This window comes from Oncorhynchus gorbuscha, linkage group LG03 (assembly GCF_021184085.1).
Source record: "Oncorhynchus gorbuscha isolate QuinsamMale2020 ecotype Even-year linkage group LG03, OgorEven_v1.0, whole genome shotgun sequence".
NCBI classification, from domain to species: domain Eukaryota; kingdom Metazoa; phylum Chordata; class Actinopteri; order Salmoniformes; family Salmonidae; genus Oncorhynchus; species Oncorhynchus gorbuscha.
The window spans coordinates 53567198-53709381 of record NC_060175.1 but is presented as its reverse complement, the minus strand read 5'-3'; the positions used below and the strand labels follow the sequence as shown (position 1 = coordinate 53709381).

The 142184-nt window shown below is 44.2% G+C and overlaps 9 protein-coding genes across 16 annotated transcripts; 3 read left to right on the top strand and 6 right to left on the bottom strand.

Moving 5' to 3' along the window:
* Positions 1-15317: 15317 nt before the first annotated feature.
* Positions 15318-17753, bottom strand: LOC124020915 (tumor necrosis factor receptor superfamily member 9-like). Of its 2 annotated transcripts, none has more exons than XM_046336238.1 (7): positions 17542-17753; positions 17188-17301; positions 16854-16988; positions 16684-16762; positions 16271-16512; positions 16043-16156; positions 15318-15852 (listed from the first exon to the last, which is right to left on the bottom strand). In XM_046336238.1, exons 1-7 carry the CDS (start codon positions 17636-17638, stop codon positions 15827-15829), a joined length of 807 nt encoding a protein of 268 aa, XP_046192194.1. In that variant the 5' UTR covers positions 17639-17753; the 3' UTR covers positions 15318-15826. The 2 variants fall into 2 exon arrangements, with proteins under 2 accessions (XP_046192194.1, XP_046192188.1); XM_046336232.1 differs by having other exon boundaries at positions 15318-15857; positions 17542-17751.
* Positions 17754-29605: 11852 nt separating this feature from the next.
* LOC124031565 (protein DDI1 homolog 2-like) lies at positions 29606-59758 on the top strand. 2 transcript variants are annotated; one of them, XM_046342966.1, is made up of 10 exons: positions 29606-30038; positions 30507-30636; positions 30938-31219; positions 35693-35819; positions 36006-36133; positions 46374-46502; positions 51590-51693; positions 55045-55237; positions 56364-56414; positions 57019-57117. In XM_046342966.1, the coding sequence occupies exons 1-9, from the start codon at positions 29901-29903 to the stop codon at positions 56372-56374; spliced, it is 1242 nt and encodes a 413-aa protein (XP_046198922.1). In that variant the 5' UTR covers positions 29606-29900; the 3' UTR covers positions 56375-56414; positions 57019-57117. The 2 variants fall into 2 exon arrangements, with proteins under 2 accessions (XP_046198922.1, XP_046198921.1); XM_046342965.1 differs by lacking the exon at positions 56364-56414 and having other exon boundaries at positions 57019-59758.
* A 1278-nt stretch (positions 59759-61036) lies between these two features.
* On the bottom strand, positions 61037-63304 carry cplane2 (ciliogenesis and planar polarity effector 2). Its single transcript, XM_046336221.1, has 5 exons — positions 62943-63304; positions 62651-62803; positions 62422-62546; positions 62156-62292; positions 61037-62056 (listed from the first exon to the last, which is right to left on the bottom strand). Exons 1-5 carry the CDS (start codon positions 63085-63087, stop codon positions 61810-61812), a joined length of 807 nt encoding a protein of 268 aa, XP_046192177.1. The 5' UTR covers positions 63088-63304; the 3' UTR covers positions 61037-61809.
* A 1747-nt stretch (positions 63305-65051) lies between these two features.
* LOC124017172 (heat shock protein beta-7-like) lies at positions 65052-65736 on the bottom strand. The gene is made up of 3 exons (XM_046332550.1): positions 65721-65736; positions 65347-65480; positions 65052-65192 (listed from the first exon to the last, which is right to left on the bottom strand). Exons 1-3 carry the CDS (start codon positions 65734-65736, stop codon positions 65052-65054), a joined length of 291 nt encoding a protein of 96 aa, XP_046188506.1.
* Positions 65737-68418: 2682 nt separating this feature from the next.
* LOC124031564 (ephrin type-A receptor 2-like) lies at positions 68419-101752 on the bottom strand. 3 transcript variants are annotated; one of them, XM_046342964.1, is made up of 15 exons: positions 101497-101752; positions 80579-80646; positions 78416-79055; positions 73879-74034; positions 73170-73630; positions 72825-73002; positions 72614-72716; positions 72162-72217; positions 71919-72044; positions 71618-71803; positions 71057-71331; positions 70675-70824; positions 70050-70243; positions 69776-69931; positions 68419-69374 (listed from the first exon to the last, which is right to left on the bottom strand). In XM_046342964.1, the coding sequence occupies exons 2-15, from the start codon at positions 80630-80632 to the stop codon at positions 69254-69256; spliced, it is 2856 nt and encodes a 951-aa protein (XP_046198920.1). In that variant the 5' UTR covers positions 80633-80646; positions 101497-101752; the 3' UTR covers positions 68419-69253. The 3 variants fall into 3 exon arrangements, with proteins under 3 accessions (XP_046198920.1, XP_046198918.1, XP_046198919.1); XM_046342962.1 differs by lacking the exon at positions 101497-101752 and adding an exon at positions 82563-82733; XM_046342963.1 differs by lacking the exon at positions 101497-101752 and adding an exon at positions 82563-82733 and having other exon boundaries at positions 71057-71328.
* Positions 101753-103038: 1286 nt separating this feature from the next.
* LOC124031560 (GDH/6PGL endoplasmic bifunctional protein-like) lies at positions 103039-110158 on the top strand. 3 transcript variants are annotated; one of them, XM_046342956.1, is made up of 5 exons: positions 103039-103179; positions 105256-105931; positions 106040-106157; positions 106299-106568; positions 106821-110158. In XM_046342956.1, exons 2-5 carry the CDS (start codon positions 105281-105283, stop codon positions 108167-108169), a joined length of 2388 nt encoding a protein of 795 aa, XP_046198912.1. In that variant the 5' UTR covers positions 103039-103179; positions 105256-105280; the 3' UTR covers positions 108170-110158. The 3 variants fall into 3 exon arrangements, with proteins under 3 accessions (XP_046198912.1, XP_046198914.1, XP_046198913.1); XM_046342958.1 differs by lacking the exon at positions 103039-103179 and adding an exon at positions 103987-104048; XM_046342957.1 differs by lacking the exon at positions 103039-103179 and adding an exon at positions 104024-104161.
* Positions 110019-113214, bottom strand: LOC124031562. The gene is made up of 6 exons (XM_046342959.1): positions 112108-113214; positions 111654-111716; positions 111447-111526; positions 110914-111044; positions 110717-110783; positions 110019-110605 (listed from the first exon to the last, which is right to left on the bottom strand). The coding sequence occupies exons 1-6, from the start codon at positions 112188-112190 to the stop codon at positions 110526-110528; spliced, it is 504 nt and encodes a 167-aa protein (XP_046198915.1). The 5' UTR covers positions 112191-113214; the 3' UTR covers positions 110019-110525.
* Positions 112641-114512, top strand: LOC124031563 (retinoid-binding protein 7-like). The gene is made up of 4 exons (XM_046342960.1): positions 112641-112849; positions 113579-113757; positions 113999-114100; positions 114200-114512. Exons 1-4 carry the CDS (start codon positions 112777-112779, stop codon positions 114251-114253), a joined length of 408 nt encoding a protein of 135 aa, XP_046198916.1. The 5' UTR covers positions 112641-112776; the 3' UTR covers positions 114254-114512.
* Positions 114513-122409: 7897 nt separating this feature from the next.
* On the bottom strand, positions 122410-132792 carry LOC124031559 (TAR DNA-binding protein 43-like). Of its 2 annotated transcripts, XR_006838136.1 has the most exons (6): positions 132005-132792; positions 131640-131803; positions 125496-125636; positions 124761-124931; positions 123620-124666; positions 122410-122959 (listed from the first exon to the last, which is right to left on the bottom strand). XR_006838136.1 is itself a non-coding variant. In XM_046342955.1 (5 exons), exons 1-5 carry the CDS (start codon positions 132243-132245, stop codon positions 124166-124168), a joined length of 1218 nt encoding a protein of 405 aa, XP_046198911.1. In that variant the 5' UTR covers positions 132246-132792; the 3' UTR covers positions 122410-124165. The 2 variants fall into 2 exon arrangements, 1 of the variants encoding a protein (XP_046198911.1); XM_046342955.1 differs by having other exon boundaries at positions 122410-124666.
* Between the last annotated feature and the right edge of the window lie 9392 nt (positions 132793-142184).

Sequence of the window (142184 nt, the reverse complement as noted above, 5' to 3'; positions counted from 1 at the left end):
TTGACTAGTCTCTCAAAGCACTTCATGATGACGGAAGTGAGTGCTACGGGGCGGTAGTCGTTTAGCTCAGTTACCTTAGCTTTCTTGGGAACAGGAACAATGGTGGCCCTCTTGAAGCATGTGGTAACAGCAGACTGGTATAGGGATTGATTGAATATGTCCGTAAACACACCGGCCAGCTGGTCTGCTCATGCTCTGAGGGCGCGGCTGGGGATGCCTTCTGGGCCTGCAGCCTTGCGAGGGTTAACACGTTTAAATGTTTTACTCACCTCGGCTGCAGTCTAGGAGAGTCCGCATGTTTTAGTTGCGGACCGTGTCAGTGGCACTGTATTGTCCTCAAAGCGGGCAAAAAAAGTGATTTAGTCTGCCTGGGAGCAAGACATCCTGGTCCGTGACTGGGCTGGTTTTTGACTGTAGACCCTGCCACATACCTCTTGTGTCTGAGCCGTTGATTTGAGATTCTACTTTGTCTCTATACTGACGCTTAGCTTGTTTGATAGCCTTGCGGAGGGAATAGCTGCACTGTTTGTATTCGGTCATGTTACCAGTCACCTTGCCCTGATTAAAAGCAGTGGTTTGCGCTTTCAGTTTCACGCGAATGCTGCCATCAATCCACGGTTTCTGGTTAGGGAATGTTTTAATCGTTGCTATGGGAACGACATCTTCAACGCACGTTCTAATGAACTCGCACACCGAATCAGCGTATTCGTCAATGTTATTATCTGATGCAATACGAAACATATCCCGGTCCACGTGATGGAAGCAGTCTTGAAGTGTGGAATCAGCTTGGTCGGACCAGCGTTGGACAGACCTCAGCGTGGGAGCTTCTTGTTTTAGTTTCTGTCTGTAGGCAGGGATCAGCAAAATGGAGTCATGGTCAGCTTTAACGAAAGTAGGGCGGGGCAGGGCCTTATATGCGTCGCGGAAGTTAGAATAACAATGATCCAAGGTTTTTCCAGCCCTGGTTGCGCAATCGATATGCTGATTGTCATGTTTTGTCTTATATTGTCTTGTCATTTTGCTTTTCCTTCTGTTCGTTTTCCCCCTGCTGGTCTTTTTAGGTTCGTTCCCCTTTTTCTCTCTCCCTTCCTCTCTCTCTTCTCTCTGTCGTTCCGTTCCTGCTCCCAGCTGTTCCTATTCCCCTAATCAATCATTTAGTCTTCCCACACCTGTTCCCTATCTTTTCCCCTGATTAGAGTCCCTATTTCTCCCCTTGTTTTCCATTTCTGCCCTGTCGGATCCTTGTATATTGTTCACCGTGCTGTGTCTTTGTATCGCCCTGTCGTGTCGTGTTTCCCTCAGATGCTGCGTGGTGAGCAGGTGTCTGAGTCTGCTACGGTCAAGTGCCTTCCCGAGGCAACCTGCAGTTTGTTATCGAGTCTCCAGTCAGTTCTCGTGATTACGAGTGGAATTGTTCTTTATGTTTTATTTACCGCTCCGAATTGTCTAGGAGTATTGAATATTTACTTTACTGGATTAAAGACTCTGTTTTCGCCAAGTCGCTTTTGGGTCCTCATTCACCTGCATAACACTGATACAATTTAGGGAGTCTTGTTTTCAGATTAGCCTTATTAAAATCCCCAGCTACAATGAATGCAGCCTCAGGATGTATGGATTCCAGTTTGCAAAGAGTCAAATAAAGTTCGTTCAGAGCCATCGATGTGTCTGCTTGGGGGGGAATATATAAGGCTGTGATTATAATCGAAGAGAATTCTCTTGGTAGATAATGCGGTCGACCTTTGATTGTGAGGAATTCTAAATCAGGTGAACAGAAGGATTTGAGTTCCTGTATGTTTCTGTGATCACACCACGTCTCGTTAGCCATAAGGCATACGCCCCCGCCCCTCTTCTTACCAGAAAGATGTTTGTTTCTGTCGGCGCGATGCGTGGAGAAACCCGCTGGCTGCACCGCCTCCGATAGCATCTCTCCAGTGAGCCATGTTTCCGCGAAGCAAAGAACGTTACAATCTCTGATGTCCCTCTGGAATGCTACCCTTGCTCGGATTTCATCAACCTTGTTGTCAAGAGACTGGACATTGGCGAGAAGAATGCTAGGGAGTGGTGCACGATGTGCCCGTCTCCGGAGTCTGACCAGAAGACCGCCTCGTTTCCCTCTTTTACGGAGTCGTTTTTTTGGGTCGCGGGCTGGGATCCATTCCGTTGTCCTGGTTGAAAGGCAGAACACAGGATCCGCTTCGCGAAAATCATATTCTTGGTCGTACTGATGGTGAGTTGACGCTGATCTTATATTCAGTAGTTCTTCTTGACTGTATGTAATGAAACCTAAGATGACCTGGGGTACTAATGTAAGAAATAACACGTAAAAAAAACAAAAAACTGCATAGTTTCCTAGGAATGCGAAGCGAGGCGTCCATCTCTGTCGGCGCCGGAAGTATATATTCCAGGGAGATGCGCACCGTGGAACCCTGGTCTGGACTCTCCACTGACGTGGCACCGATGGAAACTCTCAGACACCTTCCAGAACACTCCTCTGACCACCCCTGGAGAACCCCCTGTCTCCACGAAATCTTAGGATTGTGACTAGCCAGCCAGTGTATCCCCAGCACCACTGGAAACGCAGGCGAATCGATAATGAAGAGACTAATTCGCTCCCTATGATTCCCCTGCGTCACCATGTCCAGTGGAACCGTGGCCTCCCTGACTAACCCTGACCCTAATGGCCGGCTATCTAGGGAGTGCAAGGGGAAGGAAGAATCTATCGGCACGAGCGGAAAACCCAGCTTGATGGCGAGTCCGCGATCCATAAAGTTCCCAGCTGCACCTGAATCGACTAGCGCCTTATGCTGAGAAGAGGGGAAAGAAATCAAGAAACAAAATCAAGACAAACATGTGACCAACAGGGGGTTTTGGGTGAGTTTGGTGATGACTCACCTGGGATGACCGAGAAGCGTTCCGCCTGCCATCTCGACTCCCAGACGGGCCCCCCCAGCACAGATCGGCTGTGTGTCCTCTCCGACCACAGCTGGTGCAGGGGGAACCTCCTCCCTCGGAACGGAACGGAACGGAACGGAACGGGAGCATCCTCCCTCGGAATGGCCCCCCCAACTCCATAGGAATGGGAGCGGGGTCGCTGGGTGGTGGAACGAACAGGACCCTCTCCGACCACCCGCGGGCAGCCAGGAGATTGTCCAGCCGGATAGACATGTCGATAAGTTCATCAAGGGAGAGAGCGGTGTCCCGACACGCTAGCTCCCTGCCGACGTACTCCCGGAGACGACACCGGTAGTGGTCTATCAGGGCCCTGTCGTTCCACCCAGACCCGGCGGCCAAGGTCTGGAACTCCAAGGCGTAATCCTGAGTGCTCCTCTTCTCCTGCCTAAGGTGGAACAGTCGCTCTCCCAGGTGAATTCCGGGTAGTGCTCCTTCGTCGAGCCTGGGTTTGCCCACTCCAGAGCACGACCCAGGCAGGAGACGAGCACACTCACCCTTTCCGCTCCTGAGGGAATGGGCCTCACGGTCACCAGGTACAGTTCCAGTTGGAGCAAGAACCCCTGACACCACGCCGCCGCTCCATCATAGTCCCTCGGGAGCGCAATACGGAGAGCGCTGGAGCTGGGGGATGGGGAGAGAGGAGAAGGGGGATCCAGAGCTGGGGGAACCGAAGGTGGAGAGAAGAGACCACTCCTCTCCCATCGGTCCATTCTCTCCTTCATCTGGTCCATCGCGGATCAGATCCGATGGAGGACGGTGGTGTGGTGGAGAACACGTTCCTCCATCGATGGGAGGGGGTTGGCAGCTGTTCCTGCTGACTCCATTCTTAGGTGGTGCGGGATTCTGTAATGCCCGGGGTGTAGTGGAGGAAGAAGTCAGGCGCAGGAAGCAGAGAGTTCAGGGTAGCGCTACTTTTAATACACCACACCGGTGAAAACGACGCCAACCAAAACAAATGCCCCAAACATGGGGAACTAAACAGTACAGCAAAACACACTCACACGGACAACCGTGACTTACAGTCATGTACAATAGTGCACTGAAAATAATCCCGCACAACCAGCAGGCGGGCCGGCTGGTGAATAAATCCCAACCAAATAACCTAACTAAACACAGGTGCAACTAATAAACAGACAAGGGGGAAAGAAGGATCAGTGGCAGCTTGTAGACCGGTGGGAGTCGTGACACCCTCCCCCCTAAATACCTTTCCCCCTTCTCTCTCTACGACAAAAATTTACTTTTGAAAATCCTTTGTTACCACAGAGAGAGACTTTGCAATACAATAACATCATAAGGTTGGGAAGGAAAAATATTTCTGTAATTCAACCAGTTGAAATTATCCATTGGTACTTAAAGAATATGATGTCAGATCAGTTGTTGTCTGGGACAATATTACTGATGACAGGGGACAACATAAATTGTATCTTGGAAAGTCTACACCTTCTAGTAATCAGATTCACATGTCATTGTTGTGCAATTTAAATGTTTAAATATGAAACTATTTGCAAAAAATATTAAATGTCATTTTAGCCTTGTTTTCATAAGTCATTTTATGCTCACTCAGTGGCCACGCCCAAGTGAACAGACATTGGTTGGAGAGGGATGAAACACGCCCTTCTCTTCACCAGCATAAAGCCCCCGTAACCCAATGCATGTCAGACTAAGCAAACCCCAGTGTGAGCTGTGGTTGCGAATGGTTGAATATCCACTCTATATAACGAAATTTACACGAGACTAGATCACGTGGAGGTGACGATCACCACGCTGGAAGGATGAATTTCTACTAGAACAGCCAGAATTCAGCGCGAGCTGATTATTGCAAAGTGGTATGAACTCTGAACTTGTATTCATTAAAGAAGAAGTGATACATCCTAGAAGTCGCGTTATCAGCTGCAGCTGTAAACATACGTGACCTAGGAAAGGACATACAATCTCTTAATAAGAATGGCAGGGTACAACATATCTGCCTTACAACATTACGACTAGACAGATTCTTCAAAGGACAATGGCGACCTCTGCTGGGCAAACCAGTCTTCCATCTGAGCGCAGCTCAGTGTAAATATATATTTAGCATTTTCCTTTTCCGAATGGAGGGTTATTAGAATGCATAAGATTCTGTATTTACGGTAGCATAGCTTCTCAAGGTCCGATTGAGAGACAAAGGGGATTTGGTCTCTATCTTCCCGCTCTTTCATTCAAACCCAACCCCCTTTCTTTGTGTAACCAGCCGTCATACCGGTTTCGACCGCTAGGGACTTTTTCTTTTATGACATGATTAGTAGTCAATGTATGATCCATCCTGTGTATATGTAATTCTGCAGGATTATTCAGGTATTGAGTAAATAAATAATTAAGTCAACATTTATTATATTTTAACATTTTTTGCTGATTCAGATGAGACTGAATAAGGTGATGATGAATAATTAACTGCTATTGATATAAAAGATCTTTGGATCTTTAAGAGTTTATTCAGAAGACAGCAGCTCTATAAACACTCTTCTGTGGTGCCCCAGGTTATTACATAGTTAATTGTTGCATGGTTTAATTCAATCATGTAATCAATCAAGCGTTATGTAATCAATTTTATGAAATAGCCTGTCATATAATTTATTCAGTCAGAGACACGACAGTACCTTCCAAATTTTTCCGGTGAGTCTGTAACTTAGTAACTAAACTTCCTAACAAACGTAAACATTATATGATCTAAATGATGCCTCGTTAGCAATGTCATGTTTTTTGAGATAGAGCGAAACAGATTCTGTCAGTGCCACTGACTATTTTGCTAAATTAATATGAAAGGTAGCTAGCTAACTAATAATTTGCCTAAACACTTATCTTTTTAGGTGAATACATTGCTGTCTTTTAAAACCAATATGCATGTCAATATGCTCACGGTTCAGTATCATGTTAGCTAGCACAACAGCTAAGGTAGATAGCTAGCAACAATATGAGTTGATTTGAGATCAGAGCAAAACATCACTTTTGCAGATGGCTACCGTTCCCCTACCTGTGGTGTTGAAAGATGCTATATTGGGGGGAGGATGCATCAACACCCTGGAAATGTGTTTGTGGTGTACTCACTCATAATACACTAATTTATTACTTTAAAAATGTCTTATCTTCGGCCTTCAATCAAACTGAGGACAGAGAAATGACCCTAGCCCCCCGACACAAACTACTGCAGCACAAATACTGGAGGCCGAGACAGGAGAGGTCAGGAGACACTGTGGCCCCATCCGATGATACCCCCGGACAGGGCCAAACAGGAAGGATATAACCCCACCCACTTTGCCAAAGCACAGCCCCCACACCACTAGAGGGATATCTTCAACCACCAACTTACCTTCCTGAGACAGGACGATTATAGCCCACAAAGATCTCCGCCATGGCACAACCCAAGGGGGGGGTGCCAACCCAGACAGGAAGATCACATCAGGGACTCAACCCACTCAAGTGACACACCCCTCCCAGGGACAGCAAGAAAGAGCACCAGTAAGCCAGTGACTCAGCCCCTGTAATAGGGTTAGGGGCAGAGAATCCCAGTGGAAAGAGGGGAACCGGCCAGGCAGAGACAGCAAGGGCGGTTCGTTGCTCCAGAGCCTTTCCGTTCACCTTCACACTCCTGGGCCAGACTACACTCTACACTTGAGACCAAGTCTGCGTCTCTCACAAATCCCCTTATTGTTTGGGATACCTTTAAATTTACCTTCAGATGTCATTCAATATTCCTCAATAATTCAAAAGCAGTTTCTGGCTAAAGAGACAAGACTAACAAGGGAAATCCATTAACTAATAGTACACCTAGATAGCAATAATAACAATACTACAGAGATACAAAATAAGAGGAAAAACAAAAAGAACTTAAGGAACTTTTTCAAGAACTTTCTAATGTCATCTATTACAAAAGAAAGCAAACTGGATGGAATATGGAGAAAAATGCACAGAATTCTTCCTGAATCTTTAATAAAGAAACGCTAACAAAAATAATTTGCACAGACTAGTTACTAAAGACGGAGTCATCTATGATTCTCCGAATTATATTTTAAAAGAGGAAGCTAATTATTTTAGGCAGATGTTGTCTTTTCTGTCTCATCCTCTCCCACTGAATGAAGATTATGGTAAAAAAATAGTAAATAACTGCTAATTCTCAGAGACTTTTGATTTGTCAGGAGGAGTTAAACAAAGGTGTCCGCTGTCACCATATCTATTTGTTATTGCCATCGAGATGCTAGCTGTTAAAATCAGATCCAATAACAACAATAGAGGATTAGAAATCGAAGGCTTAAAAACAAAGTTGTCCATGTATGCCGATGACTCTAGTTTTATATTAAGTCCGCGAGCTAGATCCCTGCAATGTCTCATTGAAGATCTAGATAACTTTTTTTGTACTCTCTGGACTAAAACCTAATTCTGATGTGCACAATATTACGTATTGGATCTTTGAAAAAATAATACTTTTGCATTACCCTGCAGTTTATCTATAAAATGGGCTGATGGTGAAGTAGACATACTTGGTATTCATATCACAAAAGATATAAATAAGCTCTCCACATTGAATTTCAATAGAAAACTTGTAAAAATAGACAAGATTCTGCAACCATAGAGAGGTCAAAAATCCCTGTCTATTTATGGAAAAATTGCCCTGATTAACTCCTTAATCATGTCTCAGTTTACTCAATTTGATGTTCAAGTAGAAATACTGTTTAACTCTCTCCACCTGCCCATTACTCTCAGGGTGAAAACCTGAGGTAAGACTAACCGAGATCCCCAGGCGCTCCATGAATGACTTCCAGACCCTTGATGTGAACTGGGGACCCCGATCAGACACTATATCCTCAGGCAACCCATAGTGCCGGAAAACGTGTGTAAACAGGGCCTCTGCAGTTTGTAAGGCCGTAGGGAGACCAGGCAAAGGGAGGAGACGACAGGACTTTGAAAACCGATCCACAACGACCAGGATCGTAGTGTAACCCTGTGAGGTGGAAGATCAGTCAAAAGATCCACTGACAGGTGCGACCACGGCCGTTGAGGAACGGGTAGAGGTTGTAGCTTACCTCTGGGCTGGTGTAGGAGCCTTGCACTGGGCGCACACCGAGCAGGGGGAAACATAAATCCTCACGTCCTTAGCTAAAGTGGGCCACCAGTACCTCCCATCAAGACAGCGCATCGTCTGACCTATCCCAGGATGACCAGAGGAGGGTGACGTATGAGCCGAATAGATCAGTCGGTCGCGGACAGCAGACGGAACGTACAGACGACCAGCTGGACACTCAGGGGGAGAGGGCTCTGCACGTGACGCCTGCTCAATGTCTGCATCCAGCTCCCACACTACTAGCGCCACCAAACACGAAGCTGGGAGTATGGGAGTGGGATCCATGGGCCGCTCCTCTGTGTCATACAGCCGAGACAATGCGTCTGCCTTAACGTTCTGGGAGCCTGTCTGTAAGTCTGTAAGAAAGAGTCTGTAAGAAACACAAAACGAGTTAAAAACATGGCCCACCTTGCCTGGCGAGGATTCAGTCTCTTCGCCTGCCGGATGTACTCCAGATTGCAGTGGTCAGTCCAGATGAGAAAAGGGTGTTTAGCCCCCTCATGCCAATGCCTCCACGCCTTCAAGTCTTCTACGACAGCTAACAGCTCTCTGTTCCCCACATCATAGTTTCGCTCTGCCGGGCTGAGCTTAGCATCTTCGAAAAGAAAGCACAGGGGCGAAGCTTCAGTGGCGTACCCGAACGCTGAGAGAGCACTGCTCCTATCCCAGCTTCGGATGCGTCCACCTCCACTATGAATGGCAAAGAGAAATCCGGATGAGCCAACACAGGCACCGAGGTAAACAGAGTCTTCAGGTGTCCAAAAGCCTTCTTCGCCTCAGCCGACCACTGCAAGCGCACCGGGCCCCCCTTTAGCAGTGAGGTAATGGAAGCAGCCACCTGACCAAAACCCCAGATAAACCTCCGGTAGTAATTGGCAAACCCTAAAAAACGCTGCACCTCCTTTACCATGGTTGGAGTCAGCAAATTACGTACGGCTGTAATGCGGTCGCTCTCCATCTCCACTCCTGAAATGGAAATCCGATGCCCTAGGAAGGAGATGGATTGTTGGAAGAACAAGCATTTCTCAGCCTTTGACATATAGATCATGCTCCAACAGGCGACCAAGCACCCTGCGCACCAGGGACACATGCTCGGCGCGTGTAGCGGAGTATATCAGAATATCATCGATATACACCACTACATCCTGCCCGTGCAGGTCCCTGAAGATCTCATCTACAAATGATTGGAAAACTGATGGAGCATTCATCAATCCATATGGCATGACAAGGTACTCATAATGACCTGAGGTGGTGCTAAATGCCGTCTTCCACTCATCACCCTTCCGAATACACACCAGATTGTACGCACTCCTGAGATCCAATTTTGTGAAAAAGCGCGCCCCGTGCATTAACTCAATAACCATATTTATCAGAGGTAGCTGGTAACTATATTTCACTGTGATTTTATTTAGACCTCGATAATCAATGCACGGGCGTAAACCGCCATCCTCGAAGAGACGGGTGAAATGGATGGCTGAATGAACCCCAGAGGCGGGGATTAGGAGACATATAGTCGCTCTGGATAAGAGCGTCTGCTAAATGACTTAAATGTAAATGTAAATAAATATGTCTCCATAGCCACTGTCTCCGCTTGCGGAGACACGTGACTCCTTGGATATGCAGCGTCTACCAGGAGATCTATCGCACAATCCCCCCCCGTCGATGAGGTGGTAATTGAGTCACCTATTTACAGAAGACGAGAGCCAAATCGGCATAGTCGGGGGGAATGCGCATGGTGGAGACCTGGTCTGGACTTTCCACCGTAGTAGCACCAACGGAAACCCCTAAACACCTACCTGAGCACTCTCGCGACCACCCTGTGAGAGCCCTCTGTGGCCAAGAAACAGTGGGGTTATGACAAGCTAACCAGGGTAGGCCTAGCACCACAGAATACGCAGGAGAATCAATAAGGAAAAGACTAATCTTCTCCTTGTGACCCTCCTGCGTTATCATACACAAAGGTGCGGTTACCTCCCTGATAAACCCTGACCCTAATGGTCGACTATCTAAGGCATGAATGGGGAAAGGTATATCCACAGAAACAATAGGAATCCCTAAACTATGAGTTAAACTTTTATTAATGAAATTCCCAGCCGCACCTGAATCTACTAGCGCCTTATACTGGGAATGCAGGGAAAGAAAATCAGGAAGAGAGACCGAGACAAACATTAGTGCAACAGAGGGCTCTGGATGAGAATGGTGCCTACTCACCTGGGGTGATGCCAGAGTCCCCTGCCTGCCTTGTCTATTCCCAGAGGAACCAACCCGGCACCGACCAGCAGTGTGCCCTCTGCGACCATGAATGGTGCTCGAGCCGGGAACCCCCTCCGGTCTCCCTGCGCACCATCCCTCCCAATTCCATAGGTTCGGGAGAGAGGGAGCGGGAGGATGGAACAACCAGACCCCGATCTAGACGTCCACGAGTAGCCAGCATGTTGTCCAGCCTGATAGACATGTCCACCAGCTGGTCGAAGGTGAGGGTGGTGTCTCTACAGGCCAGCTCCCGACGGACGTCCTCGCGTAGACTACAATGGTAATGGTCGATCAGGGCCCTGTCGCTCCATCCAGTGTCGGCAGCCAAGGTCCTAAACTCCAAAGCAAACTCCTGTGCACTACTCGTCTCCTGCCTCAGATGATAGAGGCGCTCACCCGCCGCTTTGCCTTCGGGTGGATGGTCGAATACTATCCGGAAATGGCGGGTGAACTCCTCAAAATGGTCCAACGCCGTATCCTCCTCTCTACACACAGCGCTGGCCCATTCCAGGGCTTTCCCAGTGAGGCATGAGACGAGGGTGCAACTCTTCTCACTGTCAGACGGTACTGGGGAGACCGTGGCCAGATACAAGTTCAGCTTAAGGAGGAAACCCTGGCAGCCGGCAGTTCTGGTCATTGTGATCCATTACAGTGCTCAAACAGTCAATCGCCTCCGCTTGTTCCCGGACATGTTCCTCCACCTCCATTTACACTCCATTCTGACTTCATATTTTTAGGGTCAGAGATTCTGTCAGCGCCGTGTGTATAGGTGGCAGGGAAGTCAGGCGCAGGAGAGTCAAAATGGAGTGTAAATGGAGTCTTTTGATAAATGACCACGGAACATGCTCCATAACACTAAAAGTACAGACATGAACAAACATGGGTACAAGGACCCGTCGCGCACCAACACAACAAATAAACAACACTGACAATAAAACAATCTCTGACAAAGACATGAGGGGAAACAGAGGGTTAAATACACAACAGGTAATGAATGAGATTGAAAACAGGTGTGTGGGAAGACAAGACAAAACCAATGGAAAATTAAAAATGGATCAATGATGGCTAGAAGACCGGTGACGTCGAACGCCGAGCACCGCCCGAACAAGGAGAGGCAACGACTTCGGTAGAAGTCGTGACAGCGATATTTTTTTAATTTGTCAAACGGCAGTCAAGCATCGATCATAATGTCACCAGAATAAGACACTCAATATTTACTTGAAAAGGATCATCAAGCTCGTCACCTTGCACTATCACCACCTTGTGAAGTTCATCATTTATTTAATCTGTACCCTAATAAATTGCATGCTTTTCCGAGTGGAAGTGGGAGGACCACACAACATATTGTCATATCCTGGCTCCCAAGTTTACTTCGATGTGATGGTTATTATATATTTTGAGCATAAAGGACATTTCTCACATAGTTAATTTTAACGACACTAAAAGATCACACCATGTCGAATTAACAAATTGTCTGTAGGCATTTATAAAATTATACTGGCATTTCATGGTTCCATCAGCCCGGTTGTGACTTCCTTTATGCAGGTAATTCATCAACAGGAAATGGGTGGATGGAAACATGGTTAGGGTTGTGTAAATGAACCTCTGAGCCTCCAGACCCAAATGAATTAAAGATGTAGGCATCAAACAGGGATTTATGTGTTGAATGGCTATAAAATATAATAAATAAATTGTGTGGGATGGCATTGTCAGTGTGCCTCCATGCTTTGCACAAGTCCTCATATTCTAAAATCAAATGATTTCTCTAACAGGTTGGGAACAGCATGGTTGTGTACCTGCACCAGGCAGAGGTGGCCAGACTTTACCCATTTGTATTGGCTCTTGGGGACTGCTCACAAGTGTTTACAGTCATTTGTGGACCAGCATTGGAGCAAGTTACACTGCTTGGGGAACTGGACATTTTTTTCAAGTTTTTAATTTTACTAGGCAAGTCAGTTAAGAACAAATTCTTATTTTCAATGACGGCCTAGCAACAGTAGGTTAACTGCCTGTTCAGGGGCAGAACGACAGATTTTGTACTTTGTCAGCTTGGGGATTTGAACTTGCAACCTTTCAGTTACTATTCCAATGCTCTAACCACTAGGCTACCCTGCCACCCCTAAGTCCTATTATGTGTTTGATATCAACTTTCCCACTGTGCTCCAGCATGGGAATTTCTATAGACTATGGTGTAACAGCTGCCAGGAACAGAATCCTCCATAGTAAGACTGTTGCAAGAATGTTTTTTTTCCACTGAACAATAGTGGATAAGTATCTGCTCTTGTATGTAGTGTGAGAAGTGACAGGAGGAAGCACAGCCCTCCGGCTGATATGTTCTTGTGAATTAATAGATAATATAACAGGATAAAAAATTAAAACGTAACATGTTAAAGTGCTGGTCCCATGTTTCATGAGCTGAAATTAAATTAACGATTTCAGAAATATTCAATACGTACAAAAAGCTTATGTCTCTCAAATGTTTTGCACAAATTTGTTTAGATCTCTGTTACATCCCTGTTAGTGAGCATTTAATCAAGATAACCCATTCAACTGACAGGTGTGGCATGTCAAGAAGCTGATTAAAAAGAATGATCATTACACAGATGCACCTTATGCGGAGGACAATAAAATGCCACTCTAAAATGTGCAGTTTTTTCAAAAAACACAATGCCACAGATGATTCAAGTTTTGAGGGAGCATGCAATTGGCATGCTGACTGCAGGAATGTCCACCAGAGCTGTTGCCAGAGAATGTAATGTTGACTTCTCTACCATAAGCCGCCTCCAACATTGTTTTAGAGAATTTGGCAGTACGTCCAACCGGCCTCACAACCGCAGACCACATGTAACCACGTCAGCCCAGGACCTCCACATCCGGCTTCTTCACCTGTGGGGGGTGGTGCTGAGAAGTATTTCTTTCTGTAATAAATTACTTTTGTCTGGAAAAACTTGTTCTGATTGGCTGGACCTGGTTCCCGAGTGGGTGTGTATATGCCATCCAAGACCCACCCATGGCTGCACTCCTGCCCAGTCATGTGAAATCCATAGATTAGGGCCTAATGAATTCATTTCAGTTGACTGATTTCCTTATATGAACTATAACTCAGCAAAATATTTTAAACTGTTTCATTCTGCGTTTATATTTTTGTTCAGTATATATGTTGCCATTTAGCAGATGCCTTTATCCAAAGCGACTTACAGTCACAGTGCATACATTTTACGTGGTCCCAGGAATCTAACCCACTATCGTGGCATTGCAAGCGCCAAAGCTCTACCAACTGAGCTACAGAGGACAGATGAGCCATGAGTGTCTCAGTCCAATGCTAATATGCTCTTAAGGCGCTATTTATAGCTCTGTTAATGTGCCAGCTTTTTGCCTACAGTACAGTATGCGGCTAATTTGCCTTTAGGGAAAGGGGGACATCTAGTCAGCTGTACAACTGCATGCATTCAACTGAAATGTGTCTTCCGCATTTAACCCAACCCCTCTGTATCAGAGAGGTGCGGGGGGGCTACCATAATTGAAATCCACATCGGCACCTAGGGAACAGTGGGGCAACTTCTTCAGGATCGGTGTCCCATCCACGGAACGGTTGAGCTAACGTAGGCTAATGCGATTAGCATGAGGTTGTAAGTAACAAGAACCTATCCCCAGACAGACATCTGATATTGGCAGAACGCTTACATTCTTGTTAACTGCCTTGCTCATGGGCAACAGCTTTTTACCTTGTCAGCTCAGGGATTCAATCCAGCAACCTGCCGGTTACTGGCCCAATTATCTAACCACTAGGCCTAGCTGACCTGCTTTAGATCAACTACCTATGTAAGAATGCTGCTCATCGACTACAGCTCAGCATTTAACACCATAGTGCCCTACAAACTCGGGGTCTCGACCCCGCCCTGGGTCCTGGACTTCCTGACGGGCCGCCCCCAGGTGGTGAGGGTAGGAAACAACATCTCCACCCCGCTGATCCTCAACACTGGGGCCCCACAAGGGTGCGTTCTCAGCCGTCTCCTGTACTCCTTGTTCACCCATGACTGCGTGGCCATGCACGCCTCCAACTCATTCATCAAGTTTGCAGACGACACTACAGTGGTAGGCTTGATTACCAACAACGACGAGACGGCCTACAGGGAGGAGGTGAGGGCCGTCGGAGTGTGGTGTCAGGAAAATAACCTCACACTCAACGTCAACAAAACAAATAGATGATCGTGGACTTCAGGAAAAAGCAGAGGGAGCACCCCCCTATCCACATCGACGAGACAGTAGTGGAGAAGGTGGAAAGGTATAAGTTCCTATTTGACTAAATAGGGCTATCTTTTAGATACCACCCCTACCTTGTCAAAACACGACTGATTGGCTCAAACGCGTTAAGAACCAAATAAATTCCACAAATGAACTTTTAACAAGGCACAACTGTTCATTTAAATGCATTCCAGGTGACTACCTTTTGATGTCTTCACTATTATTCTACAATGTAGAAAATGGTCCAAAATCAAGAAAAACCCTTGAATGAGTAGGTGTGTCCAAACTTTTGACTGGCTCTGTATAATGAATCAAGATTCATGATTCATCATCATATATCCTTGGTACTACAACCACGTTAATGAACATTGCTGAGATATGTGAAAAGAGATGTTGTTGTGAAGAAAAGACTAATCGAACCTTTTGTTTCCACCGAAACGTTAGGGTGAACACCTCTGCATTAGGGGAAATTGTGAGCAGAAGTATCAGAACTGTAATCAACAACATAAGATGTCTTTCACGGTAGCAGCTTCTGTGTCTGACTTGATGGCTTCGATTGAAAACGTGAGTGGAAGTCATATAGGCTGAGTGGAAGAATCTCCCTCACGGAAAAAAAGAGGCAGACATATAGCCTATCCACAGGGGGAAGCCCCGACCCAGCGTCAGTGTCTCTGTCTTTATGTACTTTCTCTACATCCTGATACTTCTGTTCTTGCTGAGTCATAGCTCATGCAAATGTATGTAACTTTTAAGAATGGGCAAATAGGCATTGAAATCGTGTGAAATGTTCAAAGGTTTACTTTGCAAGACATAAACGACAACCAAATTTAACACAATGCACATTGTACAATATTTCACATAATTTTGCCAGACTGGCATTGTTGTCACATTATCTTTCTTCTAAATCTTAACCAGACACAGGAAGGAAGTAGTAGGCCTATTTTTCAGAAGTTTGTCAGTAGCCCATTTGTGACAATAACATCATGCGGATCTCCCAGAGCAGCAAAGAACAACCATTTTGTGGATAAGGAGGCAAAGCAAAGTAATAGGCCCACCTAACATGCTTTTCCATAATAACAGATTACATGGGAATCAAATATTGACCATATTTTTTCATTTTCAAACAGGTGTTTGAAGTTGTTTCTGGTTTAAAATACATTTATTCTGAGTAGCATTGAGAATAATTGCAGCATTTTGACAGACAGATCAGACAGGTTTTTCCATCATGGCTCCCCCAAGCTTGGAGTTTTCACCAGGGAGGAGAGACTGCTGTCCCCACTTTCTTCAACTGGCCTCCGACACATTGAGTCCTGGGCTGGGGCAGAATGATAGAGTTTAGGATCCCCAAACAAAACAATGCAAAAAATATACACAGACGACATTCCAGATTTGAGAGCCAATTAAACTCAAACGACAACAACACATAATAGCTAAAGAAACTAAAATAACACTTCTCATAATCATTTTGCGACTTCGAGTTTCACTAGCAGTAGCGCATACCTCTTTTGACACCCGGGTTCTTGTAGTTCTTGATGCAAGGGATGATTACCAGGTTGCAGGTCACAGCGGTAAGTAGAAAAGTAAGCAGCAGGACAATTCCAATGAGTGGCATTACTGGAAGACAGAAATAAGGCATTAGTCATACAATGTCATACAACTATCCACTGTAGCACAATGTTTTACACGGATGTATAATGTCATGCCCTGGAGTCAAGAACAGCATGCAACCTTGGCCATAGTCTGCCGTTGTGGACTTGGGACCAATGACGGCTGGTGTTAGAGTGAGGACATCGGGATGACGAGATGACCCTTGGCTCTGGTTCTGGATCAAGGACTTAGACACAGTCTGGATAGAGCCAGAGGGGGAAGTGGGCTGCATGGAGGGGAGGGTCTTCCCGTCTGACTCTGACTCTTCATTACAGACGACATCTGCCATCGTAGTCCCTGAAGTCTTCACTCCACTCTTACATCTAAGACGCAGACAGATACATGGACACGAGTCAAACTACAGTTAAATGATTCCCAATCAATTGCAGAGTATGACGAAAGGTCCAACATTATATTGTAAATGTAAGGAGACTGCTTGATACATCAGCAAATTGCAAAAATCGGACAAATGCTTGTAAGTTTTTTCTACATACTCTCGCCATTTCGCACACGTAGAGTCCTTGTCGGTGGTAAAGAATCCATGCTCACATTCACGGCATTTGAGTATTATACCTGAATCAAGAAATTAGGCCGCATGCCAGTTATTCACAGATGCACTCATCAAGCCACTGAAAAGCATCAGTATTATGTGATTCCACTTTACCTGATCTATCCAACCCAGAACCCACGGCACACTTGCATATGGTAGAGTCTTTGTCTCTGTTAGTGAATCCTCCACGACACTGACACTTAGCATTAGAAGTCTTTGTGCACTTTGATATTACCTCACTCCCAGAACCTGCATAGAAACAAGCATATCGTCTGTGGGTTACACTGGCATATTTTATGGCTATTTAGATTCAACTCAAAGATTTGGCGTGGGATCACGATACATTTGAAAGATGCCCTCGTCTGTCATGATTTGCACATCCACAGGTTATTGTTTACGTAATGTATTCGTACTGATTATGACTTCTTATTGCATAATCATGTCTTACTCTCATTGCAGGAGTAGCAGGGTTGGCATTGCAGAGATTCATTTGGTACTGCCTGGAAGTTCTCGTCGGGGCACGGCTCACACTGTTCCTTTTTTCCTCGACTTATCCTCTCACCTTGATAATATCGTTCACATGATTGTCATTGTACTGTGATTGTTCTCAATGCCGGACAGAGTCATTATTCCATGATGAGTGTCAACCAATTAGAAGTAGTCTTAATAGTATCAATGGTCAAGAAAAATATTCAAGATAAATCTGCATCTACATTCATCCGCATGGCATAGTGGAGTACGATTCCCAGCAAAAGATAAAGAAGCTCCACAATAGCCCTTAATATTCATTAACATACTTTACCTATTTTGCATTTAAAAGCCTCCACGGGATTTAAAGATCCATTACAAATAAAAACACATACATAGATGAGCACCCAGAATCTAGACGGGATCATCATATCACTCTGCCAATAGAAAAGAGAACTCCTGCCTGTCAACCTGTAGAGAGAGGGTGTAAAACTGTATGAAAGCTACTCGGGTGATGAAATCTCACTTATATCTAGAGTTTATATCGATATTTGATGTGGTGTAGTTCAGCTGTACCATGTCTGCGTTAACCTTCCGTGATGAATCATAATTTCCTGTCCCTCTTCAGTTATCCCCGCCCCAAGAGTGGTAAACAAATTATATTTCTCTCATTCTTTCAACTGAAAATCCTCTGTCATTCAAGATTCGTTATATTTCCTTCAGGTCACATCCACTCATATAGAATTTTAGTTTTACTCTTTGTTTGTGAGACAGTAATCAGTTCCCAGTTACCTGTCCAGAATTGTAATCAGTAACATAACATTTGGGTTACCCAAACTCAGTAATGTAATATGATTACATTCAGTTATTTTTAGATTATTAAGAGGCATTCGAAGAAGACAAAAATGGATGTTACCAATTGAACAACATCTATTGCAGGATAAATCAATGTTAAAGTTTACATAGCTGACCACATATGGATGTTACATTTGACTTTATGGGTTGGTTATGTTGGCTTCTTCTAACCCATCGCTTTCTACTACATATAATATAATATGACACAATTCTATATTTACATTGAAAAACCAAAGTCGATCAGAATTTCTGTCACTCCAATAAATGTTATACCCCTTGATCTTCAAGAATAGGACTTGGAAATATGGACGTATAGATTAGCCAAATTGTTTTACCTGAGCATAACCCCAAAACTAAGGATTTATTAGCCAGCTGTCACGCCCTAACCATAGAGAGCCCTCTGGGTTCTCAATGGTGTATAGGTCAGAGCGTGACTAGGGGGGTTTCTAGCGTTTCAATTTCTATGTTGGTATTTGTATTGTTCCCAATTAGAGGCAGCTGATTATCGGTGTCTTTAATTGGGGATCATACTTAAGCTGCCCATTGTTCCCACCTGTGTTGTGGGATATTGTTTTCAGTTAGTGCCTGAGGGTGCACTGTACTGGACGGTTGTTAATAGCTTAGTTATTTGTGTTAAGTTTCACTTGGAAATAAAGTATGTGGAACTATAAGCACGCTGAGCCTTGGTCCGCTGCTTTAGACGAATGTGACACCAGCCCTACTCTGTTTATGATTTTGTTGTCATGGAGGACTGATTGAGCTCATTGATTTGAGTTGATAAATAAATGCTGTGCTCATGGAATGGCAAGCTTTGAGCACTACTGAGAAGTGCTATTTACATGTGAAAAATTACTACTATATGCTGCATTTGCTATAGGCGTATTGTTAAATGTTTTGTTGGTGACACTTTGATATCTTGATAATCCACAGATAACACGAACAAAACGGCACCCGCCTATGTTTTGGCAAAAATCTGAGGGGTGGGCCTGGAGAAATGTAACCACACTCAGATTAATAGACAGAGCTATGAATGCAAGGACTGACAATACATGATATCAAAATTATTGTTTTAACCATATTATGAGGCTATACAGTGTTTGTTTACATTTACAATGTTTACAAACATTAGAGAAAAAACACCTTATATTTTGGGTTCTCACAGAGTGTGACAGTTGAATTAAGCTCATGAGGCATTTATACATTATATTCTTCATTAATCAATGTATATATGTGTATACATACACTACCGGTCAAAATTTTTAGAACACCTACTCATTCAAGGGTTTTTCTTTATTTGTACTATTTTCTACATTGTAGAATAATAGTGAAGACATCAACTATGAAATAACACATATGGAATCATGTAGTAACCGAAAAAATGTTAAACAAATCAAAATATATTTTATATTTGAGATTCATTAAATGGCTACCATTTATCTTGACAGCTTTGCACACAATTTGCACATTCCTCCACCAATTTTCTCAGTGGGAGCGAAACACAGGCTTGTAGGCCTCTCCAGGTCTCGCACCCACTGTGAAATTTGGTGGAAGATCAGTGATAATCAAGGGGTGTTTCAGCAAGGCTGGAATCGCGCAGATTTGTCTTTGTGAAGGACTCATGAATCAAGCCACGTACAAGGTTGTCCTGGAAGAAAACTTGCTTCCTTCTGCTCTGGCAAAGTTCCCCAACTCTGAGGTTTTTTTTTTTTTCCAGCAGGACAATGCTCCATGCCACACAGCCAGGGCAATCAAGGTGTGGATGGAGGACCACCAGATCAAGACCCTGTCATGGACAGCCCAATCTCCAGACCTGAACCCCATTAAAAACCTCTGGAATGTGATCAAGAGGAAGATGGATGGTCACAAGCCATTAAACAAAGCTGAGCTGCTTGAATTTTTGCACCAGTGGTGGCATAAAGTCACCCAACATCAATGTGAAAGGCTGGTGGAGCGCATGCCAAAACGCATGAAGGCTGTGATTGAAAATCGGCGTTATTCAACCCAAAAATTTAAACTATTAGTATTGTGTTGTTTAAAAATGAATATGAACTTATTTTCTTTGCATTATTCGAAGTCTGACAACACTGCATCTTTTTTTGTTATTTTGACCAGTTGCCATTTTCTGCAAATAAATGCTCTAAATGACAATATTTTTATTTGGAATTTGGGATAAATGTTGTCAGTAGTTTATGGAATAAAACAAAAATGTTAATTTTACCCAAACAGTATACTGTATATATATATATAGTCCAAAAGTGAATGTAGCAACTCCAGATTGCCCCTTTAAGTCTATCAAAAGAGTGCGAGTTTGAGCATGTAATCCCTTACTCCCCAACCCTGCATGCCATGTATACTAAATCTCAGCATAACCCACCTTCTCGTAGGCTTTATTATGTCAATTCAAGTTTCAAGATAAGTTGAGGTGTAAAAATAGAATGTATTGTTGTGTTTTATTGACAACAAGATATCTCAAAATTGCAGACAAGAAAGTATTTTATTGTTCTTGCATGACGTCATCTCCTCCCACTATGTTAGCTTCTCATTGGGTCCACTTAAAGTTATCTCATATCTTGTTACGGGATGACTCATTGTTGTCCATTGTTCTATATTGTTACATGCTATGGTTGAAATTTTGGCAAGAAAAACAACCAGAAACATTGAATCTTCAACAATATTTTGTACACAATTTCCTTCCCTGCCCTTTGCAAAACACTGCATGATGATTCCACTGCATGGAGGGAGCAAGATTACTATCTGCATGGTTTTCATACACTAAGTGTACAAAACATTAGGAACATGGTCTTTCCATGACATGATATCCTTGATGTCACCTGTTAAATCCACTTCAATCAGTGAAGATGAAAGGAAGGAGACAGGTTAAAGAAAGATTGTTACGCCTTGAGACAACTGAGACATCGATTGTGTGTGCCATTCAGAGGGTGAATGGGCAAGACAAAATACTGATGTGCCTTTGAACGGGGCATGGTAGTAACTGCCAGGCTCACCCGTTTGAATGTGTCACGAACTGCAACTCTGCTGAGTGTTTCACGCTCAACAGTTTCCCGTGTGTATCAAGAATGATCCACCACCCAAAGGACATCCAGCCAACTTGACACAACTGTGAGAAGCATTGGAGTCAACATGGGCCAGCATCCCTGTGGAGCGCTTTCGACACCTTGTAGTCCAAGCCCCGACGAATTGAGCCTGTTCGGTGGGCAGAAGGGGGGTGCAACACAATATTAGGAAGGTGCTCCTAATGTTTTGAACACTCAGTGTATGTATTCTACCACGTCTAACAGACTCATGGAGAGACACAGAAGTACTGTGGTATCAACCACTGTGTTCAAGTCATGGGCTAATCAAAGCAATACAATCTCTGAATAATAATACAATGCATTAATATGGCTACTGATAACATGCCATCTGCTATGACTAGAAGGAAGAGACATTCACATTCATTTCAGCACTGTTGCATAGTGATAAAATTTAGCAATAAGGTCTGAGGTGGCGTGGTATATGGTCAATATACCACGGCTAAGGGCTGTTCTTTTGCACGACGCAACAGGGGGTATCTGGATACAACTCTTAGCCGTGGTATATTTGCCACATACGGCCAACTCCAGGGGTGCTTTATTGCTATTACAAACTGGTTACCAATGTAATTAGCGCAATACAAATAAATGCTTTGTCATACCAGGGGTATACGGACTGATATACCACAGTTGTCAGCAAATCAGCATTCAGTGCTCGAACCACCCAGTTTATAATGTTCTTTATGATGAGGTTCTCAAGTTAAAATGTGTATGTACAGTATTTGCAGGGGAGGGTTAGGATTATGTCAAGATTTGGGTTTTGGCTAAGGTTCAATCGGGGTGTGGACATGAACCTAGGGTTAGGGTTATGTTTATGGCTTGGGTTAGGGTTACTGCTTTAATGTATTGCCATTTTAGGGTTTGTATTTTGTATCTCACTTTCTATCCTAGTCGCTGAAGCTTGGCTCCACCTGGCTCTCTCTTTGACACAAGGTGGTTATTATTCTGTTAGATGAGCTCATGGTGGACGGGTAAGGATATGACCCTGTACATTTGATCGCCGTGTAAAACACCAAGCTGCCCCTGTTTATGTTTTCCCTAATTGTTGTATTGAGAACATTAAGGTCAGAGACAATGAGGAGATAGCTTCTGGGGAAATACATAGCAGTTACTGTGGGCCTATTTTATCGGAAACTGTGCTGTTTAACCATATGTTTTGCCTGTAAGTTCAGGGAGTGTCAGTCTTTTGATTGCTATTACAGATGGAAATAACCACATTTCTTGCTAATCTGCAAGATAGACCTACAACCACGCAACTTCCTGTGGAAGAGCACTCAAACCTTTGGTGTTGTCTCTATCAGCCAATGTTTAAATTCTGATGTTATTATTTGATTAGCAACAGATAAAGCACATACAATCAATGAACCATCCACACAGGAACATGTCAAGTAAAACATGCCACTGAATGATAGAGTGTTGTAATGTTGTCGTCCAACGTCTACATAGCTCACCACAAAGCAAAAACGTTTTTAAAAAATGAAAATAACAAATGAACTAAAAAGTAGAAACAGAGGTGTATATCCTTGTGATTAAAGGCAACAATCTGTGATGTGTACTGCTGCAGTGCCACAGTCTTTTCAACTGACAAATGCCCATTGATTCTTGATGAATATTTATACATTCAAATTAAATAAATACAAACAAACAGTTATAAATTAGTACTGTAAATGCCTTGTGCTGCATTTACACTGGCAGACCAATATTTATATTTTGCCACTAATTGGTCTTTAGACCAACCAATCAGATCAGCTCTTTTGCCATAGTAGGGCACCCTTGGCGAAGCTGCCAACAACCGGATGTATCCGGTTTTCAGGGATACAGCTAATCAACCTAGCTTACTTTCCCCCTGAAACCGTATGTGAGAACTTCGCTCAGGCGTTTTCTTCACACCTGATACGTTAGGTTAATAATAGGGCAAAAGAGCAGAATTTAGCTGCCTGTGTAAACGCAGCCTTATGCATTTCAGAATGTAAATGGCAAGGTTGTAGGTAGTTTCTGTTTTCGTTGTCATTTGACTGAACAAAGTATAGCTTCAAAATACGTTTACAACTGTCAATTACATCAATGTGTCAATCTCATTTAATGTATTATTTGTAAGCACAGGGTCTTACGTATACTGAACAAAAATGTAAACACAACATGTAAAGTGTTTCATGATCTGAAATAAAACATCCAATACATTTTCCATACGTACAAAAAGCATCTTTCCCTAAAATGTTGTGCACAAATTTGCTTACATCCCTGTTAGTGAGCATTTCTCATTTACCAAGATAGTCCATCCACCTGACAGGCATATCAAGAAACTGATTAAACAGCATGATGATTACACAAGTGCACCTTGTGCTGGGGACAATAATAGGCCACTCTAAAATGTGCAGTTTTGTCACATAACACAATGCCACAGGTATCTCAAGTTTTGAGGGAGCATGCAATTGACATGCTGACTGGATGAATGTCCACCAGAGTGTTGCCAGATAATTTAATGTTAATTTCTCTACCATAAGCTGCCACCAACATTGTTTTAGAGAATTTGGCAGTACATCCAACCGGCCTCACAACCGCCAGCCCAGGACCTCCCCATTCGGCTTCTTCACCTACGGGATCATCTGAGACCAGCCATCTGGACAGCTGATGAAACTGTGGGTTTGCACAACCAAAGAATTTCTGCACAAACTGTCAGAAACCGTCTCAGGGAAGCTCATCTGCATGCTCGTCGTCCTTGACCTGATTGCAATTCGGCTTCATAACTGACTTCTGTCATGTTTTGTCTTATATTGTCTTGTCATTATGCTTTCCCTTCTGTTCGTTTCCCCCTGCTGGTCTTATTAGGTTCGTTCCCAACTATCCCACTCTCTCTCCCTCCCTCAGATCCATCGTTGAGTTCCTGCTCCCAGCTGTTCCTCATTCTCCTACTCACTCATTTAGTCTTTCACACCTGTTTCCTATCTTGCCCTCTGATTAGAGTCCCTATTTCTCCCTTGTCTTCCGTTTCTGTCCTGTCGGATCCTTGTATATTGTTCACCGTGCTGTGTCTTTGTCTCGCCCTGTCGTGTCTTGTTTCCCTCAGATGCTGTGTGAGCAGGTGTCTGACTCTGCTACGGTCGGTGCCTTCCCGAGGCAACCTACAGTTTATGGTCGAGTCTCCAGTCTGTCCTCGTCACTACAGTGGAATTAGTTTTTATGTTTTGTTTTCTGCTCCGATTTGTTTAGGAGTATTGCCTATTTCCTTTACTGGAATAAAGACTCTGTTTTGCCAAGTCGCTTTTGTCCTCATTCACCTGCATAACAGAAGGATCCGACCAAGAATGGACCCAGCGACTATGGATTCTCTGATCCACTCTACTCTTCGAGTTCCAGGGATCTGCTCGGCAGACACGAGCAGGAATTGTCTGCTGCTCGGCATGCCGATTGAGACCCTGGCCTTTGCTCGGTCTCCGACCTCTCAGGACAGTATCAGAGTCTTCGTCTCGTGCCACCAGCTACTTCCGGGTCTTCCGAGCCTCCGGAACCTAGGGTTAATAACCCACCATGTTATTCTGGGCAGCCCACTGAGTGCCGCTCCTTTCTCACCCAGTGTGATATAGTGTTCTCTCTCAACCCAACACATACTCAAGAGAGAGGCTCGGATTGCCTACGCATATCACTCCTTACTGGTCGGGCTCGGCAGTGGGGCACAGCTATCTGGGAGGCAAGCGCTGAGTGTACTAACAATTATCTGAACTTTAAAGAGGAGATGATAAGGGTTTTTGATCGTTCAGTTTTTGGGAAAGAAGCTTCCTGGTCCCTGTCTTCCCTATGTCAAGGTAATCGATCCATAACGGATTACTCTATAGAGTTTCGCACTCTTGCTGCCTCCAGTAACTGGAACGAGCAGGCGTTGCTCTCCAAACTTTTCTGGAGGTGCTCCACGCTAAGGTTAAGGATGAGATTCTCTCTCGGGAGGTTCCATCCAGCATGGATTCTTTGATTGAACTCGCTATTCGCATTGAACGACGGGTAGATCTTCGTCACCGAGCTCATAGAAGAGAGCTCGCGTTAACTGTGTCTCCCCTCTCTCCGACACTACCATCTTTCCCCACTGACTCAGGTGTTGAGCCCATGCAGCTGGGGGTATTCTATTTCGACTAAGGAGAGGGAACGGAGAATCACCAACCGCCTCTGTCTCTATTGAAGTTCCGCTGGTCATTTTGTCATTTCATGTCCAGTTAAAGGCAGAGCTCATCAGTAAGCGGAGGGCACTGATAAGCGCTACTAGACGGTCCTCTCCGTCAAGTACCTTGCACCTTACCGGTCCATCTACGCTGGACCGGATCGGCAGTTCCTGCAGTGCATTAATAGACTCTGGGGCGGAGGGCTGTTTTATGGACGTTGCAAGCCTGGGCTCGGGAACATGACATTCCTCTCAGACAGTTAGGGAGCCCACGGTCATGTTTGCCTTGGATGGTAGTCCTCTCCCAGTATATTATGTGAAACACTACCTTTAACCCTCACTGTATCTGGTAACCATAGTGAGACCATTTCTTTTTTGATTTTTTGTTCACCTTTTACACCTGTTGTTTTGGGTCATCCCTGGCTTGTGTGTCATAATCCTTCTTTTGATTGGTCTAGTAATTCTATCCTTTCCTGGAACGTTTCTTGTCATGTGAAGTGTTTAATGTGTGCTATTTCTCCTGTTTGTTCTGCTCCCTCTTCACAGGAGGAACCTGGTGATTTGACAGGAGTGCCGGAGGAATATCATGGTCTGCGCACGGTCTTCAGTCGGTCCAGAACCAACTCCCTTCCTCCTCACCGGTCGTATGATTGTTGTTCTGATCTCCTCAAGAAGCGTTTTGCATCCGCTCCTATCCTTGTTGCACCTGACGTCACTAAACAGTTTATTGTCGAGGTTGACGCGTCGGGGTGGGCGTGGGAGCCATTCTGTCCCAGCGCTCCGATACTGACGATGGGGTCCACCCTTGCGCGTATTTTTCTCATCGCCTGTCACCGTCGGAACGTAACTATGATGTGGCTAACTGTGAACTGCTCGCCATCCGTTTAGCCCTAGGCAAATGGCGACAGTGGTTGGAGGGGCGACCGTTCCTTTTGTCGTTTGGACTGACCAAAGGAACCTTGAGTACATCCGTTCTGCCAAATGACTGAATGCGCGTCATGCTCGTTGGGCGTTGTTTTTCGCTTGAACTTTGAGTTTTATTTCTTATTGCCCGGGTACTAAGAACACCAAGCCTCATGCTTTATCCCGTCTCTTTAGTTCTTCTGTGGCTTCTACTGTTCCCGAGGGGATCCTTCCTGTTGGGCGTGTTGTCGGGTTGACTGTCTGGGGAATTGAGAGACAGGTTAAGCAATCACTCACGCACACTGCGTCGCCGCGCTAACTTGTCCTAGTAACCTTCTTTTCGTTCCTGTTTCTACTCGTCTGGCTGTTCTTCAGTGGGCTCACTCTGCCAAGTTAGCTGGCCATCCCGGCGTTCGAGGTACTCTTGCTTCTATTCGCCAGCGCTTTTGGTGGCCTACTCAGGAGCGTGACACGCGCCGTTTCGTGGCTGCGTGTTCGGACTGCGCGCAGAATAAGTCTGGTAATTTTTTTTCTGCTTCTGCTCCTGGTCTTGCTGGGTCTCAGTCTGTTCCCTGCCACCACATCTCTCCTGTTCTTGTTCCTGCCCTTGCTGTGTCTCAGTCTGTCCCTAGTTGTTACTCTCCTGGCCTGTTTGGTCCTGTTTGCTCTAAAGCTTTCAGTTCTCTACCCGTGTCTCATTTTTTTTTTTTTAGAGTAGTACCCTAGTTTCCCTTTTTATCGTTTTCCGTTACGGTCCTGAGGAGAGGAGTTGGGTTCTTTCTCGGGACGTGCTGGACCGTTTGTGATCTATGATTTCCTCCGTTGCCGCCAGTGTTCCTCCTCGAGAGCGCCAGGAGGTGCTCGGTGAGTGGGGGGGGGTACTGTCATGTTTTGTCTTATATTGTCTTGTCATTATGCTTTCCCTTCTGTTCGTTTCCCCCTGCTGGTCTTATTAGGTTCGTTCCCTTTTTCTATCCCTCTCTCTCTCCCTCCCTCTCTCTCCTCTCTCTATCGTTCCGTTCCTGCTCCCAGCTGTTCCTCATTCTCCTACTCACTCATTTAGTCTTTCCACACCTGTTTCCTATCTTGCCCTCTGATTAGAGTCCCTATTTCTCCCCTTGTCTTCCGTTTCTGTCCTGTCGGATCCTTGTATATTGTTCACCGTGCTGTGTCTTTGTCTCGCCCTGTCGTGTCTTGTTTCCCTCAGATGCTGCGTGTGAGCAGGTGTCTGAGTCTGCTACGGTCGGTGCCTTCCCGAGGCAACCTACAGTTTATGGTCGAGTCTCCAGTCTGTCCTCGTCACTACGAGTGGAATTAGTTTTTTTATGTTTTGTTTTCTGCTCCGATTTGTTTAGGAGTATTGCCTATTTCCTTTACTGGAATAAAGACTCTGTTTTCGCCAAGTCGCTTTTGGGTCCTCATTCACCTGCATAACAACTTCAGTGTGCAAATGCTCACCTAACGTTGTGAACAGAGTGCCCCATGGTGGCGGTGGGGTTATGGTATGGGTAGGCATAAGCTACAGACAACTATGGCACATTGACCGCACACAGATACCATGATGAGATCCTGAGGCCCATTGTTGTGCCACTCATCCACAACCATCACCTCATGTTTCAACATGATAATGCACAGGCCCATGTCGCAAAGATCTTTACACAATTGCTGGAAACTGAACATGTCCCGTGTTCTTCCATGGCCTGCATGCTCACCAGACATGTCACCATTAAGCATTTGTGGGATGTTCTGGATCGACGTGTACAACAGCGTGCACCAGTTCCGCCAATGTTCAGCAACTTCACACAGCCATTGATGAGGAGTGGGACAGCATTCCACAGACCAGAATCAAAAGCCTGATCAACTCTATGCGAAGGAGATGTGTCATGCTGCATGAGGCAAATGGTGGTCACCAGATACTGACTGGTTTTATGATCCACGCCCCTACTTTTCTTTTAAGGTATCTGTAACCGACGGATGAATATCTGCATTCCTAGTCATGTGAAATGCATAGATTAGGGTCTAATGAACACATTTCCTTATATTAACTGTAACTCTGTAAAATCTTTGAAATTGTTGCATGTTGTGTTTAAATTTGTGTTCAATGCAGGTGCAGAGATAGATGGTGTTGTAATTTAAGATTTTCCCATTACCCATTTCCCTTTCTTTTTGGTGACTAAAATTAGCAATCCACACTCCAACCTGTGAAAGGCAGCAATACGCAACACAGCGTCTAGTCGATAGGCGGACGGAACTATTGAGGAGGAGACGAACGAAAGATGGCGGAAGTAGAGGGTGAAGTGGATTCTGAATACAATGATGGTAGAATCAAGGAGAATTGGAGTGTTGTCCAAAAGAATGGAGAACGGAGAAAAGTAGTGTACAGTGATGAGAATGACCCTTCGCATCTAGTAGGAGTGCGGTTAGTTAATGATGAGAAGCTGAGCAGAGTACCAATCTTGAAGAAACCATTTGAGTTCTCCAAACTGCTGGAGAGAGTGCTGGGTAAAGTGAAGGCTGTGAAGATCACGAGAGGCGGGCTTGTTTAGATCTTTTTATGTGCTTCTGCGGATCAGAAGGAATGTACGTTGTGTCTTAACCGATTTGATAAGTTTGAAGTGTTGTGTGTGTCTCTTTGGAACAGGATACCCCTCAAGAGGATTATATCTGGCATCTCCTGGGAAGTCTATTTTGAAGAATTGAAAAATGGGATCTCCCTACTCAAGTGAAGTTAGGGTATATTAACTGCAGAGTCAGAGCATTTATCCCAACGCAGTGTGATCATTGTAAAGCTTTTGGTCATGTATCAAGTATTTGCAGAAGGGAGAAGCCGAGATGTCCAAGTTGTGGAAAACATCATAGTATGTGTTATAAAAGTGATGAATATGTGACGTTGCAATTGTGGTGGGAACCATGATGCCACATCTTTCGATTGCCCGACAAGGGTGAAAGAGAATGAGGTGGCCAAAGTCAGGGTTGTACAGAGCATTTCATATGCAGCAGCTTTGAAAAGAGTTGAGGGTTTGAATGGTGCACCAGAAGAGTCCATGGTGGTGGATAGGCCTGCACTGCAGGCTGCAGGGGTGCCTTTCACCAGCAGGATCCTGACATTTTAAACGTTAAGAAAGTCGTTGTTGTGGCATTTATAGCTATGGTAATTAATGACACTGCCAAGGTGTCGTTAGCGCGCTGGACTTCGAGCTAGTAGGTCGAGGGTTCGAGACCTGCTCCCTCCCTGTTTCATTACAGTACTATTTTTATTAGGGTTAGTTTCACTATTACGTATGGATTTACTTGTACATTATTATTATTTTTTAAACCCGTCCAGTTGGTGGCGGCAATACACCTTTTGGGGTTGTAGTCCGCAGTAAAAACTCTCATAAGAAAGAAGAAGACAGCGTCCCGTCTGCCGGAAATTCACACGAAGAAGAAGAATACGTCAATGAGAAACATAGGCTAGTTAACAGTATTTGATAAGACACAGCAGTCCGTGGTGTATGTACCTAGCTAGCTACTATCCGTGAATAGGTCAATATGTCATTTTAAATTGTCTTTGTTGAGCGTTTGACTGAAACAGAAGTTTGTGCGTTCACAACGATACTGCCATTATAGCCACGGAAAATTTGCTAACACGCTAGCTAGTGTCAACAAACTGCAAGTGACTTGCGGGTTCAAGTGACCCTGCCCAAAAGCGCGATGCTGGTAACCGTTTTCTGCGCCCCGAATGACCGCTCGGAAATCACATTTTCTCTCGATGTGTCTCCAGAGCTTGAACTTAGAGATTTTGTTGCTCTTTGTGAACTAGAATCAGGAATCCCTGCTGGGGAAATTCAGGTGAACCACTAGCTAAAACATGCTAACTAGTTGGCTTAGCATAAACGTGGTAGTAGCTAACGTTACATTAAGCGATTGTTTTATGTCAACCAGTTAGTTAATTCAACATTTTAATTATCCAGACAGACTTGACAGTAGTAGCTAGCTAGGAATAATATATTGACGTTGCTAGTCAGAATTAACTTTATTGTTAGTCTGGTCGCTAGCTAACGTTAGTTGTACCCTAGTTATTAGCCAACTTTGCTAGCCTATGATCATGTGTCAACCGTCAACAACTTCTACTGACTCGTATAACATTACATGTCAAGCTGTCCAGTGCTTTGCTTGCCACTTTTTGATTAGCAACCTAGCTAACTGGTCGAGGTGGTCAGGTCACCAGACAGCGTTTTAATTTGTCCTTTTTATTTTTCGTTCAGTGTGGAAAGAGAATGTTTATTTTTTTCCCCTGTGACTCTTCTCTCTCTTCAGATCACATATGCAGAGCAGCCTCTGAAAGACTTGACCCGTGCTTTAGGGACCTATGGACTTAAGGATGGAGATGTGGTGGTGCTTAGACAGGCAGACCGAAGGCCACCACCAGCACAATCAGCCTTCCCAGGTAAAGTCAACACTGTTGGGCGAGACAGATTTCGCACTGGTTCTATCCCTGCTCTGTTACAAGGTTGGAATTATGGGAGGAGTCCAGCTGCTCTAGTGAGAGTTTGGCATCCCGGAGTGGTTAACAGACCTATTAACCTTTGCACTTCAGCTCTCACATTTTTTGTTATTTATTGGTCCTCAGTAATGGCTCACTGTTATTATCTCAGCCCAGTTGTCTACCTAGCATCATCTTACTGAACCTGGAACCCTCTGTCGTGCTCATACTCTCCTACCCTCCCTGTCTCTTCTCCCTCCCCCAGGTCTCCCACGTATTGACTTCAGTTCCATCGCAGTCCCCGGCACTTCTTCTGGTTCCAGTCAACGGTTCACCCGTAGACAGCAGCAACAGGCCCCAACCTCACAACAGCAGCGCTCTCCACCCCCTGCTGCACCCCCATCCCTACCGGGCTCCGCCTCTTCTCCTCAGGGTCTAGATGACCCCGCCTTACTGCAGCAGATGCTCTTGGCCAATCCACACGAGCTGTCCCTGCTCAAGGAGCGCAATCCACCATTGGCTGAAGCCTTATTGAGTGGAGACCTGGGTATGTGGGGATAGCATCAACCCTTCTCTTTCGATGTTGATTATCTTGTCATTATAAAGGCTTTGGTTAGATATCAATGCGAATAATGGGTCTTAAAGGGATATACCAGGATCTTTGAAATTAAGCCCTTTATCTACTTCCCCAGAGTCAGCTGTTATGTTTCACTATATTGGATCACTCTAATATATTGGTATCACTCCGCAGCAGAGGGATACATCCGAGGTGAGGATTTACAGATTTACTCCCGTGTACACCTGTGTCACGGCTGGGGTCCGCCCCTATATATAAACCCCATGGCCGTGACACACATTCTCTTTCATTTTCTCGGCACACGTCTGTATGGTTTGAGGTACAAAGTCTCTGAAATTTGCTTGGTAAGTCACTGGTAGTGTAATATCTTGCATGGAAGTATACTTACTGGCTGTTTGCAGCCTGGAGCAGCTGATCACATGGCCAGCCCCCCCCCCCCTCTTGAGTGCTCCACTCGCTGCGCACGGTTGATTTGTATCTTCCGCCCGTGGTTTGTCGTGCTTGCGTTTCGTTAGCATCACACTACGACTCTGTGATTGTTCTTTAATATAATGGCGGCTCTTGCTGCCACAGACTGTATTTACCGTACACAACTTGCCGACTGGCTTGTTCTGTGTGTGTTGTGAATTGCTTAACATGCTGTCACCGCGCCATGTCACCGCGACTGAAGCCGGGACCCCCCAGAGTCTGATGCGGATTTGAAAGCCACCTATGGGTCTCTCTGATCTCTTGGCTGCCTTACCAACATGGCCATGCTGCTGCAGGCCTACCTGCAGACTGTTGTCCCAGCTGCAGGGGGGCACTCGAGAGCTCCTCCGGGAGGCGATGGAGGTGTCTCGCCAGCTTTCCCTGCTCCAGAGGGATGTGGCCCGTCTCCAACGGATTGGCTAGCCCAATCCCATCTGCTCTCCAGAGCAGGAGACTGTTCATGCCGCCTCATGCACAGACGGGCCCCGGCAAAACCCCTGACACACCCTGCCTCGGCCACTTCTCCTGGTCTCAAAAGGCAAAGTGGGAGGAGTATGTGGAGTCCTAATGGGTGTTGTCCACAATGCTCGAGGGGTACCGACTCCAATTCCGGTGCCCATGAAGAAAACCCTGCGGCTAGAGATCTCCTCACTCCTGGACAAGGTTGCCATCCACAGGATCAAGAGTTAAGAACGTGTAGGTGGGTTCTACTCCACTTATTTTGTGGTCCCAAAAAGAGACTGAGGATTTCGACCAATTCTGGACCTCCGCAACCTCAATGGGTACTTAAAGGTAGCGAGGTTCCACATGCTGTCCCCAGTCTGCGCGTTGCAGGCCGTGTCCAGAGATCAGTGGTTTGTGACGCTGGACCTAAGGGATGCGTATTTCCATGTCCCTGATCACCCAGCTCATTGGCATACCTCTGATTCGCTTTCGATGCGAGGGCTTATGAATTCATGGTTCTTCCCTTCGGCCTCTCCTTGGCACCCCGCACTTTCACGAAGTGCATGGACGCTGTCCTGTCACTTCTCACGTCCTGAGGGTTGTTGATCCTCAATTGCCTGGACGATTGGCTGATTTGTGCCCCAACCAGGACTCAGGTCCTGTCAGACAGACATGCTCCTGACCCACATCGGCAGGCTGGGCATTACTGTAAATGACAAGAGTCGTCGTCTGACGCCAACCCAGAGGGTGGCCTTCATTGGCATAGAACTGGACTCAGTCCTCATGAGAGCACGCCTGCCCACCAGAAGGGTTCAGGCATCTTATCTTGCCTCAACACTTTCGGCAAGGGCGGATGGTATCCGTCCTAACCTGCCAACGCCTGTCGGGCTTGCTGACGGCGTCCTCGTTGATTTCCCTGGGCCTGCTCCATCTCCGGCCTCTTCAATGGTGGTTCAACTCCCACCGGCTGCAACTGAAGCGCCACTGTCACCGCCAGCTGTGGGTGACCATACGGTGCCTCAGGGCATTGTTGAGGTGGCTCTGTCACTCCTTTCTCTTAGGTGGGGTGGAGATGCTGAGGATGTGATGCCGGGAGCTGGTCAGCACAGACGCCTCCCAGTTCGGCTGAGGGTGTGTGACCAAGGGCATGTCAGCCAGCGGCTGTTGGCTACCTCCTTGGAGCGGCAGGCGCATCAATACACTAGAGCTCTGGGCTGTACTGCTGGCCCTGAAGTCTTTCCTTCCACATCTGAAGGGAAGACATCATGGTGAGAATGGACAACACTGCAGTGGACTGAGGTCACACCGCCTCCTTATGGCACAGGAGCTCCTTCTCTGGGCTCAGGGACATCTAGGGACTATACGTGCAGCGCATAGACCTGGCTTCCTGAATGTGGCAGTGGATATCCTCTCGAGGGAGGGCCTGCCACTTGGGACTGGAGCCTACATCCCCAGGTGGTGCAGCACCTGTGGGACAATTTCCGGAGGGCAGAGGCGGACCTATTTGCTTCCCTGGACAATGTGCACTACCCCCTGTGGTTCTCCATGTCGGCGCCACCAGGGCCTGGATGCTCTGGATGCTCTGGCTCACGATTGAGCTGGAGCTTTACACATTCCCCCCCTTTTCTCTGATCCAGGCTGTGCTGGACAGGACCAGGTTGAGCATCGTCTGCTTCTGGTGGCCCCATACTGGCCCAGACGACCCTGGTTCAGCCTTCTCCTGTCGCTGTTGTTTGGGACACCTTGGAAACTTCCCCTGAGACCGGACCTGCTGTCTCAGGCCGGGGGAACTCTGTGGCATCCGAGGCCGTGCCGTTCAGTGGCCAAGCCCACAATGGTCCATGTTAGGACTACAGGAGGGTGTAATGAACACCATGCAGAACGCAAGGGCGCCGGCTACAACCGCAGCATACCAGTTGCGCTGGCGGTTGTTCTGGTATTAAGGTTGTGTCCAAGTAATGCGGGGTGTAGTATGTCCTCCAATACCTGCAGTCTCGCTTTGATGAGGGCTTGGCAGCCTCTACACTGAGAGGATATTTGGCCGCTATATCTGCCTGCCATGCGGGGTGGATGGACAGGTCAGTAGGGTGCTATCCCTTTGTCTACAGATTTATGAAGGGGGGGTTTGTCGCCTGAGTCCAGCTAGAACCCGCTCTCTGTCGAGCTGGTATTGGCAGCTTTGGCAAAGCCGCCTTTCTGAAACACCTCTCTATAAAGGTGACTTTATTGGCAGCGATTACTTCCATGAAGAGGGTGGGTGAGCTCCATGCTCTTCCGGTAAGTTCTGAGTGCTACCGGATGGACCCCGGGGGGAGGAGTATATCTCTCCGCCCCAACCCTTGATTCCTCCTGAAGGTGCTGTCAGACATTCATGTGAACTTCCTTTTTTATCCTGTCTGCTTACAACCTCCCTGCAGTGACGAGAGAGTCTGGGCCTCCCTCTGGCATGCTGTGCCCTGTGAGGGCACTGGCTGCCAGTGTGGATCAGACACGGTCAGTGAGAACAACAGACCAGCTCTTTGTCTGCTATGGTGAGAGAGTCCTGGAGGCTGGGCTATCAAAGCAGAGTCTCTCTCACTGGATCGTGGACACGGTTATGTCGGCATACCGCCTGGCTGGCAGGCCAGTGCTGGGATCTGTGGTGGCATATTCAACACTGGGTGTGGCTGCGTCCTGGGCTCTACTGAGAGGAGTGCCCCTCGCTGATATATGTGCTGCGGCCAGCTAGGCTTCCTCTTGCACCTTTGCTAGGTACTATTGGGTAAATGTGACACCTCCCTCTGCGGTTGGTTCAGCGGTCCTGGGCATTGCCTCCCCTTCTGAGGACTGTGCCGGGACCCCCCTTCCACATAGACGGCCCCTGCATCTCGGTCCCGCGCTGGGACTTTGCCGCTGGCTGGCCAGGTCCCTCTAGCACAGACTAATCTGGTACGGGTATACCAATATTGGAGTGATCCATATAGCTCACATAACCGTGGTTACATACGTAACCTTCATTATGTTTCACTATATTGGATCACTCCAATCCTCTACAGTGCTAGAGGCGCCTCAGAAATTATGTGTGTCGCGGCCATGGGGTCTATATATAGGGGGCGGACCCCAGCCGTGACACGGGAGTAAATCTGTAAATCCTCACCTCAGATGTATCCCTCCGCTGCGGAGTGATACCAATATATTGGAGTGATCCAAATAGTTCACAACTGTGGTTACATACATCACTTTCGAACTCATGGATACCATTTTTATGTCTCTGCATGCAGTTTGAAGGAAGTTGATAAGGAAGGAAGTTGGTTACTGCTAGCATGCTAGTAGATACCATAGACATCCAGACATTGCACTAATACTAATTAGCATTGGCTGGCAAAACTACCTCTAACTTTCTTCATACTGGATGCAGAGACATAAACATGCTACCAATGAATTCATCTGACTCTGGGAAAGTAGATCACGGGCTTCGTTGACAAAATCTCGAAGTATCCCTTTAAGTGTTCAACTAGGAGCTCTAATCATGTTTCTGACTGCCTCCCATAGAGCGTTTCACCAAAGTGCTGTTGGAGCAGCAGCAGGATCGGGCTCGCAGAGAGCAGGAGAGGATCCGACTTCTGACTGCGGACCCATTTGACATGGAGGCCCAGGCCAAGATAGAGGAGGACATCAGGTACTCACACAGCCAAGAGGGGAACGGGAAGGGTTGGAGTCAGAGACTGCCTCAGTCAGGGTCTCTTCTGGAAACAATGTGCTAGTTTACGTATTGAATTTTGCCCCCTGTCTGAACTATTTGAGAAATGTAGGTATTCATGTACAATTGCTTTCCTTACATAATCACACACAATTTGTACTTCAGGCAGCACAATGTAGAGGAGAACATGACCATTGCAATGGAGGAGGCCCCAGAGAGCTTTGGCCAGGTGGTTATGCTCTACATCAACTGTATAGTCAACGGGTACCATGTGAAAGCTTTTGTTGACTCAGGTAATGCATACAAATATTTTCTTCCTCAGTGCAAAGCATAGGCTTCTTTGACTAGGGCAATAGGGAGACAATTCAGTCAAGGGGTTTTGTTTTGTGGTGTCTAGTACAGTTTTCCTTGGCTAGTTTTGCTCTCATGATGATATTCCAGCTATCCACTACTGTTCAGACTGCCATATTTTACAATTCTCTGTAAACCATCTTGGCTCCTCCCTACTCTTTCATCCACATACTCATATTCTCTCTATACCACCTCTGACATCTCTTGATTTAAAAAAATATATATATATATATATTTGTTCCAACTTGCTTGCCCGCACTCCATACATGTGCCCCATCTGTTTTTGCCTACTCTTTCCTACGTCTCATGTTCCTCTTCCTATGAAATTAGCAGATAGACTTCAATTATATCAAATAACATTACCTGCATCATTTCTAATCCCCCTTTTTATATATTTATATGCCCATACCATAACCCCACTCCCACCAGGGGGTACTCTGTTCACAACGTTGACATCAGCATGTACTGCGAAATTCTCTAAAATGACGTTGGATGTGGCTTATGGTAGAGAAATTAACATTCAATTCTGGCAACAGCTCTGCTGGACAATCCTGTAGTCAGCATGCCAATTTGTACGCTCCCTCAACTTGAGACATCTGTTGCATTTTGTGTTACAAAACTGTACATTTTAGTGGCCCAGCACAAGGTGCACCTTTGTAACGATTATGCTGTTTAATTGATATGCCACACCTGTCAGGTAGACAGATTATTGTGGTAAAGGGGAAATGCTCACTAACAGGGATGTATAATTTGATCTTTTTGTGCATACGGAACATTTCTGGGATATTTTATTTCAGCTCATGAAACTTGACATGTTGCATTTATATTTTTGTTCAGTGTGTATATGCACTTGAGTGTACAAAACATTTGCGCCCCCCCAATGCACTCAGAACAGCCTCAATTTGTCAGGGCATAGACTCTACAAGGTATTGAAAGCATTCCACAGGGATGCTGGCCCATGTTGACTCCAATGCTTACCACAGTTGTGACAGGTTGGTTGGAATTCCTTTGGGTGGTGGACCATTCTTGATACACACAAACTGTTGAGCATGAAAAACCTAGCAGCATTGTAGTTCTTGACACAAACTGGTGTGCCTGGCACCTAATAGCATACGCTTTTCAAAGGCACTTAAATATTTTGTTCACTCTCTGAATGGCACACATACACAATCCATGTCTCAAGGGTTAAAATTAGAGGTCGGCCGATTATGCTTTTTCAATGCCGATACTGATACCAATTATTGGAGGGCTCAAAAAGCCGATACCGATTAATTGATCAGCCGGTTTATTATTATTATTTTTTTTGTAATAACAATTTTAAAACAATACTGAATGAACACTTATTTTAACTTAATATAATACATCAATAAAATCAATTTAGCCTCAAATAAATAATGAAACATGTTCAATTTGGTTTAAATAATGTAAAAAGAAAGTGTTGGAGAAGAAAGTAAAAGTGCAATATGTGCCATGTAAAAAAGCTAACGTTTAAGTTCCTTGCACAGAACATGAGAACATATGAAAGCTGGTGGTTCCTTTTAACATGAGTCTTAAATATTCCCAGGTAAGAAGTTTTAGGTTGTAGTTATTATAGGACTATTTCTCTATACAATTTGTATTTCATTACCTTTGACTATTGGATGTTCTTATAGGCACTTTAGTATTGCCAGTGTAACAGTATAGCTTCCGTCCCTCTCCTCGCCGCTACCTGGGCTCGAACCAGGAACACATCAACAACAGCCACCCTCAAAGCAGCGTTACCCATGCAGAGCAAGGGGAACAACTACTCCAAGTCTCAGAGCGAGTGACGTTTGAAACGCTATTAGCGCGCACCCCGCTAACTAGCTAGCCATTTCACATCAGTTACACAAGCCTAATCTCAGGAGTTGATAGGCTTGAAGTCATAAACAGCGCAATGCTTGAAGCATTGTGAAGAGCTGATGGCAAAACGCACAAAAGTGCTGTTTGAATGAACTGCTCTATCAAATCATAAACTTAATTGAACCTCGGCAAGACGGAGCTGCTCTTCCTCCCGGGGAAGGACTGCCCGTTCCATGATCTCGCCATCATGGTTGACAACTCCATTGTGTCCTCCTCCCAGAGCGCTAAGAACCTTGGCGTGATCCTGGACAACACCCTGTCGTTCTCAACTAACATCAAGGCGGTGGCCCGTTCCTGTAGGTTCATGCTCTACAATATCCGCAGAGTACGACCCTGCCTCACACAGGAAGCGGCGCAGGTCCTAATCCAGGCGCTTGTCATCTCCCGTCTGGATTACTGCAACTCGCTGTTGGCTGGGCTCCCTGCCTGTGCCATTAAACCCCTACAACTCATCCAGAACGCCGCAGCCCGTCTGGTGTTCAACCTTCCCAAGTTCTCTCACGTCACCCCGCACCTCCGCTCTCTCCACTGGCTTCCAGTTGAAGCTCGCATCCGCTACAAGACCATGGTGCTTGCCTACGGAGCTGTGAGGGGAACGGCACCTCAGTACCTCCAGGCTCTGATCAGGCCCTACACCCAAACAAGGGCACTGTGTTCATCCACCTCTGGCCTGCTCGCCTCCCTACCACTGAGGAAGTACAGTTCCCGCTCAGCCCAGTCAAAACTGTTCGCTGCTCTGGCCCCCCAATGGTGGAACAAACTCCCTCACGACGCCAGGACAGCGGAGTCCATCACCACCTTCCGGAGACACCTGAAACCCCACCTCTTTAAGGAATACCTAGGATAGGATAAGTAATCCTTCTCACCCCCCCCCCTTTAAGATTTAGATGCACTATTGTAAAGTGACTGTTCCACTGGATGTCATAAGGTGAATGCACCAATTTGTAAGTCACTCTGGATAAGAGCGTCTGCTAAATGACTTAAATGTTAATTATAACAACGCACAGAAATACGAGCCTTAGGTCATTAATATGGTCGAATCTGGAAACTATCATTTTCGAAAACAAAACGTTTATTCTTTCAGTGAAATACGGAACCGTTCTGTATTTTATCTAATGGATGGCATCCCTAAGTCTAAATATTGCTGTTACATTGCACAACCTTCAATGTTGTCATAATTATGTAAAATTCTGGCAAATTAGTTAGCAATGAGCCAGGCGGCCCAAACTGTTGCAAATACCCTGACTCTGTGTAAATTGTATGCAAGAGAAGTGACACAATTTCACCTGGTTTAAATTAGAGGTCGACAGATTAATCGGAATGGCCGATTTTAATTAGGGCCGATTTCAAGTTTTCATAACAATCGGAAATCTGTGTTTTGGGGTGCCGATTTGCCTTTTTTAAAATATTTTTTTTATTCTATTGTTTTATACCTTTTATTTAACTAGGCACGTCAGTTAAGAACACATTCTTATTTTCAATGACAGCCTAGGAACGATGGGTTAACTGCCTCGTTCAGGGGCAGAATGACAAATTTTATCAGCTCGGGGGATCCAATCTTGCAACCTTACAGTTAACTCGTCCAACGCAATAACGACCTGCCTCTCTGTCGTTGCACTCCACAAGGAGACTGCCTGTTACGCGAATGCAGTAAGGTAAGTTGCTAGCTAGCATTAAACTTATCTAATAAAAAAATCAATCATAATCACTAGTTAACTACACATGGTTGATATTACTATATATTATCTAGCGTGTCCTGCGTTGCATATCTGACTGAGCATATAAGTATTTAAGTATCTGACTGAGCGGTGGTAGGCAGAAGCAGGTGCGTAAACATTCATTCAAACAGCACTTTTGTGCGTTTTGCCAGCAGCTCTTCGTTGTGCGTCAAGCATTGCGCTGTTTATGACTTCAAGCCTATCAACTCCCGAGATTAGGCTGGTGTAACCGAAGTGAAATGGCTAGCTAGTTAGCGCGCGCTAATAGCGTTTCAAACGTCACTCTCTCTGAGCCTTCTAGTAGTTGTTCCCCTTGCTCTGCATGGGTAACGCTGCTTCGATGGTGGCTGTTGTCGTTGTGTTGCTGATTTGAGCTCAGCGAGGAGAGGGACGGAAGCTATACTGTTACACTGGCAATACTAAAGTGCCTATAATATCATCCAATAGTCAAAGGTTAATGAAATACAAATGGTATAGAGGGAAATAGTCCTATAATTCCTATAATATCTACAACAAAACTTCGTACCTGGGAATATTGAAGACTCATGTTAAAAGGAACCACCAGCTTTCATATGTTCTGAGCAAGGAACGGAAACGTTAGCTTTCTTACATGGCACATATTGCACTTTTACTTTCTTCTCCAACACTTTCTTTTTACATTATTTAAACCAAATTGAACAGGTTTCATTATTTACTTGAGGCTAAATTGATTTTATTGGTGTATTATATTAAGTTAAAATATGTGTTCGTTCAGTATTGTTGTAATTGTCATTATTACACACACAAATTACAAAAATCGTCCGATTTAATCGGTAGCTGCTTTTTTGGTCCTCCAATAATCGGTATCGGCGTTGAAAAATCATAATCGGTTGAACTCTAGTTAATATTGCCTGCTAACCTTTCTTTTAGCTAAATCTGCAGGTTTAAAAATATATACTTCTGTGTATTGATTTTAAGAAAGGCATTGATGTTTATGGTTAGGTCCACGTTGGAGCAACGACAGTCCTTTTTCGCAAATGCGCACCGCATCAACTATATGCAACCCAGGACACTCGATAAACTAGTAATATCATCAACCATGTAGTTATAACTAGTTATTATGATTGTTTTTTATACGATAAGTTTAATGCTAGCTAGCAACTTACCTTGGCTTCTTACTGCATTCGCGTGACAGGCGGGCTCCTCGTGAGGCAGGTGGTTAGAGCGTTGGACTCATTAACCGTAATGGTGCAAGATTGAATCCCTGCGCTGACAAGATAAATATCTGTCATTCTGCCCCTGAACAAGGCAGTTAACCCACCGTTCCTAGGCCGTCATTGAAAATAAGAATGTTCTTAACTGACTTGCCTAGTTAAATAAAGGTGTGTAAAAAAATATATATATATTTTAAGTCGGCAAAATCGGCCTCAAAATACAGATTTCCGATTTGTTATGAAAACCCTAATTAATCGGCCATTCCGATTAATCGGTCGACCTCTACTCCTATAACAGTACTGTTTGTGTGTCGGTCCATCTGAACACTGACATTATGATATTACATTCCCAAAACAGAAACCGTGGATTGATGGCAGAATTTGCGCGAAACTGAAAGTGCGAACCACTGCTTTTAACCAGGGCAAGGTGACCGGAAACATGACCGAATACCAACAGTGTAGCTATTCCTTCCGTAAGGCAATCAAACAAACTAAGCGTCAGTATCGAGAAAAAGTAGAGTTGCAATTCAACAGCTCAGACACAAGAGGTATGTGGCAGGGTCTACAGTCAATCATGGATTACAAAAAGAAAACCAGCCCCGTCGCGGACCAGGATGTCTTGCTCCTAGACAGACTAAATAACTTTTTTGCTCGCTTTGAGGACAATACAGTGCCACTGACACGGCCCCCTACCAAAACCTGTGGGCTCTCCTTCACTGCAGCCGAAGTGAGTAAAACATTTAAACGTGTTAACCCTCGCAAGGCTGCAGGCCCAGACGGCATCCCCAGCCGCGTCCTCAGAGCATGCGCAGACCAGCTGGCTGGTGTGTTTACGGACATATTCAATCAATCCTTATCCCAGTCTGCTGTTCCCACATGCTTCAAGAGGGCCACAATTGTTCCTGTTCCCAAGAAAGCTAAGGTAACTGAGCTAAACGACTACCGCCCCGTAGCACTCACTTCCGTCATCATGAAGTGCTTTGTGAGACTAGTCAAGGACCATATCACCTCCACCCTAGACCCACTCCAATTTGCTTACCGCCCCAATAGGTCCACAGACGACGCAACCACACTGCCCTAACCGATCTGGACAAGAGGAATACCTATGTAAGAATGCTGTTCATCAACTACAGCTCGGCATTTAACACCATAGTACCCTCCAAACTCGTCATCAAACTCGAGACCCTGGGTCTCGACCCCGCCCTGTGCAACTGGGTACTGGACTTCCTGACGGGTCGCCCCCAGGTGGTGATGGTAGTTAACAACTGAAATGGTCCAGCCACACAGACAGCGTTGTGAAGAAGGTGCAGCAACGCCTCTTCAACCTCAGGAGGCTGAAGAAATTTGGCTTGTCACCAAAAGCACTCACAATCTTCTACAGATGCACAATCGAGAGCATCCTGTCGGGCTGTATCACCGCCTGGTACGGCAACTGCTCCGCCCACAACCGTAAGGCACTCCAGAGAGTAGTGAGGTCTGCACAACGCATCACCGGGGGCAAACTACCTGCCCTCCAGGACACCTACACCACCCGATGTCACAGAAATGCCATAAAGATCATCAAGGACAACAACCACCCGAGCCACTGCCTGTTCACCCCGCTATCATCCAGAAGGTGAGGTCAGTACAGGTGCATCAAAGCAGGGACCGAGAGACTGAAAAACAGCTTCTATGTCAAGGCCATCAGACTGTTAAACAGCCACCACTAACATTGAGTGGCTGCTGCAAACATACTGATTCAACTCCAGCCACTTTAATAATGGAAATTGATGTAAAAATATATCACTAGCCACTTTAAACAATGCCACTTAATATAATGTTTACATACCCTACATTACTCATCTCATGTGTATATGTATATACTGTACTCTATCATCTACTGCATCTTGCCATCTTTATGTAATACATGTATGACTAGCCACTAAACAATGCCACTTAATATAATGTTTACATACCCTACATTACTCATCTCGTATGTATGTATATATTGTACTCTATACCATCTACTGCATCTTGCCTATGCCGTTCTGTACCATCACTCATCACGCGAGAATCTTATATAACAGTTTTTAAATTGACACAATCTGTTCTTTTTATGTAGAATTGTGAAACATACATTTTACGATTTGTACTAGTCATTAAACCATGCATAGTTTTTCATTGTGGAGGTGGATGCATTAATTGGTTTATTTTCTTTTGAGCATTTGCCTAGTTTGTGGCAGTTGCAGCGAGTTGGTTATACTTTTTTATTGAGCATATGTGACCATTTTACCATGCTTATTTACAGTTTAATTTTTAAACATGACACCTTCCTCATACATTTATTCTCAAAGTACATTGGAATTTAGCCATATTATTTGTTCTGCCTCTTCTGGAGGATGAAATTGGAATGGAATACTTTAAACGGATTCATTTTCAATCCACCGGAAATGGTTGGTTTTAATCTCTATAACTGCAAAAAGCACCCCTTTGAACATTGGTGGTGCCTCTTAAGCAGTGTCCACTCTCCAGTCCTTAATGCTCAAATCAGTTTTGTTTTTCAAATCCGGTTTGGGATACTGGGACCATATCAAATTTGTGTGTGTGTTCAGGCAGGAATCATTTGGCGACATGTCTACTCTCGACAGGTGTGTGCACAGTGGTGTAGGCTGATTGGTGTTGCTTGTGCTTCCAATACCTCAAATAATGTAACAAGCTAAGGTTACGACAATGCCTGCCATGGATGTTTCCCAGTTCAAATCAAACTTTATTCGTCACATGCGCCGAATACAGCAAGTGTAGACCTTACCGTGAAATGCAGTAAACCAACAGTGCAGTTCAAGAAGAGTAAAGAAAATATTTACCAATTAACTCAAGTAAAACATCATAAAAAGTAACAGAATAACATGACAATAATGAGGCGATATATAGGTGGTACCGGTACCGTCAATGTACAGGTTAGTTGCGGTCATTTGTACATGTAGGGAGGGTTGAAGTGACTATGCATAGATAATAAACTGAATAGCAGCAAATGGGGGGGGGGGGTCAATGTAAATAGTCCAGTGGCCATTTGATTATTTGTTCAGCAGTCTTGTGGCTTGGGGGTAGAAGCTGTTTATGGAGCCTTTTGGTCTTAGACTCGGTGCTCCGGTACCGCTTGCCGTGCGGTAGCAGAGAAAATGGTCTGTGACTGAATTTTATGGGCTTTTCTGACACCGCCCATTATGTAGGTCCTGGATGGCAGGAAGCTTGGCCTCTGTGACGTACTGGGCCGTACACACTAACCTCTGTAGCGCCTTATGGTCAGATGCTAACCAGTTGCCATACCAGGTGGTGATGCAACCAGTCAGGATGCTCTCGGTGCAGCTGTAGAACCTTTTGAAGATCTGGGAACCCATGCTAAATCTTTTAAGTCTCCTGATGTGGAAAAGGTTTTGTCGTACCCTCTTCACGACTGTCTTGGTGTGTTTGGACCGTGATAGTTCATTGGTGATGTGGACCCCAAGGAACTTGAAGCTCTGGACCCGCTCCACTACAGCCTCGTTGATATTATTGGGGGCCTGTTCCACCCGCCTTTTCCTGTCGTCCACAATCAGCTCCTTTGTCTTGCTCACATTGAGGTTGAGGTTGTTGTCCTGGCACCACAGTGCCAGTTCTCTGACCACCTCCCTATAGGCTGTCTCATCATTGTCGGTGATCAGGCTTACTAGTATTGTCGTCAGCAAACTTAATGATGGTGTTGGAGTCGTGTTTGGCCACGCAGCCGTGGGTGAACAGGGAGTACAGGAGGGGACTAAGTACACACCCCTGAGGGGCCCCAAATGTTGAGGATCAGTGTGGCAGACATGTTGTTGCCTGCCCTTCCCACCTGGGGGTGGCCTGTCAAAGTCCAGGATCCAGTTGCAGAGGGAGGTGTTTAGTACCAGGGTCCTTAGCTTAGTGATGAGCTTTGTGGCACTGTTGTTGAACGCGGCGCTGTAGTCACTGAATAGTATTCTCACATAAGTGTTCCTTTTGTCCATGTGGGAAAGGGCAGTGTGTGGAGTGCAATTTGCATCATATGTGTATCTGTTGGCAGTATGCGAATTGGAGTGGGTCTAGGGTATCTGGGAGGATGCTGTTGATGTGAGCCATGACCAGCCTTTCAAAGCACTTCATGGCTACAAGTGCTACAAGGTGGTAATCATTTAGGCAGGTTACCTTCGCTTCCTTGGGCACAGGGACTATGGTGGTCTGCTTGAAACATGTAGGTATTACAGACTAGGTCAGGGAGAGGTTCCAAATGTCAGTGAAGACACTTGACAGTTGGTCCACATATGCTTTGAGTGTTATCACAACGTCATCCAGAACAGCTGGTGCTCTCATGCACGCTTCCGTGTTGCTTGCCTCGAAATGAGCCTAAAAGGGCATTTAGCTCGTCTGGTAAGCTCACGTCCATGAGCAGCTTGTGTCTGGGTTTCCCTTTCTAGTCCGTAATAGTTTTCAAGCCCTGCCACATCCGACGAGTGTCAGAGCTGGTGGAGTAGGATTCGAGCTTAATCCTGTATTGACACTTTGCTTGTCTGATGGTTCGTCTGGGGGCATAGCAGGATTTCTTATAAGCGTCCGAATTAGTGTCCTGTTCCTTGAAAGCAGCAGCTTTAGCTCGATGTGGATGTTGCCTGTAATCCATGGCTTCTGGTTGGGATATGTACGTATGGTCCTCCAGTTGCGTTGAATGTTAATCAGTACAATAACACTTTTTTAAGATGACCCAACTTTCAAAACGAGTCCTTTTTGGCTAGCCAGAGCAGTCAACTAGCTAGCTAGGTAGCTTTTTAGCTTTCTAGCACATTCACTTATTTGTTTGTAAGCAATTAACAAGCTAGTTAGCTACCCCAGTAGCTAGCAAGCAACAAGACATGCCAAATGAGTCTAGAAATAACTTGAGGGCAAATAAATCAGATTTAACCATTCCAGCCAAGCCGCATGGCCAGGAATCAGATTTGCATCTTATTTCAAACCACCTTCAAAGTGGGTTTGAAATGTGTCTTAAAATATCTGATTCCATGTGCTTTTTGGCTGTTCAGACTGCAGGAAAAGAAACACATATTTGAATCAGATATGCCAAAAAAAATGATTTTGAGTCACTTAAAACAAGGCTGTAGTAGCCTGCTGGAAAACCAGTTTGGATATTATTTTGGTATAATGGAGGCTTTAAGAGGGAGGTTTAATGCCTTTTTAATATTTAAGATGTAACCCTCAACTCATGTTCATTGTATAAATATTCCTGTTTAACCCTAACTGGTTTGCCATTTCAAGTGAAGAAAAATTCTTGCATGATTTGAAAAAGGATTCTCATGGAGTTGGTAGAGCTCTTCCTTGTATTTGTTTCCACCCCTCTCTCCCATTGACTGCTCCCGCTCATCCAGGGGCCCAGATGACCATCATGAGTCAGGCGTGTGCCAAGCGCTGTAACATCATGCGTCTGGTGGACCGACGGTGGGCTGGCATCGCCAAGGGAGTGGGCACCCAGAAGATCATTGGCAGAGTCCACTTGGGTGGGTATAAGTCATGTCTCAAAGAGATTACCTTTTTCCAAACGATGCACATCTTGGCAGTGTTTTCCACAAGCACATGGAGTAGCCAGCCAAATAGAAAAGATTGCCAGACAGGCCCCCTCGGGGGTTACGAAAGTTTTGCCGAACAAGCTCTATTTTGATGCTCTGTGGTACATTCTAATGCTAGATTGTATTTTCAACCAGCAACTATCAGAAAAGAACACTGATCACATTTTCACACTTCCAGTGTTAGTTTCATCAGCTGTTTTACAATATGAAATGGCTGAAACACTGGAAACTTAATTCTGACTGCACTGGGCCTTTAACGAATCATGTAAGAGTCGGCTGACTTCCACAGGCTTCAAGCTTCCTATTAAGAGGTACACTATATAAACAAAAGTATGTGGACACCCCTTCAAATTAGTAGATTAGGATATTTTAGCTACACCCGTTGCCGACAGGTGTATAAAATACAGCACATAGCCGTGCGATCTCCATAGACAAACATTGGCAGTAGAATGGCCTTACTGAAGAACTGTGACTCTAAACATGGCACTGCCATAGGATGCCACCTTTCCAACAGTCAGTTTGTCAAATGTCTGCCCTGCTAGAGCTGCCCCGGTCAACTGTAAGTGATGTTATTGTGAAGTGGAAACGTCTAGGAGTAACAATGGCTTAGCCGCTGTAGCGCGTAAAAATCGACTGGCCGCAGTTGTAACTCTCACTACCGAGTTCCAAACTGCCTCTGGAAGTAACGTCGGCACAAGAACTGTTCATCGGAAGCTTCATGAAATTGTTTTCCATGGCCAAGCAGCCACACACAAGCCTGAGATCACAATGCGCAATGCCAAGCGTCGGCTGGGCTGGTGTAAAGATCGCCGTCATTGGACTCTGGAGCCGTGGAAACGCATTCTCTGGAGTGGTGAATCACGCTTCACCATCTGGCAGTCCAATGGACGAATCTGGGTTTGTCTTATGCCATGAGAACGTTGCCCGCTCAAATACATAGTTCACACTGTAAAGTTTGGTGGAGGATGAATAATTGTCTGGGGCTATTTTTCATGGTTCTGGCTAGGCTCGAACCAGTTCCAGTGAAGGGAAATTTTAACGCTACAGCATGACATTCTAGACGATTCTGTGCTTCCAGCTTTGTGGCAATAGGTTAGGGAAGGCCCTTTCCTGTTTCCACATGACAATGCCCCCGTGCACAAAGCGAGGTCCATACAGTAATGGTTTGTCAAGATTCGTGTGGAAGAACTTGACTGGCCTGCACAGAGCCCTACCTCAACCCAGTCAAACACATTTGGGATGAATTGGAACGCCGACTGCGAGCCAGGCTTCATTGCCGAACATCAGTACTCAACCTCACGAATGCTCTTGTGGCTGAATGGAAGCAAGTCCTTCCAGCAATGTTCAATATCTAGTGGAAAGCCTTCCCAGAAGAGTGGAGGTTGTTATAGCAGCAAAGGGGGGACCAACCCCATATTAATGCCCATGATTTTGGAGTAAGATGTTCGATGAGCAGGTGTCCACATACTTTTGGTCATGTGTATTTTCTCAGCCATCTGCGATTACAGGTATGATTGAAGAATGAAGCAGGTGTTAAAGATGAGCTTTGCTACACAGAAAGCAGCAGTTGACTACTCCATTGTCAATACTTTGATTAGATAAGTTAACCTTTGTCAATAGCTTAGAAAATACCACATGCAGTGTTGTGATTAAGTATTTGCCCCCTTTCTGATTTGATCATATTTTTGATACCGAGTTCCCTTTATCTAATATTAGGTTTTGATAACATTCAGCATCACAAATGCCAAAATAAAGACAATCAGAAAGGGGGCAAATACTTTTTCACTGGACTTGTAAGTAAGATTAGCTTTTATCGAATGTTTTAATAATTTATCTGCAGTTAATTACCCGTATACATGTCTCTCTTACCCATGAGATTCGGGAAGCTACTGACGAGTCACTCAATTTAAAGGGGTACTTCATGATTTTGGCAATAACTGGCGTTGGCACAATGACGAACTCTATGGTAACTGCTTGCATGCTAGTAGAGACCCTAGACATCCAGTCATTGCGCTAACACTCGTTAGCATTGGCTCGCAAAATTACCGCACATAAAGATGGTATCCATGAGTTCATCTGACTCTGGTGAAGTAGATAAAGGGCTTCATTGCCAAAATCCCTAAGTATCCCTTTGTCAGGACTGTATGGCAAGTAAAATCTTGAAGTAACTTGTCCCGATGAGATACCGTGGACATATAACTACGTTGTATGATTTTATGAATGGCAAGGATATGAGATCAGTCAGTTTGACACCTTTTATGAACTTGTCAAGCTTTCTGTTCGTCATTTAAAGCACAGTAAATAGCCTATGCTCCAGCACCATGGCTGCATATGAAACATACCAGGGTCAAAAATAAATCCCACTGGCCCTCTCAGGCCAGTTGGCCAAAAATCTACTGGCCCGGACAGAATTCATACTGGCCCAAACATGGTGTAGTTTTTAAATGCATTAGGCCCTGCATGACCCTAGCGGTTGGCATGCACTCTATACCCAGCTATTAATTGGCTACATTTAGTTATTGTATTTAAAAGCGGTGTAATAATTTAGCAATGCAAGTCATTGCTCTCATTAGAATTGTATTAGTTGCATTCATTTTTAGTTTCTAAAATATGTCATTTTGAGAAGATGTGAAAATAGGATGCTGCCCCTTATTAAAGATAAACGTTCCAAAAGAGAGATCAACTAGGCTTACAGTAGGGTAGCCAAGATGAATGATAGGTGTCTTTTTGGAGCTTTCTTTTTTGCAACAGTAGCCGGCAATTTGCTAGTATGTGAACATTTACATTACATTACATTTAAGTCATTTAGCAGACGCTCTTATCCAGAGCGACTTACAAATTGGTGCATTCACCTTATGACATCCAGTGGGACAGTCACTTAACAATAGTGCATCTAAAACTTAGGGGGGGGGGGGTGAGAGGGATTAAATAATAATAATAATAATAATAATAATATAATAATATATGCCATTTAGCAGACGCTTTTATCCAAAGCGACTTACAGTCATGTGTGCATACATTCTACGTATGGGTGGTCCCGGGAATCGAACCCACTACCCTGGCGTTACAAGCGCCATGCTCTACCAACTGAGCTACAGAAGGATTACTTATCCTATCCTAGGTATTCCTTAAAGAGGTGGGGTTTCAGGTGTCTCCGGAAGGTGGTGATTGACTCCGCTGTCCTGGCGTCGTGAGGGAGTTTGTTCCACCATTGGGGGGGCCAGGGCAGCGAACAGTTTTGACTGGGCTGAGCGGGAGCTGTACTTCCTCAGTGGTAGGGAGGCGAGCAGGCCAGAGGTGGATGAACGCAGTGCCCTTGTTTGGGTGTAGGGCCTGATCAGAGCCTGGAGGTACTGAGGTGCCGTTCCCCTCACAGCTCCGTAGGCAAGCACCATGGTCTTGTAGCGGATGCGAGCTTCAACTGGAAGCCAGTGGAGAGAACGGAGGAGCGGGGTGACGTGAGAGAACTTGGGAAGGTTGAACACCAGACGGGCTGCGGCGTTCTGGATGAGTTGAAGGGGTTTAATGGCACAGGCAGGGAGCCCAGCCAACAGCGAGTTGCAGTAATCCAGACGGGAGATGACAAGTGCCTGGATTAGGACCTGCGCCGCTTCCTGTGTGAGGCAGGGTCGTACTCTGCGGATGTTGTAGAGCATGAACCTACAGGAACGGGCCACCGCCTTGATGTTGGTTGAGAACGACAGGGTGTTGTCCAGGATCACGCCAAGGTTCTTGGCGCTCTGGGAGGAGGACACAATGGAGTTGTCAACCGTGATGGCGAGATCATGGAACGGGCAGTCCTTCCCCGGGAGGAAGAGCAGCTCCGTCTTGCCGAGGTTCAGCTTGAGGTGGTGATCCGTCATCCACACTGATATGTCTGCCAGACATGCAGAGATGCGATTCGCCACCTGGTCATCAGAAGGGGGAAAGGAGAAGATTAATTGTGTGTCGTCTGCATAGCAATGATAAGAGAGACCATGTGAGGTTATGACAGAGCCAAGTGACTTGGTGTATAGCGAGAATAGGAGAGGGCCAAGAACAGAGCCCTGGGGGACACCAGTGGTGAGAGCGCGTGGTGAGCGCGTGGTGAACTATTGAAGGTTTACTTTTGTTAATCACTTTCCCTAAAATAAATAAGCTCAGCTAGTAGATTGATGGCAGATTTATTTTTATTTTTTTGCACTGGACAGCTCGCGTGTGCGGTGTGAAGGCGTCAACTCATGTACTGCTTGCGTGCTCGAAGTTGACTCGCAGGAGTGTGGTGGTGCTTGAATGAACGGCCAATCGTATTGCTCAAATACAAATAGCATGACATTTACACGTGTCGTCTTCGATGGTAGACAGCGACAGAGCAGGTAAATGTTGAACTGGAATGCAAAAATGCGCTGAAAAGTTACGTCACTGACCAGATCCACTGGTCCAACCCGTGGTTTTCTTGGCCCTGGGCCAGCGGGCCGACATTGTTCCTGTACGTGAAAGAAAATGCATGAATGTGCCAGAGAACAATATGTTAAGTGGATTTTGACTCATCATTGCCACATTATATGAGACGTGCAAATTCATGCTCTCTCCCTCTTGTGTAAAGAAATTTGACTGCAACCACAACACACACACCTACCGAGAGGCGGGAGAGACAGCACTGTCAAACCTGCAGTGTTTCCCTGTCATTGCTCACCTTAGGACAGGTGCTTGTCAGTCACATCAATAGATCGATAGAATATGCATATCGTTAATTCTAGTGAGAGAGGGCTTGGCAGACTTTTTTTCCCCCCTGACTATCTAATTTATTTATAATTAGCCTGGTTAGTTTAGGTCGAAAAAGTGCCCGGCTGAAAACGAGTCTAGCTAGTTGAAGAAACTGAACATGGGTGTTTCTCCACAATCAAGTGGCTCCTGCGACGTTTGCCTTGTTTTATCCAACCTGTCGAAAGAAAAGACATTCGAACCTCCAGCAAATGTTGATGGTAGCATCTGTACCTGATAATGGCTAAAAGTGAGATGTGTGTTTCCCTACCCAGCTCAGGTCCAGATAGAAGGGGACTTCCTGCCTTGTTCCTTTTCCATCCTGGAGGACCAACCTATGGACATGCTGCTTGGACTGGACATGCTCAAGAGACATCAGGTCAGATCCCTATTCCTGTCCCTCCATTTCCATGAACTCTACCACATACACAGTCGTGGCCAAAAGTTTTGAGAATGACACGTTCATTTTCACAAAGTCTGCTGCCTCAGTGTCTTTAGACATTTTTGTTCGATGTCACTATGGAATACTGAAGTATAATTACAAGCATTTCATAAGTGTCAAAGGCTTTTATTGACAATTACATGAAGTGGATGCAAAGAGTCAATATTTGCAGTGTTGACCCTTTTTCAAGACCTCTGTAATCTGCCCTGGCATGCTGTCAATTAACTTCTCGACCACATCCTGACTGATGGCAGCCCATTCTTGCATAATCAATGCTTGGAGTTTGTCAGAATTTGTGGGGTTTTGTTTGTCCACAAATTCTTAATGGGATTACGGCAAGGTGGATTGACCACAAATTCTCAATGGGATTACGGTCTGGGGAGTTTCCTGGCCATGGACCCAAAATATCGATGTTTTGTTCCCCCGAGCCACTTAGTTATCACTTTTACCTTATGGCAAGGTACTCCATCATGCTGGAAAAGGCATTGTTCTTCACCTTAACTGTTCCTGGATGGTTGCGAGAAGTTGCTCTCGAAGGATGTTGGTACCATTCTTTATTCATGGCTGTGTTCTTTGTGAGGCAAAATTGTGAGTGAGCCCACTCCCTTTGCTGAGAAGCAACCCCACACATTAATGGTCTCAGGATGCTTTACTGTTGGCATGACACAGGACTGATGGTGGCGCTCACCTTGTCTTCTCCGGACAAGCTTATTTCCAGATGCCCCAAACAATCGGAAAGGGGATTCAGAGAAAATGACTTTACCCCAGCCCTCAGCAGTCCAATCCCTGTACCTTTTGCAGAATATCAGTGTGTCCCTGACTTTTTTATTTTTTTTCCCGGAGAGAAGTGGCTTCTTTGCTACCCTTCTTGACACCAGGCCATCCTCCCAAAGTCTTCGCCTCACTGTGCGTGCAGGTGCATTCACACCTGCCTGCTGCCATTCCTGAGCAAGATCTGTACTGGTGGTGCCCCGATCCCGCAGCTGAATCAACTTTAGGAGACGGTCCTGGCGCTTGCTTGACTTTCTTGGGCGCCCTGAAGCCTTTTTCACAAGAATTGAACCGCTCTCCTTGAAGTTCTTGATGATCTGATAAATGGGTGATTTAGGTGAAATCTTACTAGCAGCAATATCCTTGTCTGTGAGGCCCTTTTAGTGCAAAGCAATGATGACGCATGTGTTTCCTTGCAGGTAACCATGGTTGACAGAGGAAGAACAATGATTCCAAGCACCACCCTCCTTTTGAAGCTTCCAGTCTGTTATTCGAACTCAATCAGCATGACAGAGTAGTCTCCAGCCTTGTCCTCGTCAACACTCGCACCTTTGTTAACGAGAGAATCACTGACATGTCAGCTGGTCCTTTTGTGGCAGGGCTGAAATGCAGTGAAAATGTTTTTGAGGGATTCAGTTCATTTGCATGGCAAAGTGGGACTTCGCAATTTAATTGCAATTCATCTGATCACTCTTCATAACATTCTGGAGTATATGCAAATTGCCATCATACAAACTGAGGCAACAGAGTTTGAAAATGAATATTTGTGTCATTCTCAACTTTTGGCCACGACTGTGCAGTGCATTCAGACAGTATACAGACCCCTTGCCTTTTTCCACTTTTTTAAAACATTTTTTACATTAGCCTTATTTTAAAATGGATAAAAAGACATCCTCAATCTACACTCACAATACCCCAGAATGACAAAGCGAAAACAGGATTTTAGAAATGTTTTTAATTTATTTGGAAAGGCACACACCTGTCTTTATAAGGTCCCACAGTTGACAGTGCATGTCAGAGCAAAAACCAAGCCATGAGGTCGAAGGAATTGTTCGTAGAGCTCCGAGACAGGATTGTGCCGAAGCACAGATCTGGGGAAGGGTACCAAAAAATTTCTGCAGCATTTAAGGTCCCCGAGAACACAGTGGCCACCAAGACTCTTCCTTGAGCTGGCTGCCCAGCCGAACTGCGCAATCGGGGGTGGTGAAGGACCTTGGTTAGGGAGGTGACCAAGAACCTGATGGTCACTCTGACAGGGCTCTAGAGTTCCTTCCAGAAGGACAACCATCTCTGCAGCACTCTACCAATCAGGCCTTTATGGATGTGTGGCCAGATGGAAGCCACTCCTCAGAAAAAGGCACATGAGAGCCACCGAAAGGACTCTGACCATGATAAACAAGATTCTCTGGTCTGATGAAACCAAGATTGAACTCTTTTGCCTGAATGCCAAGTGTCACATCTAGAGGAAACCTGGCACCATCACTACGGTGAAGCATGGTGGTGGTGTTACGAACCGGTTTGTAGCCCATAAGACGGGAGACAACACAGAGTTCAAGGAATAACAAAAATATATATTTATGAACTAAAGTAAACTATATACAATTAACAATGGTGTTTGTAGTCAGTAATCAGTGGTTACGTGCATAGATGGTGATCATGAGAGGTGTTGAGGTGCCAAAATAAACAAGCCACAAAATGCCACAACCCAAAATAGTGTGTGTGTGGACAGTGTCTTCTCAGTTAATGGGGGAAAGGTGTATTTATCCCCGGGACAAACTCGAGTCCATTTCGCTGACGACCCCCCCGGCTCCGCCCACCGACATCCTATTAAGGAAAACGAGAGCAAAGAGAGAGAATTCGGCAGACAGTGGGAGGGTCGTCAGTGGCAGCATCGTGCTGTGAGGATGTTTTTCAGTGGCAGGGACAGGGAGACTAGTTAGGTGCCAGGGAAAGATGAACGGAGCAAAATACAGAGATCCTTGATGAACCTGCTCAGGACCTCAGACTGGGGCAAAGTTTCACCTTCCAGCAGGACAACGACCCTAAGCACACAACCAAGACGATGCAGGAGTGGCTCTGGGACAAGTCTCAGTGTTCTTGAGTGGCCCAGACTTGAACCCTATCAAACATCTCTGGAGAGACCTGGAAATAGCTGTGCAGCGATACTCCTCATCCAACCTGACAGAGCTTGAGAGGATCTACAGAGAAGAATGGGAGAAACTCCCCAAATACAAGTGTGCCAAGCTTGTAGTGTCATACCCAACAAGGCTCGAGGCTGTAATTGCTGTCAAAGGGGCTTCAACAAAGTACTGAGTAAAGGGTCTGATTACTTATGTAAATGTCATTTCAGCTTTTTCTTTTTTTGTAGATTGAGGGGGGGAAAACAAATCCATTTTAGAATAAGGCTGTAACATAACAAAATGTGGCAAAAAAAGAGGATCTGAATACATCCTGATGACATCCTAACTAATCCCTGTGTTTAAACGACTGTTCCGTCTATATATCCTGCTACCTCAGTGTTCCATTGACCTGAAAAAGAACACGTTGCTGATCGGGACAACGGGCACCGAGACCCGCTTCCTGCCTGAGGCGGAGCTGCCAGAGTGTGCCCGGCTGGCATACGGGCCCGAGGGGCGTGAGGACGCCCAGCCAGATGAGATTGCAGACCGAGAGCTGGCAGAGGCACTTCAGAGATCTGTACAGGAGAGCGGTAAGGAACACGGTCAGGGAGAGGGCTATGGTGATTCCTCAGCTCTGCCGGCACACTAAAGCAGTGCACATTACTGAAGCAGAGACATGAGCCAGAAAGTACATTTGCATTTAGCTTCTTTACTCATGAGCCCTGTTTCTGCAGTCATCTGCATTCTCAGCAGGGGTTGGAACCAAAATTGGAAAATAATCTTTTAATTCTGAACAGAACCACAATTTTTGTGGAGTTTCATTCCAACCAGCAAAATAAAGTTCTGAACCGGTTCGAACGCTGCAAAAAAGATAACGGTTTAGGTCATCCCTTTCTGTTCCTTACATTTAGCTCATTAAATTACTTCAATCAGTGCAGATAGAACAGGCAAGCTTGTTGTTTACATGTGTGATGGACAGTCAAGTGTTGCTTATAGTGAAGATGCAACCAACATTTTGCAGTTGGGGGAGGGTTGAGGAGAAGGCTTGAAGGCATTATCTGAATTAGGCCGACAATTATACGTAAAGAGGAGCGGCTTCAATGGGGGAACTTGGTAAGATTTCCAGGTTGCAGGCTGACGATGGAATACATTTGAGTGACAAAGTGATGGCTTTGCGTAGGCACTTTGTTACATTTTTGTTGTGGGACTAGAAGAAAAAAAAGTTTAACGTAAAATAACGTTATTAAACAGTTCTGTTCCCGGAACAGTATGGATCACTTTTGTTTCAGGTTGTTTTGGTTCTGTTCCCTAAACTGGTTCCAACCCCTGATTCGATCACATACATGATCACTGCATGCCATCACCTCAAAAATAAGCTCTATAAATCAGACCTAGGTATGAAATCAAAACCTGAACTGTGGTTGGATTTAGTCTAGTTAGTGTTTAGTCTTTATTTGGTTTTACAGTTCTTTAACTAAGTAAACAAAAAATACACTGAAATCACTCTGCTGACCATTTTAGCTTATGGAAGAGGTTAGCTGACAGGTCCTGTGATCACTCTGGGACCTCTAGGGTCATTGGTCAAATAGTTATCTTTGCTTGATACTGTTCACCACTATGTGAACAGTCTGACAGCGTGGTGCATGCTTTGTGTGTGAGTGCTAACTCTCTGCGTCCCTTTGCATGATGTGTGGTGTGTGGCCTAACCCTGAGCAGGACAGCACTGATGCATTTGTGAAGACAGCTGGAGAGGGCCTTACCAACCAGGTACTGCAAACCTACGGAGAGAATAAATGCTAAGTCTATCACCCATATTCTCTTTTGTTGCAAAATTGTATTTTGGGCTTATTGGGAGAAAAAAACATATCGTTACGATGTTATTGATTAATATTAATTACCATGTTTTTCAACTTATTTTAAGAAGTAGAGGATGAAATCACTGATTAAAAGGGATAGTTAGAGATTTTGGCAATGAAGCATGCTAGCTGTTCCTGTAGACTTCCAGGCATTGTGCTAATGCTAACTTCCTTTATACTGGACGCATTGACATAACATAAAAATACATTTTTTGCACTATTAGTTAGAGCCTGTAAGTAAGCATTTCACTGTAAGGTCCACACCTATTGTACTCACCGCACATGACAAACTTTGATTTGATGGTATACACAAGTTCATCTGACTCTGGGGAAGTAGCCAAAATCTCAAACTATCCCTTTTAAGGTCTCTGCATTTCAATATCATGTTTCATTTCAGAGGCTGGCATGGACAAATTATGCATGTTGTGTGCAAGAGTGGTTTGGTCCATAGCAGGTTTCAATTGTTGTTCAACTACTGTTTCATTCTAAAACTGATCTCTACCCTCACACTGCAGGTGGACAAACTACCTCACCGGAATCCCCACCATTCCCAACACTCAAACCCCTGAACAACATGCCCCTGTCCTCCCCCGGTCACCCCCGGAGCCTTGCCCTGGACCGTTCTCAGTCTGCTCCAGCCTACATGCGCCAGGCCGGGGCCCCAACACCAGGGCAGAGCCAAACCCAGCCTGGTTTCCTGGGTCTCTCCATCCCTGGGCCCTCATCCCAGAACATAGCACCTACAGCCCAACAGTCTCCTCTCTCAGACCCAAGCCCTACCAACCCCACCCAGCGACTCCTACCCACCATCCCCACTCCCCCGGCTCAGGATCTGTCCACATGCGCCCCTCCTGCAGACAAGTCTGTGACTGGCACTCCCACCCTGGGAGGTTCAGACAGTCAGATCCCTCCAGAGATGTTTGTCTCTGAGAAGGCAAATAATGGCTCCCTGTCCCCCCTCCCAGAGGAAAGCCTCCCAATTCAGCCCATGGAGCAGGAGGACAAGTCAGTCAACACCACAGATCACCGGACATGTCTGAGTAACCCAAGTCAGCAGAGTGGAGAAGGGGGTTCCCACCGTCCCATCTCTAATACTCCATCACTCACCCTGGAGCCCTGTCTTTCTGGATCCACATCTGCAGAGATGGAGTCTCCCCCAGCCTCCTCCCAGAGCACTGTGCAATCAGAGAGGGACCAGCCAGAGGGGGAGCGCTGTCCCAACTCTGACCAGATCCCGTCTCTGGCCCAGGCCCTGCGGGAGCTCCATGAGCTGCTGGTGTCTAACAGCTGTGGCCTGTCTCCCCAGGACCGCAGTGTCTCCTGCTCCCCCTCACACAGACAGGACGCTGACGGACTGAACGACAACCACAACCCCACCGCAGAGCCCCAAACCCTGACGCCTGAAAACACCACACAACCCTCCCCTTTTACTGCCATTATAGCTGGTGCAGAACCATGCGATGCCAAAGCCAACCATGCTGCTGCTATGTCTGACGTAGGGCCTCCTCCTGACTGTGTCCTGCCAGGCACCTCTGGCCAGGAGCAGAGCCTGGAGACTAGGGACAGGGCAGAGGCTGAACCAGGAGCGGGTCAGGGAGAACTAGAACCACAGTGTCCAGACAACTCCAGGGGGGAAGAGAGGGATGACGGGTATGGGCTAGATGCCAGTAAAAACAGAGGGACTGTGTCTGAGGTCCAGAGTCCCTCGCCCTCTTCACTCCAAGCAGACCTGGAGTTCAGGGAGCCCCCGGAGGGGCAGCAGGGGAGGGGCGTGGCAGACGGGAGAGCCTCTGCCATTGACAACCCAGACACTCCCGGCCTCCATCCTGAGCCAACACAGCGGAGCCCTCTGTCCATGGCTGTGGGTTCACCTGAGGATGACTCCGGCCTTTCGCCCCGCACTTCCCCTCCTCAGGCCCTGGGCCCCCAACACCCCTCTTCCTCTCCAGCCCCTCTCTTCTCTGCTCCACATCCCGTGACTGAACAATTTCCGGTTGAGCACATCCAGAGGATCCAGACAGCTGGCTTCTCTGCCAGGGAGGCTGCAGAGGCACTGGATCAGGCCCAGGGCTGTGTGGAGCTGGCTCTGCTGGCTCTGCTGGCCCGCAAGATCACTGTGCCCACCTAGACACTCACGACATTACAATCATATGGGAGACCCAAGCTCTTGTCAACATGGGTTTCATGTGTACTCTTGTCTTATTGTTGGTGACATCTGAACCCCCCCTGGCCTCGCAGCTACTACATGCTAAAGGGGAAATGCTTTTTGTCTCTTGGTTTCTCACAGACCGTACAACAACTTATTTGTTCCTAGATTGAGCCAATATGATCGGAGTTGTGTTTGCATGCAGCAGTAGTTGGTGCCTATTTCATGGATTTTATAGATTGGTAGATTGATTTCCTTAATCCCCCCCCCTCTCTCGTTTAACCCTGTATATGCGTATTTTATTCTAAACTCAATTGAACTGCCCCATTGACGAGAAAATGTTGGTAAATGTTTACATTTGTATGTGAAATGGCATTTGTTTAAAGGGCTGAAGATGAACCTAAAATACTTTGTTAAAATGTCTGATTTGTCAGCAGTATTATTGCTCCGCTAAACAATTAATTTGTTTTTAAATTGTTTGATTTTAACTCGACTCCGATTCTGATAAAACCCACCAGACAGTAAACATTACACTGTGGAAATGACTGCATTTAAGAAGCATTGCTAATTGCTGATCTTTTGTCTTTTTCTGCCGATTGTTAGCATTATGTAATATGACATTCTCTGTCATATGATTATTGCCAATGCTGGGGAACCTGGGTGTTTTCATGTTTAAAACAGCTTGCACAAGAAAATAAATCAAGCAGCACTCTTACTTTCAGCACGACTTTGTTGATAGAGGAACATCAACATAGCCAAGGAGTTAAGAGTATTGAATATTTCTGGGGATGCAGGTAAAGGATGAGGTCTTCAAATATAACAGCATGTATAACATCTTTGGAAATGTGATATGGTCATTAATAGAGGGGGTTTGGTAGTTCCTGTTCACTTTCAGACATCTATCATACATGCAGAACTGGAAACCTCTCCCACAGTCCAAGTCTATCCTATCCAGCTGTCAGATCATTCATATACTCATTATCAACTTTGTTTTTTTAATTGCATTATCTGGATCATATTCATATACCAACAACATCGTGGCAGGTTTAATTATTTAGATTTTCTTGTACTCAATTTAAACTCCCAAATAAAGTAAAACTGGTTCTTTGTCTTGTGTGTGGTTTTTGATATTTCTAAAGCATGGGTGTTAAAAGATTAGTCATGTTTTGCTAATCTGTCTTATATTTGTTCTTTGCTGCAAATGTACGAGTTAGTGAATTAAGCAGACTTGTTTTTATGTCAGCTCTATCCTTATGGCAGTGCGAGGGGAAATTGATTATTAAATGGGCAGAAGGCACCACCTGTAGACTTGATCTGATGGAGGCTGAATCCGCGCCAAGCAAGGTGGGCCCTTTACACGACCTATCGCCCAGGTTCAAAGAACACCAAAGTCTATGCCCTGTCCCATCTCTCCAATACAGGAGAGGGTCCCATAATCCCTTCCCCTCAAGTCGTAGCCCCTGTGGTCTGAGACGTAGATGCGGACATTCCCCAGGCTCTGGAGAGGGAGCCCGCACCCACTATCTGTCCTCCTGAGCGCATCTACGTTCCCACAGGGATAAGACCTGGGCGTGCACAGCTGTAGTCGTTTGGCATCCAGGTATTTCTCGTACTACTCAATCGATCTCCGAGAAGTTATGGTGGCCTACCTTGGCGCAGGACATTATTCACTACGTCAACTCATGTTCCGTTTGCTCAAACCAAATCCTCCATCTCCATTTGTTTGACATTTTATACCAACTTGTGTGTTATGGGGCTTTAGGCTGAGTGACTGCTCTGATACCTGCAGGTTTCTGCTGGGCCTGGAGTTGCGGTGATCTCTCAGCTTGGAGAGATTCTTGCTCCATCACGACCCTATGTTCTGATCCCTCTACATGTCATATGTGACCAACATGATGCACCAGGAGACCCTCATCACTATAGCTGTCAGTTTATTTTCTCTGTCTTGTCTGAAGATCATCATGGAGGTAAGCAGGCCTCAGAGATCGGAGTCTACATCGACAGGAGCAGCAGTATGGGTGGTGCAAGTCCCTGGCTCCACTGGTTGGGGGTCTGGTAGAGAGGAATTTGTTGAGGTTAATTTGCTGCGGGTTTCTGAAGCTGACTGAGCAAGACTCAGATCACTTGTCTGAAAGAGGCCATTGAAGCCGTAGACAAGGTAGAGGTCAATTGTCAAATGGTTGGCCTACAATCCTATGTTCTCTCTTTCTATCCAATGCTCCGTGGAGACCAGGTGGTGAAGGAGTGCGAAGAGGGGGTTCTGCAAATTGAGGAACTGGTGTACCCGGAAAATGGATTTTGGCAATGTCAGTGTGTTACTACGTGTTGTAGAAGCTACTCTGAAAATGTTTACCAAGCTACAAATGACTTCACACTGAAAGTTAAGCTACCCTTTAGAAACAGTTTATTTAACTGAAGTTACTTTGAAAAAGTAGTTCACTACATCCAAACTACATTATAAATCATATCTCAATCTGAAATGTCAGACTACAAATTGCAAGAACATAATAACACTCGAGTCAATGTTAACAGAATGTGTAATTTGGCCTAAAACACAAAAATGGAGAATTAAGCAGGTCTAAATGCCTAAAAAAATGAAATTCTTGCCTACTTACCCAATATTTTATTTTTGCAAAAAAAGTTGCGTATAGTTCCAGTAGTTAGCTATACTGCTACATGACAACAAAAAAGTTAACTACTGAAAACACTACCTAGATATGAATTTAGTTCAACTACCACCATGCTACTGCGAAATGTATTTAAATGACAAGTTTACCTATATGTAGTTCACTACTCCCAAACACTGGCTACTAATTGTATCCCTTCTGTTTACCAAGATCACAACTTTGAAAAATGTGTAAATGCAGATTGATTTTTAAAAAACAGCCTGCTTCTTCTCCCTGTTTAACCTATAGGTGGCAGTGGTTCCTAAAAAGGAAAAACCCAATATTGCAAATCACCATTTACCTCAAGTTTCATTTTCCAGGCCTGGATGAATGCTTGTCCTCAAAGTTGAACATGTTCAAAGGGCCAATAAACTAAAATGCAGGTCCTGTTTCTCCACAGTCCTATGTGAGAAGGTAATCCAGGATATCTCTGTTGAGTACACCACAGCAGTGGTGTAGGAGATGAAAACAATTGTCGCTCAACCTATTGGATTTCATACATGTACCACAGTAGCAGCCTCTGACCAGGACTGTGTGGCTACCAGGTCTACCATCCTTCCAGTCGCCACACAGTCCTGGTGCCACAGGTGCTCTGCCAAGCAGTTCAGTAGGGGGGCTACCTCACCCAGGTTACTGAGGTTGCTGACGTCACCCCCCATACGGAACACAGGCAACCCCCAGACCTCCTGGAACCGAGTCACCTCCCTCTCCGTCACGTCTGTATGCATGAACAGGTCAAATCTGAAGTCGCTGTCAAGAACAAAGAATTCTGGGTAGTGGATATTAGTCGGTCACAAAACGGTCAACTACACACACACAAAGGGAACAATGTAAGGATACTTGGTGCCAACAACCAATTTCACAACTCTGTCGCAAGATTCAGACCCTCTGGCGATCTGATTGGACAGATCATTGAAGGACACTCGGTCAGTAAAGGAGAAGAGGAAGAGGATGGCATCCACCTGCTCCTTACAGGACTGAGATGCACAGGAAAGGGGAATTATATCATTTTTGTTCATATGAATCACCAAAACATTGTGCAGTTTTTTTTAATGCTACTATGCTTTTTTCTGTGCTAGGTGAAGCTTGTGATACTTCAAGCATACCGGAAGCAAGTGGTCAAATCGGCGTAAGGCGTTCTCTCCACAGTCCCATAGCTGCAAGCGGAAAAACAGAACACGACCGCTCTCCCTCAACTTCACAGGCCAATACACCACTGTGGTCTCAATGCCTACAAGAACAGTTGTTACTTGAGAAACGCCCTGTAAACACATGTTAATTTAACCCACAATATCCAGGTATTATGCCAAATGTTCACAGCTGCACTAGGCCTACCTGTAGTTTCATAGTGCATGTTGGGAATATTGCATCCAGCTAGACGTGCAGCAAGAGCAGTCTTCCCCACCCCACTCTTTCCTGATATGAAGATCTTGTAGTGAACAGTGTCCACAGACACATTAGGGGGCATCACTATAGCCTCCAGAAGCCCTGGAAAATTGTTTGAAATATATTTGCTGTATTAAAATGTAAAAACAATGAATCAATATAAGGCAAACTGTGTACGGTATGATTTATGGATGATATTACAAGCAGGGCAAATTAGCAGCTACTAAGTCAAGAAACATACCAAAGTTTCTACGTTTTTTCTTGTGTAGAATCCTGCTGAAGAACTCATTGCTATCTGCACTTCGGTGCCAGTCGGCTACAACAATCGACCCAGGATCGAGGACTTGTGCCATATCGTCTGGTTCGACTACGCACTGGCGTGGCATCTATAAAGAATCTGCTCTATGCACGTCTACAACCCGATAATGAGTCCCTGCGTGAGTACCCGACCGGACCACCTGCACCTTTTGAAGTTCATGAATTATATTTTAACACACATTGACGTTACCGTAGCGCTGAGCGACTAAATTTTGAGAACGCTAACAGAGAACCGGAGACTAAAAATTAGCGTTGTTACCTTGACACCCAACCCAGCGTCTCGTCATCAACATTAAGACGTTTCTTTTTCTAAGTACTTCCGGGTCACGGAATTTCCCCCACATATAAGTCCCTCAAGTAGTAGAAAAATGTAATTACACTTGTATTTTTTTTAAATAATATATGACAAATTATTGTCTAAACATGACCATATTTGTTCATATTTATCGAACATCTGCATTAAATGTTGGTTTTAAAAAATGTTCCAAAGTCAAATAAATGCCTTCAATGCAAAATACTGTATATGAATAACATATTGCTTATAGAGAAACAAGTATTATATGTGCCGATGTAAAAGTGGAGTTGGGAATACTCAGTAGGTTCAGTAGAATCCATATATGGTGTTATTTCATTGGGGACTCTGGTCTAACTACCCAGCAACACTCTCTACTCCACCAACTCCATAGCCCCCAATGCAATAAACTGTACGCCTATAAATGATTGATTTATAGAGTTATGAATAAAGTATGCTTTCTTTAAACCAAATGTACTTGCATTTCTATTGACTTTGAATACACATATAATATGTTGTATATTTTCCAAAGTGTCCACCAGAAAGAAGATAATAAGGTATTTGTATTTTACATTGAATGTTTTATGGTATGACAATGCGTCCGATGAGCAGTGCTTTATTTGAACCACAGGGTGTCCAGGCACCCCATTTAAGCTGTTTGACCACAATAAAAGTACAGCAACACTTCCTATGACCTTGCTTTATGTTTAAACTCACCTGTTTTGTGTTCTAGGGACACTAGTGAGTAGACTTGACTGGACACACAATCGATTGTTTTTCCTGTACAGTACAATTTGTTTGTGCAATACAACAAAAATACAGTAAGACTTTTCTTAAACATTACATTTCAAAATTGAATCCTTGAAAAATAACAACAGTAAATTAACAAGACTCATAAAATAAGCTTATCTTTTTTACCAGTAGGCTATTACGCTATTTACATGAATTTACTTAAGCTCCAACCATTTCTCAATATTCTCCACCTTATAATATTCTTGATCTTATATAAAGTAGTAATTCCATTTAGTTTAGCTTTTTCCCCATGTAGTTATATATTTTTATACGTTATGAACCATGCAAAGCCGCAAAAAAATATCATATACATAGCGTTTCAACACGGACCTTTATTTTGAAGGCACCATCCGAAAACCGTTCTGCTGCTGTGACGCTAATGACAACCTACTTCCTGCAACAACAAATAAATACTTAACTTCCGGTTACTTTCAAAGTAAAGGCATTAACTTAAAATGTTATTGACTTCCATTGCTGGTGTTTAATTTGTTTAATCTGGAAATGATCTTAGAGGAACTGACAGACGTAACATTAAATAATAAACAAACATTGGGCTATATTAAAATCCTTTCAAACATATATCAACTTAATGAATAAATTAGGCACTGCGGAGCACCATTCCCGGGGCCTCATTCAAGAATAGATGTTGTCTTAAGGACATTATGCCCCACCCCATTCCACAGGTTAGAATTTAATGTGAATTCAATTAAATAAATTATTTTGAAACAATCATCTGAATTAATGCAACCAGATATCTCTGTGTGTGTGTGTGTGTGTGTGTGTGTGTGTGTGTGTGTGTGTGTGTGTGTGTGTGTGTGTGTGTGTGTGTGTGTGTGTGTGTGTGTGTGTGTGTGTGTGTGTGTGTGTGTGTGTGTGTGTGTGTGTGTGTGTGTGTGTGTGTGTGTGTGTGTTTAAACTTTTTCAACACCTCCCACATCCTATGGAAGACTAATTTCTTCTGGCTTTGACAGTCAGAGTCAGACAGCCACCACTGTTTTCCAATGAGGTTGTCACAGACATGGGATCCACATCCCCCGGCAACTGGCACTTGTGGGCAAAAGTGTTCCTAACCGTGCCATCCTCTGCTAGCTGGTGAGAACAAATGGTGAGAAGAGGAGGAATGTAAGGGAGATCAACAAAAACAAAAAAACAGATGTACATTTAAAAAAACAGATGTACATTTGGTAACAACAACAATAACTTATACACAAAAAGTGTTTGATGTACCGGAACTTCAGCTCACCTTCTCCGCATAGACTTCTATAAGGTTGTTTGACGATGTGATGATGACATCCTCTGGAGAGTATTCACTCACATCCACTGTGAACAGGTACATGTCTCCCATCGACTGGATCGTCCCCGTAGGATGAGAGTGGCCTGAAAATAACAGACATTTACACCTCTGTTACCCCCCAGATGCACACTCACACTGCAGCTAGTTTTCATCCTCACCACAATTAACTGTAGTATTACATAAGCCCCTCTATTTCTTATCAATGTCTCCTGTAAAGTTAGTCATAACACAGGTAAAACAACACATCTTCTGAACGGACCTGCAAGTTTATTGTTATTGTTGGAACAGTGTGAGGAAGATCCTAAATTATTGTGGGAAGTTACCTTGAGTTCTCTCCATGCGGGATTTTGAAGTTGAAGTGAGGAGGTAGATGGTGGAAATGGCAAATATTCAGCAGTTTTCCACTGTATTAATCCGCCCAATGCTTTACTGTGAGGAGACTTCACTGTCCACCACAGCCCTCTCTTTTGTCCTCGCGTACCGTCTTTTATACTGTGTGTGAGATGGAGTCCTTTTTTGTTGGTGTGTGTGAGGCAGGGTGGGTGAATGTTTTGCTGCCTGGATAACCATGTGCAATATTTATCGTAGGAGAGAGAACGAGAGCTGGGGGCCAGTGGCTGTCGTTTCCTACACCTCTATCTCCTCTATTCATCCATCTTCATTTACCATTTAGGTCCATCCAGAGCGCAAAACGGCATATTCTTTTGAAGAAGTACATAACAAGAATAATAATCAATTAGCCCATACAGTTGGACATTAATAAAGGTTTGAGATAGCATATACAGTGGGGCAAAAAAGTACTTAGTCAGCCACCAATTGTGCAAGTTCTCCCACTTAAAATGATGAGGCCTGTAATTTTCATCATAGGTACTCTTCAACTATGACAGACAAAATGAGAAGGTAAAATACAGAAAATCACATTGTAGGATTTTTAATTTATTTATTTGAAAATTATGGTGGAAAATAAGCAAGATTTCTGGCTCTCACAGACCTGTAACTTCTTCTTTAAGAGGCTCATCTGTCCTCCACTCGTTACCTGTATTAATGGCACCTGTTTGAACTTGTTATCAGTATAAAATACACCTGTCCACAACCTCAAACAGTCACACTCCAAACTCCACTATGGCCAAGACCAAAGAGCTATCAAAGGACAGCAGAAACAAAATTGTAGACCTGCACCAGGCTGGGAAGACTGAAACTGCAATAGGTAAGCAGCTTGGATTGAAGAAATCAACTGTGGGAGCAATTATTAGGAAAAGGAAGACATACAAGACCACTGAGAATCTCCCTCGATCTGGGGCTCCACGCAAGATCTCACCCCGTGGGGTCAAAATGATCACAAGAACGGTGTGCAAAAATCCCAGAACCACACGGGGAGACCCAGTGAATGACCTGCAGAGAGCTGGGACCAAAGTAACAAAGCCTACCATCAGTAACACACTACGCCACCAGGGACTCAAATCCCACAGTGCCAGACGTGTCCCCCTGCTTAAGCCAGTACATGTCCAGGCCCGTGTGAAGTTTGCTAGAGAGCATTTGGATGATCCAGAAGAAGATTGGGAGAATGTCATACGGTCAGATCAAACCAAAATATAACTTTTTGGTAAAAACTCAACTCGTCGTGTTTGGAGGACAAAGAATGCCGAGTTGCATCCAAAGAACACCATACCTACTGTGAAGCATGGGGGTGGAAACATCATGCTTTGAGGCTGTTTTTCTGCAAAGGGACCAGAACGACTGATCCGTATAAAGGAAAGAATGAATGGGGCCATGTATCGTGAGATTTTGAGTGAAAACCTCCTTCCATCAGCAAGGGCATTGAAGATGAAACGTGGCTGGGTCTTTCAGCATGACAATGATCCCAAACACAACGCCCGGGCGAAGAAGGAGTGGCTTCGTAAGAAGCATTTCAAGGTCATGGAGTGGCCTAGCCAGTCTCCAGATCTCAACCCCATAGAAAATCTATGGAGGGAGTTGAAAGTCTGTGTTGCCCAGCAACAGCCCCAAAACATCACTGCTCTGCATGGAGAAATGGGCCAAAATACCAGCAACAGTGTGTGAAAACCTTGTGAAGACTTACAGAAAACGTTTGACCTCTGTCATTGCCAACAAAGGGTATATAACAAAGTATTGAGATAAACTTTTGTTATTGACCAAATACTTATTTTCTACCATAATATGCAATTAAATTCATTTAAAAAATCCTACAATGTGATTTTCTGGATTTTTTTTCTTCTCATTTTGTCTGTCATAGTTGAAGTGTACCTATGATGAAAATTTACAGGCCTCTCTCATCTTTTTAAGTGGGAGAACTTGCACAATTGGTGGCTGACTAAATACTTTTTTGCCCCACTGTAGTTTCATGCAAAAATAAACATGGTGGATGTGAAACGTTGAAATGGATAAACACACTATGTGTTAATACTAAGCATTACATTTAGAAACGTTCTGTAATTGCTGTCCAACTCAAAATGATGAGTCAATTGTTCATTGAAGAGGAATGAACGCGAAGTCCCAGATACAGGGAATGTAGCAGGGGCTCAGTAGCTCGTGATGCATATTTGATGAAGTACAGTAGAGTGGAGATGTGACATTTCAGACTACCATGGTACAGTCACCAATTGACATCGAAGCGGACTCTGCTTCGACAACCGTATTAGCTAACTGTGTTATTTGGGTTGTTAATTGGATTCATTCTGACGTTTCTTGAATTTAGTTCTGGATTATGTGTGTGCTTGTTTGACGTTTTACTGCACTGTTAGGAGCTAGTCAAACAAGCATTGCACTGCACCTGCTGTAACATCTGGTAAACTGTGGACACAACCAACTTTGATTTGGAGGGTGGGTGTCAAGGAAAACTCCATTTCAATTCATCTATTTCAATCAAATATTCTTGCCTCTTTTTAATGTGATTCATGTACCAAAATGTATTTTCTGCTAGTTGATTGAATTCAGACAGGCGATTCAGTCCCAAGGCGCCGCTGATGTTATTGGACTGAAAAACACATATATACAAACATGTGCCAGATCAGTGTCTTTTTAATTAAACAAATATAATAAATACAAAATACAATAAATATTAAATAATAATGGAAGAACCACTATAAGACTAGATGGAGGCAAACTGTAAACTAGAGAAATGAATGAAAAATGAAAAAAACTATTTCAAAATGTAGGAGAAAAGTATATGAGGTGCATTGCAGTCGGAATGGAACCTATAAAATCAAACGGAAAAGATAAAGAGTATCGGATCTCTTGCCCTGAGCGGAAATATTCCGAAGACCAATAAACCTGTCATTTTGAGTAGACAGGCATTCTCATCTATCCATCTGTTATTTCAGAGCCTCAAATCTTTATTTAAAAAACTAATAAGAGTCCAGAAGTCACTGGTGGAATAAGGGAGTGCTTGAGGAGGAGGGAGCCCTGGTCCTGGAATGCCTTCGCTTGAATGTCTCTCGCTTGTCAGACTTCGAGTTCAGAGAAAAATACAAAGTGGGGCCATCCTTCCTGTTCCCGAGTCATCACGCGGCCATTTCAAAAGGCTGTGGTTTCCTATCTGCCATTATACAGTATATCCACACTTGATAATATAAAACGTTCTTGATACATGGCTTTTTCTGTAACCACATCTCTCAGTGTCTCTTGTCATGGGGTACTTCGACGTTTTCACACGTTTGCCATTTCTGATTGGCTGGCTGGCGGGGTCCTCTTCAATCATGCCGCTGATCAGTCTAAAGCAGTGCAGCTCTGTCATTAGTACAACCATGCTCAACCCAACTTGCTCCATTAAGTGTGACAGTGAAATGAGATGTTCAGTGCAGTCCTATTCTGGGGAATCTCAGGCTGGGGGGGGGTCTCACACAGCAAACACTGTACTGCAAGCACTAAGTGAGCTGGTCTGGTCTTTAAGTCCAAGGATGCTGTAGGCGATTCTCTTCATGTGACCTGGTAACCTCACGCCAATGTTCCTGATGTCGCTGCGAGAGAAGGCAGATAGAGAGAGGAGCTGTTAAAGGGAAAGTATACAATATGATTGCCTTTGCGACTTCCGACCTGAACATGACACAGCAAAATATGGAAAGTCATATATTCCGTTGGAGCCGAGTACAATGATGCTTTTGAGGGTGGGGCAGTGAGGAATGGTATGGGGGTAATGAGATGGGCGGGGTGCGGGGGGCCCGGCGGGTACAGCATTCAGTGAATGAGAGTGTCGCATTCCATTACTGATCGTGTGGCATACCGGACAACAAATGCTTTACAAAGATCTGAATACTTTTACTGTGTGTTCAAATGTGGCAGGGTGCCATCTAAGCCCTGCAATGTGGTGAGGATGATGCATCTGTGCCCTGTGGTCACTGAACATGTGTGTAGTACTTACTCATGCATCATGGCCAGCACCTGCTCCATGGTTGTGATTCCAGCGCAGGCAAAGCTCTCAGTGTACTGGCTCATCTTGATGGACTCCAGCCATTCCGGCACAGACCTGAAGGGGGAGCCGTCACAGCCACTGGTGCTGGGGAGGCGGATGGACACACTGTGGGGTAAGAACAGGGAAATATATTGGTAAGTAAGTGTTACATTTACAGTATGTGATTTGAACAAGATAAACTGTCAAGTCCAGGGGAGATCAGCTTCATTCATTGGCATCTTACCGGGGATCAAAGTCAGCGATGGTTTTCAGAGACTCTGGGCTCCGGAGCAGTTTGTCCAGGATGTTAACGATGTCAGGGAACCGGGGTCGTTTGGAGCGATCCTGGAGCCAACACTGCAGCATTAGCTGGTAAACGGTGGATGGACAGTCCATGGGCGCAGGCAGCCGGAAGGCCTCGTTAATTGCCTTCATCACCTGAGGAGAGGAGGAAGCAGGGTTTTTAGACTGTGTTCTCACAGAGCTTGTGTTTATTGCCCACTGTTGTCTTAGACCACGCCTAGGCCAACAGACTCTAAGAACATGTTTTGTGTTAATGTGTGGACACTTTTCTTTTAAATAAAGGAGAGCCGCACACTCTAGGAGCTCAGATGCAAAAAAAAATGTTTAAGTCCAACGTTTCGACAGACAAGCTGTCTTCATCAGGGTATAATGTGAGGACACTAACAGTTTTATGTGAAGAGGGACTGTGGGAACTATTTTGGCTTGGTGGCCTTGAGTGGGTTGTTTTAAACACTATGCACCCAGAATAAATACCCAGAGGTGATGCATCAGAGGCCTTGTGTTTAACCAAACCTACAGAACCCTGTCATTTCCCTGAGACGTGACAGATTAAACGTAGGACCTACCTCATGGTTACTCATGTCCCAGTAGGGTCGCTCTCCGAAGGCCATGACTTCCCACATGACGATGCCGAAGCTCCATACGTCACTGGCCGAGGTGAACTTCCTGTAGGCGATGGCCTCAGGGGCGGTCCAGCGGATGGGGATCTTCCCTCCCTGAAGGAACAGCAACAAGAACACATCATAAGCATGAGACTGAAGGGAATGTTTTCACCAGCTGTTACTAACGTAAAGGTTTCAGGAGGCTCACTGATGGCATTATTCATCCTTTGTTCCCAATAATATGTCAAGACATAACTAGGCTACAAATTGCAAAGCACGCGGTAGATTGTGATACCCCCACTCTGTTCCCATACATTAGCATCAGTACTATGGAGGGTTGACTCACGCTGGTGGTGTAGGTGCCCTCGGGATCGTCTTCCAGCACGCGGGACAGGCCAAAGTCAGACACCTTGCACTCCAGGTTGCTGTTGACCAGAACGTTGCGGGCAGCCAGGTCTCGGTGCACGTAGCTCATGTCAGAGAGGTACTTCATGCCCGCCGCGATGCCACGCAGCATGCCCACCAGCTGGTACGAGGAGATCTCCCCATCGTGGTCCTTTAGATAGTTGTCAAGTGCCCCATTCTCCATGTATTCCGTCACAATCATGGCATGCTTGACTGCTTGAATAAATAAATAGTAAAGGGGCAAATTTTAGTTCTTCATGTCAACGAATGAGGCACATGGATAGGAGATGGGAGATATGGAACTCTGCTAGATAAGGACAATAACTCACAAATGACTATTCAGTGAATCAGTAGAGGATCAATCAGTAGTCAATCAGTGGCTATGTCCCAAATGATACCCTAGTCCCTTTAGTTCCCATAGGGGTCTAGTCAAAAGTAGTGCACTATATAGGGCATAGGGTGCCACTTGAGACACCACCAGTGTCTGAGAGCAGGGACTCACACTTGGTGACGACTCCCTCCAGGCGAATTATGTTCTGGTGGGAGAACTGGCCCATGATGCTGGCTTCACTTAGGAAGTCCTGCCTCTGCTTCTCTGTGTAGCCTGGCTTCAACGTCTTGATGGCCACCGCCACCTCTCCTCTCCCTGGAGCCCTCATCAGACCGCGGTACACCTCACCGAACTCACCTGAGAAACGGAAACACACACAGAGATGAACACGAATACAGCAATCTTCATCTTGAGGTTTAGGGGATCGGAGAGATCTGTTCAAAATGTTACTGTAAACTGTTTGGACATTTACCGGCTCCAATGACTTTTTGCTTCGTGACCAGACTGGGATTAATCTCGCTGGCAAACTTCAGGATAGCCGTGTTGGGGTCCTCGTACGTGTGTGGGTCAACGTAGGTCTTCAGGGGCTTCAGTTGATCTTGAGGAAGTGTGAAAGACAATTAGTGAAGGCGGTGGAGATGGGAGATAATCTCTTCGGGTAGGACACGTCTCTAATCTAATCTAGGTACATATTCACGGGTGCTGTTGTTCTTACCTGAACTGGAGAAGTAAGGGTCCTCTGATCGCTGTCGGTGACGGAAGTTCAGTCTCCTGTTAGGAAGCACAGTAACTATTATGACTGGTCAGACAATAGGCAATGCTAAGACATTCATATCAAGGCATCCCTAACTAAATAGCCTAGAGACCCATCAACATGCTTCCTGTGGTGACTAGACAAGTTTAGCTGGAGCCACGACGTGGCTTTTCATTTAGTCAATCTCCTCTCAAGTTTGAACATTGTCGATCCATTTTATCATAGGACGGCTGCCGGAGTGGAAAGGGCAAGTTCGTCTTCAGCCACAGACTCAGTCAGCTACGGTTACAGTTTTCAACAGCATCTTACAGATTGCATGGCATTACATTCTCAATCAGCTCTGGCCCTTGAACCACCCATAATCATATCCTATCTTAGGACAGAGGGATATGATAGCAGTAGTGTGTTCTAACCGTTTGTGTAGTAGTAGAACGACTACAACAACCAGTAACATGATTCCTCCTCCTACTACAGCTCCCATGACCACAGTGGAGTTGCTCTGGATCTGAGACTCCGCTGAAAACCCCAGAGAACACAGTTAGACCACAACACACTTGAGTGGCAAAGAAATCTTATTTGGACGTTGGAGAAAAAAGAACAGTCTCCAGTTTCTTGGACACTTACCCATGGGCAGGGTCTTGAACTCGTGCTCCATGCTGTAACTCCCTGGTTTCCCCTCTGGGCTGAGAGCCTGGACTCTGAACATGTAGGCCGTGCCAGGGGAGAGGTCACTGATCTGCACCGAACTCTTCTCAAGAACCAGGACTGTGTATGTGGTGACATCACGCTCACTGTCGTCCTCCTGCACGAGACAGAGAGAGAGAGAGAGGAGGACTGAGAGGGGATTCACTATAGAGCTACACTAGTACTATTAGACGTGCTGTGTGTCAGTTTCATGTGGGACCGATATGGAGAGATAGAAGACAGAGAGAGAGAGAGAGGAGGGACGCGTGCCTTTGTATGTCTTACCTTCCTGCGGTACATGAGTTCATAGCGGTGGTTGATGTGGGACGGTGCTCGGCGGGACAGAGCCCAGGACAGAGACAGACTGGTGGTGCTCCGCTCGTCCAGACGGATGGACGTCACCTTGGGGGGATCAGTGAAGTGCAGAGCGGTGGTGATGGTGCTGCTGGGTCTCTGGCTGCTGTACTGAGACACTCCGCTGCGGGCCTCTACAGTGAACGTGTAGTTGAGATGGGGCTCCAGCTCGCTGACTGTCACCACGGTGTCCTGGAGGTCCGTGGGGTCGGGCTGAAAGCGGACCTTGTCCCCACAGGGCACACACAGGGCCCCGGCGCAGCGCTCGCACACCACGCTGTAGCAAATGTCCCGGCGGCCTCCTGTCACCAGCGGCGGGCTCCAGGACAGCTGCAGCCTGCCGTCCGCTGACAGAGTGGTGGAGGCCAGGTCACGAGGGGCGCTGGGCGGGGCTAAAGGAGGAGGAGGCAAAGAGTAGACAGAGTTATTACGAGACATTCCGACATGCTAATACACCCGATGATCAATCCTCAGATTCCTCTATCACCACGACGATGATATAAAGACAATGTATTGCATGAGGGTATGAGGTAAACCAAGGGTCGGCCACAGAATAACTGAAGGAAAAGCCGTAGAAGTGGCTAAAACCTTTGTTGGTGGTACGCCCTGCTGTAGGCGACTATCTGGCCATGGTTCTTACCAGAGCAGGCTGACGTGAGAGGGTCTGATGGGGAGCGGTAGAATCCCTCCGTACATGGACACAGGGAGGCGCCGGCTGTAGATGGCTCAGTATTCTTCGGACAAACCTCACAGGATTCACTGAACAAGGACGCTTTAAAGGAGCCTGGCGTACACGCTGAAAGAGAAAGGAGGGTCACTATTAGTCCTAGTACAATATGTATAGACACAATGGGGCGAGAGTGATTCAGTTACAACACAACAACACGCTATCTCTGTCAGTGCCCTGGGGGCTTGGAAGGAAACTCAGGCGGCGGTTCAACTGTAACCAGACCTTTGCATTTAAACAGAATGGAATAGGATTTTCCTGACGATTTGCTTCCACTTGTCCTTGCCATCCTCGAGTTCCATCCTCGAGTCACACTTGTCAAATGGATGCCAAGGAAACACTAAGCACAGCAGATAATCACTCTGTCCTTCCTGTCACTTTTGAACTATGAAATAAAATTGCATTTGTCACATGCGCCGAACACAACGGGTGTTCGACCTTACAGTGAAATGCTTACTTTTACAAGCCCTTAACCTTTAAGAAGTTAAGATTATTTTTTTTAAATAAGTGTTTAGTGAAAAGATAGATAAGTTTTTAAAAAATGGAAAATAAAAGTAACAAATAACTAAACAGCAGCAGTAAAATAACAAGCAAGGCTTTATACAGTGGTACCGATACAGAGTCAATGTGTAGGGGGGGAACTGGTTAGTACATGTTAGTACATGTACATGTAGGTAGAATTAAAGTGACTAGGCATAGATTATAAACAGAGAGTAGCAGCAACGTAAAAGAAGGGTCTGGTTAGCCCTTTGGTTAGCACTGTGAATGTAGATGTGGTTATTGTTTGAGGAGCCCTAGCAACATGGTTACTGCTGGCCATTTTTAATTGACCTGTAGAATATAGAGAAAAAATGTACCTTCCATTCCAGAACTTGTGGGGGTTAATGTGTATGTATTGGACAGAAACCAGAATGCAAGAAATGCAATGCAACGTTTCGCTTCCTTCCTTCCTCTTTTCCTCTGATGGCAAATGACAACATGCCAGGATGGAGCAGGGGGAGAGGAAGTCTGGAGGAAGAACTGCTAGAGGGGCGATGTTGTTGAACGACTGTGTTGTTGGAGCCTAAACGCAAATGTGCTTTTTGTGGGATCGACTGTTTACTTTAAGAACGCGTAAGAATGGTTCCTTTGAGCTATCTCCTCTCTCTCCCTTTATTCTCATGTCTCCCCAGGGGATCAGTCTTTCATCTGGTCTCTATAGGGAAGAGGGTGACCTGTGATGGACAAGAGGGATCCGCCGGTGACTTAATCACTATGGCCGAAGGACCTTTGCGTTACAACCAGCCCCACAATAAAAGAATGGGGACGAGATTTTGAGTTTGAGTGGGGGGTTGAGATGAATAGATGGATGTATGGGGGATGGGTTAAAGTCTAAAGTACCAACAGGAGTTCTCTCTGGGGAGTCACCCGGGGAGTGTGGGGGTGTATAGGGCCCCTCGCGCATAAGAAAAGGAGGCCAGCCTATTTCATCTGGAAAAGGAGCAGCAGGACTCCTGTCACGTATCAACGCACCCCCACCCCTATTCATCTATTGTGACTGGGTTTGGATTGAGTGGTGCCATAAATAAATTGTGTTGAATCATCAGAGCCCTTAAAAACGGTGGCGTGCGCGTTGCGTATATCAGTGGCACGAGAGCAATCTTTCCAGAACGTTCAAGTCGCAGTGGGTTAAACTTCAGATATGTGAAAGATATGTGTTATTATGCGTGTGTTAACGCGGTTATTTGTTATTGACACATTGTGTTAAGTGTCATTTAAAATATATATATATATATATATATATATATATATATATATATATATATATTGTTGCAAACTTAAGGACATTCAAATATCTGACTCACTAACAGTGGGGACCTTGGACTGAAATAACGCCTCACATTGTCCCGGTTGATCTCTTCATGTGCGGCTGTGCCCTTGATGAATGAGCGGAGGTGGCAGTGGCTTCTATTAATTGAATATGTGTTTTGCTCTTTGTGCCGGCCCATTGTTCTAACGAGTGGGAACGAGGATTAAAGAGCCCGTGGCGTGTGTTAACGACCGGATGAGTGGAGTGAAGCAGGGCATGTCATCCTTCTAAAAGCTGTCCTGTTGCTCCACACTAATCCTCTTGACTAAATTACACTCCACACCTAACTAAGCACCCGGCGGTCCCACACATCTAACTAACCCAGCTCTCATGAGACCACCAACTATCCACCAACCACTAACTCCCCTCCCTCGCGACTTCACACAGTCATGGACACCCTGCTTATTTGAGTCAGCCCGGTCCAACATTCCCCTTTAATTCCTCGTTCCCAGCGGATTATCTCCGGAGGGCCTTTGGTGAAATCACATAAATACATTGTCATGGACAGGAACATGTTTCTGCTTGACTACACAGAGAATTAGGATATGACTCGGTGTTATAAATCAGTGTAATAATTAACTGAACAAGTTTGTCACCTCCACTTTATTTGGCAATTTTCTGGACTTTCCGGTCGTTTCGATGTTTTTGAAAGATTGGCCTAGGTCTCGATAGGTATTATGACAACTGAGTGTGTGTCCCCCACCCCCACCCCCCAATTCCCTAATACATTTTTTTGGACGTATTGGCTTCAGGCTTTGAGGCGTTATGACAACCGCTGTACAATAACCTTTCTCTTTTGTTCTTTTACAAAGGTGACAAAAACATGTTTCCTGTATCCTGATCACAAGGTTGTCCAGCAGGGTTTGGAATCTGACTTTTTCCTGGTATTAAAACATTCCCCTTTCCTCTCCAGCACTCCTTGACAATTTCCGCTTCAGGTGGGGAATTCTGGACCTGGAACATTCCTGAGCTTGGCCTTCCCCCTTTCGCCTGGAACTATCAGCCCCTTTGAAGTAACCTTCCTCAGGCTTAGAGCTATGGTGGACTACTTTCTCAATGTTTAGATAAATGGAAGTGTTTCTTCTCTGTCGTAAGGTAACAACATGTCAAACTATGAGCTAAATTGGTTACTTGGCCTATATACATCTCTACTCTGGACCTCAAAGCCAGTTCCACTGCATTTTTTTAATTGTTCCCCTCTAATCAGGGACTGATTTAGACCCGGGACACCAGGTGTGTGCAATGAATTATCAGGTACAGAAAACCAGCAGACTCCGGACCTCGTAAGGTAAGAGATGAATACCTCTGGTCTATAAACTACTGTAATAGGGAGTAAAAGAGATACAATCTAACTAGTTCTGTCACACAAGGTGACTAGAATCTTTGACTGTTGAACAAGGGAGCCTCTTGTCTGTCAGAAACCACAGACTGACTCAGTATACCCTTCCTGACTGAGATGGGCGTGACGGCAGTCCCTGTAATCTGTGGTTCACCACAGCCATGGCTACAGGCGCACACAAATAGCTGTGTGGAGAAGACACATCACTCAGGTACTCCTCAGTCGGCACATCGAGCCACACTGCTCTCCTCAGTCAATCAGTACAGGAGGTGACGTGAGGGTGAAAGAATTCCTTTCAGAAATCCCCACAGTTCACTGAGCATACAATCATGTAATGTTCCTCCCTCGCTGTCTCTCCTTCCCCGTCTCCCTTCCCTCCCATGTTTCCTCCTGATAGCTTAACACACCACACCCTGGAATACCAAAGACATGGCAACTTCCATACAAACAATGTGAGCAAACATCCCATTTCAATTTCATTACCGTAGTGTGTTCTTTCTAGGAGTACTCAGTGTCCTCAAATAGAACATTTAAAAATACAAATGTCTCCTCGCCTAAAAAAAACCCAGATTGGACGGTTTATAAGTATTTGCACGTTCTTAAACAGCAACATTCTTATTTAAACTTAACACTCTTAAGCCTCAAGCCTCTATAGTCTGATTTCTCTTGTCCAGTTTTCCTTGTCTATCAAACAGTATCCTCCTCACCCACCTCATTCCTAAGTATGAGAGACAAACACAGTGGAAAGAATGTTGGCCAACTGCAACAGGTATGATTACCAGGAGACCTCTTAACCGCAGTAAAAACGTTCAAAAACTTCCTCTATGCTTATTCATCTCTGACATATTCTAGACAGTCCCACCTCTCTGTTCCTCTCCCATAATATGTTTGGAAATAGTGCTACAATCCTAAAACTCTGTTATTGGTGTTATAGAGCACCTTAATCAAAACTAAACAAACAAAAACTTGTCCAAACACCTTCCCCTGTTTTCTCTAAATTCATTCCTCTGAATCCAGACAAATGCACCGTTTTTATTTCTGAGGTGTTTGAAATCACTGAAGAAACTACAATTAACATTCCCATGCAGTCATTTCTCAAACCCAGTCAGGGTGGTGGTTAGGCCCTGTGCTTCTATAAATACAGCTACTGTTTAAAACTAACGCCCAATACAACAGAGCTCGTTTTAGGCCAACACTACAACAGGCAGAGGGTCGGGGTGTGTAGAGAGATGCAATATGTGAAGCCTGGCTGTAAGTCTTACCTTGGCAGGAGTCTCCAACAGCTTCGTAGCCTGCGCGACATTGGCACTGTCCCACGGGCACCACCCACTCTCCCTCAGCTGTGCAGTAGATGCGTGGGGTGGCCTGGCTCACTGCGTTCTCAACACATGTTCCCTCCACCTCCCTCAGGGCGTCCGCCACCGTCTCTGGGAAGGCGGCCAGGCTCTGCACGGTGGACGGGCACGTCTTGTAGTACACCCTGACAGAGAGCAGTGCCACGCACGCTCCCATGTCCTGGAAGGCCAGGTAGAAGCCCTTCCTGGATAGAGGGGCCACTGCCCGTGTCTCCACGTTGACCTTCAGCGCCCCGCGGCCTCGCGTGATTTCGTCCGGCGCGATGGTGGCCACTTTGCGGAACTGGCCCTTGCGGAAGATGGTGCCCACGTCGGCATCGGCCTCGGACATGTGCAGGTTGAAGGTCTCTTTGCAGGCGAGCGAGGCGCCGTCGAAGGTGTTGCAGTCCCGCATGACAAAGCGCAGCTCCACAGAGACGCGGGTGGTCCCCGGGCGCCGCTGGATGAAGGTGGTTCGGAGCCAGTTGTCCTGCTCCCCCGCGTCGATGTTACACACACTGTAGGTGTAGAGGAGGGAGCCGTTCACCACTGTCTGAACTATCTCCCACTGAAACAGAGAGAGAACAGGGGTTGAGTTTAACACAATGTATAGGACAAGGGTCACTGTTGCAAAAGCAGCAAACAGAAGTGAGGGAACGAGAGAGAGGGTTTAAGAGAATGCGAAAAACGTCAAGGGGGTTCTGTTCTCGTCAAGGATCAGTTTGCTGTTTTATTCATGAAACAACTGTTTGCCTGCTGAGAAGCCTATAAAATGCTCAAGCTTAATTTCCTGCTACTTTTTTCCACATGCCAGGGAAGGATTTGATCTGGACTTGTGCCGTGCTAAACGACGTGTGTGGCTTCCACACACAGATGTGAGTGGCTGTGTGAGACAGACATAACACTAAAACCAAAACTCTTGTGGAATACCAAGCATTAAGGCAGTTAAACTGTTTGTTTTTTTATAGGCTCATGGAAAAGACATGGCAGCGATATTGGCTACAATTAAGTCTGTTTTAAGAGAGAGAAAATAAGGAAATGCTTGCCTGGTAGCAGTATTTAAAGGCATCCATTAATTAAGCACAGAGCTTTAAAAGAATAGCCATCCTGAATTATTTTAACACCTCAGATGGCTGCCACAGAGGCATACTTCATTGGACCATGCACAGTGAGTGCTTTATTCCAAGTCTGTTTCGTGGACTTGGGACAACAGTAGGAGAAACTTAGTGTGTACGAAGGAAGAGACGATAGATATAGATCAAAGACAAGGACAATGTCCATTCTTAACACTTCCACTCCAAAGTCAAGTTGAAATGGGCTTCAAAAGTTTGAGGAGGTTTGGTGAGAATGGGTGAAACATCATAAAACAGAGGGGGTGGGGGGGGGATCCAATAGAATGCATTGGACGATCTGTAAACCTCATGGTCACAAAAGAAAAGCAGTCAGCACACTGCCACTGACCACGTCCTGTTGCTTTTTTTAGACAGTCAACCACACAACTATAGATAGAGGGATGCCTTTCTCCCACACAACCCATCTGCCTTCCTTTCTTATTCCCCTAGTCTTATGTTCCGCAGTGACTGACGGGAGCCTCCCACATTCACATCACCGCTTTATATCAAATAAAAGAATGTTTTTTGTTTTTTTTGTGGAGTACTGTAGGAATTATTGGCTCTATGCAAGAAAAGTGACTTCTGTCCTGTGAATTCAGATGCGGCTCTTACCCTGGAATTGATATGACATTCATGGTTGTATTATTAAAGGGTTGCTTTAAAACCAGTAGTGGCTGACTTTGCGAGCTGCCACTCATTCCATCTTTCCCAGAAAACTATTCTGAAGGAATGAGAGTGAAGAAAATAGCTGGCATTCTACTCCTCTGGGGAGCAGAACTTATGACCCTTTTAAAACATGCTACTTAAACATGTGGCTTGGAATCAACATTGTGTGACATCTATCCTATGTTAACCACCATTGGGTACTAGTAAGGGGAAATACACCTTACGATCAATGTCATTTTTTGAGTCCTAATCGACCATCTGGTTAGACTACGGAAATCCTTATAATTCCTCACTTCAAGATATAACTACTCACCCCTTCTTCATGTGGCCAGGGCAACCAGCCCAACTCTCCCCCAGAAGCTTTCATATCCAGCAGCACCTCTACAGAAAGACAAATAGAGAGCCCTATTAGAAAACATTCTGAATTCATATGAGGACATATGGTGTTCATAAGCAATTGAACACGTGTAGTTAGCAATGTAATTAGCAATGGACAAGTAATACTACTCTTCAACTGGTTTATCAAAGTTACTTTGATTCTCTGAGCCAACAATTATTACAGTAGAAATACCCAGAATTAGATTAACCGAATAGGCCCAATATCATGCCACCCACTGCATTGAAGAGGACATGCCCTGGCATGACAAACCTGATTAAATAAACTGGCAACTATTAATTACTATATGTTTGGATGACGAAAGCTGAGAAAAGCGTGGGAAGGTAAAAAGCATGAAAAATGGAGTGAAAATAGTTGGGATCATCCCTAAGAACCAACGGAAGTCCGACACAGCCTACACTCCTATCCCCTCTTTCGTCAGTACAAGACCCTGTCCACTCCAATATTGAAACTAAAAGCTTCTTATAAGTTATAACCATGTGGAGTAATATTCCTTCCTTGAAACCTGATCAAATAGCAATATTACCTAGTTTTATAAGTGAAGAATACTGAGAATGATCACTACTGCATGTTTGAAGTAGCCAAGTTAGTTTACACAGTAAATTAGCCAGTGTTGATTTTTTAATGTTACATTTCTAGTGTTGATTCAATAGTTAAATTCACTCTGTAAGAGTGAAATTAACACTCAGTGGTCTAAAGATAACCCTGGTGTCGGTGTTAATAACCGGAGTTATTGTCTTACACTGTGGAGAGTAAAACAGTCCCATCAAAACCACACCCATCAGTGTCATTTCCCAGCATGCTCTACTGCGAGTAGATTGTTTAGGATTGTTTTTAATGTCTGTGTTTTTGCATGTACATTGATTGACCTATTAATGTTATGCAACACAAAGGCAAATATATCAGTTAGTTTGATTTATTGCACTCCTTACTGATATGGTTGTTCCAGTTTAAATGGTTTAGGTAGTCTCCTTTATCAATTTCCATTATCCTGACAGTCATTCTGAATGCAGGTGAATAGAAATGACAACTTTTGAATATCCTAATTATGTCTGGATTCCAACAGGAATTACACATCACTTTGCAAGCCAGCATAATGTGACTTGCAGGCTGATATGGCCTGTAAACCAGGAGTTTCCTAACACCACTGAACAACCATGCCCGTGTCACTAACAAATACAGTCATGGGTGGTAACTCTACAAATGTGTCTTTACTCAATACTCCATTTCATTATATTGCACTCCAGAGTAGAGTGAAATACTAATTAGTTCACTCCAGTGTATTGTAAAATCCTTAATATTTCATTCCAGTGCATTGTGAATTTCATGCAGCCAGTCTTAATGTTCTACTCTGTATAGGGTTACAGAAACACTGTCTAAATGTAAACATTTTAACACTTTTGAAAGTGTGAACATCACTTTGTTGAAAGTGGATGCATATACACACTGCAAAAGTGTTCAAATCAACACTAACAGCGAGTTACTTTCACACTTCTGATTTGGCTGTGTACAATTTACTGGCTTTCTTTAACTCAACAAAGGCTAATTCTTAGACCATTTCTAGACAATTTACAACCATCTTCATCATTTCACCATGTTCAACAAACAGTACATTAAATATTGTTCAATAGCCTATGGAATTGTTAGAGGGGTCTTTCCCCACATTGACAAGTTATCATAGGAATAATAACGTACTGAAATTGAAATAAAAAATATTGGGAGGAGAAAAGCTTAAAGTTAACATTGTATTAGCACTGTATTATACAAAACATATACAATAATATTACAAGAGTGCCATGTCACAGCCCAATCCCCCAGCTCATCAAACCTCACAATCATGTGGTGCCACAAAGCAAAGCTCTTTACATACACATTTTAAGACGAAAAATGTTGCACTTACGTTCTTTCGATTGAAGAGTAATAAACACGTGGTTAATAAATACATACAAAAACAAAGAACAACAACGTATACGACGGAAATCCATTTCTTTAACTTTGACGGGAATTACTGTGCGGATCTCGTAATATCGCCGAACTTCTGTGAGCGCTACGGTCTACTGCCCTTGTTACAGCCGAACGTCCCATTGAGAAACAGGTGGCGTCATGAGCTCCGCCTTTGGGAATGTGGACCCAATCCATATATGGTATGCCGAAGGGTGGGGGCATCTCATTAGACTCTGAACTACCTGTGTTTAGCGGATGTGTATTCAGTGAAATGACTGTACCCCGAGCATTTCGCTTTTTTATGAAATGAATAATATTGTGCTGTCTATTTGTACATTTCCTTCAAGAATACATGCATACACACACACACACACACACACACACACACACACACACACACACACACACACACACACACACACACACACACACACACACACACACACACACACACACACACACACACACACACACACACACACATAGACTATTCTGCCTCAGAATAATGTTGATATAATATTCATTGAATCTTATATTCTTATCAATAGTAATAAATAGCATGACAACTTGTCTTCTCACCTACTATTAGTGCAGTAAGAGAGAACATGAGAGTCCAGAAACCACTGGTTTTTACTTATGATATTCTTGGCATGTGTTATAATCCAGAAAAATGAGCAAGCTGGAGGACAGATTTACAAATAGCTGGAAGCATCTTCAACAATCCATCTTTCCCACGCTAGGAGAGGGAGGGGTCAAGTGTGTGTGTATGGGGGGGGGGTACTGGTATGAATATATGACTACTAATGAGAGTCTTCATAAAGAACCTCAGAATTTGGGTATGAATATAGGGACCCAATAAAGGCATGAATAATGGCATCACCTAGCAACTCTTATCTGAAAGAATGTCGGAGTCAAGTCCTCTTTGTGGCGTTGCGTGTACTTGGACAGGAGAGACGCTTGAGCTGAGAGCCAAAGACAGACGGCCATCCTCACAAAGACATGGAAAAATCAACTGAAGAAAACAGATATGTTACCATACATGGACATTAATCACACAACAGGCGGAATAAACATTGTTGGGGGGAAATGTATTAACAAGTGAAATGCTAATTGGACGATAATGGTGCCTTTTGGACTGTGCTTGAAGGACTCAGACTGTCAGTCATTACACCAGAATGCATATATAACATGATTCATCCCCGTTACGACGCACCATAAACACACATGGAGGTCCTGTTGAGGTCACGCGATAGAACATTTAGAAAGAATAAGAGCCTATATATCATTACTAGGCAGGTTTCCATTGACCCGGGTTTATTAGACAAACGCAATGTCACAAAATGTTTCATTGCGATGTGTATTGGAAACGGCGCATATAGGAGATCTTTTCTAAATATCTGCAACATTTCTATCTGTTTGACAGGGGAAGATTTTTCCTTTGTCAAATGTTCTTCATTGCGACAAATGATGATGCAAGTGTTTTTCAAATAAATTATGACTGATAATTTGAAGGTGGGGGGGGGGGGTGGCACATGATGTCATCACGTAACTATGAAGCTCCACTCCACATTTAATTCTAAATGCCTACTGCTTGCTAAATCCATTTTTAAACTTTAAAAATAATGTTACATTTGCTGACTTTCAAAAATGCCTGAATTGCTTCACCTTGCTTTTCTGGTTGCCTGGCCAGTTCCACCATCCAATTATTTCAGATCTATAGTAGTGAACGTTTCACCATGGCACAGACTGTGGCAATATGTTGGCACATGAGAATGATTAGAATATGGCAAATATTAGTCAATTATTGCATTTTATCAATGCTGGCGTCCGCGGGCTACCCGAGACATGAAACAATTAGGTGGGAGGGCATATAGGCTGTCGCCTATTTATTAATGCCCAATTTGCTTAAATGGGTAATGGAAACTCTTCAACGACTTCAGTTTTATTCAACACCGTAGGTTTTTGCAAAATAGTTTTTAGGTGTCTGTGTGACATAATTTTACTGGCAGAAGATAGTTAAATGGAGACGCACCATCTATTTCTAAATGTTATCTGTTTCAAGTATGGAAATGCTGAGATACTGAGTGAGGTGGTTTGTGTTGTCAGTTTGTCAGTGGTGCTAGAGAGATGTCAAAGGTTAACACCCTCTGGAAGTATGCAAATGCTTTACAGTATGCATATGCCATTATAATACGTTCTTCTTAATCTTCCTTAGGAGCATGCGTCCTGGTTGAGAGTGGATGGCTGGCCACAGAAGAGTGTTGAACCCCAACCTCTCCCTCCCCCGGCCGGTACCCATCCTACCCCCCTCTCCACTGGTACCATGCTTCTTTGGGATCTGCCAACACAAAAGTACTTCACACTGGGGGCTGGGCCCGCATTTCGAGGGTCAGCGAACAGCGGCAGCATCAACACCATGTCATTCAGCCTCTCCCACCCCCTTCTTTTCTTACACCTCTCATGCTATCAGCAAACAGAGAGGTGGAGCACTATTGTGAAGCCACTCTGGATTGTGTGTAATGCCCAAATGAATGTGCCTACTGTTTTTCACGGTTCTCACGGTTAGGGCGCCCAGACACATAGCTAGTCAATGATGAAGGTTTGCCAGTGTGATGAAACATTGCATTTAAGCCCCTGCCTCTGTAAGTGGTTTCTATTTAGAGTTTGTGCTGGTTGCTGGATTCTCTTTAGTCATTGTTTAAAGGCTTAGTGCAGTCGAAATCCTGTTTTCCTATGTTTTCTATCATATTGTACAACAGCTGATGAAACTAAAAATGTAAAAGTTTCTATTTTTATCTGTGTTTTTAACCAGGATTTGAGTTTTAATGAGGTCCGGATGCAGTAAATGAGCTTCAATTTCCCCTCAAAAAAAAAAAATATATATATATATATATATATATATATATATATTTAATGCTATTTGGAGAGTAGCAAAAATGACTCAGCCATTATCACCTTGGCTGCCGTATGTGAATTTACCTCAATAGATCTACAAACACAAACCACAGTCCTTAATTTATGTGTTTCTAAAATTCCCTATGGAAAACATGAATGGTGGAAAAACGATTGGAACCATATCCCTGTTTGAACGCTAGGTTTTATGGGTATTATGACACCTCCACTGTGTGGCTCTATTGCAGCCTGTTTCAGCCTCACCACTGAGCGCCACATCAATGTCTGTCTCGGTAGCCTACTCTCCAACGTTATTATGTTTTGCTCCTACTGCGTTAGGCTCCGTTTTGCTTTAGCTGGCTAAGTAATACTAGCCAAAGCCCTTCAACGTTATTGCAATATAATTCTCTGCCGGCAGCTAGCCACCTGACTGACATATATATAAGCGACTATTTACCAGATGTGCATTCATTCTCCGAGAGTTTTTGTTCGTTTGGGGGATGTCTGTAAAACGGTTTAAAATGGCCTTTAGTTTCGCATCTCGCAAACACACTCGACAGAGTCGACTGCGAGCTGGGTTAGTTCGTTTCACGTCTCGGAGCAGGGTTAGCCGTTTGAGAGTTGTGAATGTGTCGCTAAAAAGGCAAATCCGTGAGGCCTATTTAACAAACAAACCACTGTTCATGAATCCATTCATTTGTAAAGAGTGAGGCGTGATTATAACTCAGTCAGATTACGAATATAGAGCGTTCTTCTGCTGTGGTCAGCGCTGGGAGCAATATTTAGATGATAACGCGGAATTGATTTTCTTTATTGTGTACACAATATATATGTATTTTTGTTGTTCGTGGTATTATTCTTTTTTTATTATTATTATTATTATTACTGAGGTCCGGACCTCGGTGTCCTCATCCGTAGTTACGGCCATGTTCCTGGTAGTAGCTGGTTGAAAATACAATCTACACCTTCTAATCAGCAAATTTGCATGGAAGGGAGTTTTGTCTTTCTACTGTGACTTTGCATGTGGTAAATTGGTTAATAGACCAATAACAAAGATAGTTACAAACCTCTCAGCCAATAACAGCTAGTTTTAAAAATTTCCCTCCCCACTCAGACCATTTGCTAAAAATACATTTTTGCCTATTTAAATGGAAATCTATTCCAGTAAGGTACTTAATTGTTACCCAAAAAAGGATGTGATATTGATATAAAAACAACAGCTGCATTGGGTCTTACCACTTAAGGAAGGAATCCTTAAGACAGATCGCGTGTGTGTGGGTAAACTGAAGGACACAATATTTTCTGACCAAACTACACACAAAGTGTATAAAGCACTAGATACCAGAAACCCCTTATCACAAGTCACTTGCTCCGGTCAAACAAATAGGGGCTAGGTCCATGGATAAGTGCCTCCAGATTTTCATCTGGAGTATAGAGGGGTGTCGCTTACCTGTCAATAAGAGCCCAATGTATTCTCTAAGAATGAGAGGAGCTTTTTTTTGTCTTACAATGTCCTCTTAAGTTTCTCACCACCCCTCAAAACACTACCTCTCACAACTGGAATTTCGGTGGGAGTCTGTGTGTTTTACATGGGACTTTTTTGGGGGAGTGTAGCGTTCAGAAACAAAAGAACCTGTTCAGACATGTTTTCACTCCATGGATGCAAGAAATGTGAGTATGCAGTTGAAACACACAAACCATTACTCCGACAAGGAAAATGTTTGACTATGACTTCACGCTTTGAACAGTCTTCATCACTGCCAGCATCTGCTGTCTACCTATCAGGGCTGATTGGTGGTTAGCAGAATGAAATACTTCTGGAATGAGTGATGGAACTGTTAAGACAAGACAACACATTCATGGTGGGTACCAAGTTTAAGAGTCAATCCCGGTAACATTTTGAAATCCCCTCCTCGGTCAAATGTAGTTGTACATAATACATATGCAATGATCAAATTAAGTTTTACATGACAGTAAATACAAACGAAAGAGCTTTAAAGTAATTCAAGGGGAAAGTGTTTTATTTGAGAACTATATTTAAAACTACTGTTGTACCTTTTCAAAGAAAGGTTATAACACATTTATGAGACATGTATTTCAAATGTTGCACTTGTCCTTTGTATCAGTACCTTCCATCAACCACCTCCATGTTATCAGTACCTTCTAACAGCCACCTCCATGATAGGTTTAGGGGTTCCTGAGTGGCACAGCGGTCTAAGGTACTGCATCTAAATGCTAGAGGCATCACTACAGACCCTGGTTCAATTCCAGGCTGTATCACAACTGGCCAAGAAAAGGACACCCATAGGGCTGCGTACAATTGGCCCAGCGTCTTCAGGGGGAGGCTGTCATTGTAAATAAGAGTTTGTTCTTAACTGACTTGCCTAGTTAAATAAAGATAAAATCAAGATAAGTAGCAGTTTGTGTATTTACAGTGGGGCAAAAAAGTATTTAGTCAGCCACCAATTGTGCAAGTTCTCCCACTTAAAAAGATGAGAGAGGCCTGTAATTTTCATCATAGGTACTTCAACTATGACAGACAAAATGGGATGAAAAAAATCCAGAATATCACATTGTAGGATTTTTAATGAATTTATATGCAAATTATGGTGGAAAATAAGTATTTGGTCAATAACAAAAGTTTATCTCAATACTTTGCTATATATCCTTTGTTGGCAATGACAAGAGGTCAAATGTTTTCTGTAAGTCTTCACAAGGTTTTCACACACTGTTGCTGGTATTTTGGCCCATTCCTCCATGCAGATCTCCTCTAGAGCAGTGATGTTTTAGGGTTGTTGCTGGGCAACACGGACTTTCAACTCCCTCCAAAGATTTTCTATGGGGTTGAGATCTGGAGACTGGCTAGGCCACTCCAGGACCTTGAAATGCTTCTTACTAAGCCACTCCTTCATTGCCCGGGTGGTGTGTTTGGGATCATTGTCATGCTGAAAGACCCAGCCACGTTTCATGCCCTTGGTGATGGAAGGAGGTTTTCACTCAAAATCTCACGATACATGGCCCCATTCATTCTTTCCTTTACATGTCCTCTTAAGTTTCTCACCACCCCTCAAAACACTACCTCTCACAACTGGAATTTTGGTGGGAAATCAGTCGTCCTGGTCCCTTTGCAGAAAAACAGCCCCAAAGCATGATGTTTCCACCCCCATGCTTCACAGTAGGTATGGTGTTCTTTGGATGCAACTCAGCATTCTTTGTCCTCCAAACACGACGAGTTGAGTTTTTACCAAAGTTATATTTTGGTTTGATCTGACCATATGACATTCTCCCAATCTTCTTCTGGATCATCCAAATGCTCTCTAGCAAACTTCAGACGGGCTTGGACATGTACTGGCTTAAGCAGGGGGACACGTCTGGCACTGCGGGATTTGAGTCCCTGGCGGCGTAGTGTGTTACTGATGGTAGACTTTGTTACTTTGGTCCCAGCTCTCTGCAGGTCATTCACTAGGTCCCCCCGTGTGGTTCTGGGATTTTTGCTCACCATTCTTGTGATCATTTTGACCCCACGGGGTGAGATCTTGCGTGGAGCCCCAGATCGAGGGAGATTATCAGTGGTCTTGTATATCTTCCATTTCCTAATAATTGCTCCCACAGTTGATTTCTTCAAACCAAGCTGCTTACCTATTGCAGTTTCATTCTTCCCAGCCTGGTGCAGGTCTACAATTTTGTTTCTGGTGTCCTTTGACAGCTCTTTGGTCTTGGCCATAGTGGAGTGTGACTGTTTGAGGTTGTGGACAGGTGTCTTTTATACTGATAACAAGTTCAAACAGGTGCCATTAATAGAGGTAAAGAGTGGAGGACAGAGGAGCCTCTTAAAGAAGAAGTTACAGGTCTGTGAGAGCCAGAAATCTTGCTTGTTTGTAGGTGACCAAATACTTATTTTCCACCATAATTTGCAAATAAATTCATTAAAAATCCTACAATGTGATTTTCTGGATTTGTTTCCCTAATTTTGTCTGTCATAGTTTAAGTGTACCTATGATGAAAATTACAGGCCTCTCTCATATTTTTAAGTGGTAGAACTTGCACAATTGGTGGCTGACTAAATACTTTTTTTGCCCCACTGTAGCTTTAGCGCCAGCCTCCAGATCTGTTTAATCCTCGTCTGGTATTTGGATGTAGAAGGGGAGCCAGACCACAAATGAAAGTGAAATGTTATTAGGTAAAGAGACGTAGTAAATGTGATATGCGTTGGTCGAGGGGGCCTAATAAAGATGAGAGCACACGTTCATATGCATGTGTTTGTGTGCTCAGCTTGACGATGTCTGCCCTGAAGTCTGAACAAAGGGAAGGAAGGAAGCTAGGGGCTGGGTAGAAGGCCTGGGAGGAGGAGGTGATAGCACACAGTGGCCCTACAGCATGTGTCTTGCAGAGCTTGCTCAGTCTCTCAAGTCCTGGGTTATGGCAGCGACAGCTGGGCTAGCAGGCTCTGCATGGGCCCACTCACTCACACACACACACATATACACACACACACACACACAGGAAGCTCTGTCCTGTTTACTGTTTACATTTCACAGTGTGAGGCCTACTTGGGAGGGCTCTGGGGAATGGCCACTGGACCTACAGCTGTTTGTGTGTGTGTGTTGATAGGGTTTAATGTAGACTTATCTGTCAAGTAGCCTTTGTGTGGTTGAAAGTCAATGTGAAGCTTTCAGGGATACAATTGCATTACATAGTCTGGTAGTTGCAAAGTAGTGCAGGGAGGTTGATATTACATTACTAAGTCAAAAACTGTCATGTGGTAACAACTGTGCAAGTATTGAAAAACATAACAACCAAGGCCCATAAGGAAACACACACTGTGGTCTGAACAGACAGTTGGCTGTTTAGCCAAAAGGACACCTGCTCTTGGTTCCATAGGCACTGAATGATGGCATGAGGCAGCTGATCAGCTGATGCAGTACTTACCTGAAGGGGTTGTTCTAGCCACAAATGTTTCAGGATATGAAACCAAAAATGTAATTTATTTGAATATCTTATAAATCATAATCTAGGTTCAGAAAAGGTACAAGAAATGTTTAGTTTATTGTTGTATCCTTCTTGTTCTGGTGCATGATAGCCAAGACTAATTCCTAAAGAATATTGAATTCACTGTATGGCCATTTTGAGTAGTTTTTTTAGTATATAAGAAGACATAGATCATGATACAATGTAGACCAGGCAACTTTACTTTATTTTGTAATCTTGTTATTTTATCTGTATTGTAGGCTATATATATTATTCTATAACAAAAGAAAAAAGGCTGAGGATAACCTCATAGAACCATCCGGAAGTCTCACAAGCTTACATTCTGTTTCACTACACCAGCTCTAATCAGTCTCGTAATTACGAGCATATTAACCACGCTCCAAAATTGCTCATGTGGATATCCAAAATAACTGTAATATACCAGCAGAGGGCAGTCATGTGTAGGAGTTGGAGGAATGGGCGTTCAGAAGACAAGGGCCATAGGTGTCAACTCAACTGGGATTTACATTTACATTTACATTTAAGTCATTTAGCAGACGCTCTTATCCAGAGCGACTTACAAATACAGGAATCAGAGGCGTCATGCCCATAGGGGGGCACAGGTGCTCCCTCAGATTTAAAAATAATAATATTCTGTAATACTACTAGCCACATGCAATTGTATGACGTTGTCTTTAGCTAGCCCAGATAGAAACCTATGCTTCCGGTTCTGAAGTTTTGTTTTTCCATCTTTTACTTTCGGTTTTGTACACAAGCTTTAAACAGCTGAATATACAATATTTCTGGTTCTGGAAAATATATTTCACAGCAGTTCTCCACACCAGGGTTTCCAAAACTCGGTCCTGGGGTCCTCACCTGGGTGCACATTTTGGTTTTTGCACTAGCACTACAGAGCTGATTCAAATAATCAAAGTTTGATGATGAGTTGTTTATTTGAATCAGCTGTGTAGTGCTAGGGCAAAAACCAAAATGTGCACCCAGGGGGGGCCCAGGACAAAGTTTGGGAAACTCTGCTCTATACAGTGAATGCTTGTTTTGTTACATAAACTGAAATTAGACAATTCGAAATTTAGCAACCAGGAAATGGCGGTTCGATTTCTATATTGTGCATCTTTAAGTATATTTTAGCAATTACATTTACATCTATTACATTTTTCCACCACTGAAAAATAGAAGGTTAAAGGCCCAGTGCAGTAAAAAAAAACATGATATCATGTGTTTTATATACACAGAATGTCTGGATTAAATTCCTATGATCCCTTATTGATGTCACCTGTTAAATCCAATTCAATCAGTGTCGATGAAGGAGAGGAGTTTTAAGCCTTGAGACAATAGATACATGGATTGTGTGTGTGCCATTCAGAGGGTGAATGGTCAAGGTAAAATATTTAAGTTACTTTGAACGGGGTATGGTAGTAGGTGCTAGGTGCACCGGTTTGTGTCAGAACTACAATACTGCTGGGTTTTTCCTGCTCAACATTTTCCCGTGTGTATCAAAAATGGTCCACCACCCAAACGACATCCAGACAACTTGACATAACTGTGGGAAGCATTGGAGTCAACATGGGCGAGCATCCCTGTGGAACACACTTGACACCTTGCAGAGTCCACGCCCTAACGAATTGAGGCCAAAAGGGGGTGCAACTCAATATTAGGAAGGTGTTCCTAATATTTTGTTATTTGTTACCCTTATTTGTTACCCAGGGATATAAACATAAATAAGAATGTTCTTAAACGACTTGCATAGTTAAGTAAAAAAAGAAGCATAAGCATTTCACTACACCCGCAATAACATCTGCTAATCATGTGTATTTTAAACGGTGATGGAGGAGCGCCCTGCTTAAATAGAACTTTAATCTGCGCCACCATGTCATATTGTCAACAAGGCAGCATGGTACATAGTTCAGAAACATACAACATGTATTTTCCATAAATACGCTTTACAATTTTCAAACTTGTATAAGGCAGATAAATTATATATGCGTTTTTATCAAGAGCAAACACTTTGCATGTGTTGTAATCATCACTCAACGTGCTTGACATATTTCACCTTGTTTTGAGACAACTTTGCCATGTCACCCGGCTCACCTCCTCATTGGGACTTTAAAAAATCGGGACGCAGCTGCTTGTTTAGATAACTTTTTGTTTCTTCATAAAATCTGCAATCAAAATAAACCTATCCCAGCGACCATATTATTTTTGCAAGTCCAAATTATTTCTGGATTCAGGCATTTAAAATATATTGTTATGCTCAGACCTCTTGATGTAAGGACTAAGGCAGGGGTCTCAAACACAATTCCTGGAGAGAGGAGTGTGTTGGTTTATTTGTTTGGAACCCATCTCATCTGGTTTTATAGATTTTAATTAAACACGAATTGAAAGGAAAGTGTCTCTCCAGGAATTGAGTTTGACACCCCTGGACTGTTTGTCCAAACAGTGCTGGACTGTTTGTCACAGGGAGTCCCAGCATGGCTACCCATCAAATTTGCTTTAGTAGGATATTATGCACTTGTACTGTAGATAGACTGATCATATGCAGACATAAAAATGAACAGAAGTAGGGTAAATTTCACCAGAATATCACCTTGGTGAACATCGCTTTGAGGACAAAGTACACCTTTTCAAGGTTTGTCAACCTTTTAAGATATTTTAAGTATTTTAAGATAGGCCTATGTTTCTTGTTCTCTGTTGTGGGCAGCCCTGGCATGGTCTGCCATCATTTCCCCACCTGGACCTTGAATGGTGCGTTTGCCTCGCTCTCCCTTGTCACTACCTTGGTGTGGGCAAGGCATTGCTTTTTTTTAGGTTTCAGAGACAGGCAGTTGACACCTGAAGTGGTTGACAAGGTCGTCTTAACCGTTCTGCCGCCCCTACAAGAATAGTCCCAGTAAGCAAAATTATGTTGAAAATACGTCTAAAATAAGACTTTTCCCATACGTTGCAGTAAGGTTCAATTTAGATTCTGAATGAATGGTGAAAATATGTATTTTCCGGGTGTTGAAAATACTTTTTTTTTTTTTTATCAAGGCTGGTCCAGATCCTACAAAATCTGAACCAAACATCGACATCTTTGATTGGTTCAGATTTGGTCCGGACCAAAAACCAACGTCCGCGGACGTGGAAATCAAGGCCGGTCAGGAGTGCACAAAAAAAAAAGGAGTCCAAAAGGCGTCTGCATCAGTCCGTGTTTACTGAGATATGGCCAAGACCAGTCCTCATGGGCCAGAGTGGTGTCACACTTTTCCCCCATCCCTAGTCAACACAGCGGATGAAACGAATTGCATTCTAAACTGAAGATCATGATTAGTAGATTATTGGAGTCAGATGTGTTAGCTGGGGCTGGGGAAAAAGTGTGACACCAATCAGGCCCCAGAGGACTGGAGTTGCCCATCCCTGGCCTACAGTGTCGCCTGACATTTGATTTTAGGAATGCCCATCTATGTGGTAAGCCTAACGTCCAGTCAGGACCAAAAACAAGACGTCGGTGTCGGTCCGTGCATACTGGGGTGTAGCCTACCATGTCAACCCACAATGGAATTTTATGAATGCCCATCCATTAGGTAGGCCCAACGTTCGTAAAATAGGCCGTTGCATTGGCGTTTTTAGTCCTGATTCCTGTGATTAATCAATTTAGCTATTTAAGATCTGAATATCAGCACCCCAACTTTATCAGGAGGAATTATCCTGAGCCTATTTGCAATGTGTTTACACAGCGGGAAATGCAGAAGTATTTAATTTTTCGATGTGATCTGCTCGTAAAAAATGTTTATGGATACTAATTTCAAACCACTGATCATGACAGATTAGCCCACTGGGTGAAACTCCTGGACAGCAGTTGTGTGAGTAGCCTGATTGTCCATTTCACATTGTCCATTTTACCTTGACCTGTCCTGTTTTTAGGATATTTAATTTGTTAACATGTGCAAATTAATTACTTAAAAATCATACAATGTGATTTTCAGGATTTTTGATTCCGTCTCTCACAGTTGAAGTGTACCTATGGTAACAATTACAGACCTCTACATGCTTTGTAAGTACGAAAACCTGCAAAATCGGCAGTGTATCAAATACTTGTTCTCCCCACTGTATATCTATCCATTGATTCTTGAAGAACATGCTTCATGAGTTTAGTTCAACTGTTGTACTCCATCAGTATCCAAAATACACTATATAGCCTCAAAACATTGTTCAAATCAAATCAAATTTATTTATATAGCCCTTCGTACATTAGCTGATATCTCAAAGTGCTGTACAGAAACCCAGCCTAAAACCCCAAACAGCAAGCAATGCAGGTGTAGAAGCACGGTGGCTAGGAAAAACTCCCTAGAAAGGCCAAAACCTAGGAAGAAACCAGGCTATGTGGGGTGGCCAGTCCTCTTCTGGCTGTGCCGGGTGGAGATAACAGAACATGGCCAAGATGTTCAAATGTTCATAAATTACCAGCATGGTCGAATAATAACAAGGCAGAACAGTTGAAACTGGAGCAGCAGCACAGTCAGGTGGACTGGGGACAGTTCAAACTATAATTTTGATGTCATGGATGGCCAGTCCTTGCATCCATAGATCTATCTATTAATTTGAGAGTGGATACATTTCTCCAGGCCCGTCCCTCAGTTTTTCACCATACCAGGGGTGGGGAGCCACTTTTGTTATTGTTTCTACTGTTGATTGCTGCATTAAGACATGTCTTGGAATAATGGAAACATAAATGTCAAAGTGGCAATATTATAATGACTGTAATACTTTTGTATGCATACCATGCTACATATGACAATATTTCTGAGTTAGCATTTATCATTAGGCCATTTACCTATTAACTTTCATGATACTGGTGCATGCTGTTTTATTTGGAAGGACGTGCACACACTATTGGAATAAATGTGTACAGACATCTTGTTGACATTCTGGAAGGGATCAGATTAACACATCATAGCCAGATAGATAAATTACAGTAACCAGCTATGTATGGTACCTTACTGAGTTGTTGTCTTTACTTACTTCCAGTGTTAGGCTACTGGTCAGTCTAAGTCGCCAGCTTTTTAGTTTCAGGTTGAATATTCAATGGATATTCGTGCTTTCAAAACACTTGAGCCACAGACTCCAAATAAGTGTCATGATGTTGGAAAAATTGCTCACAATGCACAGATCATATTTTCACGATTTTGACATTCATTTGCTTTCCAAAGCTACTAAACATGTGGAAATGTAAGCAGGATTTTGTATTCCTAGTTGAAATAGTTAGGGAGTGTAAACAAAGTACAAACTTTTTTTACATTCGAATTGCAATAGCTCCTTGGTCATGTGACCTACTGACCTCGAACAAAGTTCAGAATGTACACTCAGCGGGTGTACATTGCATACCCTTTCGTTTGTCCATTTTCATCTCACATGTTTTTACACAAATATTTCTAACTTTTTAATTTCAAAAGCTCCTTGGTCATGTGACCTACTAACCGTAAACTACTTTGAATGTCCATGGACTGACGGAGATGGGCGCCTGCAAGGTGTCCAGTGCGGTAAAGCGACCGATCCCAGGGAGAGTTCTCTTTTCTTTGTGAAGGGCAGGGCGCCCTGGAATGGGTTCACCCCGAGAGAGGGGCCCAAGCCCTGGAAAGCATTGCGGTTCCTGCAGCGTACGGGGAGCTCCTGCTGGCCCTTGAAAATCCGGGGGAAAGGGTGTAAATCTCATGCCGGGCCGAACCAATATCTGCAGCAGGTCTCCAAGGTGAACAGCCTCTAGCAAGTTATAACAATGTAGGTAAAGGACGTTGGCAAGTCAGATCCGTAATTTCTGGATAAGGATTGGCTCTAAGGGCTGGGTCGCTCGGGCTGGGGTGCGAAGCGGGGCTGGAGCCGCGGCTGGGGGAGCAGTTGCTCCGTCGCCCTCCTCTCGCCACCCGTTGCAAGTTTGTTGTGCGGCCCATCTCGTGGTCTCGCATGGGGGTGCGTGTCGGGGGTGTGTAGGGGTGGTGTCTGTCGGTGGGCCGAAGGCGGACCGGTGGGGAGTTGGTGGCGACGACTCTGTATGTGCGCCGGGCCCTTCTCGCGGATCTCCCCAGCTACGGCCCTGTTCGCCTAGCAGCTGACTTAGAACTGGTGAGGACCAGGGGAATCCGACTGTTTAATTAAAACAAAGCATTGTGAAGGTGCAAGGTGGTTGTTGACGAGATGTGATTTCCGCCCAGTGCTCTGAATGCCCAAGTGACGAAATTCAGTGAAGCGTGCGTAAACGGCAGGAGTAACTATGACTCTATTAAGGAGTCCTTAGCCCAGGACATTAAGGTTCCACGCCTCCCGAAATAATGTGAAGTCGAATACGGACGACCCCAAACCATACATTGTCACCTGCTTGCAGGTGGCCCTAACATAGCAATAAACTGGAGCAAAAGGTGCCTTCAGATCAAAAGAAACCCTGGTCCGGCTGAGAGGGACTACCTCGGATAGGTTAAAACGGGAGGTAAGGAAAGATGGTAAATAGTACCGTAGCCCTTGGAGGGCTCTTCCAACCCCTACTCTGTGTGTTACCTGGTTGAGGTAGTCTCTCCAACGGCTGTCCCCCGTATACTTAGCTAACTCTAAACCGCAAAGGTTTGAATCGAACACTTGCTTTGGCTGGATCCGCTAACAGTGGAGCACTAAATAGAGATGGAATGTGCTTAGCAGTTATGAACACTGCCAGGTGTGGGACTCTACACATTCTATGTGGGAGCTCTCCAACATGCTCCTTGGCGCATGTAGTGGAGATGGCATGTGCCTTACCATTAGCTGACACTATCAGGCCTCAGGCTTGCCTGAGTGTGGGACATCTCACATTGTAGGTGGGGAAGTCTCCTCTACGCTCACTAGACTCGAGGTGGAGACTAAAACCATTGGCCCCGCAGTGATAGGGCATTGCATGGATCTGGCTCGTGCCCTACGAAGTCGGGAGAGGCATTTCCAGCTTGTCCCGGGAGGGAGGCCTACATCTGATGTGAGTGGTACCATCCACGCCCATTAATTTGCTGTAGACCCATAACATGGACAGAATAAGTTTAGATTCCCATTGGGCACGGATCACTGAATGTCAACTTAATGAAATTCAAAGGAGTGTGCCCACCTGTAGTAATCCTGCTCAGTACGAGAGGAACCACAGGTTCAGACATTTGGTGTATGTGCTTGGCTTAGGAGCCAATGGTGCAAAGCTACCATCTGTGGGATTATGACTGAACGCCTTTAAGTCAGAATCCACCCTAAACATAACAATACCGTTGCGCCGCAGATATTCGGCTGACCCAGGATAGCCTGCCTTTTCTGTCAGGTAAGTAGAACCATTCGTGACGGGGTTGGGGTGCGGCCGGATAAGTTGCCCGCCCCTCTCCTGCTGCGCACCGCACCTTTGTGGTGAACCTGGTGCTAAATCACTCGTAGCCGACCTGATTCTGGGTCATGGTTTCGTACGTAGCAGAGCAGCTCACTCGCTGCGAACAAATGAAAGTCAGCCCTCGAACCAAGCTTTTGTCGGAGTGGAAGACGTCTTCCTCCACCATCCTACTTTACTTATGGCTTGTCAGTGGATATTCTGACAGCAGTTTGAGGGTTGTAGGTCACATTCCCAGGTTACTAGGTGCACGCAGAAGAGCCAGGTCCAGAGGCCAGACACAGAGTGTGAGAGAGCCCAGGCAAGGAGGGTAGAAGGCGTAAGACATTGACATTGGGCTCTGGATAGGTAGGGGGATAGGTGGTGGTCGCCCATCCGCCCGGGCCTGTCCTCTGGTGGGACTGTGAGTCAGGTTGGGACTAGCTGCGGAAGTCAAGGGGTCACCAGGTGCAAGAGGAGGCCTCCTCCAAGACGGGGGGCAATCAGAGTCCGAGCAGGGGCGGCCGGACTCTGAGGCTGGGGGTAGCACTCACTGTGGAGGTTGGAGTAGGTTGAAGTAGTCTCTGAGCCTGTTTCGGCTTACCAGGGCCACATGGTTCCTGACATAGGGACGTTTTAGAAATCCCAGGGTGTAAACTATACTAAAATCGTGTAAGATGAAAATGAAAAAACTAGGGTGTGCGATGTGTAGGCCCACTGAGTGTACATTCTGAACTTTGTTTCAGGTCAGTAGGTTACATGATCAAGGAGCTGTTGAAATTAGAATAATTGAAAAATATAAAAAAATTCATGTAAAATAGTGTGGAGATAAAAATTGACAACAAAATGGTGTGCTCTATATATATGGCTTGTCAGTGGATTTTCTGACAGCAGTTTGGAGGGTTGTAGGTCACATTTCCAGAGAGCTATTGAAATTAGAAACATTGAAAAATATTTAAAATGAATGTAAAATCATGTGAGATGAAAATGGACAAACAAAAATGTGTGCTACATGTAAGGCTATTCAGTGGATATTCTGAAAGTAGGAGGGTTGTAGGTCATAAGACTAAGGAGCTATTGAAATTTGAAATGTTTAAAAATGATCGTCAAATCTCATGAGATGCAAACTGGTCCCAACATACATGGCAAGTCTAGAAAAGTCATCATTGTTCACAATGCAAACTGAAGGTAAATAACAAAAGTTTCAAAACACATTTACGAAGATTGCTTTGAAACAGTGTCCAAGGAAAGATTTTTGGCATGCGAGTGCTTTGATGTGAAAAAATGGTGTTTGCAGTCATATTTTCTGGTCCAGCAACACCCATACATGTTGTGAAAAATACTTGGGCTAATTCAGTTCCAACTGTATTCAAAACTGTTATGCATGCTGGAGTATAAAAAGCTGTTTAATTGTACTTTTTCTTTACTTTCACATACACTGTGTTCACAGAAACATTACTCTGATATTGTCCCCTGGACCTTGGAGAACTTCTGGTGTGGATGATGTTCAGGTTAGATATTCTTTAAATTATTCCACTGAACTGTACCATTTGATTGTCATTCCTTTATTGAAAAGTGTACCTTGTTCACACCACAGGGCCTACCAAAGCAAGGTTTCTCAAACAACTGTGGGGTGTTTGTTTTGATGGTAAGATGCTGGCTATTCAGTATATTATATTTGTCCTATTTTCTGTAAAAACATAAAAGTTCTTTCTGTGCTTGCAGCATGCAAAGCACACTATTATTGCTCGTATTTTTTCTTGTTTATTATTCTTCACACTTTTTGGACTTTATTTCCTACAATTTGTAGACTAAATACACAATTCATACATCAAACTCCTGCATAGCTGGATGCTGATGTGACTTCTTGTGTGGGGGATGTCTTCTACACCCAGAAATATATTCCTTGGGGGGGTATTATTATTTACTATTGTCATAACTATCAAACTTAACAAGCTACTCTTTCTTAATGTACGCTCTGTACATTGCAATGGAAGCATGGTGTAATTTCACTGAGGTATGTATACATTTTAAATTCTCATCACTAGTGGATATGTTTTTTAGGAACCCCTTCCGATTATGTGACTTTCTTTATCAAAGGAAAACATGCAGCAAATAAGGAAATGGTGGTGCCTAGTTCTCCTGCAGAACGTTCCCATGCCATAAGTCTTGAACATTATAAGAACTTCATTTGCATCCTTAAAATCACTCGTTTCACTGTAGTTAGACTGACCTGAATATATTTTCATATTGAATGTATGTCATTCACTCACTATGGTCTGAAGAAGAGGTTGAAAGAAAAACACAACAGGTCATATGATGAGTGGTATAGTCTTAACACCCCCCCCCCCCCACTTCCCTAGATGTTCCGTTAAATTATTTAATGACCACAATCTGTTTTCTTTCTGGACGATACTGAAAACAAAATGCACGGCGAACCGGGTATGTAGTCTGTGTGTAATGCTGAAGGCTTGATGTATGGAAAGATATAATAGCTGTGATGACTTGTTGAGTAGTTATAGATATCACTGAAAACCCCTTTTAGTAATAAGTGGCTTTTGTTTGCATGGTGGTATTGTGAAAGTGGGGTGTAATTGTTCTTGGTCACCCAATGAGGCACTACTCCTAATATTAATTCTTCCTTTTTCTTCGAGGAAGCAGATGTTCTTCTAAGGGACACCCTAGAGGCAGCAAGGTGGTGCGAACACCAAAGCATTCAAAGGAACCGTTCCCCTCCCTAGTGTAATTGGGATGGACGGGGAAGACCGCATTACAACCCTTAAAGAACTACAGTTGTATGATGTCCTGGGTGAAGAGGAAAATATTATCCTCAAGGAACCATTCCTGTTACAGAGAGATTATGAGATGTTCTATGTGGAGGCATTTGACAACAGGAAAATTACTGTCTTTGCCTCTTGAGGAGCAGGAGTGAAGCCATTTTGGGGGATTGTTCAAACCTTGTTTTTGTCTGCTTTGTTAAATGTGTTATGTTTAGTAAAGATGCCATACAAGTCAAATGAGTCACTATCTCTTTACTGGAGCTGGTATAACTTAATGTACAAAGCACATTCAGCTTGTCAGTATGTTTATATGATATAGTCTGTCTCCATTCTCATGAGGAAAGTAAATGGCATAACTCAGGATAGGTAGTAACTGTATATTTATGCTCAATTAAATAATAATATAGTTACAGTTATAACATTAATCAACACAATTTTAACAGTACATGCGACGAATAACAAGTATATTGTTCACTGCATCATCAGTAGCTTGCTCAAACTGAACACGGCCCAAATTGCACACTGCAGTCAGGGGTACTTGGATACTTGAAATCTAACTAGCTAACGTTACATCCTATCCAACCTGTAGTCTGATGTGTTTGGTTAGCCCGCTAGCTAATATAGCCAATGTTAGGGCAAGCAAGGTTAGGACTTTAACTAGCCTGTTGTGCTAGCGACGATGCTAACCGTTTAGCTAGCAAGCTAAACATATGGCTAGCTGGCATCAAACGTATAGGATTACGTTAGTTACAGTTTGGTGAGGGTGAATTACATTATTCAACATATTGCTAGATTTTTATTTAACTAGGCAAGTCAGTTAAAACCACATTCTTAACGGCCTAGGAACAGTGGGTTTTAATGTCTTGTTCAAGGGCAGAACGACAGATTTTTACCTTGTCAACTCGGGGATTCGATCTGGCAGCCTTTCAGTGAACGGGCCAATGCTCTACCCACTAGGCTACCTGGATAGCCAAATTACTTTATACTATTTCTAGTTAACTAACGACAGCGAAGCTAGTAACACAGTCACATTGGCTAGCAGCATGACATCATTAATATTCTGGAGGAAGTGGAAATGCTGATTTGAAAGTGCGAGGCTTCATATACAATTGATAAAAAGCTGTCACGACGTGCGCGCTGCTGCTCTGTCTCCTCTCATTTACGTGACTCCGCTTCCATCCGGAACTCTCATGTTATTTAGCAGTGTAGCCAGACCTCACCTTGATCTACCCTCGCTAAATCTAGTTGACTCTCCAATAGGGAAAAGTTTCTCCTTGCTCCGTCAAAACAACAGATCTATACGTGCTTTATTTCAAAGGGATATTGTATCCATTCCTTATGTCACAAGTTACTGGAATACATTGGTCACTAATATCTGTTGGAAAAAAGTCTGGTTATTACCACACAAATACTTGCTTGTCAAGAAGGCCAAAGAGGTCTCTTTCAGAATGATCCATAAGTATTACCCTGCGAATCATTACCTTAAGAAACTCAAAAAGGACATTAACATTGATTGTACTTTTTGTGTTGAGCATCCAGAAACGGTTTCGCATTTATTTTGGCATTGTCTATATGTAAAACAATGGAAAGATATTCACAGTTTTAGAATTGTTCATATTCTTGATTACTTTTGTTTGTTATGGGAGAATGTGCTGCTCGGTTTCCTTAACCGTGATAAAGAAAAACGATTTTACTTCATAAATCTAATTGTGCTAATGGCAAAATGTCTTAAAACACTCTTCCGTGTTTTCTATAAGGAATTTGAGCAGTACATTAAGACCATTCTACATTCTTCTAATAAGAAAGCTGTTAAAACAATCAATATGTGTGTTTCTTTGAAGGTCTTTGTATAATTTGTAATTTGTTGTACCCCCTAGCATATGTTATCATTGTCTATTTATGTACTTATTGTATGTATACATACTTTTCTACATTGGTAATAAAAAAATAATACTAATAATCTAAATTTACGTGACTCAGCTGCCTGCTGCAACGCTCTCAATCACACACATATCTCCAACTCTCCCCACCAGTAGACCAATTTCAGGAAAACTGCACACATGGCATCCCTGACCATACGCCTTAAACAGATACAGATTTCACAAAACAGTTGTGACAACCCGGAAACGAGAGAAAGGTCTATCTACAAATTAGATATAAATATGAATTGCTATTTATTTTGTAGGCACTAACAAAGCCTACCGAGGAAAAATGAATGGTGGTTTTGGATAAACGCCTCAAGTAAGGTCTCAGAAGCCTGAGTGTTTATTTCGACGTTATAAAGAAACACTTTTATAAAACAATGGCAACAGTTGCCGAGCCTTGCTGTTTGAAAACCACACTAGTGTCCGACTTTCGGTTGTCACAGATGCACCTCCCCCCAACTTCACATCTCCCACTTTTGTCGACACTCGGTTGCTTAAAAGCCACTCAAACACCCCCATGGTTTTATCGCGAAGCGCATGTGTCACGCTAGCCTCCGCTGTCACGTGACTCTGCTCTAGGACGTTGTCTATCTTTTGACACAAATATTGAACGATGCGATCATTCGTCGAACTCGACAATTGCGGGAACAGGTACGCCACAATTCCATATAACGTTAGTGTTTAGACTAGGTTCGATTGAATAGTTCGAGTGAGATTTGGTATAGAAACGGACTTTATTGTGATTTTAAATGGACAGAAAAGCTTTTGTTTGGTTAACATTGTATCCATCAACGGCATGCTGTGGCTAAAGTTATAATACAGCTAGCAGGTGGAACTGTCAGACCTATTGTATGGGTATAGATAGTGATGGCCATGCACATTAGCGCACATGGTTTTCAATAGGGGCTTTCACGTGACATATTGCAACGCCATAAGCTACGGTAGAGAGGACACTTCATGACAAGTGCATCGTATTTGAGGGGGTCTTTTCTTTGTACATTTTTTGGTTTATCAGACTAAATGGAATAATTGTAGGAAATAGCATCCATATTATATTTTATTTCTTGTTATTTCTTATTCAATGCCTATCCTATAGTTTGTATGAAGTGGATAAAGACACTAGACAGAAGGGGTTTGTTAAATAATTTAAAATCAAATTATATTGATACACATATTTAGCAGGTGCCATTGCGGGTGGAGAAAAATGCTTGTATTCCTAGCTCCAACAGTGTAGTAGTATCTAACAGTTCAGTATCTAACAGCTATCTAACATTATGATGGCCTTGAGATGAAAGGTGTTTTTCAGTCTCTCTGTCTCAGCTTTGATGCACCTGTACTGACCTCGCCTTCTGGATGATAGCGGGGTGAACAGGCCGTGGCTCAGGTGGTTGATGTCCTTGATGATCTTTTTGTCCTTCCTGTGACATCAGGTGCTGTAGGTGTCCTGGATGGCAGTTAGTTTGCCCCTGGTGAAGCGTTGGGCAGACCGCACCACCCTCTGGAGAGCCCTGCATTTGAAGGTGGTGCAGTTGCCGTATCAGGCGGTCATACAGCCCGACAGGATGCTCTCGATTGTGCATCTGTAAAAGTTTTAGGGGCCAAGCTGTTTTGAAGCTGGTGTAGAAAACTGAAAGTAAGACGCAAAAAAACAAAACCTAGGAACTGGAAACATAGAAATGATGCACATAGAACATATCTACCACTTTAACTTGCTTTCAATGAGAATCACAGATCTATAACTCACATTTATATGTGAATATAGTCAGGTCTCCCCAAAAGTTACATATTGCAACTTCAAAAGTGTCTTAAAGAAGGCTTTGGTTACCCAAAGTTGGAAAAGTACATTTGTGTTCACACCGAATGACCCAGCCTATGTTAATCCTTATTTTTAAAAATGTATTTGGCTATTGTACATTAACATTGCAGGTAGGTCAACATCCTGCAGCCAGAGCTGTGATCTTGGTGGTTTTGGGATAGCATAACTCCCAAATCTTGACTCACTATCATGTATCAGCTAAAACTGTTAGTGTCCATCCATACCAATAGTATGATTCACAGGATAATTCGGTGGCAATGACCTTTGTTGTTTGCTGTGTAAACTTGATCAAAACTAGACTATGATTTCAGGTGTTTCGGTAAAGTTACGCAAACCATTTACGGTAGATGCCTCTTCTGTGTATCTTGTCAATGTTGACTTTACTCATTTGAATGGGTTCAATCTAGAAACCAGTGTTTCTCCATTGATCTGTTCTCTCTAACCTTCAACCCAAAACATGTAGGCCTAAAGGTTCAACCACAATACAATGAATGTGGAAATGTGTAGAGAACAGGATTGGCCTGTTATCTACTGACAGAGGAGTTGCCTCTGCCACAATAAATAAAGACTTTATCTATCTATGACACAGACATGTAGGAGGGTGACTGTAGTAGGAAGGTGGTGGTGTCCATATGTTGTAGTTCCTGGTATAGCTAAGAGCTGACCATTTCCACCCACAAACCAAATATGCCACAGTATTAGGAGTAGGCTAGGCTGCCTCCCAGAAATCCTGTTTGCATTGGCAGAAAACCAATCCACGACTGCAATCAATGTGTGTTTTAAGCCAGTGAATCAGCCACTGTGATTATGGGTTAATAACAACTGAATACTTAGCAATCCAATTCTGTAAATCACCATTTTGAAGTTATTGCTGATCTGTCTTGCTTTGTCTCTCTCTGTCTCTCCTGTAGGAGCTGATCTGTGTTGGACCAGAGAATGTGGAAAGTTGTGTGGGCAACACTGCTGCTCCTGGCCACTGTGTGTGCCCAGAGAGGCTATGCCAAGGAGACCAAGGGAGCGCCGAAGGTGGGGCACGTGTCAGTGGTCATAGTGGGAGGTACAGGTGACTTGGCTAAGAAGTACCTGTGGCAGGGCTTCTTCCATCTGTACGCTAACCAGGTGAGTAGCGGCTATAGCTTCTCCTTTCATGGCGGAGGCCTGTTGCCCAAGGATAAGGCCACGCCGTTCCTGTTTGAGGCGCTAAAGGGAGTGGTCTGCCCTCGGGAGCTGTCTGTGGAGCGCTGTGCCCTGGTGAAGGAGCAGTTTCTGAAGCTGGCAGAGTACTGGCAGCTGAAGACTTCAGAGGACTACCAGGCCCTGGGCAAACACCTGACAGAGCAGCTGACGCAGGAGGGCATAGTGGAGGCCGGCAGGCTATTCTACCTGTCAGTGCCAGCCTTCGCTTATGCGGACATTGCAGAAAGGATCAACAACAGCTGCAGACCGACCAACGGGGCGTGGTTGAGGGTGGTGCTGGAGAAGCCGTTTGGCCATGATTTCAGTAGTGCCCAACTACTGTCCACTCAACTGGGTACCTCCCTCAAGGATGAGGAGATGTACAGGATCGACCACTATTTAGGGAAGCAGGTGATGTACCAGGCCTCCTTATCAGTCCGCCGTAGACATTAAACAGAAAACTTTGCCCGTGAGGCAGATCTTTGTTTGAATTCTATTGTTTGCTTTTGTACTCAAAAGGTTGTCTCTAAGATTTTGCCATTCAGAAGGGAGAACAGTAAGCACCTGGATCCTATCTGGAACAAGCACCACATTGAGAGAGTGGAGATTGTACTGAAGGAGACCCTGGATGCCAGAGGTACTGTGTGGTCCCAGAGAACTGAGCATTTCCATTTTTATGTTCGCTTACGCATGTGTAGTAACCCAATCTATAAGACTGTAATGGTGCCAGTAACATCACCTGTCATGAGGTGTTTGATTTACCCTACTTTTGGCACAGGTCGTATTCCCTTCTATGACCAGTACGGTGTGATCAGAGACGTGATACAGAACCACCTGACTGAGGTCATGACCCTTCTGACCATGGGGCTCCCAGCCAACTTGAGCGACGTGAAGGAGGTCCTCAGGAACAAGCTGAAGATCTTCAGTGCCTTGCAGCACCTGGACAGGAACTGTGCTACCATTGGTCAGTACCAGAACTACAATCTAGAGGTACAGGAAGAACTGAACAAAACAAAGGAGTATTACAGCCTCACCCCCACCTTTGCTGGTAAGTGACATGAGAAAGTGTTTTGCTTTGAGCCTGTGCATGAATAAAAAAAGTTGGCTGCAGTATAACAGGAGGAATTTGTATTGACATCCCTAGTTATTAGTATATGACAGAGTTAATCAGTAAATTCAAGTTACATTTTTGTAATTATTGTGCATCTTTTATGTTTATTTTTTGACAGCCATATAGATAAGATACGGTACATAGATTATTTGGGGGGGTTTCAGTAATGAAATATACTTTTTGTTTCAGGTATCATGGTGCATATTGACATAGCCCAGTATGAGAAAATGCCAATCATCCTGACCTCAGGGAAGATGCTGGATGAGCGCTTAGGCTATGCTCGCATTTTGTTCAAGAATGACATCTTCTGTGTCCAGAGTCATAACAGCGTCCACTGCAAGCCTAAGCAGATTGTGTTCTACTTTGGCCACGGCACTCTGCAGTACCCAGCCATTCTTGTGAGTAAGAACTTGTTCAAGCCAGACCTGATGGACACTGAGTGGAAGGAGATAACGGAACACAAAGATGTCAGTGTATTAGGTATGCCCATCTCTGACTACTATGTGCTGACACCAACGGTGCAGAGAGAAGCTTACGCAGAACTAATTTCGCACATCTTCCAAGGCCGGAAGGACAGCTTTATCAGTACTGAGAACCTGCTGGCCTCCTGGGGTTTCTGGACTCCTCTCCTGCACGGTCTGGCCAAAACCTCCCCCCGCCTGTACCCTGGGGGAGCGGACAATGGCAACATGCTGGACTTCAAACTGTTGGGACGGGAGGTGAACTTCGCCAACGAGGCTGTTGTCATGATCCCCCAAGACCACATGGGCGGGTCTGGTGCGGAGAGCTTCCAAGTGATGCAGGGGAAGTACCGCAGTGCTGAAATGGTGTCTGCCTGGCCCGAGGAGCTCATCGTGCGGCTGGCCGCAGACCTGCAGGCTTCAGCGGAGAAAGCGGTAAGGGAGGGCGGCCGCTTCCACCTGGCCCTCTCCGGGGGCTCCAGTCCCCTAGCTCTGTTCCAGAGGCTGGCCCGCCACCACTACTCCTTCCCCTGGAGGGACACCCACGTTTGGATGGTGGACGAGCGATGCGTGCCTCTCACAGAGTTTGACTCCAACTTCCGCACCCTGCACGACCACCTGCTCCAACACGTGAAGATGCCCTATTTCAACATCCACCCCATGCCTGTGCAGATGAACCAGCGGCTGTGTGTGGAGGAGGATAGTGGAGCGCTGCTCTATGAGAGAGACATCAACCAGCTGGTTAATGCCTCCAGCTTCCACTTTGTCCTTCTAGGAGTGGGCTACGACGGACATACCGCCTCCCTCTTCCCAGGCAGCAAGCTTGACGCCCATGGGGACAGTCTGGTAGCCCTCACCGAGAGCCCAGCCAAGCCTCACCAGCGTATGAGCCTCACCCTCAGGGCTATCAACCAGGCCCAGAAAGTAGGTGTGCTGGTGATGGGTAAGAGCAAACATGAGCTGGTCACCCAGCTCAGCCGAGTTAAGGACAACCCAAACAAGTGGCCCATCACTGGTATCCGGCCGACCAGTGGCAGGCTAGTATGGTACATAGACTATGATGCTCTTTTAGGATAGCAAACAGCTGCTTTTGGCTCTGTGATACTGTAGCAATGAAACAATGTACATTTAATTGGAAATGAATGATTTGCTGTAATTTTACTATTTTGCTGTATTTTGACCAAGAATGTAAAGTAATGATGAAGGTTCTGTTGATTCTGGGCACCTTAAAGTATGGAAGTACATATGGTATACTGGCATATTTTATTTTTCAATATACTGTGTGTGTGTGTGTGTGTGTGTGTGTGTGTGTGTGTGTGTGTGTGTGTGTGTGTGTGTGTGTGTGTGTGTGTGTGTGTGTGTGTGTGTGTGTGTGTGTGTGTGTGTGTGTGTGTGTGTGTGTGTGTGTGTGTGTGTGTTTACCAAATGGACATCTCAGGAAAGCCAAGTGGATATGGAAGTTTGTTCGTCTTTAATCATTACTCATGATCTGAATAACTATTATATTTAGTTGTAAAAACAGTATACATTTCACATAAAGCTACCCATTCCACACTGAACCAGCATAGAATAGTATTGTTGAAAGGGGACTTTAAAACTGTGAAAGACCAACAATTTTGGTTCAAATTTCATTCAATCAAATATGCCCCTATGGTAAATGGATTTGAACCTTTTGCTCCTATGGTTGACAGATAATGTAGTCTATAGCCATGTATCATTGTATTTGTGCCTCAATGCCAATTTGAAATCAAAATGCATAATGTACTGTCCAGTACATTTTAAATGACATAAAAAAGCATATTATGATCCATTGCTGCCTTTGTTTTAATCTATGCTTGTGGATAAAAAAATAAAATAAAAACTCAATTATCTCATTATTTGATATCTATGTGAAATGTACAATTTCCACAGCCTTTGACCCCTAATGTGTGTATTCTCCCCTATGAGCTAGCCCAGTAGTTCCTAATACTTCCTCTTTTAAAGACATGCTCCGGTACTTTGGCGACTTAGAAATGCTTTTTTTTTTTTAAACCTCTCGCTTTGGGCTGTATGTGTCAATCTGTAGATAGCCACAAAATCTCTAGTTTGAAAGTGATTGTTTTCTTGAACCTGTGCAGTGCTATTTTCCCTACATTTCCCCCTCTTGGGCCAGCCCCGTAGCAATTTGAGTCCTAGCCAATGAGCTTCAGCCCCTCACATTTGAGTGACAGCTAGCAAGAGGCCTGGCCGGCATTATCCAATGAGGTTGCAGGGTGGGCCCAACTTCTCAGTGGACACAGCAGAGAAAGAGAGAATGAGCAATGACGTGGTGCACATGTGTTATGTTGTATGCAATTTCCGGGAACCACTTTTGGCTCATGAGTGCTACTTTCAGAACTACTGGCTAAATGTATACAAAAGCATCAGAGAATCTCTTCATGTGAGTGAAATGGTGCTTACAAGATGTCGTACAAGTACAGTGAAATGCTTAAGTACGTTGTGATCTTCCAAAACAAAAGTACTTTTTTTTTCGTTATACTGTGAGTCTACTCGTTTGAGACGCCCTTCACTGGCATTCACACAGATCTGCTCACTGCACAACATTTGATTTGAAAGTGTGTAACTAACTTGATTTCATAGATGTTTTATTTGTGGATTGAATTAGGAGTTCCTCTTACGTAAAGGGCCTTTTTTTTAGGATATTGAAATGGATTTCAAAGTGGGTTGATGAAGTTTAGTTCAACCGCTTCACTGCGTTGCCTTAATTCATTTTACGGACAGGTGTATGTTAATATATATGTATTAGCTGAAGGTTATTTTGCCTGGGAAAAATATGTAATTAGGTTTCACTTTGATGTTTGCACATACAAATGTTATAGCACCTGATTATTCTGATTGCTGTAAGTGAAAGTGTGGTTTGTTCCTTATCACTCTGAGGTTCAAACAGTATGAATAAATGATTTACAATTTATTTTTATACATATGGGGACCTAAACACCATTTTTCTACATACTGTACACACATGGAATTAATGTAACAGTTAATCACTGTTTTACCACAAGGAAATAAACTACAGCTTTCACAACCCTTTCTGCACAGATGATTTCTTTTTAACTGTGCGATTTCAAACAAAGGCATGTTTAAGCAGAAACGTTGGGTACTTGAAAAATGTATATGCCCCTTTTTGATAGTGGTAGCCATTTTAATAGTTCATTTGACACTCAATACGGAGTAATTGAATGCAAATAAACATATGCACACCGATTGATTTCAAGTGATTCAAATTAAGGAAATGGGATATGTAAATTCACTACATACTACACTTGTCACTAGTCATACTGTGCAACAGTATTGCTTGCTGGTGGTAGCCTGGAAACAGCATCAATTATAGATGGATGGGTCTATGGCGCATATCTAATTGCAACCTGGAGCAGCTGTATACTGGTTGGACTAGTTAGCCATTGTTCTCTCTCTGGCAAGGCCTGGATAGCCTATTGGTTTTTACCCAGAATCCTCCCTTCACCAAGAAGAAGGCTGAGAAGAAACATAAGCATCAGTTCTGTAATATGTGCATTATTACTACTGCAGGAAAGATGATGTGTCTGGATCAGAGAGATTAGAGGATATGTTGTGGTGAAGACCTACCTGTACTGAGGATACAAGCCAATGATAGAGTAAGGGACAAATAGTACAGCTCAGGAGTTGTTTTTGCCTGCGAAAGGAGAAATATTCAAATGCTTTATGCATAATTTCCATTGGAGCATTAAAACCTCTTGACCATACCATAATGCCAACCATTTTATTAGTATTGAACAATTGGGATATTCTCAAATGCTACTTACACACTGTTGTGCAGTCAGAGTCAGGACGATGGTGCATAGTCCCTGGACAAAAGATACAAGTCCAAACCCATGGTAGGCTGCCCTGAAGCTTTGGGGCACTGGGTCTATCAGTGTGAATGTTACTGCAAAACCTAGTCAGGAGGCAGAGTTTCAACAGTCAAACCGGTGCCAATGAACCTGTGTCTCCTACCATTTGTAGATGTGTGATAAGTGGTTTCCAATAACTAAAATATGTATCCATACTCCATACATACATTTACATTGTTGCAATGAGACGCAATATCCAAATCAGATTAAGCTGTGGGGAAGATGGGAATGAATCAAGCGCATTTCTACTGCCATCTGTCTTTCATCATAATCAAATCAACGTATGATCTTGGCTAAAATAACATGATCAAACATGGCCTTTCACAAAAGTCAAACAATTGCGAGGAGCACACCCCATTAAAACTATTAGAAATAGTTGCCAAGACACATTTACAAAACAGGATGTACAACCCTCTATACTTATGAGTAGATGTTCTCTAGCCTACCTGTTGCCATGAAGGACATGATAATGAAGGCAGTGAGATTGTTCAGAAGAGGCTGCTGGCAGTATCTAGAGGATTTGGGCCTGAGGGATTTAAACTCTCAATCAGAAACTTAACATAGTACACATGTAACATGCAGTCAAAGTGAATTCAAATGTGAAGCTTTTAGTAGAAAAATATTGACATATTGTATCGTTTGCATTTACTTACCTGGTTAGCACAAACAATTGAGGGATGAGAACTAGTGCCACAAAGACTGCATTAATAATTTGACTGAAAATAAAACGTTTATAACACTGGAGTTAGATTCATGCTCAGTTAGAATAAGGCACGAATAGAAAACATACATCAAGGGTTTATTATCAGTTAGGATGTTTTGTACACATTCTCAGCTAAAAGCTGAATTGCAGAATACAGGCAAAATAAACGAAAGACAAAAGTAGATAACATATATAGAATGAAGCCTTATCTTGACAGCTTCGGATGGTGCATTTAATAGTACAGAAGAAAAAAGAAATCACCATCAGATCATGTTTGACACAAAAAGTCAACAACAAATGTAGAATGCTAACTAGTTATCATTATCATAGACACACGGTAGAAATTAGACTCAGACCCAATCTCTATGGCTCTGTGACTCGACCGTTACATCTCCAAAACTTACAATTTTAACCTTTCATTCCTTGGAAGCCATCTGCTGGTATGATATGCCATGTATACTAAGGCGTAATGTAGCATTGTCAGCATCGATTTTGAAGAAACTCTGCCAAAGAAGTGAGAGGTGATGGGTTTTGATGAGACATCCTTTCCAGTTCTGACTCTACTGTGAAAATAATCCCCCAGCCACGCGTTGCATCATATACCCTGGTGTGTCCATGCGCGGCCTTCACTGGCCTGCCTATAGGGATCAGATTTCCTCAACCGAACATTACCGTAAAAAAATAAAAAATACAAACTGGGGTTATAGTTGTTTTTGATTGCGGCCGCGCTCTAACGACCTTGAATGAAACTGCGTTTCACTCTCATTTATAGTGGCCCTTTACATTGTTGGAAAGAGAACAACCAACGAGTGTGTACATCCGTTACAGCCTATTCTATTTGCAAGCGCTTATCTCAAATGTTATTTCGTCATATAATTGTGCAAAAAGTCATGTTCCGCCCTCCACTGGGCTACTCTCTCCACTCTATTGTCCAAAAATAGCTACCAACTATGAAAGATGACCCCTGCCCTATATTAACACGCCATAGGACAACACATCCCAGAGACTTTAAATCGGTTCATTTAACAACTGCTTTCAATTGAAGTTTTGACAGTGTCACACGAGGATTCACCATGCCTATCGACTACAGTGGCACATGGGACATGACTAGTAATGAACACTTTGAAGGTTACATGGTTGCTCTTGGTAAGTTCTCTCTTTACTTGTTTATTGAAGCACACATTTTCTCATGTTTTTAGGCAAGTGACTTTGATTGCATTAATATGGCCTATTTCTTGATTATTCATTAGCTGTTGGTAATTCATTCATGCGTAATGACATTAGGCAGTGTGCAGTTTCATTACACTGAAATTCATTTTCTTTGATTCATTTATTAGATACATTTTCAAACCCATAACATGTCATTATTTTCATTTCCCTTTTCTGTCAATAATTCAAAACACACATTTTAATGTTGTAGATAATAAAATGTATGTGATTCGTATTGTCTGGATCTCTATGATTCCTTTTTTTTTAAATGTATGGGGGCACATGGAGGGAACCTGTGTCAGAATTACTTCAGATGTAAATTCCTTCTATCTTCATCAGTAGCTATGAATTCTTAGCCTGGCAGTCTTTTTAGCTAACATTCCACTCCTTGACACTCATTTGACAAATAGCAGACGTGCCAAGGATTGGAACGTAATAGCTGAAAAGAGATGGCAACCGGGCTAGTGAATGATAACTTCATACAATATGAATGTCAACTTCTTTCGAAAGACATTCTGAAGAATTCAAATTTGTAAAAAAAAAAAAAAACTTGTCTTTGGAGTTAGGATTCATACCACAGCTCACCAGTAGCCTATTGAGAATAGATTGGAATGTTCAGTCTCTTTGGATGTATTTGTAACACATGCATCATTTATTTCCTTACAGGCATTGATTTTGCAACACGCAAGATTGCAAACATGTTGAAGCCTCAGAAAGTGATTGAACAAGACAGCGATTCTTTCACCATCAAGACACTCACTACCTTCAAAAACTACACAGTCTCATTCAAGATTGGGGAAGAGTTCGAGGAGGTGACCAAAGCCATGGATAACAGAAAAGTCCAGGTAAACACGTGTAATCCGAAGGGCGATGGTATTTTATAATTGATGTCATGATTATCATGATTATTACAACCATTTTTTTTTATGTTGCTCCTAATTGCTTATTGAACTGTGGGATTCATTAGAGCAACATGTAACAGAGCTATCCATATGCCTATTTCAAGCCAGCTGCAGCTACTTCCCAGGTGTTTGAAAGTTATGGTCTACACTGCACATTTTGATAAAACGCTCTGTTTTATAACAGACGGTGGTCAACTGGGACCATGATAAACTAGTATGCGTTCAGAAGGGAGAGAAGAAGAACAGAGGGTGGACGCACTGGATAGAAGGAAATGAGCTCTATCTGGTATTTTGCATGTGCTCATATCTACGTTTTAACTACATTGGTGACATTGACAAAGCATTAGCAGGCATAACTGTTTTGCATTGTTTCTCTCTCTTATAGGAACTCACCTGTGAGGATAAAGTCTGCAAGCAAATTTATAAAAAGAGTGCTTGACCATGCTTTCACCATAATATTTCTGCAACCTTGTATTTTTTAAATATGCTTCAATCATAAATGTATCACTAATGTGATATGCTCATGGTACACGTGCTTTGAGTAGCCAAAGAATCTGAAGAAAACATATTAACATCATTAATAGAAATAGCAAATGGTAATCATATGCTTGATGTGCATTGAGGATTTGTATTGTATTGTTATTTTTGAGTGACTTGATAGTTCATGATTATCTACAATAAATGTGATTTACCCACTACCATGAATAAAGCACTGGACCATAATTCAAATGTATTGTATCGTGTTGTAATACTCCAACCCAGCAGGTGGTGCTGTAGGCCTATTGGTTTGATTGAATGACACCATCCAACTTTTCAAGTTTACTGCAATTAGATTTCTCATAAAGATGGTTCCATGTTAACAAGCCCATTACTTTAGAAACAATTGTACATGTTCTGTAGTTTTCTGTTTTAAATATCATCTGGTGAAGAAGTGTATTCCTCGAGCAAACCGGTGTGGTAGCTACTATGTATGCTATCCACTAACGTTTCTAGCTAGCTAGCTGGCTAACATGACAGTGTCAGCAGAAAATGTCAACAACAATGGACAAGGAGGAAAGAACTTCAAGGGATAAAGTTGAGTGCATTGGGCATTGGGGGACATCTGTATAACTGGATCATGGACTTCCTGTTCGATCGCGTCATACGGGTGAGGGTGGGGTCAGAATTGTCAATGGGGTTTGAAGTGAACAATGGCACTCCTCAGGGGTGTGTGGTTAGTCCGGTGTTGTTCACCCTGATGATAGATTACATATTTAAGGGACAGGGAGTGGGTCTGGCCTTGTATGCCGATGATGGAAAGAGAGGTTGGAATGTGAAATATTTGATGAGGAAGATGTGAGAAGCTATGGGAGATTGACCTTTAACACAGGGGTTTAGGATGCCTGTGACCAAGTCCTGCTTCATGGTGTATTCTAGAAGGAAGGTTAAAAATGTTAGGCTGCAAATACACTGCTCAAAAAATAAAGGGAACACTAAAATAACACATCCTAGGGCCAGTCCATAGCATCAATGCCTTCCTCTTGCAGGAACTGCTGACACATTCCAACCACATGAGGTCTAGCATTGTCTTGCATTAGGAGGAACCCAGGGTCAACCGCACCAGCATATGGTCTCACAAGGGGTCTGAGGATCTCATCTCGGTACCCAATGGCAGTCAGGCTACCTCTGGCGAGCACATGGAGGGCTGTGCTCGCCATGAATGACCCACCGCCTAACCGGTCATGCTGGAGGATGTTGCAGGCAGCAGAACGTTCTCCACGGTGTCTCCAGACGGTCACGTCTGGCTATAAGCACAACCCCCACCTGTGGACGTCTGGCCCTCATGGAGTCTGTTTCTGACCGTTTGAGCAGACACATGCACATTTGTCGCCTGCTAGAGGTAATTTTGCAGGGCTCTGGCAGTGCTCCTCCTTGCACAAAGGCGGAGGTAGCGGTCCTGCTGCTGGGTTGTTGCCCTCCTACGGCCTCCTCCACGACTCCTGATGTACTGGCCTGTCTCCTGGTAGCGCCTCCATGCTCTGGACACTACGCTGACAGACACAGAAAACCTTCTTGCCACAGCTCGCATTGATGTGCCATCCTGGATGAGCTGCACTACCCGAGCCACTTGTGTGGGTTGTAGACTCCGTCTCATGCTACCACTAGAGTGAAAGCACCACCAGCATTCAAAAGTGACCAAAACATCAGCCAGGAAGCATAGGAACTGAGAAATGGTCTGTGGTCACACACTGCAGAACCACTCCTTTATTGGGGGTGTCTTGCTAATTGCCTAAAATGTCTACCTGTTGTCTTTTCCATTTGCACAACAGCATGTGAAATTTATTGTCATTCAGTGTGGCTTCCTAAGTGGACAGTTTGATTTCACAGAAGTGTGATTGACTTGGAGTTACATTGTGTTGTTTAAGTGTTCCCTATATTTTTATTTCTTCTGAGCACGGTCAGGATATAGGTAGGGTGTTTGAGTTTAAGTATTTAGGTATGTGGTTTGATGAGAGACTTAAGCGTAAGAGGCGTGTTAAGCATATTGAAATGAAGGGTAGAAAGCTGCTGAACCTCATGAGGGCAGTGGCAGGATATGATTGGGGGTGGATAGAAAAACACTCTTGTATATGTACCAGGCATTGATCAGGTCATCTTTGGATTATGGGTGCTTTGTATATGGATCGGCATCCAGAACTGTACCCCAGCGCCTGGATGGGATACAGTCAAGGGCCCTGAGATTGTGTGTGGGTGTATTCAGGACGACACCTGTTGTGGTATTGCAGGTGGATGGGGAACTCAGTGGGGAACTGCCACTGAGGATAAGGCAGGACAAACTTGCATTAGCGTACTGGGCGAGGTTAAAAGGGAGTTCAAAAGGACACCCTGCAGTCATGGCAACTGGGGAATGCTGGGAGTGAGGAGTTGGTAAGCAGAGGGCGTACGGGTGTACAATCGGACAGAAGGTGGTAGAATATGGACTGGGTGAGAGAGAAACAGTGCAGGCAATTGCTTTGGAGAATGTTCCTCCATGGCTGTTTCCAAAACCAAGTGTAGATGTGGACATGATTGAGGGCAGGAGAATGGGGTGGGGACGTGAGACTGTGTGGAGAGATATATAGATATATAGGTAATCCCCCCCCACCTATTTTTTTTATATATACAGATGGCTCAAAGGATCCAGTCAGTGGATGAGTGGGGGCAGGGGTATATATCCCAGATTTCAATGTTAGAGTATGTAAACGGTTAACTGATTATGTTTATGGCCATTATTTTAGGTTGAAGATGGGAGAAGGTGGAGGTGGTTAAACCACTGCGTGTTGATCTGTTCTGATTGGGCTGCAGTGTTGAGTAGTGTGAAGACGGGCAGGTCGGATAGGGGAGACGTGTTTGTGGAGTTGATGGGAGTGGTGGTAAGCTTCCCTCCCATGTGGGTGTGGAGGGTAATGAGAAGGCAGATGTGGTGGCTAACTGCTGTGAGGAGAGAGCGGGTAGATATTTAGGTCCCGCTGAGCTGCAGGGAAGTCAAGTCCTTGATCCGGGCAAAAGGGCTCGATCTTTGGCAAGGAAAGTAGGATGCTAGTAGTAAGGGGAGGCAATTTTATCACATGCACAGTAAAGGAAGAGGTGGGGAGTATGGGATGTAGGGGTGAGGAAGTTGTGTGGAGTAGACTACAGTTTGGGTTCACAGGTTTGAATGCCATGTTGTGGATTATAGGGAGACATGAAACAGGTTTGTGTGATGAGTGTTTAGTGGAGGAAACGGTGGAGCATATTTTGTGAACTGTATGACGTGGATAGGGAGTGATTGTGTGGAAGGGTTAGAGGCTGGACGGGGTTGGGGTTGGGGTGGTGTAGTGGGGGGAGGAAAGGGGAGGGAAGTGGTGTCTAGGGCTTTATTTCACTTTCTTAGAGGAACAGGACTAATGAAGAGAATTTAATGTAGGTATGCCTTGACTGTGTATGCACCTTAAAAGTTGGATGCGATCCACCAAACCAATCCCAAAGAAGAGGAAGTAGAAGAATAACTCCTGGCGCAACATTTGTCATTAGCTACTTGCATTGATAAACACTGATATATATATATATATGTACACTACCGTTCAAAAGTTTGGGGTCACTTAGAAATGTCCTTGTTTTAGAAAGAAAAGCTCATTTTTGTCCATTTAAATTGATCAAAAATACAGTGAGGACATTGTTAATGTTGTAAATGACTATTGTAAATGGAAACGGCAGATTTTTAATGGAATATCTCCATAGGGGTACAGAGGCCGATTATGAGCAACCATCACTCCTGTGTTCCAATGGAAGGTTGTGTTAACTAATCCAAGATTATCATTTTAAAAGGCTAATTGATCATTTGAAAACCCTTTTGCAATTATGTTAGCACAGCTGGAAACTGTTGTGCTGCTTAAAGAAGCAATACAACTGGCCTTCTTAGACTAGTTAAGTATCTGGAGCATCAGCATTTGTGGGTTCGATTACAGGCTCAAAATGGTCAGAAACAAATAACTTTCTTCTGAAACTCGTCAGTCTATTTTTGTTTTGAGAAATTAAGGCTATTCCATGTGAGAAATTGCCAAGAAACTGAAGATCTTGTACAACGCTGTGTACAACCTTCACAGAACAACTCAAACTGGCTCTAACCAGAATAGAAAGAGGAGTCGGAGGCCCCGATGCACAACTGAGCAAGAGGACAAATACATTAGAGTGTCTAGTTTGAGAAACAGATGCCTCACAAGTCCTCAACTGGCAGCTACATTAAATAGTACCCGCAAAACACCAGTCTCAACGTCAACAGTGAAGAGGCGACTCTGGGATGCTGGCCTTCTCAACGTCAACAGTGAAGAGGCGACTCTGGGATGCTGGCCTTCTAGCCTGTGCTTAGCTGTATTCCATTTCTTTTTATCCCAAAGAATCCCTAGTCCTTGCCGATGACAAGCATACCCATAACATGATGCGGACACTACCATGCTTGAAAATATGAAGAGTGGTACTCAGTGATGTGTTGTGTTGGATTTGCCCCAATTTGTATTCAGGACTTAAAGTGAATTTCTTTGCCACATTTTGCGCAGTTTTACTTTAGTGCCCTATTGCAAAAAGGATGGTTGTTTTGGAATATTTATATTCTGTACAGTCTTTTCACTCTGTGATTTAGGATAGTATTGTGCCGTAACTATAACGTTGTTGATCCATCCCCAGTTCTCCCATCACAGCCATTAAACACTGTAACTGATTTAAAGTCACCATTGGCCTCACAGTGAAATTCCTGAGCGGTTTCCTTCCTCTCAGGCAACTGAGTTAGGAAGGATGCCTGTATCTTTGTAGTTACTGGGTATATTGATACCCCATCCAAAGTGTAATTAATAACTTTATCATGCTCAAAGGGATATTCTGCCTCTTCCTTTTTTTACCCATCTACCACTAGGTGCCCTTCTTTGCAGGGCATTGGACAACCTTCCCGGTTCTTTGTGGTTGAACCTGTGTTTGAAATTCACTGCTCGACTGAGGGACCTTACTTCATTAAAAAAAATGTAATTCATTTGTAAAAATGTAGAAAAACCTATTTCCACTTTGACATTATGTGGTATTGTGTGACAAACAATTTAAATTGAATCCATTCTGCATGCAGGCTGCAACACAATAAAATGTGGAAAAAGTCAAAGGGTGTGAATACTTTCTGAAGGCACTGCTCATATAATGTGGTTAAAAGAGTATGTAAACATTATTAAAGTGACCAGTGTTCAATGACTATGTACATAGGGCAAAGCAGTCTCTAAGGTGCAGGGTAGAGTACCGGGTGGTAGCCGGCTAGTAACAGTGACTAAGGTTTAGGACAGGGTACTGGGCGGAGGCCGGCTTCTGGTGACTATTTAACAGTCTGATGACCTGGAGATAGAAGCTATTTGTCAGTTTCTCGGTCCCAGCTTTGGCACACCTGTACTATCTTCTACATGCTAGTGGGGTGACCAGGCTGTGGCTCTGGTGGCTGAGGTCCTTGATGATCTTCTTGACCTTCCTGTGACACCGGCGCTGTAGATGTCCTGGAGGGCAGGCAGTGTGGCCCCTATGATGTGTTGGGCTGAACGCACTACCTCTGGAGAGCACTGCGGTTGTGAACGGTGCAGTTTCCGTACCAGGCGGTGTTGCGCCTTCACTATACTGTCTCTGATGTCAGTGATGTGCACACCGAGAAACTTCAAGCTTTTGACACTCCCTTGCAGCCTGTCGATATGACCAGTGACGTGCCCTCTCTGCAGTTATTTTCCTGGCGCAACTCAACCAGGGCTCTAACCTCCTCGCTGTAGGCTGTCTTGCCATTGTTGGTAATCAGACTTACCACTGTTGTGTCATCAGAAAAATAGATGATTGAGTTGGAGACGTACATGGCCATGCAGTCATAGGTGAACAGGGAGTACAGGAGGGGGGTGAGCACATACCCATGTGGAGCCCCCGTGTTGAGGATCAGCGTGGCAAAGGTGTCGTTGCCTACCTTCACCACTTAGGGTAGGCCAGTCAGGAAAACCAGGACCCAGTTACACAGGGAAGAGTTCAGACCCAGTGCCCTGAGCATTGTGATGTGGCACTATGGTGTTGAAGGCTGAGCTGTAGTCGATGAACAGCATTCTTACATAGGTACAGTATTTATCTTCTCCAGGTGGGATAGGGCAGTGTGCAGTGCAGTGGCAATTGCGTTGTCCGTGGATCTGCTGGGACGGTATGTGAATTGTATTGGGTCTAGGGGTACTGTATGCAGTTAATAACAGTAAGTAGTTATTTTAACAGTAACATTCCGTCTTAGAGCATAACATTCATGCTTTCGAGCTAAGTACTTGGCAAATGACTGTCCCAGTTTAAGCAGCATGTGTCCCGCATTGGAAGTTATCCGTAATCGGTTAACAGTTCTGATTAGGTCTTTGTTTGCGTCACTGAGCAGTGCCCAGTAAATAATGAAATCCAGTTGTTCGATGCTACCCCCGCAAACAAATGTTATAGGTGCATGCCGCCATCTACTGCATTGGCTGTGTATCAGCCTACTATTCTGTTGTATGAATTAATTATTTTCACGTTGTGAAAGAAATCCTAACAGTCACTGGCTTCAATGGCTCCCTTTCCTAATTCATTTTCCTGAATGACCACAGATGAATAGTCAGCAGTGTTGGGGAAGCTACTTCATTTACGTCACACTAAAACTACCCTTAAAGGGAACATCCACTCAAAAACTATATTTTTCCATCAGCCCACTGTTAATACAGCCCCAACATGTTTTGCATGTCAGTCAAATTGTCAAGATATTGGACTTACAAGAATCAAAGTGTCACCGGTCACAAAAGAACTTTGTGAAAATGTATCATTCTAAATCTGAAATGTCATAGGTCTACTACAACGAACAGAACTCTAGAGTCAATGTTGACAGAATGTGGAATTGAGTCTATAAAACACAAAAAAATGTTGTGAGATTTAGGCAGATCTGAAAGTAAATTCTTGCCTAGTTCGCCCACATTTTATTTCTCAAAAGTATTGTGTAGTTCCAGTAGGTAGCTACACCCCTACATGGCAGAACTACTGAAACACTACCAAGATTTGAATTTAGTTAAACTACCACCACACTACTTCAAAATGTAGGGTAATTACTATTTGAATTACATGTAGTTCATTAGTTCAACACAGATGGTCAGATGAACATACATCGACTATCATGTCCTCTCAGAAGTTAGTATCATTAATGAAAACGAAGTGAAGGAACATGTAGAGAAAAGAGAAGCGCTGCTGAGATACAATAGAACTTAGTAGGTAGGTGCTCTTTGGTAAAGTGGTTAAATGGTCTCTAAAAAAATAAGAGATATTTGTGTAATTAGTTTTAAACCTATTTTGGTGCAGCTCAATGGTCACAAGCATGTTCTTCCCCTCGTTTCCATTCCTCCGACTGTACTGCGGGGTAAAAGAACTTGTCAGGTGAGGATAACTTTCGGGCCTAGAGGTCATCATGGCTTTCCCCCGCCCTGCGTTTTCAGAGCAATGCAGATGAGGGAGCGACAGCGAGAGTAATCAACTTTACACGGACACAAAGTCTGCTTGTATGTTTCAGGATTGACAGTTTTCTTTATCTTTTAAGATATTTTTGCAAAGGCCTTTGCAAGGTAAAAAGGTCTTCATACAATTTGCAGTGATGTTTTAAAATCTGGTGTTTTATTCAGACGGACAATCCTCCAGCTACAGATGAAGGACTTTATTTCCAGGCTCTCGTTTATGCAGTGTACTTATATTCTGGCTGTTCAGAAGTAGGTAGGAAACTATTTGGCATCAACTGCTCTGCAGGGTCAGTTGTAAACAGAATAAACAGTTCAGCAATGACCCGGCAACGATACTGTCGTCGTCTGACAATGTATTCCCCTTTCTTGTAACTTCACACAAAAGGAAGAGGGAAGTTTGTCAACACGAACCAGACATAAGAGTGCAGGGAAGAACCAGACTATTGACTAGGAAGGAACAACATGCTAGAGCTAAGAGGCTACCCTAGTACCAAGTGAATAGGTTCAATTATGCAGACACTACTAGGTAGTAGTGCTGTGCTTGTACGAATATTGCACATTAAAGGGCATCAACTGGCTCAACCAACTTGTAGAAAATATTTATTAATTATCATCCAACAAGTGGTACAGTGAGAATATATTCATTGGCTGAAATGTTAAGAGCACGGTTCCAACTTCATCTCCCCAACAGGTTATACTAAAAAAATCTGTTCAATAAAAATTATTATTAAAAGGACAACTGGTGTTTCCATTTAGCTTCATTTCAACAAATGCCATAACATCCTTTATGGACAGGACACTATTTCCCAGTGTGCAAATCTGAAATAACATAACCTGTTCATTATTTGTCTTATGTCCCAAAGAATACATTAGACATAAATTACTCCTCTGCCCAAATAATGCATTCACGTTAATTTAAAATTAATCCAATTGAAGAAAATAAAACTTGGTTATGTCTGACAGAATAGATCATAAATGTATCCAAACTTACTACCCAATTCTGACTCCTTTTAAGTTGGCATAAATTTAAGACGCCCCATTTCAAGCCTGTGAGGACTTCTGTCTTCATCCTTCAGGACACTGACTCCGGTCTGGGTTCAGATGCAAACCTCGGTCAGCAGTGTCCAAGGTCCCTAGATATGTGAATTAAGTTAGATTTGACAATTCAAATGACACAAAAGTAACTAGTATTCAAATAAATATAACTATTCAAACATTTTATTAGAGACCTCCATTTGACATATCTAAAACACACCGGAGAATCACACACTGGGAAACATTTGACAACCACACCACGTTCTCACACCATCACTCACGTCCCCAGTGTCCTCAGCAGGTGTCATCCACATCAAAGTTCACACATAGAGAGCATCAATAACAAGGAAAGAAACCACACACACACCACTCAGGTCATGTAGGTTATATAATACAAGACAAATATTCAGCACAACATTCCACACTACATTTGGGTACCACTTCTGCACTTGATCAATATACTACAGGAGGGTGTGACAAATTGCAAAGAGAGATCTTGAAGTACTAGTAAATGAAAGTCCATTGGGGGAGGGGGGGGGCCTTGTAGCATCTGCAGATTCCATTCACACTCACAACAGCAGTCAAATTGGGCTCTTTCATCGCACAACCAGTCCGTTTCACGCTTTCTTTTTCTCTCTCTGTTCGCTCACTCATCGATTCACTCTTCGCCACAAGCCATCCTCAATCGCACTCACGAGTTCTTAATGTCAGTTGCGCAGTTCTTTCCATTAAAAAGTGGATAAAAATGAAACACCCACCGTCTCTTAGAACATGCGGAGTGAAGCCGTTCTTTGATGGCAAAGCATTTATAGATGGAAGAGAGTGATATTGACATCACCCAAAGAATGCTGCCAAAGAGGAGCTTCTTCCCGGGAAAATGGAAGAGAGGTGAACTGCAGAAGAGATTGTAGTGAAGGCTTTTCCATTTAACTAGACTGAAAATAAAGTTGCACTTAAAACATTTAAGTTTCAACCAGATTCTTTCCAATGCAAGATTGTTGTCAAATATACAGATGGATAGTGAACCAGTGATTTCATGCATTCAGAAACATCACAACTCACAATGCATGCATCAAAGAATCCAGTTGAAAATAAGTCAGGATATAACAAACTTAAGAACAAATAAATTTGACTTCAAAAGTAGCATGACTCTGGTAAACAATTCATTTCAAACACTTTCTAAATTAAAATCTTGATCTCCAAATGTACAAAACAGCCTTCACAAAAGCGTTTAAGTATCAGATACACATAACACCAGAAATAAATTAGGAAAAAGACCTCACAATACTTACCATCAAACTATTTCACATACCCCACCCGGAAGACTTGGACTCCATACTGGAGCCAAATCCTGCGCTAAACCCACTACCACTGGCTGTTGCGTTAGAACCGGTACCCCAACCTAGACTGGCTGAGTTGGTGCCGTAGTTACTGTTGCCTGTGCTGTAGGCCTGGCTCTGATCCCTGGTGGAGTTAGTCTGCCCAGTGGAGGTGGTGCCTGAGGTGGCAGTTTGCCCTTGCTGACTAGCCAACATACCCATCATTCCCCAACTGCTCTGTAGGGCAGCCTGAGCAGCAGCCATCATGGCAGGGTTCAGACTAAAGTTGCCAAAATTAGCCATATTACTACTGGCGCTGGTCCCTAACCCTGTGCGGTTACTACCAAAGCCCTGAGCCCCAAACCCATTCCCAAACCGCCCTGCTCGCTCCGTCATCTGCCTACTGCCATGTTTTGGCTCAGCATTTGAGATGTGCACGCTGACCCCCTTAATAATCAGGTCCTCTCCACATAGGGAACTGGCAACCTGGAGAGAAGACATGCGGGTCAGTCTGACATTAAAGGGGCAATTCAGCAGAAGGCAAATAGAACAAGGTCTTTGAATTTGCGGTGGCACCTACCTGGTCATCGGCAAAGCTGACGAAGGCAAAGGCACGGAAGGGCTTGGGGATGAAGACGTCAGTGACCTCGCCATACTGCATGAAGAACTGTCGCAGTTCATCAGCGGACAAGTCTTCAGTGCAACGGCCTACAAACACCTTTCTGCTTCTCATGGGCTCATCTGGACCTTGCTGTTTTACAAAATAAAATGTAAAGGTTCACACATTAACAATATAGCAAACATTAGGAACACCTTCCTATTATTGAGTTGCACCCCTCCCCCTCAAAACAGCCTAAATTCGTCCGGGTATGGAATCTCCAAGGTGTCGAAAGCATTCCACAGGGATGCTGGCCCATGTTGACGCCAATGCTTCCCACAGTTGTGTCAAGATGGCTGGATGTCCTTTGGGTGGTGGACCATTCTTGACACACATGGGAAAGTGTTGAGTGAGAAATACCCAGCGGTGTTGCAGTTCTTGACACAAACCGATGTGCCTGGCACCTACCATCATACCCCTGTTCAAAGGCACATATCTTTCTCTGAATGACACACACACAATCCATGTCTCAATTGTCTCAAGGATGAAAAATGATTCTTTAACCTGTCTCCTCCCCTTCAACTACACTAATTTGAAGTGGATTGAATAAGTGACATCAATAAGGGATCACAGCTTTCACTTGAATTCACATCTGAAACAAGTGCTCTTGCCGTTAATAATCAACGTTACACACCATACAGAAACAAAAACGCCTACCTTGGAGTTGGGGAGTTTGCAGTCACACCATCTTCCATCAATCATGTGGCGTTGTGAGATCACTTTGTCTTGAGTCTCATACTCAGTAAACCTCACAAAGCCAAACCCCTTTGAGTTTCCAGTCTTCACATCTCGTTTCACCTGTGAAGAGGAGCATGTAGTGAAGGCACCACAGATATACCAAGGAATCGCACACTAAAAAGGAACTGACAAGATTTAGCACCATCAAAATATTTTATTTTTCTTATCACATACATCCTCGGAAAGAGTGGCACATTTATCATTTTGCAACAAGCAGAGCACATATCTGGTTTGGAAATGACAGAGTCAGGTATTTGTGAAAATTCTAGAGTGAAATGAATGGGAAAGCGGCCGTGCGTTTGGGCAATTAAATTATTGGATATAGGGGGCGCCATTTTAATTTTTGTATGAAAAACGTTCCCGTTTTACACAAAATATTTTGTCACGAAAAGATGCTTGACTATGCATATAATTGACAGCTTTGGAAAGAAAACACTGACGTTTCCAAAACTGCAAAGATATTGTCTGTGAGTGCCACAGAACTGATGTTACAGAAAAAAAACAGATATAAATACAATCAGGAAGTGCCGCATTTTTTAAAACCGCCTCATGGCAATGACTCCCTATATGGCTGTGGAGGAGCTAGGAGTCAGCTTACCTTTTCCACGTTTTCCCCAAGGTGTCTGCAGCATTGTGACATATTTGTAGGCATATCATTGGAAGATTGACCATAAGAGACTACATCTACCAGGTGGTCGCTTGGTGTCAGTCGCAATTATTGCGTAATCTCCAGCTGCAGTATTTTTCCGTTTTCCTCGGATGAGAAACCGACTGCCAGGAATGATTTTTCATCAAATAGAATTGTGAAAAACACCTTGAGGATTGATTCTAAACAACAACAAATTTTGAAAAAAGTTTGGCGTTATGTTGACTGCATTTCTTTTTTCTTAGCCAAACGTGAACAAAACGGAGCTATTTCTCTTACACAAATAATATTTTTGGAAAAAATGAACATTTGCTATCTAACTGAGAATCTCATAATTGAAAACATCCAAAGTTCTTCAAAGGTAAATGATTTTATTTGAATGCTTTTCTTGTTTTTGTGAAAATGTTGCCTGCTGAATGCTAGGCTTAATGCTATGCTAGGCTATCAATACTCCTACACAAATGCTTGTGTAGCTTTGATTAAAGCATATTTTGAAAAACTGAGATGACAGTGTTAACAAAAGGCTAAGCTTGTGTTTCAATATATTTATTTCATTCCATTTGCGATTTTCATGAATAGGAAAGGTTGCGTTATGGTAATGAGCTTGAGGCTATGATTACACTCCCGGATACGGGATTGCTCGACGCTAGAGGTTAATAGACACGGCAGTGAATTAAAAAAAATGTGTCAGTGTTGTCCAGGTCGACACTACGCAGACCAGTGCGCCATAACCAATCACAGCTAGAGTAGGCCTATTATGAAAATAGGCTATCCAAACAGTCCTATGCCATTCACGTTGATGTTGCACTACTGGACTGTTTACATGCAGCAGAAGAACTTGACTTTGGTTAGAAAGCAGTAGCAAAATTCACAAGAAACCTGAATGGTTTTCTGCAAATATATAATACCAAGGCAGTCTTACTTCTGAGAACTTCACATTAATCAAAAAACCAACAGCTGGCCTCCCGAGTGGCGCAGTGGTCTAAGGCACTGCATCGCAGTGCTAGCTGTGCCACTAGAAATTCTGGGTTTGAGTCCAGGCTCTGTCGCAGCCGGTCGCGACCGGGAGGGCCATGGGGCAGCTCACAATTGTCCCAGTGTCGTCTGGGTTAGGGAGGGTTTGGCCGGCAGGGATATCCTTGACTCATCGCGCACTAGCAACTCCTGTGGCGGGCCGGGCGCCGTGCACGCTGACACTGTCGCCAGGTGTACGGTGTTTCCTCCGACACATTGGAGCGGCTGGCTTCTGCGTTGGATGGGCATTGTGTCAAGAAGCAGTGCGGCTTGGTTGGGTTGTGTTTCAGAGGACGCATGGCTCTCGACCTTTGCCTCTCCCGAGTCCGTACGGGAGTTGCAGCGATGTGAGAAGACTAACTACTACCAATTAGATACCACGAAATTGGGGAGAAAAAAGGGGTGAGAAATAGTAATAAAATACTAAAAAACATGTATGATTGCTCCCTCAGTTGCCGCTGCACAACACAACATGTTAGCCAGAGCCAGATGAGCCTAAATCTAGCACAGGGGATGGTAGATAAAACCCAACCTTTTCTGCCAAAATTGCACCGTGAATACAAAGAGGCTACCCTGCTCAGCCAGCCCCCAGTCCCATAATAACCCATGTTTTAACAGGTGGATGGATTTACAGCTTGCCTGCCTGCTCAGTGGTAATTTCATCCACGTCAAATACATTTTGATTGACAACTAGGAGATATGCTAACAGTTGTTCAAGTTTGAGTAAATGAGTAGCCATCTTAAACAAATGAGTGAGTCACATTTCTTAGCCAACCAAGTGACACTCCAATCCCAATCTCTGTAGCCACCAAAGCTGACACTTCCAGGCAATAACCTCCAGCAGCTATCTAGGTAACAGTACAAGCAAAGATTTTTACAACCAACCCAAGAGACCACAGTCTATCATTTCCAATGGAAACAAATGTGTCAGTGGGCAGAACAAGCAAAGGAGGGAGGCAGAGCCAAGCATGAGCTAGCAAGATCCTAATGGCGAGTTCTAGTATGTCTGCATATTTCTGTTAGCGAGAACCTTCGTGAAGTGCGCATGTGCAATAACTCAATTCGCCCTTGCACTCCTGAGAAATGCAATTTTTACCATGGAAAAGGGATATCAACCAGATTCCTTTTCCTATGGCTTCCCCATGGTGTGAACAGTCTTTAGACAGTTTCAGGCTTTTATTTTGAAAATTGGACGAGAAAGATCACATCGTGTCATTGTATGGCTGGGTGTCAGCAGCATTTTGCATGTGCAACAGCTTGGAGCAGACATTTTCTCTCTCTCTCCTATTGAAGAAGCTACAGTCCCGGTTGAAATATTATCTCTTGTAAAAACAACCCGAGGATTGATTACAAAAAACGTTTGACATGTTTCTACGAACTTTACGGATACTATTTGGAATTTGTCTGCCTGGTCGTGACCGCTCGAGCCTGTTGATTTCTGAACATAACGCGCCAACCATATGGAGGTATTTTGGATATTAAAAAAATCTTTATGGAACAAAAGGAACATTTGTGTAACTGGGAGTCTCGTGAGTGCAAACATCTGAAGATCAAAGGTAAGCAATTAATTTGATTGCTTTTCTGACTTTCGTGACAAATCTCCTTGGCTGCTAGCTGTTTAATGTTTTGTCTACTGAGAAAGATGTCATTACATAAACGCTTGGCATGCTTTCACCGAAAAGTTTTTGAAATCTGACACGCCAGGTGGATTAATAACAAGCTAAGCTGTGTTTTGCTATATTGCACTTGTGATTTCATGACAATTAAATATTTTTAGTAATTGAATTTGGCGCTCTGCAATTCAGCGGATGTTGACAAATGATCCCACTATCGGGATGTTAATTCTGCCAACAAAACCTTATTTAACACCCCTCATCACTGTCAAACGCTCCCTAAAACACTTCTGTGAGCAAGCCTTTCTAATCGACCTGGCCCGGGTATCCTGGAAGGACATTGACCTCATCCCGTCAGTTGAGGATGCCTGGTCATTCTTTAAAATTAACTTCCTCACCATTTTAGATAAGCATGCTCCGTTCAAAAAAAAAAAATGTAGAACTAAGAACAGATACAGCCCTTGGTTCACTCCAGACCTGACTGCCCTCGACCAGCACAAAAACATCCTGTGGTGGACTGCAATAGCATCGAATAGTCCCCGCGACATGCAACTGTTCAGGGAAGTCAGGAACCAATACACGCAGTCAGTCAGGAAAGCTAAGGCCAGCTTCTTCAGGCAGAAGTTTGCATCCTGTAGCTCCAACTCCAAAAAGTTCTGGGACACTCTGAAGTCCATGGAGAACAAGAGCACCTCCTCCCAGCTGCCCACTGCACTGAGGCTAGGTAACATGGTCACCACCGATAAATCCATGATTATGGAAAACTTCAACAAGCATTTCTCAACGGCTGGCCATTCCTTCCGCCTGGCTACTCCAACCTCGACCAACAGCTCCGCCCCCACCGCAGCTCCTCGCCCAAGCCTCTCCAGGTTCTCCTTTACCCAAATCCAGATAGCAGATGTTCTGAAAGAGCTGCAAAACCTGGACCCGTATAAATCAGCTGGGCTTGACAATCTGGACCCTCTATTTCTGAAACTATCCACCGCCATTGTCGCAACCCCTATTACCAGCCTGTTCAACCTCTCTTTCCGATCGTCTGAGATCATCGTCTGAGATCCCCAAGGATTGGAAAGCTGCCGCAGTCATCCTCTTCGTCAAAGGGGGAGAAACACTGGACCCAAACTGTTACAGACCTATATCCATCCTGCCCTGCCTATCTAAGGTCTTTGAAAGCCAAGTAAACAAACAGGTCACTGACCATCTCGAATTCCACCGTACCTTCTCCGCTGTGCAATCTGGTTTCCGAGCCGGTCACGGGTGCACCTCAGCCACACTCAAGGTACTAAACAATATTATAACTGCCATCGATAAAAGACAGTACTGTGCAGCCGTCTTCATCGACCTTGCCAAGGCTTTCGACTCTGTCAATCACCATATTCTTATCGGCATACTCAGAAGCCTCGGTTTTTCGGATGACTGCCTTGCCTGGTTCACCAATTACTTTGCAGACAGAGTTCAGTGTGTCAAATCGGAGGGCATGCTGTCCGGTCCTCTGGCAGTCTCTATGGTGCCACAGGGTTCAATTCTCGGGCCGACTCTTTTCTCTGTATATATCAATGATGTTGCTCTTGCTGCAGGCGATTGATTCCCTGATCCACCTCTACGCAGACGACACCATTCTATATACTTTCGGCCCGTCATTGGACACTGTGCTATCTAACCTCCAAACGAGCTTCAATGCCATACAACACTCCTTCCGAGGCCTCCAACTGCTCTAAAACGCTAGTAAAACCAAATGCATACTTTTCAACCGATCGCTGCATGCACTCGCATGCCCGACTACCATCACCACCCTGGATGGTTCCGACCTTGAATATGTGGACATCTATAAGTACCTAGGTGTCTGGCTAGACTGCAAACTCTCCCTCCAGACTCATATCAAACATCTCCAATCGGAAATCAAATCAAGAGTCTGCTTTCTATTCCGCAACAAAGCCTCCTTCACTCACGCCGCAAGCTTACCCTAGTAAAACTGACTATCCTACCGATCCGCGACTTCGGCGATGTCATCCGTAGCATGCGCTCCAGCAGGTGTATCTCACTGATCATCCCTAAAGCCAACACCTCATTTGGCCGCCTTTCGTTCCAGTATTCTACTGCCTGTGACTGGAACGAATTGCAAAAATCTCTGAAGTTGGAGACTTATCTCCCTCACCAACTTCAAACATCAGCTATCTGAGCAGCTAACCGATCGCTGCAGCTGTACATAGTCCATTGGTAAATAGCCCACCATTTTCACCTACCTCATCCCCACACTGTTTTTATTGATTTACTTTTCTGCTCTTTTGCACACCAATATCTACCTGCACATGACCATCTGATCATTTATCACTCCAGTGTTAATCTGCAAAATTGTAATTATTCGCCTACCTCCTCATGCCTTTTGCACACATTGTATATAGACTCCCCTTTTTTTCTACTGTGTTATTGACTTGTTAATTGTTTACTCCATGTGTAACTGTGTTGTCTGTTCACACTGCTATGCTTTATCTTGGCCAGGTCGCAGTTGCAAATGAGAACTTGTTCTCAACTAGCCTACCTGGTTAAAAATAAAGGTGATTTTTTTTTTAAATAAATAAATATAATGAAAACTTTTTTTTTTACCTCTTAAAAAGTTGGTTTTGAGGCATAAACTGAATTTGAAATTTTAGACCGATATGATTATGCATTTTATTTTTACAAAATTGTTAAAACAGTGTCAGTTCTAATTTACAGCTGGGAGAACAAAAATAGTGAAGGTACCTAAAAGAAACATCTGCAAAGAACAACGTCTCAAATTTGCAACTGTACCTGCACCATGATGACTTCCCCAAAGGTGCTGAAGTAATCTTTCAGGTCCTGTTCAGTTGTCTTCCAAGGCAACCCCAGTACAATCAGATCAGATGTCTTCATGTCACCTCTCTTCATCTTCACGGCAGAGGCGGCATCGATCTCGTCCATTTTCCTTTTATTGTCTGAAATAGTGTGGTAGGGATCGTCATTCATTCCTTGATGTAGCACTTGAGACTGACATTTGCCTAGTTAGATATGCATCATGTGGAATGAGTATAGCTAGGGAACCTTTCAATCTTTAATTAATTGAGTATGTAAATATAACATACGTCCACTAGTTGGTGGCTAATTAAAATAAACATGTCATAGTTTAGTCAACATACCTTTGGGATAATTGACGACATAGACCAGATTGCCCCAGCCGTTCTCAGGCGCATGAAGAATCCCTTCCACCAAACGGACCCCTCTCATACACTGTGAAACAGGACTCCTGAATCGTAGGCCGCAAGCCCCAGGAAACTGAGCTGCCACGGTAGAAAGCAACACAGAGCCATCGTCCTCAGAAGGGATCTCCATGGGCTCCTCATTCTCTTCTTCGGCCACACGAATGTACAACTCTGCCATTTGTACCTACAATTACGCCTTTTCTCAGTCAAAAATACTGCACTTGCTATGTAAAATTAGCTCTCTACCCACTTCGATATGCCCGACGACTAGTTGATTAATACAAAAAAATAGTTTCGAAAATACACCGCGGTTTATAAAAAATAAATCAGTTTAGATGTTGGACGTTGCTTAAATGAAATTGTATTTAAACGATTAACTAGATCTCGTGAGATATTCAAGCAAACGAACCTGCCTCAGTCCCACTCCGTGTTCCTTTGTTAGCTTGCTCTGTCATCTACACCGGACGACCTAGCTTTAGCAATGGAGCTTTTAGTGAGCTAACGGCGTGTCGTGCCGTGTTGGTCCTAAAAGTTGAAATTTCGTCCAAGTAATTTGAAATCGAGCAATCGTATAATTAACGTTTAGTCTTAACTAAGATTTTCTAAAGTAGCATACACATAATACTGCACGTTTAGAGCAAATATTCAACCTCAAACACACCTGCGACGAAAATAAACACACTATTCTTTCCGATCAAAATGGCATTATCATGGAGGAAGTGCGTCATTATCTCGGATCATATCATGGTAAAAAGGAGGGGGGTGGGGTGTTGTGCAGCTAGGAAATAACAGAAACGGATAAATATTTTTCTCCAGGCAAATGTTACACATTTTTCACTATGATCTTGGTAAACGTATTTGTGTAAAAAAAATGGACTTGTGTAAATGATAACCACGGAGATGCATAGTCGATAACTACTGCGGCGTCCCCCCTATGTAAAGATTTGATCAACCCAGTTTTTCAAACTTAATTATGAGTTCCTGTGACAACTGGGACCCGGGAACAACTAGGTGTCAACTTGAACGCCTCCTTTCATGCCAGACATGAACTCCTTGGTTGCTGCTCATCTCTCCGTGTTGTTAACCAGAAACGTATTAATTTCTTCATTAAAAAAACACAGTCATGCGAAGCACAAATATAACAACACAAATCAACCAGAAAAACATTCCTCACCAATAAGTCCCCAATCAATAGTTTAAATTGCTCGAACATCACAATAACATCAATATTACATTTAGAATGTTGTTCCAGCAATACGGTGCATTAAAAACGATAGGAACTCAGGCATCTATATTTCAACAGCAAAGTTAGATAGGAAGTTTATGAAGTAGGACCTTGTAAACAATAATTATTCAGATCGTTTGCTGTGAGATGCTAAATTCAGCTATGGTGCACCTGTTAACATTGATCATCCTTGAGATGTTTCTACAACTTCATTGGAGTCCACCCTGTGGTAAATTAAATGTATTGGACATGATTTGGAAAGGCACACTGTAGTATGATCTAAAATAAGGATGCGTGACAACGAGGTTCTAGCTCCAGCCTGTTTATTAACCTAACCCTCGCATGTCCTACATAGGTACGGATACCCCCAAGGGACATCCTAATACACACACACACACCTGTCTATATAAGGTCCCACAGTTGACAGTGCATGTCAGAGCAAAAACCAAACCATGAGGTCGAAAGAATTGTCGTAGAGCTCCAAAACAGGATTGTGTTGAGGCACACATCTGGGGAAGGGTACCAAAACATTTCTGCAGCATTGAAGGTCCCGAAGAACACCGTGGCCTCCATCATTCTTAAATAGAAGAAGTTTGGAATCAACAAGGCTGCCCAGCCAAACTAAGCAATCAGGGGAGAAGGACCTTGGTCAGGTAAGTGACCAAGAACTCGATGGTCACTGTTACAGAGCTCTATAATTCCTCTGTGGAGATGGGAGAAACTTCCAGAAGGACAACCATTTCTACAGCACTCCACCAATCAGGCCTTTATGGTAGAGTGGCCAGACGGAACCCTCTCCTCAGTAAAAGGCATATGAAAGTCCGCTTGGAATTTGGCAAAGGGCACATAAAGACTCTCAGACCATGAGAAACAAGATTCTCTGGTCTGATGAAACCAAGATTGAACTCTGGTCTGAATGCCAAGCATCACGTCTGTAGTAAACCTGGCACCATCCCTACGGTGAAACATGATGGTGGCAGCATCATGCTTTGGGGATGTTTTTCAGTGGCAGGGACTGGGAGACTAGTCAGAATCGAGGCAAAGATGAAGGGAGCAAAGTACAGAGAGATCCTTGATGAAAACCTGCTCCAGAGCATTCAGGACCTAAGACTGGGATGAAGGTTCACCTTCCAACAGGACAATGGCCCTAAGCACACAGCCAAGACAATGCAGGTGTGGCTTCGGGACAAGTCATTGAATGTCCTTGAGTGGCTCAGCTAGAGCCCGGACTTGAACCTGATCAAAAATCTCTGGCGAGACCTGAAGATATCTGTACATCAACGCCCCCCCATTCAACCTGACAAAGCTCGAGAGGATTTGCAGAGCAGAATGGAAGAAACTTCCCAAATACAGGTGTGCCAAGCTTGTAGCTTCATACCCAAGAAGACTTGATGCTATAATCACTGCCAAAGGTGCTTCAACAAAGTACTGAGTAAAGGGTCTGAATACTTATGTAAATGTGATATTTCAGTTGTTTTTTTTAACCTTTTTTGCTTTGTCATTATGGGGTATTGTGTGTAAACTGATGAGGCGGGAAAAACTATTTAATCCACTTTAGACTAAGGCTGTAATGTAACAAAATGTGGAAAAAGTCAAGCGGTCTGAATACTTTCCAAATGCACTGTATATAGGGTCAGTCCATTACCATATTTACAATGGGCAGAGATACTGGCGTGATGGAAGTAGATCATTACACGTCTTTTAGATTGTCTGAAACTTGCATTTCCCAAACATAATTTAGGTCACCCAGGATAATAACTTATGATTTAATAAAAGAAGACAAACCTGTTAACTCCTCAAGTGCACGAAGGTTAGACGAGGGAGGACGGTAAGACCCTTATAACAGTTATGGATACATACTTCCCCAGACAAAGGCTTAAAGATGGTAGCAAATATTTTTGGGAAAGGGAAATAGCCACTACACCACCTCTACCCTCTCTGTCACATTATAACCCTCAATATTAAAATCAGAGTCCAGAATGTCCCCAGAGATCCAAGTTTCCGTCAATACAAGAATGTCCGTATTCATCTGCATAGCCCAGATCTGATGATGTAATCAAGGAAGTAAGATGCTAATGTAAAGATGCATCAACCTAAGTAATTTACGGTTTGTAAAGTCACTTGGGGTCTCCAACTCAAACAAGCTATGTTCAATAGGCGGTTGCAGGCCCTGTCTGATGGTTGATATTGATATAGTATTGATATAGTTGGTATGGTAATAAGATTGCATAGAACAGCACCACTTGGTCTATCCTATTAGTAATAAAGGAAGGAGTCGAAATTGGAATTACTTTTCCAAGCTTAGCACAACAGGGCCTGAGGCAACAGCCAATATCAATATGGAGAACTCTTAGAGTAACCAATGATGGAATGTTATAAACGGACTTACCTGGACTTTGGTTTGCCATCGTGAAACAGGTCAAGCCCTCTACGTGATTTGAAAATTGGGGGGGGGGGGGGGATTCAAGTTTATGGAATTCACATTTGAAAAGTACGGGAGGGAGAGAGGGGAGAGGTGACCCCATTAGGGAGGGGCCTCTGCAGGGCAGGCCTGGTCAGTCAGAGAGTGGCGACACGGTGGCGAGGCAGTGGCACGACAACCAGGCTGAGGAGTAGAAAAGAAAAAGGTCTTAGGGACCTATCCAGAACTCCAATGTCTTGTGATGGAAATCTCTTGTGTTTGTGTGATCGCAGTATGTTTAGCACAATGCTGCTTTTGAAATAACCTGTCTTGTATGGGTTCATGCGAGTGAATGGTTGACAACACAAAGGAGTACACCACACTATCACTCATTATTTGGCAGTACGCCCAGAGTATTGCTCTGCGAACTAGAGAAGTCAAATATCTCACTTTCAAGGTAAGAAGGGAGGGTTTGGCCGGCTGGGATGTCCTTGTCCCATCGCGCTCTAGTGACTCCTTGTGGTGGCCAGACACATGCACGCTGACTACGGTCGCCAGCTGTACGGTGTTTCCTCCGTCACATTGGTGCGGCTGGCTTCCGGGTTAAGCAGCGATGTGTCAAGAAGCAGTGCGGCTTGGAGGGGTTGTGTTTCGGAGGACGCATGGCTCTCGACCTTCGGCCTCTCCTGAGTCTGTATGGGCATTGCAGCGATGGGACAAGAGTACCAATTGGGGAGAAAAAGGGGTAAAAAGTACCTAAAATACATTTTTTTTAATTTAAAAAGAAAGAGGCATCCCTGTGGCGCTCCACCAACATACCGTCAAAAACACAACCTAACATAAATCATGTAGCAGAAATAGGATACGATAGAAGGATACTTCTAAGATCACTTTAGCACCGAGAGGCACAAAAAAGGCACAAAAACTCACATCAATACCTTTGTCAGAAAACACTGTTAAACGGGGCTGTAGTGGAGCAGGTTGAGACCTTCAAGTTCCTTGGCGTCCACATCACCAAACTAACATGGTCCAAGCACACCACGACAGTCGTGAAGAGGGCACGACAAAAACCTATTCCCCCTCAGGAGACTGAAACGATGGATATATGGGATCAGAGCAAGACCATGTTTTATTTCACACCGAGGCTTGGTGGTTATCGAGGGGGAGTGCTGGAAAGATTTTTCTTATTGAGAGAGGACCTGTTGTCATTCACAATGGATTTAATAAACAGACTTGTTTGACTATCTGTGTAATGAAAATAAAATCTGTCTCCTTGACTATGTAACAGACATATTTGGGAAACTGAACGAACTGAACGCAAGCATGCAGGGGAAATACAAAAACATTCTACAGATGAGTGACCTAATCAGTGAATTCAGAGGAAATAATTCTTATTGGAGGGAGTCTTTCAAAAGGTAAACATGCCTCCTTCCCTTGGCTGTGCATGTTTCTAACAGAAAAGAGCATCAGTAAGTGTCCCACACAAGTGATGACTGCTCACCTCCAACGCTTGGAAGAGCATTTTGGGACCTACTTCTCAATCCGTTTTACTGTGATCCTGGCTCAGTTGACATGCTTGTAAGTGAAATCGAACAGCTGATCGAGCTGTCATGTGACCGAATGCATTTACGGGTCACTATGGAGGAGTTTTGGTTCCTGACTCAAAGGGAATACCCTGCCGTCTCCCTCTGAGCATTAATGTCACGTTCAAGACAACTAGGAACTCGGAAATTAACAAGCTCTGACTGGGAATATTTCTTTATATATTTTTTGTGATACAGACCCGGGTTCGATCACAACTGGCCATGGTCGAGAGTCCCATAGGGCTGCACACAACTGGCCCAGAATAATTATTCTGTGAATTAAAAAAATATATAATAATCTCGAAATAGAGGCATACTTAAATGAAAGAAATGTGACAGTGTGTAAATGACAACACAGTGCAAGAAATAAAGAAATGTATCAAAATGGCTGTAAATGAATGCTTAAACAATTAACTATGTAAATGAGAAAATACTGAGTGTATTAAGGAAATAGAAGCCTGGCTCAAATATAATTCTGTCTCTAATAATTAATTGTATGACCTGGAAAAAATCCTTTATCCTCCAAGGTAAAAACAAATATGATCCGGTCGCCATATGGCATATTCACAGTAAATTTCAACCTCTCCTTGTTCCAGTCTGTAATCCCCACGTTTTAAGATGACCAGAATCATTCCTGTTCCTAATAATTCTAAGGCTTCATGCCACAATGACTACCACCCTATTGCACTCACTTCTGTAATCATGAAGTGCTTTGAGAGGCTGGTTATAGCACACATTTACTCTACCATCCCAGCCACACTAGACCCACTTCAACTTGCATACCGCCCCAACAGATTCATAGACGACGCAATCTCAATTTCTCTCCACACTGCCCTCACCCACCTAGATAAGAGGAATACCTATGTGAGAATGCTATTCATTGACTATAGCTCAGCGATCAACACCATTGTCCCCTCCAAGCTCTTCAATAAGCTTAGGATTCTGGGTCTGAACACCTCCCTCTGCAACTGGATCCTGGACTTCCTGATGGGCCAACCCCAGGTGGTGAGGTAGGCAACATCACCTCCACCACACTGACCCTTAACACAGGGGCCCCACAGGGGTGTGTGCTTAGTCCCTGTACTCCCTGTTCACCCACGACTGTGTGGCCACACATGACTCCAACACCATTATCAAGTTAGCTGACAACACAACGGTGGTAGGCCTGGTCATCGGCAACGTTGAGTCAGCCTACATGGTCAGTGACCTGGCAGTGCGGTGCCAGAGCAACAACATCTCCGTCAATGTCAACAAGACCAAGGAGTTGATCATGGACAACAGGAAACAGGGAGCGCGAGCACACCCCTATCCACATCAACGGGGCAGGAGTGGAGCTGGGAGACAGTTTCAAGTTCCTTGGTGTCCAAATCACTAAAGACTTGGTCCAAACACACATGCACAGTAGTGAAGAAGGTGCAACAATGTCTCTTCACCCTCAGGAGGTTGAAAAGTTTGGCATGGGCCCTCAAATCCTGAAAAGGTTCTACAGCTGTACCATTGAGAGCATATTGACTGGATGCATCACTGCTTGGTATGGCAATAGCTCCGCCCTCCATCGCATGGCACTACAGAGCATTGTGCAGATAGCCCAGTACATCACTGGGCCCGAGCTCCCTGCCATCCAGGACCTCTATATTAGGCGGTGTGAAAAGAAGGCCTGGAAAATCGTCAGACTCCAACCACCCAAGCCATTAGCTATTTTCTCTGCTGCCGCACTGCAAAAGGTACCGGAGATCAAGTCTGACACCAACAGGCTCTTGCACAACTTCTTTCCCCAAGCAATATGACTGATTCATAGCTAACAAATGAGCTATATGGACTGAGATTATCTTGTATCTTTAATGAGCTTTTATTTCAATATTTGCAGTCTATGCACACTCAGTGCCCCATACACTAACTCCATAATTTGCTCACTCACACTTAATACGCACATACATTTAAACTGACTCTACACATATGCTGCTGCTACTCTGTTTATCTTATATCCTGTTGCTTAGTCATTTACATTTACATTTACATTTAAGTCATTTAGCAGACGCTCTTATCCAGAGCGACTTACAAATTGGTGCATTCACCTTATGACATCCAGTGGAACAGCCACTTTACAATAGTGCATCTAAATATTTTAAGGGGGGAAGGGGGGGGTGAGAAGGATTACTTTATCCTATCCTAGGTATTCCTTAAAGATGTGGGGTTTCAGGTGTCTCCGGAAGGTGGTGATTGACTACGCTGTCCTGGCGTCGTGAGGGAGTTTGTTCCACCATTGGGGAGCCAGAGCAGCGAACAGTTTTGACTGGGCTGAGCGGGAACTGTACTTCCTCAGTGGTAGGGAGGCGAGCAGGCCAGAGGTGGATGAACGCAGTGCCCTTATTTGGGTGTAGGGCCTGATCAGAGCCTGGAGGTACTGAGGTGCCGTTCCCCTCACAGCTCCGTAGGCAAGCACCATGGTCTTGTAGCGGATGCGAGCTTCAACTGGAAGCCAGTGGAGAGAGCGGAGGAGCGGGGTGACGTGAGAGAACTTGGGAAGGTTGAACACTAGACGGGCTGCGGCGTTCTGGATGAGTTGTAGGGGTTTAATGGCACAGGCAGGGAGCCCAGCCAACAGCGAGTTGCAGTAATCCAGACGGGAGATGACAAGTGCCTGGATTAGGACCTGCGCCGCTTCCTGTGTGAGGCAGGGTCGTACTCTGCGGATGTTGTAGAGCATGAACCTACAGGAACGGGCCACCGCCTTGATGTTAGTTGAGAACGACAGGGTGTTGTCCAGGATCACGCCAAGGTTCTTAGCGCTCTGGGAGGAGGACACAATGGAGTTGTCAACCGTGATGGCGAGATCATGGAACGGGCAGTCCTTCCCGGGAGGAAGAGCAGCTCCGTCTTGCCGAAGTTCAGCTTGAGGTGGTGATCCGTCATCCACACTGATATGTCTGCCAGACATGCAGAGATGCGATTCGCCACCTGGTCATCAGAAGGGGGAAAGGAGAAGATTAATTGTGTGTCGTCTGCATAGCAATGATAGGAGAGACCATGTGAGGTTATGACAGAGCCAAGTGACTTGGTGTATAGCGAGAATAGGAGAGGGCCTAGAACAGAGCCCTGGGGGACCCCAGTGGTGAGAGCGCGTGGTGAGGAGATTCTCGCCACGCCACCTGGTAGGAGCGACCTGTCAGGTAGGACGCAATCCAAGCGTGGGCCGCGCCAGAGATGCCCAACTCGGAGAGGGTGGAGAGGAGGATCTGATGGTTCACAGTATCGAAGGCAGCCGATAGGTCTAGAAGGATGAGAGCAGAGGAGAGAGAGTTAGCTTTAGCGGTGCGGAGCGCCTCCGTGATACAGAGAAGAGCAGTCTCAGTTGAATGACTAGTCTTGAAACCTGACTGATTTGGATCAAGAAGGTCATTCTGAGAGAGATAGCGGGAGAGCTGACCAAGGACGGCACGTTCAAGAGTTTTGGAGAGAAAAGAAAGAAGGGATACTGGTCTGTAGTTGTTGACATCGGAGGGATCGAGTGTAGGTTTTTTCAGAAGGGGTGAAACTCTCGCTCTCTTGAAGTCGGAAGGGATGTAGCCAGCGGTCAGGGATAAGTTGATGAGCGAGGTGAGGTAAGGGAGAAGGTCTCCGGAAATGGTCTGGAGAAGAGAGGAGGGGATAGGGTCGAGCGGGCAGGTTGTTGGGCGGCCGGCCGTCACAAGACGCGAGATTTCATCTGGAGAGAGAGGGGAGAAAGAGGTCAGAGCACAGGGTAGGGCAGTGTGAGCAGAACCAGCGGTGTCGTTTGACTTAGCAAACGAGGATCGGATGTCGTCGACCTTCTTTTCAAAATGGTTGACGAAGTCATCTGCAGAGAGGGAGGAGGGGGGAGGAGGATTCAGGAGGGAGGAGAAGGTGGCAAAGAGCTTCCTAGAGTTAGAGGCAGATGCTTGGAATTTAGAGTGGTAGAAAGTGGCTTTAGCAGCAGAGACAGAGGAGGAAAATGTAGAGAGGAGGGAGTGAAAGGATGCTAGGTCCGCAGGGAGGCGAGTTTTCCTCCATTTCCGCTCGGCTGCCCGGAGCCCTGTTCTGTGAGCTCGCAATGAGTCGTCAAGCCACGGAGCGGGAGGGGAGGACCGAGCCGGCCTGGAAGATAGGGGACATAGAGAGTCAAAGGATGCAGAAAAGGAGGAGAGGAGGGTTGAGGAGGCAGAATCAGGAGATAGGTTGGAGAAGGTTTGAGCAGAGGGAAGAGATGATAGGATGGAAGAGGAGAGAGTAGCGGGGGAGAGAGAGCGAAGGTTGGGACGGCGCGATACCATCCGAGTAGGGGCAGTGTGGGAAGTGTTGGATGAGAGCGAGAGGGAAAAGGATACAAGGTAGTGGTCGGAGACTTGGAGGGGAGTTGCAATGAGGTTAGTGGAAAAACAGCATCTAGTAAAGATGAGGTCGAGCGTATTGCCTGCCTTGTGAGTAGGGGGAAGGTGAGAGGGTGAGGTCAAAAGAGGAGAGGAGTGGAAAGAAGGAGGCAGAGAGGAATGAGTCAAAGGTAGACGTGGGGAGGTTAAAGTCGCCCAGAACTGTGAGAGGTGAGCCGTCCTCAGGAAAGGAGCTTATCAAGGCATCAAGCTCATTGATGAACTCTCCGAGGGGACCTGGAGGGCGATAAATGATAAGGATGTTAAGCTTGAAAGGGCTGGTAACTGTGACAGCATGAAATTCAAAGGAGGCGATAGACAGATGGGTAAGGGGAGAAAGAGAGAATGACCACTTGGGAGAGATAAGGATCCCGATGCCACCACCCCGCTGACCAGAAGCTCTCGGGGTGTGCGAGAACACGTGGGCGGACGAAGAGAGAGCAGTAGGAGTAGCAGTGTTATCTGTGGTGATCCATGTTTCTGTCAGTGCCAAGAAGTCGAGGGACTGGAGGGAGGCATA

Bases quoted from the DNA above. Each gene is read 5' to 3' on its own strand.
- LOC124020915 (XM_046336232.1), bottom strand. From the start codon at position 17,638: ATGATGATCCCGTCTAGATTCTGGGTGCTCATCTATGTATGTGTTTTT. The intron at 16,763-16,853 runs GTAAAGTGGAAT...TTCTTGATTCAG, and splicing joins TTCTGGGTTGGATAGATCAG to GTATAATACTCAAATGCCGT. The intron at 16,513-16,683 runs GTATGTAGAAAA...TCTGCGTCTTAG, and splicing joins ACGTGTGCGAAATGGCGAGA to ATGTAAGAGTGGAGTGAAGA.
- LOC124031564 (XM_046342962.1), bottom strand. From the start codon at position 82,647: ATGGATTTCCGTCGTATACGTTGTTGTTCTTTGTTTTTGTATGTATTT. The intron at 73,631-73,878 runs GTAAGAACCATG...CTCCTCCTTTAG, and splicing joins TCTCACGTCAGCCTGCTCTG to CCCCGCCCAGCGCCCCTCGT. The intron at 69,375-69,775 runs GTAAGTACTACA...CTTCTCTCGCAG, and splicing joins GTGCTGGCCATGATGCATGA to CGACATCAGGAACATTGGCG.
- LOC124031565 (XM_046342965.1), top strand. From the start codon at position 29,901: ATGCTGGTAACCGTTTTCTGCGCCCCGAATGACCGCTCGGAAATCACA. The intron at 31,220-35,692 runs GTATGTGGGGAT...TGCCTCCCATAG, and splicing joins CTTATTGAGTGGAGACCTGG to AGCGTTTCACCAAAGTGCTG. The intron at 36,134-46,373 runs GTAATGCATACA...CCGCTCATCCAG, and splicing joins GAAAGCTTTTGTTGACTCAG to GGGCCCAGATGACCATCATG.
- LOC124031563 (XM_046342960.1), top strand. From the start codon at position 112,777: ATGCCTATCGACTACAGTGGCACATGGGACATGACTAGTAATGAACAC. The intron at 112,850-113,578 runs GTAAGTTCTCTC...ATTTCCTTACAG, and splicing joins AGGTTACATGGTTGCTCTTG to GCATTGATTTTGCAACACGC. The intron at 114,101-114,199 runs GTATTTTGCATG...TCTCTCTTATAG, and splicing joins AAGGAAATGAGCTCTATCTG to GAACTCACCTGTGAGGATAA.
- LOC124031562 (XM_046342959.1), bottom strand. From the start codon at position 112,190: ATGCTGACAATGCTACATTACGCCTTAGTATACATGGCATATCATACC. The intron at 111,717-112,107 runs GTAAGTTTTGGA...TTTTATTTTCAG, and splicing joins AGGAATGAAAGGTTAAAATT to TCAAATTATTAATGCAGTCT. The intron at 110,606-110,716 runs GTAGGTCTTCAC...GTTTCTTCTCAG, and splicing joins GGCTTGTATCCTCAGTACAG to CCTTCTTCTTGGTGAAGGGA.
- LOC124031559 (XM_046342955.1), bottom strand. From the start codon at position 132,245: ATGGCAGAGTTGTACATTCGTGTGGCCGAAGAAGAGAATGAGGAGCCC. The intron at 131,804-132,004 runs GTATGTTGACTA...ACACTATTTCAG, and splicing joins TGTCGTCAATTATCCCAAAG to ACAATAAAAGGAAAATGGAC. The intron at 124,667-124,760 runs GTAGGTGCCACC...TCTTCTCTCCAG, and splicing joins TCAGCTTTGCCGATGACCAG to GTTGCCAGTTCCCTATGTGG.
- cplane2 (XM_046336221.1), bottom strand. From the start codon at position 63,087: ATGCCACGCCAGTGCGTAGTCGAACCAGACGATATGGCACAAGTCCTC. The intron at 62,293-62,421 runs GTATGCTTGAAG...TGTGCATCTCAG, and splicing joins GATTTGACCACTTGCTTCCG to TCCTGTAAGGAGCAGGTGGA. The intron at 62,057-62,155 runs GTATCCTTACAT...CAGCGACTTCAG, and splicing joins AAATTGGTTGTTGGCACCAA to ATTTGACCTGTTCATGCATA.
- LOC124031560 (XM_046342956.1), top strand. From the start codon at position 105,281: ATGTGGAAAGTTGTGTGGGCAACACTGCTGCTCCTGGCCACTGTGTGT. The intron at 105,932-106,039 runs GTGATGTACCAG...TGTACTCAAAAG, and splicing joins ACCACTATTTAGGGAAGCAG to GTTGTCTCTAAGATTTTGCC. The intron at 106,158-106,298 runs GTACTGTGTGGT...CTTTTGGCACAG, and splicing joins GGAGACCCTGGATGCCAGAG to GTCGTATTCCCTTCTATGAC.
- LOC124017172 (XM_046332550.1), bottom strand. The intron at 65,193-65,346 runs GTGAGCTGAAGT...TGTTCTCACCAG, and splicing joins TAGAAGTCTATGCGGAGAAG to CTAGCAGAGGATGGCACGGT.